The sequence below is a fragment of the Mesoplodon mirus genome (assembly GCF_964341445.2).
Source record: "Mesoplodon mirus genome assembly, chromosome: 17".
Classification (NCBI taxonomy): domain Eukaryota; kingdom Metazoa; phylum Chordata; class Mammalia; order Artiodactyla; family Ziphiidae; genus Mesoplodon; species Mesoplodon mirus.
In genome coordinates, this window is record NC_138993.1 from 21,593,188 (window position 1) to 21,737,366 (window position 144,179).

General features: G+C 41.9%; 2 protein-coding genes across 3 annotated transcripts; one reads left to right on the top strand and one right to left on the bottom strand.

Moving 5' to 3' along the window:
* Positions 1-862: 862 nt before the first annotated feature.
* Positions 863-33,903, bottom strand: GPALPP1 (GPALPP motifs containing 1). Of its 2 annotated transcripts, none has more exons than XM_082602223.1 (9): positions 33,715-33,903; positions 26,173-26,305; positions 24,892-24,993; positions 22,219-22,324; positions 14,841-14,975; positions 14,239-14,403; positions 11,234-11,332; positions 5,725-5,943; positions 863-877 (listed from the first exon to the last, which is right to left on the bottom strand). In XM_082602223.1, exons 1-8 carry the CDS (start codon positions 33,800-33,802, stop codon positions 5,725-5,727), a joined length of 1,047 nt encoding a protein of 348 aa, XP_082458349.1. In that variant the 5' UTR covers positions 33,803-33,903; the 3' UTR covers positions 863-877. The 2 variants fall into 2 exon arrangements, with proteins under 2 accessions (XP_082458349.1, XP_082458348.1); XM_082602222.1 differs by lacking the exon at positions 863-877 and adding an exon at positions 3,405-5,112.
* Positions 33,904-33,973: 70 nt separating this feature from the next.
* On the top strand, positions 33,974-73,604 carry NUFIP1 (nuclear FMR1 interacting protein 1). The gene is made up of 10 exons (XM_082602221.1): positions 33,974-34,435; positions 36,711-36,793; positions 37,948-38,046; positions 38,790-38,852; positions 39,501-39,577; positions 50,242-50,334; positions 54,223-54,416; positions 62,957-63,073; positions 71,725-71,957; positions 73,297-73,604. The coding sequence occupies exons 1-10, from the start codon at positions 34,024-34,026 to the stop codon at positions 73,411-73,413; spliced, it is 1,488 nt and encodes a 495-aa protein (XP_082458347.1). The 5' UTR covers positions 33,974-34,023; the 3' UTR covers positions 73,414-73,604.
* The last annotated feature ends 70,575 nt before the right edge of the window (positions 73,605-144,179 follow it).

A 144,179-nucleotide genomic window follows, 5' to 3' on the forward strand; every position in this document is an offset into this window, starting at 1 on the left:
AACCGTGTGAAGCCAACTGTGTGAACAAGACAGCATCTATAAGCCTGCACGACGAGCCCGCACAGAGGGGGATGGCGATGACTCTCACCCCCTATCTCAATGATTAACTGAGGTTACTTCCCTTTTTCCGTTTAAAAACTTTCCTGGCTGAGCAGAAGCTTCGGAGGTGGTTTCAGGGGGACACTGAGTCCACAATCTCCCCAGACTGCCAGCATTCTGATTAAGAGCAGCTTTCCTTTCTCGCGACATTTGCCTCTCTCTCGAGTATTGATTGAGCAGCGAGTAGCCAGACCTGATTTGGTAACAAGTCATTTTTCAAACTGCTAGTTTGTCATTTTTTTAGGTTTCAGCTTAAATAACATCTCTTCAGATAGATTTTCCTTATGACCTTACTCAGGTAGGATTTCCATCCTCAATTACCTGTTGGATTGTCCCATTACCCTGTTTTCTTTATAACACTAATCCCAGTTTGTGGCGTCCCCCCCCAGTTTTATGGAGAATTGACATACATCACTGTATGAGTTTACGGTGGACAGCACAATGGTTTGATTTACATATTCTTAAATGATACCACAACAGGTTGAGCTAACATCCATCTTCTCATATAGACACAATAAAAAGAAAAAAAAATTTCTCCTTGTGATGAGCATTCTTAGGATTTACTCTCTTAACTTTCCTATGTACCATACAGCAGTATTAGCTATAGTCATCATGATGTACACTTACTTGGTCTTTTTTACTGAGATCTTCTCTCCCACGTCTCACGAGGCAGGGAATCTGTGTTACTTACCTGTGAACACTCTGTAGTGACTAGCACAGAACCTCCTCTCATGGACGAGGGCTACGAATGTCTGGTTCACCACTGTGTTCTTAGCACCTAGGACACACCCGGGTATTTAACAAATGTTTACTGAACGAACAAACACATTATCTCCTCAAGAAATACTTATTATAGGGAACTGATCTGAAAACTCAAGGGCTTTCTTTCCTTGGATCCTGTATGTCCAGTTTCCTATCATTTAATGCTTAGCTTTTGTATTGCAAAGTATCTCTTTGGTCACTTCCCCAGTTAAGGAAGAGAGAAATATTCTGTAATAACCTAAATGGGAAAAGAATTTGAGAAGGAATAGATATATGTATATGTACAACTGAATCACTTTGCTGTACACCTGAAACTAACACATTGTTATTCAACTATACTCCAATATAAAATAAAAATTGAAAAAAAATAAAGGAAGAGAGAAATCCCAAGTCCTGTCTCCTTAGTAATTCAGTTTCTAACTCTGATCCTATATAATACAAAATTGGGACTTAAAAAAAAAAGAGGTTCATTTCCCCTGGAATTATAAAAGAATACATGCTTCCTGAAAGAATTCGAGAAGTAGAAAAACGGAAAAAAAAAACCAAACCCAAAACAAAAAACCGTAAAATCTCATAATCAACCAATCCAGAAAAAACCCACCAACTGTCACACAGAAATGGAATATTGGTTACAAATCCAGTGCCAGCCCCTCTTGTGCCATGGTGCTCTTAAGAGCATTTCCAATTTGTCTGTCTTGTGTTTCTAAATAGTTTATATTTGTCGTTATACTGGGATAATGAAAATCTTGCAAGTGAGTTGGAGTGAAAGACTTTTTTTTTTTAACCCACAACAGCCCACAATGATCTGGTTGGTTAGAATAAATCTTTACAGGATATTCTCTTTATGCACATTGCCTGCTTCAGATAAGCTAATAATATTAAAAGAAACAAAACAAAAAGACGACAACTTCTCAGATATAGATGCAACTTTATTCATACATAAAAAAAACACACCTCAGGAATTCTTCTTTTCTAAAAACAGTCTTTTAATTGTAAAGTTCAAAATGAAAAGATTGAAAGGGGCAGTGGTATAGCTTTTTAATTTTGTACATACTCTAGTCACGGTTAATATTTAAGCTGCAAAAAAATATACCTCTCCTATAATAGGAAATGCATGACCTTTTGTAACTGCAGACTAAAATCACATGATGGTGTCAAAAGCCAAAGTAAAAAAACTAACAGTCTGAAGTAGGAGACTTGGTACTGATGTTACATGGGTACTATCCTAGCTACTTCCCCCATGGTGACTCTTCCTCTTAGGTATACAACTCAACAGAGACTGTTTTTTGTGAACGATACTTGTCATTGCCATGGAAAAAGTGAAGAGAAGTGATAAGGGCTCCTGTAAATAGTCTAAAAACTATCTCCCACGACCATACATTTTTAAGTAATATATAATGTTAACATTATCCACCCTATATAAGAAACAAAAAGTTCTAAGATGTTTCAGCATCAAATAATTTATATGATAACTGTTAACCTATTCTGGAGCATGTAGGCCTCAGTACCATCTAAAGCCCAACCTTACTTCTAAAAAAAATCATTAATTCAAAGAACCATAAAATGTTCAAGTGATAAATGTCAAGTAGCTGCTACATCTGAACAAGATAAAAAACTCTTAGAAAACCGTAGCTTTGCTTTTCTTTCTCTTTTTGGCATAGGGCTTAATTTATGATATTTTTCCCAATACAAAAAAATTTATCGGATGAGACAGCCTTATTATGGGTGTAGCTACCACCTCTCACCTTTTGTCTCCCCTCCCAATTCCTCCACTTGCTAAAGCCATTTATTTACCAGTAATGTTGTTATTATTTGAAGCATCAAAATCTACCTGAGATGACAATTTAGACAGCTGAACAAAATCATATAATTTCAGGGACAATGAACTTAAATGTCACCTTCACCGAACAGTAAAGAATGTTAAAATGGCTGCTACCCTCTTTGAACTTAGTGTTGTTCTTTTTTCTTCTTCATTTTTAAGTTTCAAAAGAGGTTACAGCTCTACAAAATTTGGCTGAGAAGTACAGAAAATTAAAACGTTCTTAGCAGAAAATGTCAACAATCCCAATTTTCTGCCAAATGGAGAGGAGAATTGATTTACCAGGCCTTTTGCAGCTTTGGAAGAGGGAAGGGAAAAAAATGAAGACCACCTGTCTATCCTGTTCAGATAGCTACTTTCTTCTTTTATTGTCAATGTAGTTATATTGGGTTTGGTCTCTCCATGGGGCAAAAACCTCTGGCTTGGCCTCACATTTCGTTAAAACTGTCCTCAGGGTGGCACAAAAGAGCATTAGACCTGAGGTACCATGTAAGGTGGTCACTCATGGAAAGTATTAATATTTTCTCCCTTTTGTTAAGGTCACAGACATTCCAAGGGTGATGGAAGAAATAGTAAATACGTACTAGAGAAATATCCCTATCTACCTTCAGGTGAGGAAAGCAAGCAAAAGTCAGTATCCAAAGATGACACTTTTACATTAAAAATAGCAAAATTTCTCAAAAATATATATTAGGAATTTACATAAAGATGAGGAACTAGAAAACATTTCTTCCTTTCGTTAGGGAAAAAAATCATAACAAAATTAATGAAAGTAATAGATGCTCCTGTACAAAGTTTTGTGTTCAGAAAATATCATCCACTAAAAATGACATCTTTGGTCAAAAGGTAGCTCTGTTCAATCTGCTTAGACTAGACTTTTTCAATTTGCTTAGGAGAAAAATTCATCTTATAAATAGTAACACTCTTTGAGTAGGTTACGGTTATGGAAGATCATTGTACTTCTATGATCAGGAGAAAAATCTGTCACATAAGTTGACTGAACAGTTTACTCAATTTTCATGAAGCCTAGATGAGCTAGGACTCAGAATCTTTTTTCATTAAAACCGTGTGCTTCATCAAAACTAGAGCACAGAACTAACAGAACAATCGGGATTAATCTGTAAGAAAATATAACTTCCAGAATTTGAATTTAAGCTTTAACTATTAAGAGTTTTGTTTAACATCTTAAGGGGCAGTGCTTAAAGCATCACAAACTTACAATACTACAATACTCCATCAGTGGGTTTTTTTTTTTTTAACATCTTTATTGGAGTATAATTGCTTTACAATGTTGTGTCAGTTGCTGCTGTATAACAAAGTGAATCAGCTATACATATACATATGTTCCCATATCTCTTCCCTCTTGCGTCTCCCTCCCACCCTCCTTATCCCACCCCTCTAGGTGGTCACAAAGCACCGAGCTCATCTCCCCGTGCTATGCAGCTGCTTCCCACTAGCTACCTATTTTACATTTGGTAGTGTATAGATGTCCATGCCACTCTCTCACTTCGTCCCAGCTTACATCAGGGCGGTTTTGATTACAGTTTCCATTTCCATTTTTGTATTCAGGGATTATGAGTTTGATTTTTTTAAAAAGTAACTTATGATTGATATAAAAGATCTGTCCCCAATAAATTAGCTAAAGCATGTTAAATATAAATGAATCAAGTCAGATCATCCCAAAGCAGGTTAAAGACTTAGAAAGCTGTGGTGGAGATCACAGAGACCAGGTCTCAGACTTCACACTGGTAACGGTTAATGGTGTTCTCTTGCCCCTCAGATTGCCTTCCCTAGAAATACTTACTGAAGTTGGAAAAATCAAAATAGTTTTTCCTTAGCACATGAAATAATGCAGAGGTCCCTCTTTCTGACTTAGAAACAAACAAACCAAAAAATCCAAACCACAGATAAAAAGCCCTGATTGCCACAACAAGCAAATTGATAACAAAATGGACAAAACCTCCATACTCTCTATTGTCAAGTAAATGTTGTGTATTCACTGGCTGCAGTTTAGAGGGAAACCCAAACAATTTCAAATTCATGGATTCACTGTGAGGACCTGACACACTCACTCAGGCCAAGTTCATAATATCTGATGAGAGAGTCTGAGCTGTGGGAGAGACTCAGTGGATGGTCCTGACCAGATCTTAACTGGGCACTTGTGAAATTAGGGAGTGGCGGGGAGGGGGGGAATCCTCAAAAAAATTACTTGAAGAAAAGCCCACATTTCCTTAGAAGCCAAAGACACATAAAATTCTACTCTACATTAAGACACACTGATTTCATGTTTCCACGTGACTTTAAAGGACGCGTGGTTTGTAAGACTAAAGTAATCCTCTAATCTTAAGAAACTCAAAATATATGGAAGAAAGATGGACAGACAGAAAAAAAGAGTATTCTTCAACTCTTCTTCATTGCACAGGGAAATCCCCCTGAAGTAAGAATAAGAAAATTCAGTAAGTTGGAAAATATTTCTTACTTGAACCGTAGTTTCCCTGAAAGTCACATTTTAATATTGATGTAGGTTTCATACAATTAAAAATCACAAAGATTTTAAGAAGCAACCTTAGCTTTTCTGTAATCACCATTACTAACCCTTGTCAGTTCGGGCTATGTATGAGTGATGTAACGGTTTTGAACCTTAACCTACAGAGAACATTTCAAAAGCAATGAACATCTTTTGTGATCTTGTTTAACATAAAAAGACTGCTAGCAAAGCTCATTCTTTAATAAAGCATATTTACCCAAGCTTCAAACCATGCTTTCCTTTGCCATGCCTCACAAATGAAAAGCTTTTATTTTAGCATTTTGAATACTAATGCCCTGTTATTATGAGGACAAGACTACTTTCCCAGTATACAACATTTTTTATTCCACAAGGCTGAATTTTCAAACCTCACAGTTTACTTAGAAAATAAAGATCTGCAGCTTTATAATCTACTTTATTATAAAAGGAAATAAATTTTTACAGTTATATGTAACAGAGTATTTAGAAAAGTTCAAATTTATCAGTACGAAAATATACCTCACTGAAATATACTTACTTATAAAAACATATTGCCTTTGCCATGTGAAAACCTGGTGTTTAGTTCCCTAGATTTCTTTATCAGGGCTTTTTTCTGAGCTTCATCAAACCGATGAACTTTGAGGTCCATATCACGGTTAAATGGTATTCTTTCTTGGGGCTTATTTTTATCTTCAGCAGCCTTATTCTTTAGTTTTTTCTGATGAATGTCCATAAGAGATTCTGACCTTTTTGATTCCTGGGGAGAGCAAGACAGTAGAAAGAAAAATCTTATATAGATCATTGACAGAATATAATCATGAAACAAAAGAATGAAGTAGTAATGGTAAACGTTAAGGAGGGCTATTTACAAACCCAATAGGTTTTTCCAAATCTAAGACAGCATCTCTGAAGAAAATGTGTTATCAGAGGCAAATTCAATTAGACCAAAATGAAGGTATCTACCAACTATATGCCACACAATAAAAGAAGAGCAAGACGGAGAGTAAACTAATGTTTAAATAACCATCATGAAAATCATTGTGTGATTAGTCAACATTAGAGTCTGAACCAAGAACACAGGTGAGAAAGAAGAGCAATTACTTTCTCACTTGGGAGCCCGGTTAAAGCTTCATGGATGGACTGGTCCGTGAAACCTGAACGGGTGGAACTGAAGAGATGGGCACTGCCAGGCTGAAGCTAAAGCAAGTGCAAAGCAGAATAACCACGGCACAGAGATGACAAAATCCAAGGCCGGTGCAGGAAAAGCTGGCATAGTCTGTGTGCCAAGAGAATTTTTGTCCTTTCAGCTTTATCTCTTTCACTTTCTTTCTTTTTAGCTGGGGTAGGTGCTCACATTTTCTTTTTCTTTTCCTTTTTCTTAAATTGAACTATAGCTGATTTACAATACATTAGTTTCACATTTTCAAATATATCTAGTAGGATGAGGTCTGAGCAAAGTCAACTGGTTTCATAAATTGGAGATTCTTTACAAACCTTTTGGTATTGGTTAAACCAAAAGACAGAACAGCCCTGGATTAGAGAAGCAGGGAATGGGATGCAGGAGTAGATGCAGGTAGTACAGACCAGCAGCCAACAAACTGCGATGTATGTATCCTTGGGGGCCACACGGAGTGGATTCCACGGGGTATGAAGGCATGGAGAATTTCAACGTTACCTACCCATGATTCTCAACTTCTTAGCCTCACTTAAAGCTGACTTGCCTGGTAATGCATCTCGTGAGGATGTCTCCCCTTTCATTACAGCCCTTTCCCATTTAACAAAGGAGAGGCCTTTCAGAATCTTATTACAGAATGTTGTCTTGGACAGCAAGTCTCCAGAGCATCAAATAAAAAACCTGAAATACTGTATGAATGAAACTTCCTCTAATCAAGGAACTGTAAACCCAGGAGGCTTTGTGTCCTTTTGTGTCTCAAACATATTTCTCTTAAGAGCGTAATGTCCTTTTGGAATGGGTAGTTTGGCTCTTGTTGGAATGTTCTGAATTCAGATATACTGCAGAATGGGGCAATGAAAGAAAAGACGATTTTTGCTTAACAACCACATCTCTTCCAGGCCCTGCCTCCTGCCAGAGAATATATTTGAGAGCAAAGACATAAGGAGAGCTCAGTAAAAGCAAAATAACCGGTAAGAAACGATGAAGGTGACAGCATTTTATTTCATCAGACGACAAACTCATGGCGCCTACCCACCTACGTTACAATTCAGAAGTGTCATAGGAATGACCATAATCACATCTATTAGAACAGAGAAATGAAGTCAGACTTTCTCACAGAAAGTCAGTGTCAATCACCTGTCTGATTTGACAATGAGGTCTGACTTTATCAGTTAAGTTATGTGGTTGCTATTTCCTATAAACTGAGCTCTATCTGGATGCTGTATTAGTAAATATTTATTTGAATTAGCCCTATTTCCATGTTCTCAATCCCTCTCACTTCATAAATTGGTCATTTCATAAATCTTGGTAAAGTCTTTAGGAAACAAATTGATTTGCAAGTTAAGTGCTTTCGAATTCTTTATTTTTTTATTTTTTTTTGCGGTACGCAGGCCTCACTGCTGTGGCCTCTCCTGTTGCGGGGCACAGGCTCCGGACGCGCAGGCTCAGCGGCCATGGCTCATGGGCCCAGCCGCTCCGCGGCATGTGGGATCCTCCCGGACCGGGGCATGAACCTGCGTCCCCTGCATCGGCAGGCGGACTCTCAACCACTGCGCCACCAGGGAAGCCCCGAATTCTTTATTTTTAATGAAAACTGGAGGTGAAAAAAAATCAAATGTTGCTAAGAAAAATAACCTATCAATACACATAGCATGGAGAAACAGTTAAGAACTAAAGTTCTGCATTCGGAAAAATCTGCTTAGCAATGATGGTGCTGACATTTTCAACACTGGTGACCTTAGGCAAGTTTTTTAAGCCTCAATTTCTCAGCTGTAAGATAATAAATCATAATAGTAATAATGTCTAAATATTTGGATGAGTTAGGAGTTAAGTAATCTAATGAATGCAAAGGATTTAGTAGTGTGGCAGGGTTCATAAGAATCAGTCAAGGGACTTCCCTGGTGGCACAGTGGTTAAGAATCTGCCTGCCAATGCAGGCGACATGGGTTCGAGCCCTGGTCTGGGAAGATACCACATGCCGCGGAGCAACTAAGCACGTGAGCCACAACTATTGAGCCTGCGCTCCTGAGCCTGTGAGCCACAACCTCTGAGCCCGCGAGCCACAACTACTGAGCCCGTGCTCCGCAACAAGAGAAGCCACCGCAATGAGAAGCCTGCGTACCGCTTTGAAGAGTAGCCCTCGCTCACTGCTACTAGAGAAAGCCTGCGCGCAGCAACAAAGACCCAACGCGGGCTGCCCTGGTAGCGCAGTGGTTGAGAGTCAGCCTGCCGATGCAGGGGACACGGGTTCGTGCCCCGGTCCGGGAAGATCCCACATGCCTCGGAGCGGCTGGGCCCGTGAGCCATGGCCGCTGAGCCTGCACATCCGGAGCCTGTGCTCCGCAACGGGAGAGGCCACAACAGTGAGAGGCCCGTGTACCGCTTAAAAAACAAACAAACAAACAAACAAAAAAACAAAAAAACGCCCTGTTCAGAGGAGCTGGAGAGTCAGGGCACTATAGCCCTTCCTCACTCTCTTTACCCTGTCCCTCAGTATCCAGTAGGGTGGCAATGCTGCCAGCTTGTGCCCTTTGGAGAAAAGATGGAAAAAGGTCCTCAGCTGAGAAGTTATTAAATGTCTAGCCATTCTGAATGCAAAAAAAAAAAGACCAATGTGAAAAAAAATCAAAGTTGAGAGAGAGCTGACAGTTGAGAGATCATTAATAATAATTTTTTGTTAATAGATCATTATAAGGTTTAAGTAAGTAACTAGAAATCACCCCAAAAGCCAATTCATGTAGAGATCAATTTGCTAAATGACTGGTTTGCTGATTTATCAAATTTAATCATTTAACAAAAATGTGTAGGTTTTATATTAATTTACAAAAAGCCAGGGCAATTTATTTTGAATGGGCTAGTTTTTCAGCAGTTTTTGAAAATTCATGCTAAGATTCTAGTTGTTTGGTTTTTATTTTGCCTTCATGGTAATATTTTAAAGAGTGTTCAATTTATCAATACTAAGAGTTATAAGGTGGTTTAGTCTTAAGGCTATATTAATATTTTGAAAACTATATCTCATAAGTAACCAACATTTTGGCATAAGATTAGAATGCTCATTTTTTGGATGTGTTTTAAAATAAATTGCAGACACTGTTACATGTATCCCTAGTATTTCAGCATGATTTCACTAACTAGAGTTCAATATTTGTTTGCAATTTTTTCTTTTAAAGTAAATTTACATACAATGAAATGCACAAATCTTAATACTACATTCACTGAGTTTTACAATTCAAACTCCTAGCAATTTCTGGAACATATTTCCATCACCTCAGAAAGCTCTGTATGCCCCTTCCTAGTCCATCTCCACAATCCCCCTCCAACAACAACTATTCTGATTTTTTTCCCACCATAGACTCATTTTGCTTATTGTAGAGCTTCATATGAATGGAATCATACAGTAGTACTTGGGTAGGAAGTCTTGCGTAAGACTCCCTTCGCTCAGCATAATGACTTTGAGATTAATCCACGTTGTTGCATTTATTTGTAATTTGTTCCTTTTTATTGCCGAGTAGTATTTTATCATGAACACAGTTTGGCTTTTTCTTTCTCTCACTGATGGACAGCTAGGTTGCTTGAAGAATTTAGCTGTTATGAATAAAGCTTCTATGAACATTCCTGTATAAGTCTTTTTGAAGCTATTATGAGTGAATCAGGCTCGAGTCTGCGAAAACATGTTTTCATCTGTCTTACATAAACACCCAGGGGTGGAGTTGCAGGGTCATAGGTTAGGTGTTCGTTTAGTTTTATAAGAAATGCCTGTTTGGAAAAAGGCACAGCTTGTTAATTTTCAGCTATTCTTCCTTTCTAACATAACTCATTACAGCTATAAATTTTGCCTCTAAGTACCACTTTATGTTACATCTCACACATTTTGATATGTTGTACTGAATATTTTTTTATCATTCAGGTTTAGGTATTTTCTAACTTCCATTATCATGTCTTCTTTGATGTAAAGTTTAAATTTTGAATTTTCTAATTTCCAGTTGTGTAGGGCTTTTAAGATAATATAAAGTTTAACTTAAATTCTTTGTGGTGCCTGAATGATGGCGATTCTTTCAATTTTGTTGAGACTTGACTTTGAGCTGGTCAGTTTTCAAAGATGTTCCATTTGGGTTGGGTTTCTGGTCAGATTCCAACTATGTTCCAGGTATGCTTCACTGCTTGTGGTACTGGTCTATATATGCCCAATAAATCATGCTAACTATATTTTTAATGCTTATGGAAATTTTCATGAACTAATATGCTAGGAACAGAAGGTAATTTTCCTGAATACCTTTCAGGGACCAAAGGGTTCAATGGTTTACATTTATTCTTTGAGCTGGAACACTAGTGGGTTTTTTTTTTTGTTTTTTTTTGTTTTTGTTTTTGTTTTATGAGTAAGAGACTATTACAAAATAATAATATGCCCAATGAATACTGACTGTTTAGTTTATAAATTTAGATTGAACCATATTTTAGATTTTTATATTTATATAGATTTATATTTTTCTCCCATATTTAAATCATTACATCAAACATTCCAAATCAGCTTACAATTTAAAATGTATGAATTGGGCTCTCTAGGAGTTAGTAGGGCTCTTACTTTATAATGATGTGCTATCCATCTCTAGGAATTGAATTTCTGATATATGACTTAAGTAAAAAGTGAACTGAAAATGTTATGAGATGCATTAAAAAAGCCTACACTAAAGGACTACACACACACACATACATATACACATACACACAAGAGTATTTTTCAGAACAGAAGTATAGAAAAAGACTGAGATGAAAAGGAAGACTAAGAAAGAGAAACAAGAAAAAGAGAAAAAATGAGAAGAGCATTAAAAGATGGGAAAAAATGAAAGGCCATATATTTTATCCCCTGACTTACATTGTATGCGGATACCTGCTCGACCAATCTCTTTTCCGTTCCTGTCAATATATGTTCTTCATCCTTCTTATTGAATGACTTTCTTGCTTCTGGTGTCTCCTGAGGAACGAACACAGAAAACACATTACTAAACCATATAATTGAGAAAATAAAAAAGAAATACTATTATTTTAACTCAGATTGAGTAATAGGAGACTAAACGAAGCCAGGCCCGTTGAATCTCTTCCCACTAGAAATGTTAATATACTTGATAAGGGATCTGTTAGTGTCCTACTCTAACATTTGCCTGAAAACAAGAAAAAAACCCCAAAAACCTCTAACCAATCAACTAACTGGATTTTATCAAACTCAGAGATGAGAATGACAAACAATAATGAAGTGTAGAAGAGAAAATATGGCTTAAAAAGAAATCTTATATTATCTGTTTTCAAAGCTAGGAAAAGCACTCTTGAGGGAAAAAAATAAAAAGAAATAAATGGGGTACAGAAAAAATAAAAATAAAACTATCTTTATTCACACAGGACATGACTGGAAATGTAGAAAATGCCAAAGAATCTATTAAAAAACTCTTGGCATTAGTAAGCATAAGTGTAGCAAAGCTGCAGGATGCTAGGTCAACATACAAAATATACCAGCAATGGACAATTGGAATTTGAAATTTAAAAAGAAATACCATTTACCATAGCGTGCACACACACACACACACACACATGAAATACTTAGGTAAATTTCCAATAAATTTTAGTTAGGAAAAAAAAAGTATTCTGGAGAATATAGTCACAACCAGGAAAGAAGAAGGTCCATATAAAATCAACTGAAAACCACTTTCCTCAAAGCATGTTTTTATACTGTTGCTGTTTGCTTAAGAAAGCCAAGGAGGTCCCCACACCATTTTTACCTTAATGATGGACTAAAACAACATTGTACTTAATAAATAAAGTATGTTAAAAAACATAGGAGTAGCTCATTTCTTATTTTTCCATAAAAATTTCCCCAGATTCTTTTACTTGTAAAAATTAAGAGAAAAAATGATGTTCTGATAAGATGGAGGTGAAAACCTGACCAGTTAAGTTAGTAAATCTAGTCAAGACTGGGAAATGAGAACATAACAGATCTCATTCAATTAATTTATGCATAACACTGCCATTTCTTTCTAAAAAGCAATCTTACTTCATTTGGGCATGTTGGTTAAGTGAATGTGCGAACATTAGTGGTATGAGAGATGAATGCTGGGGAATCAAATATAAAAAAGTAAGATGAAGTGGTGGAGAAAATCTACAAAAAGGTAATTTGGAGAGAGATAAAAAAGGAAACTTGACTAAGATCTGTTACAAAAATCAAAAATTAGTCACAACTTTTATATAGGACAGCTCTGTGACACTACATAACTTGTACCACAAATATAAGTCTGTGGTATTATATGCTGTAATACAGTGTCACATAAAATTTAAGGGGTATTAGTCATCCCTTTGGGAGTCTGTTGTAAACACAGAACAAAACACTTTCAGCCCTGAAAAGAATGACCAGATCTAAAGAACTCAGTCATAGGGCCTAAAATCACCTGAGTTCAAATTATACTGGCTAGTTTCTGTTTGTTCCATTTTTCTGTGGTATTTTTCTTTGAGGAAGACTCCCTGCATATCTGGCTGTAGGCTAGACATCTACTCACATACAATGAGGAACACAAGGACTGGAAAAAGCACAAATAAAAACTCCATGTAAGCAAGGGGATTAAATGTCTTTTTGGAGGCAATCTTAAAGGCTAAATTATAAAAAACGTCAGTATGTTATTTTTATAGAAGACCAGTTAAGAAAGAGCAGACAGGCATTCCAACACTAGTCATTCGCGGTGTGTGGCTCGCTTCTATACCATATCTTCTGTTGTCTCTTCTGCCCTCAGGTGTGTTGGTTCACCTTACCTTTCTGCTACAACTCTCAGATTTCCTTGAATCCTCCAGGCAAAGGAGAACTTATGATTTTGCCACATATTCTGCTAAAATGTGGAGATTGCCACGTATCATCCACATTTTAAGAATGACACTATTTCACAACCAATTCTCCAATAAAATGAAAGCGCCATAAGGAGCTTTTCCTATTACCTGTGACCAAACAGAATATCTGGCAGAGGAGATATTCAATTTACAGTTATAGAATGAAGATGGAAATCCTCATAATTCTAGGTATTGATGAACAAGATAAACAGAGTTAGGGGCGTGAATTTAAGTCAGAACTGATAAAGCTATAATCATAAGGTGCCACTTAGTCAAGCATTTAAGATTGGAATGGGACATCTAAAGGAAACTGAAACTTTGGGATGGAGTGAATTTAAGGAGTTAGTGCTGAGGACACTGGTTGGACCCCTAACTTACAATGGAATATTTCATAATAAATGGAGAGATCCAAGAAAAGAAAATCTAACAATAATATTTTATGCATACTTTTGTGGGTATTTTTAAAATAAATTATTCAGTGTATTAATGAAAGGGCTTTTTGCCTATCCTGACAGTAATTATGAAGTTTAGTGCACTTGAGCTACTGTTATTTTGAGAGATGGTCCTTATGTATCACTTAACTTGCTAGGTTAATCTGTGCCTTGGCTTGTTCAAGACATTTTAAAAGAAATTTTCATGGAGATAGTATGATGTATAAAGACCAGGGGATTTGGAGTCAGAAAGGTCTAGAAGGGAATTACTGTTCATGACTTACCAGCTTTTAATTCCAGAAAAGGTGACCTCATAGAGGATAGTGTCTCCCTTCATAAAATGAGGTCAGTAAACCTATGTCTCCAGGTTCTCTTGAGATTTAGATGAGACAATTTATTGGGAAATAGTAAGTAAGTACACAGGAAGCAACTGGCGTCACTTTCTTTTAACTTTCCTTCAGGGGAAATCTTTTCCCTTTGGAATCATAATTTAAAAAACAGTACTCTTAAATAATTCTGCCTCCTATTTTTTCAAAATAGAGTCAACATGGACAAAAATAAAGGAACAAACAAACCCTCTTACCTTGGCTTTCCTTTCCCTGTCAGCTGGCATATCTGTCCAGACTGATCGATCTCCAGATTTGTCATCAGCTCTTCTCTTGAAAGCTCTGGGCCCAAGACCAAAGTCTTTCAGCTCTGGAGGAAGCTCAGTCATCCAAGACTCTCTTGTAATTTGTTTAGATGAATCCTTTAAGAGAAATAAAAAGTAAAAAAAAAAAAAAAAAAAATTTGCCTTGGAAAATGTGTATATGTGTGTGTGTGTGCACATGTATGTGTGTAGAATACTGTATAAGTGACTATGCTTCTCAACTGAGGCTTGAAAGTTATTTAACAGACTTTAAGAGAAAGGATTTAATAGACTTTTTTTGGTCATATATGTTATGAATACTTTTATCTAATTTACTGTTCCTTTGACTTAATGTTATCTGTTGCCATACAGAAATTTTTAAGTGGGCAAAATTTCTACTCTTTTCCTTTTGTAGCTTCTGAATTACCTAGAGCCTAAATTTTTATAGACTTACATATGTACATATACATCTTTTTAATGTCTGTTTTTAAAATTGAGATTTTTAATATATTTGGTCAATTTCTCAGAGAAAAGTGTACTATGTATTTAAAACTTACATCGTCTCCTTTAGTCAGTTTTTCTTTCATTCTCTGGGCCCTTTTTTCAAAGTCTGTCGTTACACTAGAGTTAACTGGTCCTTTGGCAGGCATCGGCCCAATAATGTCCTCCTCTTCACTGCTACCTGTTTCCTTCTGAAAATAAGAAAATGATCCTAAATTACTTAAAATTTAACTGTGACTGATAACCTAGAAACAGAACAAAAAGCAAACACTGTGTTGCTGGCTAATCACTGAGCACCTTTCCTGTGCCTTCCTCAAGTGCACCATATAAAAATGACAAATCTAGGGGCTGTGGACTGTCCCACCTCTTCCCTGTGTCCACAGCAGAGCTCATTAACTCATCTCAGTCCTCTTCCTGATGGACATAGATGTGCCCTCACAATTTCTCTGTAATATTCCAGAGAATTATTAATGATTCATCAGAGATGACACAAGTTGAAACCATTTTCTTTCCTGATACAGAAAGAGCTCTTTGGAATTAGAGGCACACAAATAAGACATCCTTGGAAGCTGTATCAGCCTTCATGATTTAGTACAGTCCACTGAAACAGAAATGCTGTGCAAAGCCTTACAAAATACTGGCCCGAATGAGTTAATTTGGTTCCCAAAGTATTTCTCTCATTATCCCAAAGACACAATAGTATTGCAATAATTGAATTCAAGTAGTTCTTAGTAAATCATTTTTTTAAGTTAATTTTTTTAAAGAACAGTGATTTTAATTTTTTTTTTTTTTTTGGCTGCATTGGGTCTTCAATGCTGTGTGTGGGCTTTCTCTAGTTGTAGCTAGTGGGGGCTACTCCTCATTGCGGTGCGTGGGCTTCTCATTGAGGTGGCTTCTCCTGTTGCGGAGCACGGGCTCTAGGCATGCGGGCTTCAGTAGTTGCAGCACATGGGCTCAGTAGTTGTGGTGTACACGGGTTCTAGAATGCAGGCACAGTAGTTGTGGCATATGGGCTCAGTTGCTCTGTGGCATGTGGGATCGTCCTGGACCAGGGCTTGAACCCATGTCCCCTGCATTGGCAGGCGGATTCTTAACCACTGAGCAACCAGGGAAGTCCCATTAGTAAATCATTTTATTCAAGGGTTTTCATGTAAGACTGAGTTAGATGCTATATGCACTTGGGTTTAAAACAGTCCTTGTCAGACACAAAAGACCCCAAAGAGCGAAAGCAGTCTTGAGGGAAAAAAACGGAGCTGGAGGAATCAGACTCCCTGACTTCAGACTATACTACAAAGCTACAGTAATCAAGACAATATGGTACTGGCACAAAAACAGAAATATAGATCAATGGAACAGGAGAGAAAGCCCAGAGATAAACCCACGCACCTATGGTCAACTAATCTATGACAAAGGAGGCAAGGATATACAATGGAGAAAAGACAGTCTCTTCAAAAAGTGGTGCTGGGAAAACTGGACAGCTACATGTAAAATAATGAAATTAGAACACTCTCTAACACCATACACAAAAATAAACTCAAAATGGGTTAGAGACCTCAATGTAAGACTGGACACTATAAAACTCACAGAGGAAAACATAGGAAGAACACTCTTTGACATAAATCACAGCAAGATCTTTTTTGAGCCACCTCCTAAAGTCATGGAAATAAAAACAAAAATAAACAAATGGGACCTAATGAAACTTCAAAGCTTTTGCACAGCAAAGGAAACCAGAAACAAGACGAAAAGACAACCCTCAGAATGGGGGAAAACATTTGCAAACAAATCAACAGACAAAGGTTTAATCTCCAATATATATAAACAGCTCGTGCAGCTCATATTAAAAAAACAAACAACCCAATCCAAAAATGGGGAGAAGACCTAAATAGAAGAAGACCTAAATAGCCCCTTCTTTCTCCAAAGAAGACATACAGATGGCCAAGAAGCACATGAAAAGCTGCTGAGCATTACTAATTATTAGAGAAATGCAAATCAAAACTACAATGAGGTTATCACCTCATACCAGTTAGAATGGGCACCATTAGAAAATCTAAAAACAACAAATGCTGGAGAGGGTGTGGAGGAAAGGGAACCCTCTTGCACTGTTGGTGGGAATGTAAATGGATACAGCCACTATGGAGAACAGTATGGAGGTTCCTTAAAAAACTAAAAATAGAATTACCATATGACCCAGCAATCCCACTACCGGGTATATACCCAGAGACAACCATAATTCAAAAAGACACATGCACCCCAATGTTCATTGCAGCACTATTTACAATAGCCAGGTCATGGAAGCAACCTAAATGCCCATCGACAGACGAATGGATAAAGAAGATGTGGTACATATATACAGTGGAATATTACTCAGCCATAAAAAGGAAAGAAATTGGGTCATTTGTAGAGACATGGATGGATCTAAAGACTGTCATACAGAGTGAAGTCAGTCAGAAAAAGAAAAACAAATATTGTATATTGATGCATATATGTGGAACCTAGAAAAATGGTACAGATGAACTGGTTTGCAGGGCAGAAATAGAGACACAGATGCAGAGAACAAACGTATGGACACCAAGGGGGGAAAGTGGCACGGGGGGTGGTGGCAGTGGGATGAACTGGGAGATTGGGATTGACATAGATACACTAATATGTATTAACTAGATAACTAATAAGAACCTGCTGTATAAAAAAATAAATAAAACAGTCCTTGTCTTCAACGAGGAGAGAAAGATAAACAAGATGAACAACAATAAGATGTTTGTCCTCCAGCTGTGACAGGAAGCTTCTTCCTCTTATTTTTTCAAACTACCAGGATTAGGCAAGTTAATCTGTGTTCTTTACATTTTCCCTGCTAAACACTTAATGGTTAACTTTCTGTGGTTTCTTCTCTGAACCCTTATAACAATTGTTCTTAGTACAAATAACTAGATAATCACATACTGTCTTGTGGCTTATTCTAAGTCACACACACACACACATACACACTCTCTCTCTCAATAACTATAGACCTTGCTTCATTTAAAGACTGGGAAATGGCATTATTATTCCTGTTTTCTTTTTGAGGAAACCTACTTTGAAAGGTTAAACAACTTGTCTGAGGTTATAAAACTAGTATCTAAGACTCCAATACTCTAAGATCAGGGCCAGTATTTTTTCTACTTATACTACAGCAGCCCCTCTATTATTTTCTTTATTTCAACTGCTAATGATCTAACTTTAAATGTTTATAGCTTATCTCTACAACAGTGAGCTCTTTGATAGCAAAGGGATTATCTTAAACATATTTGTAGCCCCCTACAAATATAATACGTAGTGACATAAACTGAGCAGATATAGAAGACATGATAAACTTTTAATACTGTAAGAGACATGATATCAATATAGTGTTGAAGTTTAGGATGATGGGATAAGCTAATGATAGTTACACTCCCATCCAACAAGAGATGGCTTTATAAAGGTAGATGCCTGAAATTTTTAGAAATAAAAATCACTTAGGATATTGGGAGGCAGAAATTAAATGCGTGGATGGAGGAACAAACAAAATCAGGCCCAATACACTAAAATAAAACGAGAATCCAGAATCACAAACCTAACTCCAATCTAGGTATTAAATCATTTTGGTGTCCTGGATGAGTTATTTAAATTTTAAAAAGGTGAGTTATAATATTTTATCCAGAAATATAATAGAAATTACGTACCCTACTGGTTTATAGTTTGGACTGCAGAATTAGACCTAGTTTCAAGGCCTCAATTTGCCACTGTATCAGCCCTGTGACCTCAAGTGTAGTATTATTATTATTATTTTTAACATCTTTATTGGAGCATAATTGCTTTACAATGGTGTGTTAGTTTCTGCTTTATAACAAAGTGAATCAGCTATACATATACATATGTTCCCGTATCTCCTCCTTCTTGCCTCTCCCTCCCACCCTCCCTATCCCACCCCTCTAGGTGGTCACAAAGCACCGAGCTGATCTCCCTGTGCTATGCGGCTGCTTCCCACCATGTTTTACAGTTGGTAGTGTATATGTGTCCATGCCACTCTCTCACTTCGTCCCAGCTTACCCTTCCCCGTCCCCGTATCCTCAAGTCCATTCTCTACGTCTGCATCTTTATTCCTGTCCTGCCCCTAGGTTCTTCAGAACCTTTTTTTTTAAAAAGATTCCATATATATGTGTTAGCATATGGTATTTGTTTTCCTCTTTCTGACTTACTTCACTCTGTATGACAGACTCTAGGTCCATCCACCTCACTACAAATAACTCAATTTCGTTTCTTTTTATGGCTGAGTAATATTCCATTGTATATATGCACCACATCTTCTTTGGCCATTCATCTGTCGATGGACACGTAGGTAGCTTCCATGTCCTGGCTATTGTAAATAGAGCTGCAATGAACATTGTGGTACATGACTCTTTCTGAATTATGGTTTTCTCAGGGTATATGCCCAGTAGTGGGATTGCTGGGTCGTATGGTAGTTCTATTTGTAGTTTTTTAAGGAACCTCCATACTGTTCTCCATAGTGGCTGTATCAATTTACATTCCCACCAGCAGTGCACGAAGGTTCCCTTTTCTCCACACCCTCTCCAGCATTTATTGTTTGTAGATTTTTTGATGATGGCCATTCTGACTGTTGTGAGGTAATACCTCATTGCAGTTTTGATTTGCATTTCTCAAATGATTAGTGATGTTAAACATTCTTTCATGTGTTTGTTGGCAGTCTCTATATCTTCTTTGGAGAAATGTCTATTTAGGTCTTCTGCTCATTTTTGGATTGGGTTGTTTGTTTTTTTGATACTGAGCTGCATGCATGAGCTGCTTGTAAATTTTGGAGATTAATCCTTTGTCAGTTGCTTCATTTGCAAATATTTTCTCCCATTCTGAGGGCTGTCTTTTTTTCTTGTTTATGGTTTCCTTTGCTGTGCAAAAGCTTTGAAGTTTCATTAGGTCCCATTTGTTTATTTTTGTCTTCATTTCCATTTCTCTAGGAGGTGGGTCAAAAAGGATCTTGCTGTGATTTATATCATAGAGCGTTCTGCCTATGTTTTCCTCTAAGAGTTTTATAGTGTCTGGCCTTACATTTAGGTCTTTAACCCATTTTGAGTTTGTTTTTGTGTATGGTGTTAGGGAGTGTTCTAATTTCATTCTTTTACATGTAGCTGTCCTGTTTTCCCAACAGCATTTATTGAAGAGGGTGTCTTTTCTCCACTGTATATCCTTGCCTCCTTTATCAGAAATAAGGTGACCATATGTGTGTGGGTTTATCTCTGGGCTTTCTCTCCTGTTCCATTGATCTATATTTCTGTTTTTGTGCCAGTACCATACTGTCTTGATTACTGTAGCTTTGCAGTATAGTCTGAAGTCTGGGCGCCTGATTCCTCCAGCTCTGTTTTTCTTTCTCAAGATTGTCAAGCATATTATTTAATCTTTCTAGGCCTTGGTTTGTCTTTCAGATAGGGATTGTAACAGCTCCAACCAATAACTACTCTATTGCTAAGAGAACCCTGTGTTTTGTTCATTTTCTTTGGAACCACGTACTTCTCAGGAAACTGGGACCTCCTCTAATTCCTGGGTAAAAATGCTGATAATTCTAAGCCAATCACTTTGGTCTCATTCCTCTTGGCCAACTGACTGGCTTGAGCATGGCATATGATTCAGTTTTGGCCAAAGAAATGTGAGGAGAGGTCTACAGGAAACCTGGAAAGGTTTTCCTCTCTCTAAAAAGGGGGCACAGGATAGGGACCCTGTGTCTGGACACTGCCATCTGCATGTTAATCTCAGCACTTGGTCAGCCTAAGAGGAATTAACATACTGTAAATGATAGAGAAGACAAAAAACTGGGCCCTGGATGATCTCATTAGTCTGTTGAATTTACCAACCCTGGAATGACCCTTCCTCTAGACCTCTTCTTAGGTATGAAACACATTTTTCTTATTTGGGGAATACAGATTACAGACCACCCAGGAAATTAAATAAACAACCAATTTGTTAACTAACAAGGTTAAGACTACATTTCATTGTGAGTTGGATTTTTTTGTTATTAGCAGCTAAAAGCGCTCTAGCTGGTGGTAAGCAAGCCAACATAAGTAACTAGGGGAAAACCATTTTGGAAAGACTTGGATAGCAAGTATCAAGGCTCAGGAGTAGGAGCCTGTCTGGCATATTTAAGGAGCAAGAAGCCCAGTGTGGTCAGATCAAAATTAGAGAGAAAATCAGGGAGCTAATGGAGGCCAGATTATAGAGGGCCCTGTAAGGACTTTGGCTGTTATGCAGACAGAGGAGGAGCAAATTGATGGTTTTGAGCATGCATGACATGATCTGACTTTGTTTTATCTGGGTCGCTCTAGCTGCTGTGTTGAGAAGAGGTAGTGGAGGAACAAAGGTTAAGGCATGAAGACCAATGAAACAGGTGAAATATGATGTTGACTGGGATCAGGGTAGCAGCAGAAGTGGCTGGATTCTGGGCGTTTTTGAAGATGGGAACAACAGAATTTGTTGTCAGACTGATTTCTCTGACTAAGGGCCTGACACACTATAGGTGTTTTATAAACATCTGCTAAAAGAATGAGTAAATGACTCTGGAGTTCATGAGCTTAACCACTGAATTATATATTTCCATTAGTAACAACCTCAGTGGAATTGCTGAATTCTCAGTGGAGATGCACAGGAGTATTTGAATTTATTAGCACCTGTTCAGTCTGCTAATCTGCAGTATGAATTAATCACTGCAGATTAGCAGACTGGACAGGTGATATAAAATCCTAAGAACTGGGTTTGAGCTTTGACTTTTGATAAGTAGAAATTGTGATTTGGAGTAAAGTTACCCAATTTCTCTGGCTTTTAGCATCTCTAAGATACAGATCATGATTATTTCATAAGGTTTTGGAGGAGCTGAAAATGCATATATGGGGAAAATGCATTGCAAATTATAAAGTATTCTGCAAATCTCAGCTATTGTTAAGGACTGGCCCTCTCTAAGAATATAGGCTTCCTCCTTGACTCCAAAATTACTTGTTCTTTCTTTTCAAAACATCATGTATCCACTAGTGCCCTTGTTATACAATGGTATGAGAGCTGGGTAGGAGAAAGTTAATTTCAATATTTTATAATAATTATTTCACTATTAAAAATTTTCTTAGCTTGTTCTCTTCTGGATCAAATCACAGTGATTCTTTAAACTTTTCATCATGTTCTAGTTTCTAGTACTTTAAAGCTTCCCTTCAAGGATGAGAAGCATGAATAGGCAACACCCTGTCACATGTAATTTGCCTTGTTATTTTTCTAACAGAATCTCAGGTCTATGACAGCTTTTGATTTCATCTACCTAGCTACAATCCTAAATTAGTTTGAACATGATTGAGTCAAACGATTGTAGTTATTCCTATGTAAAGTCCTGAGTTTCTTACATCTTATTCTTTAATAGAAAAAGTTCCAAACCTCAGAGTTGAAATATGATGAAACTTGTCTTGGATCGTCTCTGCCTTTGTCACTTTTCTGTGCAGATTTAAGAAAACCAGGTGGTAATGCAGGACCTATCATAGGCCTGAAAAATAAAATGTACCTTTATCATTCTCCCTGACTTTAAAAAGTCAGCTTTCAGAATAAAAGCTCACACAAATAATAAAAAGCCAGATAATAACAAATGTTGAAAATGAGAATCTTATTCAACATATTATTTTTACTCTATAACCTAGTATTGTTTCACTGAGTATCATAAAAATAAAAATCTAAATTTTGTATTTTAACTTTCTTTTTGTTAGTCAACGATTAGATGCTAAACCAGTAATTCTCAATCTTTGTGGCAATGGTGTATACCATTGTTCTTCCTAAAAGAAGTATGTTAAATAAAAATAATAACTTATGGACTAAAGCCTTGGCTTTAGTGCCTTGGCCTTGGCTTTCAGTTTTGATATTCACCGTCCACTGAAAAATACCTTAGTGGCATTATATTTATAGTCAGAACTACTTAAGTATAAATTGGGTTCTAAGGACATACGTAGCAAATGCATACAACAGATGTTAGTAATTTATGGTTATGTGTGCCAAGGCAGTATAAAAACCTAAACACCGTCCTAACGAACAATCCAATAATGATGTGGAAGCGTATAAGAAGGAAAATAGTTCATTTAAGACCTGTATAGAAAGGAAAAGGGAGTACGCTAACCACATTTCAACCAGTGTACTTTTCTGTTTCCTTCAAAAAACCCTGGTTGGTATAAGTCACTCCGTTTTCTATCTGAGCAAAATAACACCCAAAGACAACATGAACTAGTCGGTGGCAGAGCTGGAGTGTGAACCCTGGTCTGTCTGATGCCAAAGTTCATTTTCTTTCTAGCTGCCTTACTGCCACATTCTGAGGGAACAGACATCCGTTCAAAGAGAAAACTGCCTAAATCCTAGGCCTTAAAAAGAGAAAGTCCTATTTTATGTATGGAAAAAACAAAAGAAGAACGATACTTTCTACTCTCTTTCATACTGTTAAGTTTCTCCATTCTTTGTTTTTTTCCAGAGATGTCCCTGTGCAAGTGTTACCAACCAAGATGGCACTGATGCCCTAAGCTGAATTTTCCAGATCGCACTATGTTCAATTAGAGTCTTACAGACAGGTTTCCCGGTAGGACAAAAATAGTACTAGAGTCACAAGGTCTGGGGTCTGATCCTGGCCATTGAATTACCTCTTGCCTTGGTTCATAAAACTGCTATGAACCAAAACAATTTTGCAAATGAAACATGCGAAAGGGTGGCAGTGTTAGAAAGATCAAATTCGTTATCATTTATAAAGTATAAAGTGCTGTATGGGTTTTTTTCTGAGTACAGTTTTTAGCAGATCTACAAATGCAATTACAGCTCAATTCTCTGGCCTCAGGGGATTTGTGAGTATAAAACCACTAACACATAAAATCTTAAAATACAGTAAAGGAACATAACCATGGCACATGCTGTGGACGTGTATGAGGTTTTGCCTCCAATATATGCTTCCACCTGTTTATTTCAAACATATATTTTACTATTGTCAAAATAGAAAGAAATCGCTATGTATCTAATAATCTACTTTCTTGAAAGGAATGTTATAGCCCAGCAGTCAGCAAATTTCCCATAAAAACCCAGACAGGAAATTTTAGGCTCTGAGGGCCACATTTGGTCTCTGTTGCATATTCGTCTTTGTATTTTAATGACCCCCTAAAGCCCATTCTTAGCTCGGGGCCATACAAACACAGGCAGTGGATTGTCTATTCCTCTTATTTCTTCTTTCTTTTCTTCAATAAGCATCCCTTTACTTGCTGACGCCATTACAGAAACTGATTACATTCGCAACAAAAAGTGTTTTTTGAGTTGAAATCAGAGGCAGTTACTCCCCAAAAGTTATATGAAAATGAGAAGCTGACAAGTGTGATTATAACCTCTGAATATATAATGTACAACAGCCTTTTCTACTTGTTCTTGCATACTGGGATACAGTGTTATGAATTATAAACAATATGGTGTGCAATTTCATATTCAGCAGTTAAATATTTTATAATTCCGAGAAGACAGGAATCAGTATTTACTATATGTTTATTCTGTGCCAGGCACTATATAAGAATCACACATGTATATATATGCATATAAATATGAAATCTCAATCACCAGGACAATTCTGTAAGTTATGTGTTGCTATCTTATTCCACAGATGACAAATTTGAGGTTTGGTGAAGTTAACTGTGTAACTTGGTACATAGTGATTTGTCTATTCCTTCAATAAATAATTAAGAAGACGTCTGAATTAGAAGTCAAATACCGGGATTCCAGCCCCAGGTGTACCACTGACTATGTGTGCAACCTTACTTGTTTAAAAAAAAATGGGGAAGAAGGGTCATGTTTCACCCAGCCTGCCACAGAACACTCTTGTCAGTATCAAGTAAGAGATGTGGAAGTTTTTTATGAATTATAAAAGTGTCATAAACGTGTAAATAATTATTTTCCTTATATGAATTTTAAAATTAGTTATTTTTACTTCCAATTTATTTCAAATGTTATATAAACACGTAAGTTAAAAAACAATTTCAGACAACTCTTTAATGAATTAACGGACACTAGAAAAGACTGGCCGGAAGTAGTACACATTACCACCTTGGAGGAGAATCATCCTGCTTTTTAAATCCAGGAGGAAGGGCTGGTCCAAAAAACCCTTCATCATCATCATCATCGTCATCCTGATTTCTCCTCTGTTTTCTGAAAACACAGTAGTGTAATTTTATGCATGTATGTCAAAATTTTCTTCATAGAGAAATTTCCTTTTTTTTTTTTTTTTTTTTGTTTGCGGTACGCGGGCCTCTCACCGTTGGGGCCTCTCCTGTTGCGGAGCACAGGCTCCGGACGCGCAGGCTCAGCGGCCATGGCTCACGGGCCCAGCCGCTCCACGGCATGTGGGATCTTCCCAGACCGGGGCACGAACCCATGTCCCCTGCATCGGCAGGCGGACTCTCAACCACTGCGCCACCAGGGAAGCCCGAAATTTCCATTTTTAAAGAACATTAACTTCAACTAGTTGTACAAACACTGAAACAATAAATTAATCTTGCCAAATAAGAAAAAAAAAATCTACCACAGATCTTATACTAATCTTTTCTTGAAATTCATTTATGGTCTAAAAATAGAGATTGGTTACTTCTTTATAGCATAAATATATCAATTTTCTATATTTTCTGTGTTGTTTAAGAGTCCATTCAATGAAGTTTCAAATGCTCTACTTGCTAGATATTTTTGAGCGAAAAGTTTATGGCACTGGTTTTTAAATTCACTTAAGTAAAGGCTTTAAGTTGCTACTTCTGTCTCCTACTCATTAAAGTGCTTTAAAAAAGACCTTGCTATCCAACAATAAACAAAGATTCGACTTCTTATTTACATCGACCTGTGGTAAGGCTAGGTCAGAGGGAATCATTCATTTACTTAAACAAAAAGCACATACTGCATACATAATTTTTTTTAAAGCATATTCTTTTTTTTGGTTGTGTGGCTTGTGGGATCTTAGTTGCCCAACCAGGGATCGAACCTGTGCCCCCTGCATTGGAAGCACGGAGTCCTAAGTACTGGACCACCAGGGAGTTCCCTGCATACATAATTTTAAAAAAGAAGATGTATGGTTTATTTAGAATATTTAATCACTTCAATAATACCTTAAAGAAAAATCCTTTATATAAGACTTTTATTGAAATTCTAGATATCTCCAGAGCTATATACTACTAAAATAAATTTCCTTCTGAAAGGTATAGTTCATGAGGAAATGCCATATGAAGTAATTTCTTCCTGTGCTGTATAAATGCAGGTTGATATCCCCTTACTAGCTCTCTGTTAGCCAACGTACACCAGATTTGAAGCTTGGTTTACCATTTAATGTAATAAGTGACTCACCTTGCAGTTGGACCAGTGTCATCTTCTTCAGATTCTTGATTTCCTTCTTCAGACAAAGAACTACTGTCCTCGTCGCTGTCTGATGACTCTGAACTACTGCTTTTATAATTAGGGGGCAGAGCTGGTCCTGCAACTAAAGAAGATGTCTTGTGTATGTCATAAGTAGCCACAACTGTTTCAATGAACTCCCTAGCTGACATTTCACACTTTCTTTTCTGAAATTCTCAGCACTGGCTGGCTATCATTTATTATGGACTTTAATCTCATTTGCTCCTGTTGTGTACAGTGGGCTTGTCTTTCCAACTCCAGGAAAGCAGAAATCATGTCTTACAGTGTTACCTATGAGATTCACAAAAGCTTTAATAGCCAAACTTATAAATACAGCAATAGCACATGATTTCCCTGACATCTTGCAATTTTTGCATTGGTTGCAATTTTGGTTGGTGCAACTGCCAAAATGGTTTCATGATTTTGTTTTTTCCTTACGGACAGTGTATGGTAGACAATATTTATATCACGGAGCTAACCAAATAACAAATTTGCCATTCCACAGTCTAACATGGTAAAAATCAAAATTATCCATTCTGGTTTCTGACTAAGAATCACCACTTAAAAATATCTTTATTGGTATTACCATACTTCTCAGTTAGCTTTCTGTTCGAGATGATTTTCCAAGCAGAAACAAAAGTAGAGGCACTCTAAATTCTCCTGCTTACTAGCAGAGATTCAGAGAAGAGAATGAGGTCACATTGGGATGCAGATGCCAAGGAAGAGGTAAGGGTGCTCTGTGCCCACTCACCATAGTGAACTGCTCTCACTTCATGGCTTAGCAAAATTATAAATTATTGCATGATGTCATTGTATGATGTCACACAGACACAACTGTCTACGTTGATCCTTAGCAGTGATGCTAAAACTCTACTGACATAGTTCCCAAGCCTGGGTGATTATCAGACTTGCCAAAATATTTTTAAAAAAGAGATTCCTGTGCCCTTGCCCCAGAGATTCTGACTTAGTTGGCCTGGAATAGGGCCTGGAAATATGATTTTCCAAAGAGCTTCCAGGTATGCTATTCCTGCAGTATTAATAACAACAAAAACTTAAAAGAGATTTACATGCATTCCCCTATTTAATTCTGACAACAACCTTATTAAGAAAGCAGTATTACTTCTAGCTTACAGATAGGGAAACTGAGGCAGAGAGACAGTAACTTGCCCAATTTTACACAACTAAATAGTGGAGGTAGGATATGAACCTCTTAACCGTTATATTAAACAACATTCAACAAAGTCAACATCCATCCATTCAACAAATATTTATTGAGTAAGTATTTCTAGAGAAACAACTTAAAAAAGAAACAAATAAAAAAAGGTGACTGTGAATATGTGGGACGGTAATTTTAAAGACAGAGGTCAGGGAGGGTTCCCCTGAGAAGACATTTGTAGGGAGACTTAAACGATGACAGTGGTCATGCAACAATCTGAGGGAAGAACATTCTAGATGGAGGAATCACTAGTGTGAAAGTCCTATGGAGAGAACAAGCTTGATGTGCTTGAGGGACAAAAAGGCCTGTGTGGCTAGAGCAAAGTAAGCAAAGTGACAAGACAAAATCGGATGGTTCAAAGGGGCCACACTATATGCTTTGGGGCCAGACTCTAGCTGTGAGTTCCAGCTCAGCCACTTCCTAGCTGTGTGATCTGGATATTATTTAACCTTCCTGTGTTATTCTCTTAATCTGTAAAGTGAGGTTAACAGTAGTTCCAGTCTCATAGGGCTGTTGTGAAGAATACATATTATACCTGCAAAGCATATAACACTGTAGCTGGCATACAGTAGGCACTCCATAAATGTGAGCATAGGCTGTGGTAATTGAATTTGGATTTTAGTTATAACAGGCAGTCACTGAAAGGTTTTGAGTCTGGAGAGATATAATCTGAGTTAGCTTTTTTATTAAAACAAAAACAAAAACAAAAAACTCAGTTTGTGGACAATAGGGAATCAGGAGTAGGGGAGATGAGTTAGAAAGCTGATATGAGATGGTTTGATTTGCAACTGCTTTGAAGAAGCAGGATTTGCTAATGGTTTGGATGTGAGAAGTGAGAGCCAAAAAGGAACTGAGGATGTCGTAGGTTTCTGGCCTGATTAGCCAGCCAGGAGGATGGTAGTGCTATTCTCTAATATGGAGAAGACTAGGAGGGAAGCATGTTTGGGGGAAGAGCTAAGAGCTTGTTTTTCACATCTTCAGTTTAACATGCCCATTAGAAATTTCAGTGGTATGATCAGTGGTACTTGGGTATATTAATATAAAACTCAGGGGAGAAAGCAGAATCAGTGTTGGAACCACAGGTCTATTTCTGAAATTTTTTTCCTATTGCTCCTTGTTGTATTACCATAGAACAAGTGCTCAATACACAACAAGTTGACTTAAAAAATCCAAACTTTTATCTTAAAAAATTGGATGCATTTTTTCTACATTCTCCCATGTATCATTAAATAAAGGAAGGAATTATAGAAAATAAATGCTAAACTGGGGCGTCCCTGGTGGCGCAGTGGTTAAGAACCTGCCTGCCAATGCAGGGGACACGGGTTCGAGCCCTGGTCTGGGAAGATCCCACATGCCGCGGAGCAACTAAGCCCGTGCGCCACAACTACTGAACCTGCGCTCTGGAGCCCACATGCCTAGAGCCCATGCTCCTCAACAAGAGAGGCCACAGCAATGAGAGGCCTGTGCACCACAATGAAGAGCAGCCCCCGCTTGCCACACTGGAGAAAGCCCACGCCCAGTGATGAAGACCCGATGTAGACAAAAATAAATAAATTTATATATTTTTAAAAAAGCTAAACTGGTAATACGGCATGCCTAGAAAAGAACAATCAATGAGCAAAAAGAGGAAAACAATAAGAATTAAAAGATAAAATTCATATCTCCAACTGCTGTTTAAGACTGAAGAACAGTTATGTCTTCGTTTGTAAATGTTCCCCAACTGTAAGTGGAGATTATATCTGACTTCTGACCGTAATGAATAATGCCTTTACTGATTTCTGGTTTATCTTTGTATGTACTACTAATTCCTAGAGAAAGCACCTTTTAGAATATAGCAAGGGAGCATACAACCTTCCATAAATATCCCTTTCTTCAAAGTTCTAGGCGGATATAGTTTAACATGAAAGAGACTAGGGGATTACATTTCACTCTTGGCTCTTTCCATCTTCCTCTTGCTCCTAAGCATTAAAGAGAGAAGATTTTTTCCTTTTTAGCTCCTTTTTTTTTTTTTTTTTTGCTGCGTTGGGTCTTTGTTGCTGTGCACGGGCTTTTCTCTAGTTGTGGCGAGTGGGGGCTACTCCTCGTTGCAGTGGCTTCTCTTGTTGCGGAGTACGGGCTCTAGGCGCGCGGGCTTAAGTAGTTGTGGCACATGGGCTCAGTAGTTGTGGCTCACGGGCTCTAGAGAAAAGGCTCAGTCGTTGTGGCGCACGGGCTTAGTTGCTCCGCGGCACGTGGGATCTTCCCGGACCAGGGTTTGAACCTGTGTCCCCTGCACTGGCAGGCGGACCCTCAACCACTGCACCCACAGGGAAGCCCCCTAGCTTCACTTTTTTTTTATAGGTATCACTCTTCAGAACTATATAAAATGTCTCAAAAAATCGTTTTAGGCATTTGTCATGACTATTCCATCTCTTTCCTAAAGCAGTGATGCGCGTCATTAAGGTAGCTCTTCTACTGCAATGGTAATTTTACAAGTAGATTACGACTTCCATGAAAATAGAGATCATGTCATATATTTCATTATGTTTCCCTTGTAATATCTATCACACAGAATTATGCATACAAAGAGAAGTACTCAGTATAAAGCACATTAAATCTTATCATAGATCAGCAATCGATTATAATAGGAAACACTGACTCTGAACCCCAATTAAACAAAACGTTATTCCATCCAAAGCAATTCCATTCTTCTCATTAGTAGACTTAAACTATAAAAAAATTATACTGTTATATTATATTTTGAATTTCAACAATAAAGATTTGTGGAAATTTGTTTTGCTTTCTTGTTATATACATATTTTTATAATAATCTTGATTTTGCCTGTTGACTGGCAAAGTCTAAAATATTTACTATCTGGTTCAGGAAAAGCTTGCTGATCCTGTGACAGGATTAAGTCATGGAAATGTCAATAAGGAGAATCCAACTGTCTTTTTTTGTTTTTTTTTTTTTGCGGTACGCGGGCCTCTTACCGTTGTGGCCTCTCCCATTGCGGAGCACAGGCTCCAGACACGCAGGCTCAGAGGCCATGGCTCACGGGCCCAGCCGCTCCGCGGCATGTGGGATCTTCCCGGACCGGGGCACGAACCCGTGTCCCCTGCATCGGCAGGCGGACTCTCAACCACTGCGCCACCAGGGAAGCCCCGACTGTCTTTTGATGGGAGTAGGTAGTGATGTCAGTGGTGCAGTGGTTAAGAATCTGCCTGCCAATGCAGGGGACAAGGGTTCGAGCCCCGGTCCGGGAAGATCCCACATGCCGCGCAGCAACTAAGCCCTTGCACCACAACTACTGAGCCTGCGCTCTAGAGCCTGTGTGCCACAACTACTGAGCCTGTGCTCTAGAGCGCGTGTGCCGCAAATACTAAACCCGTGTGCCACAACTACTGAAACCCGTGCGCCTAGAGACCGTGATCCGCAACAAGAGAAGCCACTGCAATGAGAAGCCCACACACCGCAACGAACAGTAGCCCCCTCCGCTCAGCAACGAGGACCCAACACAGCCAAAAATAACTTAAAAAAAAAAAAAACCGTGATGGTTGGGCTGAGGCTAAAAGATGAGACTGAGTTAGCTGGGCAAAAGGAGTGTGGATTGGAGGAAGCGTGGTCCAGGCAGAGGGAAAAGCATCTGCAAAGAACTGAAAGCCTAAGGGCCTGGCACATCTAGAAATGTGTTCAGAGTGGCTGGAACCAAGAGAAGAGAGAAGGAGGGATCATCAGGGGGAAATGTGGCTGTGAGGTCAAACAAGGTCAGGACTGAAAAGGGTGCCTTGAATTTAGCAAAAAGGTGCCGAGACGATTGGTGGGTGGTCTTCGTTTATTTCCACAGTGAAATTGGTGAGAGTGGTCTCCATGGATTGGCAAGAACAGGAGCCAGAATGCAGTGGGTTAAGGAGAAAACGGGGAGGATCCAGAGTTGGTCAGAGAGAAAGAGGAGTGGCTACCGGGGGATGTGGAGTAGTCTTCATGAAGATGGGAACGATGTGAATGTTCTGGTTAAATGCTAAGGGCAAGGAGCCCCCAGGACAAGTGAGGGCAGGAGTTCCGAGTGAAAATGGAAGGATTAGCCTTGGAAGGAGGTAGTTCCCCTCTTGCATTATAATCAAAGGGAAGACGAAAGAGTTGGGCAGAGGTTTGGGAAAGTTTTTAGGTACTGTGCCAGAAAAATGAGGAAGTTCTCTTAGGATGGCATCTACTTTTTCTGTGAAGTAGATGGAGAGAGAGTGTAAAGAAGAAAGAGAAGGTTTTAAAAAGCCATGGTTGATCATGGGGGAGGAGACCTGAGTGGGGAAACGTCTGAGGATGGCTGGGCAGAACTGTGGACCCAGCCAGGGAGGAGACTATAGTGTTTAGCAGCATTAATCTGTGGAGGGGTGAGGATTCTTCTAGCAGCACTTGGAAGCCTGGGTGTGGGCTCATCAGGGGTGAACGACTGTACTGATCCAGGGCTGAGTTTTTGCTAGACGGGTTTAACAGAATACTAAATGGGATAAGGCGGCTGAAAACACTGGCAAGAGAAGGCATGAATGGACGGACCATGGAAGCTAAGCTGAGCAGGGACAGAAGTAATTAAAGGAAATTTAAGGCCAAAATGGACTGAGGCAGAGATCACATGGCTCAATGGGACTAAAAACAAAACTAAAAAATAAAAAACTTGTAATGAGAGTAACTGAAGAAGAATGCTGGATGAATAAGGGGTTCTGGCTGAGAATAAGATCTGAATTTAAATTTTCAGAGATGGGGGAATTCCCTGGCGGTCCAGTGGTTAGGACTCCATGATCTCACTGCCAAGGGCCCGGGTTCAATCCCTGGTCAGGGGACTAAGATCCTATAAGCTGCACAGTACGGCCAAAAAAAAAAAAAAAAAAAAAAAGTTTTCAGAGGTGGAATAGGATCCAGCGTGTGACTGCGAATGTGGCTGGGATGAGTGGCGTGAAGGTTGCTGCAGATGAGAATAAAGTCAGAGTCAAAAGAGCCCAGGCTCCACTCAGCTTACACAAAGCAGTGTCTGGAGTATGCAGACTGGTCTTGAGAAAACATCTGCACCCCCGTGTTTTTAACATGATCTCAGGGGACACTTCCCAGCACTCAATTTTCCAGAGTATTCAAATAAAATTAAATTGGTCCATCTCAGACCTGTGTGCTAAATAAAAAGTTTGGTTAACCCCACTTTTCTTCAACCTTAGTTGAATGGATCCTTCCTTGCTAAAATAAAAGCCTAACTTTTCAACAGCTATAGCAGAAACAAGACCTGGAAAGAAACCTCTAGGTGGAAACACGGCCTCTGGGTAGTCAAAGAATGCAAATTAGATTCAGAAATGGAAGAGTTATTCTTCCAGCTTTGCTCTTTGCCAACTTCAGTCAGTCCCAGGCTACAAATTAGTACCAACATGAAAGCAGATGGATACTCATCACGGAGGAGTCTGAGAAGAATTTATTTGGCAAATACGAGGTGCCTGCTATGTGTTAAGGCTAGAAGACTATAGTGCAATGGTGGAGACAGATATGTCAGCAAGTTATTCGAAAACAGTGTATTAAATATGTGACGTAATTAAGCAGGCAAAAAACCCGTGGGTAAAGAGGAGGGCGTGACAATGCTTGGGAGAGTTTGGAAAGCCTTCACTGAGGTGACACTGAAGTTAGGGCTTGAAGGATGAGGTGGGAGTTTGTCAGGTATGTCAAGAAGAGGAGGGCGAGGGCCAAAGGAGCCTAGATAATTGAAGAACTGCGCAGAAACTCGGATTGGTTTGAGCTCTGAGCCGTGTGTGTCAGGACAGGACGAGAGGCTAGGAAGGCAGGTCGGGGGCTAGGGCGCAGAGCATCTTCTGCAAGAGCCAAGGGCATTCATTGCACGTTAGAAGGCAAGAAGGCACAGAGGTTCGGAGTACGGGCTTCGCTCTAAGTCGGGCTCCACCACTTAACTAACTGTGTGGTATGCGCAACAGCCTGGGACTCAGTGTCCCCATTTGCAACACGAAATAATAATCTTTACCTTATACAGTGGCCAAGAGTATTAAATCACTGAATGTGCATCGATCGTTTAGCACAGCGTCCAGCCCATGGAGAACTAAATGCGAATACTTCTTGGTGATAATGATTACTAGGCCAAAGCTCGTTTCTACAGCCCCCACGGCCACGCTTGGGAAGGAAAGTTAGCTCGGGTGGGGCCGCGCCCACTCGCCACTCCTCCGCCCTCCCGGGCCTCGGGACCACTACTCCGAGAACGGGGCCGGGCCAGAGACGGGGTGGGAGGGCCTGGCGGGCAGGGGACGCCGCCGCTTACCGGGGCTGGGGTCCCGCTCCTCGTCCTCCGCTGACCCGCTGGCCTTGAAGCCGGGCGGCAGTGCCGGCCCGATAAGATCCCTCGCCATCCGCAGTGGCAGACACTGATCCCGCACACAGGTGTATCCACGCCTAGTCAAACCTCCCCGCGAGTCAGCCCGCCATACACCGAAAATGAGGGAAGCTTTTCCGGCCCCGACCAATGACGTGGCGGCCTGTGATTGGCTGACCTGTATCATTAGCGATAACGGAAGTGACGCCTAAGGCTTGCTCCACTTTCGCACGCTGGCTTCCCTACTAGGCGGATGGCATGGGTGAGCCGGCAAGTGGTTGCGTGACTCGCACGGGGTGGTTTTCAGCTCCCGAGGTGACCCCCACTTTGGAGCCTCTGAGCGACGGTGCCTCGCTGCCGGACAACTGGATGTTCTGGGCGATGCTGCCGGCGCCGCCACCAGCGCCTTCGTCGCTTCCCGCAGCAGGGTCCGAACCTTCCTCAGAGGCGCAGCCCCCCGCGGAGGCCCAGAGCCTCCCCGAGGCGCCTCCCCCCTTTGACGCCCAGATTCTTCCCGGGGCACAGCCCCCTTTCGACGCCCAGTCCCCCCTTGATTCTCAGCGTCAACTCAATGGCCAGCCTTCCTGGAATTTCCAGGCTTCAACATCATGGTACTGGACACAGCCTCCTGGTGTTTTTCCTTGGCATCGGCAGCCCCACAACACTCCGGGTAGGTTGTTACTTCTCTCTGTACCACCTCTTCCCTTTCCTTTTCCCTTCTCCCCTCTCCTTTTCCACCCTTTTTGCTCTCTCCCCTTCTGATGCTGCCTTGCACTGTTGGAGTCTGGTCATTAATGTCTCACAGTTTGTTCCACAGTTATGTTTTTCCTGCCTGTTCATTCAGTTTAACAATTATTTATTGAATTCCAACTATGAACCAGGAAGGGGAGATAAAGCAGTGAACAAAACATACAAATATCCTTATTTTGAGCTTAAATCTCCTGGTGTAGGAAGACAGACAATAAACAAAAGAAAGCAGTGTGTATTAGAAGGCAGTGAGTGCTATGGAGAGAGAGCAGAGTGACAGGCAGTGCAGTTTTAAATGTCAGTGTGAGTCGTAAGTAAGGTGACATTGGAGCAAAGACTTCAGGGAGGTGAGGGATCAGAACAGTGCATGTATCTGGGGGATAGCGATACAGGCAGAGGGACCTGCAAGTGCAAAGGCCTGGAGGCAGAAGCTATAGATCAGGATGGAACCCAGTGAGGCAAGAAAGGACTGAGCCTGGGGTGGAGTTGTAGGCAATAGAGGAAGAGGGCCTTGTAGATCGTGGGACTTCTACTGTTACGATATGTTTAGTGCAAGGGAGTGGCATGCTTTGATTTATGTTTTCAAAGGGTTAATGTGGCTACTGATTGGAAATGACGGAAAGGGAGATGAGTTAAGAAGGTATTGCGGTTAACCTGGTGAGAGATACTGGGGACTTGGACCAAGGTGGAGCTCAGGAGGTGATGAGAAGTAGTTGGATTCTAGATATATCTTGAAGGTAGGGTAGGACCAGCATAATTTTTTGAGGAATTGGATTGGGATGGGATGTAAAGAGGACACGAGAATAACTTAAAAGTTTTTTGCCAAGCAAGTGGAAGGATGTGGAGGGAGTAGATTTGGAAAGGAGACCAGGAGTTGAGTTTGGAATATGATTTGTGTCAAGTAGAGATACTGAACTGGCTGTTAGCTATTAGTTTGTACTTTCAGGGGAGGTTTGTGGCTAGAGCTGTAAATCGGGGTGTCATTGGCATAGAGATCATATTTAAAGCCATGAAATTGTTCGCTTAGAACAATTCAATTTACATTAAGTTGAATCCAAATCAGTGTTACTGTATGCCTAATGCTGGGGATATGAATGTGCCTAAGACAGTGCCAAGCGAGGTGAGATGGGTTCATAAATATAAATCACAGTGCAGTGTGACTGGTGATAGAGGCATATAAAAGGAGATTTCAGAGTATGGAGAAAGTTGGGGAAACTTTTGGAAGAAGTGTATTGGGAGATGTTTAATATTCTGGAAGAGATACTTTTTAGGTGGAAGCAAAGAGGTGTCAGTGCAAGGTGAGTTCTGAAGGTTGCAGTGTTCTGGTGTGACTGAAGCATAGTATGTGGAAGGTACAAGGAAGAGCAGGGTGAAAAAATAAAGTGGGATCTCATCGGAGGACTCTAGGAAGCTACTTGCTTCCAGGGTCTTGAGCAGGGTTGTGATGACTGGACGATTATTTTTGTGGTGTCAGTGTGCAGGGTCTGTTGGAAGAAAGGGCTTAGGAACTGGAAGCCAGTCTGGAAGGCTGTCACAGTGATCTGGGTGAAAGATCAAGGTTTCAGAGTTGGGTCATGGCAATAAGAAAGGAAAAATATTTGAGAAGAAATGTATTTCACAAGGGTCTGTTTTCCTGGTGTAAAATTGATACTGAAAGAGCTCCATTAGAGATTTTATGGTTTACATTTCTTTTTTCTTTAAAAAAAATTTTTTTTTTTTTTTTTTGGCTGCGCTGGGCCTTAGTTGCGGCACGTGGGATCTTCATTGCGGCGTGTGGGATCTTTAGTTGCAGCATGTGGGCTCTTAGTTGCGGCACGCGGGATCTAGTTCCATGACCAGGGATTGAACCCGGGCCCCCTGCATTGGGAGCACAGAGTCAACTACTAGACCACCAGGGAAGTCCCTGGTTTACATTTCTAATGTTTGAAATAACTACAAGGAATTTTACCAGGTTAGCTTGTCCATTCCTTTACTTAGACATCCAAAGCATCTATGGACATGTAATCTTACCAATATGTATTAATTTGAAAAATGTTTATTTGGTAAACTAGTCTTAATCTTTGTTAATTTGTTTGAATTACTCTTCTGCCTAGAAGTAGTTTACCACTGTTTTTACACAAGTATTTATGACATTCTGTAGCAAAATTTTAAATAATTGTATAGTTGTAAACATTTCTGGATCTCTTTTTGTTTTTCAGTTAAACATTCTTATCTTCCACAAAAACATGATGCAAAGGTCAATGACTTCAACATCTCTCCCAGGAGAAAACAGAAAAAAAGGGTATTTTTTAAGATGTTCTTGAATGTGACACTTTGGTCCCTATGTCACTTTCATATCTTGTGTTTCAATCATAACTGTCTCAGTGTTTTGCATTCATTATTGACACAGAGCCTTGCATAAAAGGATCTTTAAGGGTCTTGGCTGTAAGTAAAATCTTCAAGCAAAATCTTTTTGAGAAATAAACGGAGAAATTGTAGAAAAAGAAAACATTTAATCCATTTCAGTATAGTATCAGGAGTAAATATAATGGGGAATTATGATTACAGATAAATGTAAATGTTATTAAACTTCAATGACGTAAACAAAAGTATAATATATATGTTATACTTAATACATACTATATATTCAATTTATTTATTTTACTAGCATATTGGTAGGAGAAGGATGAAATTTAAAGTTTTTGTTTTTTTAATGAGGAACAACCCTTCGTTATGTTCAGAAACTGAGTCTTAAAATAGGCTTCTTTTATTCTGATGTAGCTTATAATCTGGTCTTTCAACTTTTAAGATGTGTAAATAATTTTATTAGTTTAGAATAAATTGAGTAAAATCTACAGCATGAGATTAGTACCCTTCATTTTTGGCATCAAAACTATGTAACTAATACTAACAAAATATTGTGAAAGTATGTTTAATTAACATAATCTCAACATTGAACAATTGGGGCCCTATATAGCCTATCATTGTAATAATCATTTTTGTTGTATGTTTAAACATAAAAATAGTAAATTGGGAATTAAAAAGAACTAATATTTACCTAAATAGTTCTTTTTTTCTCATTCTGTAGTTAAAATATACACACACACACACGCACACACTTGTTTTTCCTAAAAGAAGAAATACCGTTTTTACTCTGAATATTTATTTTTAGGTCATTTTGACATATGCTCTATTAAGTTTTAATTAGATTACCAATTTGAAATCTACTCACAATTTATTATATTAGCTTTACTCAGATTTAAAATTTTTTAACAAGCCTGGCTTTTCCTAATGTATTTGTTAAAAATAAAAACAGAATCATCCCTTCATTAGAAATGTATTCAGAAGTTTTTGCCACCTGTAAGGGTTGTGTGAAAAATCAAAATATGTACTATATTTTTACTGATGATTAGAGTTCTCACCAAAAGCCTAATGCCTCTTCATTTTTGTTTGCAGAAAAGAAAGGAACCAGTTTTTCACTATTTTTGTGATACCTGTGATCGTGGTTTTAAAAATCAAGAGAAGTATGATAAACACATGTCCGAACATATGAAGGTAGGTTTTCTTAGTTGTCCTGATATTTATTTAGCAAAATGGCTGTATTTGGTAGAAATTCTGAGCTTCCTTCCCTTAAAAGTTTATAGTTTTCATAGAAATGTTGTTTGATGACTTGCCAAATTGGGACAGTGACCCTGGGATTTGCAGTTTGAGGGTGGGAAGCCCGCTGCTTCAGGAAGTGTGAGATGGCAGTAAAAGAGAAGGGAGGTCTGGCAGCTGTTTGTATGTATGCGCCTCCTCTCCTCTGTGAGAGGCTGGGCCTCCCCTCCGGTTGCTCCGTGCGCCTTTGTGAATTCTTTCTCCTTTAAGGCTGCCCTTGACTATTTAACCACACAGTGTAATTTGCCTTGGCCCAGCACCCTCTACGGATGGTTTAGACCTTATTAAGTACTTTTAACTAGGATATTTGAGAAGTAAAAAAGTTAAAAAGTAAGTTCTTAGTTTGGAAAGGTTCTCTTTCAGTTTGTAGGCGTGCCCCTTAATTTTAGGAATTAAGAACATTTTACAACATTGCTGATGTCGTGCATTCACTCAAATGGAGAAGTAAATGATATGCATTGCTGTACTGTATACTTAGAGAGTGCAGCTCTGTTTTGGAATGATTTTTGTTTTAGGTATTCAGTGGTAACACCACATAGATGGGATACTATGTAATATGACCAGAATATGTCTGTATATATAGTAGTAAGGTAAATTTTTTATGGAAGACATTGAGTAGCCTTTCTTAAAAATTCTTACAGTGTCCTGAGGTAGATTGCTCTTTTAGTGCACATGAGAAGATTGTCCAATTCCATTGGAGAAATGTAAGTTCTTTTTTTGTTTGTTTGTTACATGCTCTTTGTATTTCATTGATTTATTATCTTCATAGCTCTCTATTTACATAGCCTACTAATGAGTAACATTCATAGAACACTGTACTTTGTAAGGCATTTTTACATCTACTATTCAATTTTATCCTCATAAGCCACTGTGTAAAGTAAATAAATCTTGGCCCTATTTAACAGATTGGTAAAATGATTTGCCCAGGGTCTCAGAACTGACCCCTGCACTTGAATTTCATGATGGCAAATTCTGTTTTACTATACCATGCTGTTTCAAATTGTTTCGTATATTCATTATTTCTCTAGCTAACTTTCTTAACTTTGGTTGGTAGGTAATTCATTTGGGTATTTAATATCAATCAAGTATTGGGTGACATTCACTTTGTAACCAAAATGATATTATGACTTTTTTTTATCAGTAGTACTAATCTAAAGATGAGAAAAATTCTTTTTCCTTTAAAGGAAAAGTCGTAATAAGGATAGATAAAACCTGCTTACTTAGTTTTAAAATTGTCTCTGCTAGTAAATTTACTTTTGGGTACACAGTCTCCATTATCCCCCATAATACTTGAGATTTAGTCAAAAGCATACAATACGCTTCTTGATATTCAGCAGACATTTTCCCCTTAGACGCATGCTCCTGGTATGAAGAAAATCAAGTTAGACACTCCAGAGGAGATTGCAAGATGGAGGGAAGAAAGAAGAAAGTGAGTAAAGAGTTAAGAACTAGTGAAACAATTTTGTTTTACTGTGGCAAGGCTGAGTACTTGAAAATAATGACCGTTCTGGCCCTGAGGAACAATTTGAAAAAGGAAATTTGCTCTTTTGTTATTTATTTATTTATTTATTTAAATTTTTGAATTTTATTTTTTTTATTTAAAAAATTTTTAATTTATTTTTTATACAGCAGGTTCTTATTAGTCCTCAATGAATTTTATTATTATTTTTTTATACAGCAGGTTCTTATTAGTTATCAATTTTATACACATCAGTGTATACATGTCAATCCCAATCACCCAATTCATCACACCCCGCCTCCCCCCGTGGCTTTCCCCCCTGGTGGCTATACGTTTGTTCTCTACATCTGTGTCTCAACTTCTGCTCAGCAAACCGGTTCATCTGTACCACTTTTCTAGGTTCCACATACATGCGTTAACATACAGTATTTGTTTTTCTCTTTCTGACTGATTTCACTCTGTATGACAGTCTCTAGATCCATCCATGTCTCAGCAAATGACCCAATTTCATTCCTTTTTATGGCTGAGTAATATTCCATTGTATATATGTACCACATCTTCTTTATCCATTCATCTGTTGATGGGCATTTAGGTTGCTTCTGTGACCTGGCTATTGTAAATGGTGCTGCAATAAACATTGGGGTGCATGTGTCTTTTTGAATTATGGTTTTCTCTGGGTATATGCCCAGTAGTGGGATTGCTGGATCATATGGTAATTCTATTTTTAGTGTTTTAAGGACCCTCCATACTGTTCTCCATAGTGGCTATATCAATTTACATCCCCACCAACAATGCAAGAGGGTTCCCTTCTCTCCACACCCTCTCCAGCATTTGTTGTTTGTGGATTTTCTGATGATGCCCATTCTAACTGGTGTGAGGTGATACCTCATTGTAGTTTTGATTTGCATTTCTCTAATAATTAGAGATGTCGAGCAACTTTTCATGTGCTTCTTGGCCATCTGTATGTCTTCTTTGGAGAAATGTCTATTTAGGTCTTCTCCCCATTTTTGGATTGGGTTGTTTTTGTTGTTTGTTTGTTTGTTTGTTTTTGCGGTACGTGGGCCTCTCACTGCTGTGGCCTCTCCTGTTGTGGAGCGCAGGCTCCGGATGCGCAGGCTCAGTGGCCGTGGCTTCACGGGCCCAGCCGCTCTGCAGCATGTGGGATCTTCCCGGACTGGGGCACGAACCCGTGTCCCCTGCATCGGCAGGTGGACCCTCAACCACTGTGCCACCAGGGAAGCCCTATATGAGGCTATTTGAATGTAGCTTTTGGTAGACCTAATAGGAACTCTTCATAAATAACTGATGTCATAATGGGAGCTTGCTCTTTGAGGGGAGCCACTACATGCCCCCTCTGTTAAATATTCAATACTGAGGCAGTGATGGGTGGGTGCTATTTAAAAAAAAATGTATAATACTTTGTTATGTTTATTGTTTTGATTACTTTAAAAAAGTTGTTGAATGATTGGAGTGTGCTAGGCAGAGGGAGTACAAGTGACAAGATACACACGTGCCTGTCCTTATCCATAAAAAGACGAGAAATGTTTTCCTGTAATTAAAGTCGAAGAAATTTGAGTCTTACCTTGTGACTTGTAGCTTTATACTTATAAGGGAAGAAAGCTTAATAGATGTCTAGCTAGAATCGACCAATGAAAAATCCCATGAGGAAGCTGTTGTCTCAGGATAGGACCAGGATACCTCATCCTGAAACAAGACCAAGTCAGAGCTATTAGGATGGTCAGCAGCGCTTTTAAGTCAATAGCTGTTTTTCTGGAACTGAAAAATGAGGAGAGCCTCAGATAGGAAGAGTTACCTTCAGAGGTCGAGAAAGATACTTAAAAACTTTTAACCAGCAGGTTAAAGTTGTACTCCGTTCAACTTAAAGTTTTCAGCTTAAAGCCCCTGTATGTGTGTATATGAAGAGCTGTGTGAAATGTTGCACTGTTATGTGAGAGAGTTAGTTACTGCCCTTTAAAGCTTGAAAGGTAATTCTGAGGAAAACCAGCATAAACATAAAGATTTAGAACCAACCGAGAACAAATAGAATTCAGTAAATGTGTATGTAACTATCCATTATTAATACTGTGTAAAGAGTTGGATGAGGGTGAAGGACAATCAGAGGAATTTAATTCTTAAGCAAGTAAACCTGGGTCCAGCCAGTCAGCAGTCAACATGGACTCGATGGATTTAATAGAATTTTAAGAGCATCCTTGGCTAACAAATGTAATAATCTAGGGTAAGAGTCTAGGCCACCAGGAGTAGGGTATACTAGAATGCCTTTTCCTCTTTATCTCCCGGCAGAATCTTATTTAGCTTGTAAGACCTGTTTTGTTTTGTTTTTGTTTTTAACATGTACTTATTTATTTATTTTGGCTGCATTGGATCTTAGTCGCGGCATGCAGACTTCTTCTTACTTGCCGCATGCATGCGGGATCTAGTTCCCCGACCAGGGATTGAACCCAGGCCCCCAGCATTGGGAATGCAGAGTCTTACCCACTGGACCACCAGGAAAGTCCCAAGACCTGTCTTAAGTGTCACCTGATTTGTCATTCTCTTCTTCTTCTTCATTTCCTCTATCTCAATGCTGCCAGAGTGCTAGTCTGTAATAAGATAAGGAACTTGTACCAGAATATAAATCTGTACCTTACTTCCTTCATTGAGAAAGTCTTGGTAAGAAGAAAATGTCATCTGAGCTAAATATATTTGGTTTAGGGACATAGCTGATGTATACCCTGACATAAGTGTGTGGATTGGCTGCCAGTCCATGGACCAACCTCCCCTAAAGCATTATTCACTACTTCCTGTGTGAATACATAGCTTATCAATACAAACACAATAGCGTTTGTTGCATTATATTATAGGTGGCCCTAGTCTTAGACATCTTTGATTCTGCTGCACTTTGCATAGTACCTGGGATTTAGTATGTGGAGAATAAATATTTGTGGACTGAGTTACTGTTAAATGGTGCAGTATGGGAAGAACCAGTCTTGGCATTGATAAGGAGCCTTAGCCAATTGCATGGTCAAACTTAGAAGTCAAGGAGTTGGGACCGTGATGTGATTTGACTTAGTGAAGAATTCGAAGAAGTTCATATAAAGCTCCTTGCCTCCTCTAGGTGGCTTCTTTACAGGTACAATTTTTTTCTTCTCATGATTCCACTTCACTCTAGTTTTTTGTTTATTGTTTGTTTTGCTTATTTGTTTTTTATCTGTTGGGTGTATCTTTTTCTTACTATTTTGCACAGAGGAATAATCAAACATGAAGAGTTAGTTCCCCTTCCTGATACTTAGTTTTTAAAGAGCTGGTGATGACAGTATTGAAGATTATATCCTGCTAGATGGATTGGAAAGTGCCTACCTGCAAAGGTTTTTCCCTGGTACTTTGCCCTGACTTTGGTCAGTTGGAAGTTGTTGCAGCTCAGTGGTGCCAGCCCCTGTTGTATATGTTTAATTCTTTTGAGGAGAATGATGATGGCTACTAGTCAGCAATGATTATAAAGCAACTGAGAAGTTAACTAAGTAAGCTGTTTAGTCTCTCAAGTTTTGAGTTCACTTAAGGCAATAGGGAAGTCCTGAAATGAGTTCCTGATTAACCAACTTTTGTTCTTTTATATCTAACGAGTGTTTAAATTAAGTCATTATATAAACTGGGAAAATTGGACCCACTATTAAATTAATGGTAGCCAGCTTCAGTGGTTCTGTTCTACTGTGTTTCTAGCTGTTTTACTCTCCCACAGTCCTCCACTCTACCCTCCTCAGCATATAAGAGGAAGGACCTCATCTAGTCTGGAGGAGTGGGGTGTTCCTTGACAAAGGGCAGTTGAGCTGAACTTAGACCTAATTAGGAAGAAATAAGGGGAGGCAGGGGCTAGTGCACAGACAGATTGGCATGAGTATAGGAACTTGAATATAGGTAAGAGATGATAGAAGCTTTTGAAAGATGGCAGTTGTGGGGACAGCGAGAACTAGGTGGATATAGAACATAAAAATGGGCACTGTTTGGTAGTTGGATAGTTGTGAGGTTGAGGAGGAAAGAGGTTTTGAGGAGATGTCCAAGTTCCTCTGTGAAAGCACCTTTGTGAAAGGTGGTGCCTGTTCCTCAGACAGGGAACCCCGGAAGAGAATCACATTTGGAGGTGTTGATTTAGGACATCGTTGAGTATGAGGAGATTCTGAGACATCTATTTGAAGATGTTGTGTAAGCATTGGGGCTCAGACCAGACTGGCTGGAGATAGATATTTTAAAATCATGAAACCATGAATGCAGAAGATATTCCCCACAGAGAGAGGGTAGAGTGGAAAGGGAAGGTAGCCTAAAAGGGAGTTAAAACCAACAAGCCTGCTGAGCAAGAGCCAGAGAAGTAGAAGAAAACTCAGAATATGACCTGTCGTAGAAGCCAGTAGAAGGGAGGATTTCAAGAAGGAAGATGTGATTATCAGTGCAGATTGCTGTGGAAAGGTGAAATAAAACAAGAACAAAAAGTGACTGATTTTGTGACTTGTAGGGCCCCCTTGACGTGGATTCCAGATGATTGCTCCTTGGCCCTTCTTCTTGGAGTTTCCTGCCATCTGTCTCCACAGCTCTCTGCAGCTCTGACAGCCTCCCCCATGATTCTTTGTTTTAAATATTTATTTATATATTTGGCTGCGTTGGGTCTTAGTTGCGGCAGTGGGATCTTTGTTGCGGCACATGGGATCTTTTGTTGTGGAGCGCAGGCTCTTTGTTGCTGCATGCGGGCTTCTCTCTAGTTGTGGTGCACGGGCTTTAGAGCGCACAGCCTCAGTAGTTGCGGCACATGGGCTCTCTAGTTGTGGCGTGTGGGCTCTAAAGTGCTCAGGTTCAGTAGTTGCGGCGTGCAGGCTTAGTTGCCCCGCGGCATGGGGGATCTTAGTTCCCCAACCAGGGATCGAACCCACATCCCCTGCATTGGAAGGCGGACTCTCAACCCCTGGACCACCAGGGAAGTCCCTCCCCCGTGATTCTTAACAAGGTGGATTGCAGTTGCCTTTACCACCCTGCCCTTAGCATATATATAGATGGTCCAACAGAATCCTTTGAGTTCCGCTGACTTTTTGAGACTCACAGCTTACAATAAAGAGTTGCATCTGGCACCTTTTTACCTTCCAATTTCCAGTGTCCTTTACCTCCATGCAGTTTCTGCCACTTACTCTCACGGCCACCCTGTGGATCTTATCTTCTGGACTTTCTGCCCCAGAAATCTTGAAGTTAGGCTTACTCCTCTTGGGTCATAACTTTCATTCCATCCAACTGTCTCACTGTCACCTGTACCTGGTCCCGGACTAGTTGAAGCCTCCCCCCTCTTACCCCCTTTACCTTCTTTTTCTCTCACCCCCCTTCTGTCTTTGCTTCTCTGCCAAGTTTAAGTCACCTCCACCACTCTCGGAAGCTCAGCTCCCTCATTCCAGTGCCCTTCGTTACACCCACCTGGCAAAATCTCAGCTCTGGCTCACTTGCTAAGTGTTGTTCAAGAAAACCACACAGTTGAAGTACACTCTGCAGAGGAACGCTCAGCAGTGCTGATCACACTTAAGGAACTGACTTTGACCAACGAGGTTAGGCTATTCTCTTTGTGTTTGTTCTTTTTTCATGCAAGATGAGATGCTAGTAGGCATGTATTTCTTAGTTACATAGGTGACTATGTAGAATAAAATTTAAAAAGAAATTTGTTAAACTGATTTTATTTTAGCCAGCTCAAATGCCCGTGAAAACAACACCTTAGAACTGACGGTCAGGGTCCTGTAATGTGGGCTTAACATATCTTTCCTGATTAATCCCACATTACTTGCTTATCGGAGTTCTTTGTCCCAGCCAGACTTGGTTTTTTTCTTTTTCATATCCCAAACAAGTTTTCTGAACTTTTAACCTCTGTTTTGATTATGCTGCTTCCAGAAAATCCTCCCTTCTCTATCCTTGAAGTTCTGCTCAATGCTTTAGTCCAGCTGAAATCCTGCCAGACTAAAATTTTGGTAGTATTTTTCCTTATCTGCCTGGAGGGGTATCTTGTCCCTCTTTGAATGTGGTATCCCCTCTGCCTCCTTAGTGTAGATGCCCCTCATTATGGTACTATTGATGAACTTTTTTGCTTATGTGTCTTTTAAAAAAAAATAAATTACAAGCTTTAGGACTGTAAGAACCATGGTTTGTGTGACTGTTTATATCCCATGGTGCCATAGGTAGAAGGGATGTTTATAAATGTTGATATATGTAAATGGGGCTTGAAAATATTTTTTCTTATGGGTGTAGTTCTATTTTGGTATATACAAGTAAGTGGTTGGAGAAATCTTGCTGAGATTCATATTTTTAATTTATGTTTTAAACTATACCTTTGTCATTGTTAAAGAAATTGGGCAATGTTGATCAGATTAATAACTGTAGTTGGAATTCAGTAATGTAACTAATGGTACTTAAACTGCTGTGGTTTTGAACAATAAATTCTCACCACATAGGACAGTTCATCACCAAGACAAACGAAATTGATCTGTATTTGAATGCATTACTTTCTACAGTAGCTTTCCCCATCTGAGCGTGAACTCTGCCACCTTGTGGTTTTGTGCAGCAAGTGCTTTAAAGGAAAAAATGCCACTGCTAGAGAAACTTAAGGAATATTAACATTTGAAGATGCAAACTAGCTTAGGTAGCACGTGTTTCTATAAAGTCCCTGGTAGAAGACTAGTTTGGTTTTGTCATGTAATTGGGAACTCTCAGCCACCTTTGAATTTATGTTGATGTACATTATAGCTTTGAATAACTTCCTGACAAGAGTTTAGCTTGAAATTAGAGGTAAACATTCAGTATTTGAAAAGGCAAAGATTGTTTTATATATGGCCAAGGTTACTGAAAAGAGGTAGGAGTAGACTCTTGCCTTTAAGACCCTCACTCTAATGGGAGACGTGGGAAGAATATCCATAGGTGGCCGTGAGAGCACAGGCAACTGAAGCATTAATTTTTGCTGTGTGGGGATAAGTGTCTGGTCAAGGGATAGCTGGCGTCTTTGGAAGGCAGGGCAATCAGTTCGTTTTGCAAGACTTCTTGTGAGAGGGGTCGTGCCACCCCTTCCCTCCCCCCAATTTATTTGAAGGTGAAGTTTATTCTTTTTTAATGCATAGTTCTGACAAACATCCATAGTTGTGTTTAATTAAAAACTTTAAGGCTTTCCACTAATAACCTGCAAAAAAAGAAATCCTAGCCAAAAAAAAAACCCGTAGTGATTCTTTCTTAATTCTTGTCGGGTACAAATGCTGTATGATTTGGCATTAGGAAAAATGAGTGGTAGAGGTTCATTACCCAAACCTCTATTTTAGAGACGTTGAAACATACTTCACGGCAGATTTGGAGTCCACTAGGTGGAGTAGTTGTGTTATTTATTTTAATACTGCAGTTACTGTGGCTCTGAGGAAACGCTTTACAGCTGTGTCCCCAGTTCTTTCAGAATTCCAGCAGAGGGGCTGTGCTCCTAAAGAATGCTACATCTTTTTGAAGTTTGGAGAGACTTTGAAGTAAAAATGCAGTAGTGTTGAAGTAGCCGTGATTCAGGGAGAATAAAGAGGGATTGTGTTTTTCTACAGAAGAGGCTTAAGGGAAAAGCCAAGGAGTGGGTGGTGATTTGAGGATAAGGAAAGAGAAAGGTAACCAGAGTGAGATGTGCTAAGATAATGGTTGGTTCCATGTTGCTAATTTATTGACTCTGGGGCTTAAGGATCGTCACTGGAGGCTTAAGGCTTAGGCAAGGGGAAGACAAAGCGGGGGTAAGAAATGAAAGAGGGGGAAGAGAGCGAGGTAAAAAGCATACGGTTTCAGGGCCAATTCCTTTGGGGGTGTTGGGAAAAGATGGAAGTCGGGAGAAAAGTGATTTTAGCAGATAAAAATAGAGAAAATACCACTTGTCACAGTCTTTATAACATCCATTCTCTACCAGGAGATACTGGACTAAATTTTATTGGTATGTAATTGTGCAATGTAAGACAATTTGTGATTTTTTTCAACAGTTTTCTCTGGATTTTTGTACTTAGAAACCTGAACTGTGTCCTTTATCAAAGATCCAGACTTTTCCTTATTCTTGTATCTCACTAGTATGTTGCTGGAAGGGGCTTCTGATTATTGTTGTATGTATAACTAGGTCTTGTGTTTCTGGTTTCCCATTTGGGGGGATAATTTGCTCTCTGATACCCTTGTTTTCCCTAGCTTTTAGTTTCTAGGTTCTATGTAAATAAGAATGGTATAATGTTTGCAAGAAAATTTTATTAACTTAAGCACTGAAAAATAGAATCTTATAACTTTGGAAGGGATATAGAGATCCTCTACCTTTAGGAAAGAGCTGTTTTAAAAGACTTCCACCAAAGGAGTTTCCACAACATTCTTGATGTCTCATTTAAGGAATTCTTTATTATATCTCACCGAAAATCCACTTGCTGTAACAAACTGTTTATATTCCTTATCATTGAGAAGCATTTACATAGCTCCTTGCTTATACATGAAACACTGTAGGACTAAGTCTCTTTGTTTAGCATATGGCCCAACATGTTAAGGGTTGCTCTGTAACACTCAGAAGAAAAACGTTAAAGAAACACATTTTGTGTTTCTTTAACATTTTTAAGAATAAGTAAGAATAAGTGAATTTCAGAGGTGTGAAGAGCGTTGATTAGCTGTGAGTTACATGTCTAGACACTGTGGTGCCTGTGAAAGTCATCACCTTTTCCTCATCATTTCTGCTTCTGTGTAGTTTGTCTTCAGGTTGAGAACAGCTGGCTGCCATCTTCTCTGTAAGATCATTTTTTGTCACTTCTCTTCTTCTTTTAAAGGCTGCAAATAGTTCCAGTTCCTTTCATCTTTCTTCAGAGGTTTTATTTTTTCATCCTGTTAATCATCTTTGAGTCTCTTGAATCCCCTCCAAGTTTTATTTTTCCTTAACATTCCTTTTCAGTTTAGAAGTACAAAGCTGGATGCAGTGCCCTGAGAGTTTCTGATCACCTTTGAGTGTCATGAGAAGATGATTTCACACTTGTACCTGTGCCAGAATCCATTTCATATCACCTTAGATTATGTTTGCTTTCCAAAACTGTACTCATGTGGTGCTGACTGCCTGTCAGATTTTTATCTCCTGTGACCTTGATCTTTTCCTCTTATGTTTATTTATAACTTGTACATTAATCATCTTTTATTTGTGGAGTTTATTTTTCTTGGCTGGATAGATTGCTTTGCACTGTCCTCACTGAAATTCATTGCCTTTCTTTTTCTGATTACTTCACCACTTACTCAATGTCATTTCTATTCTTATCTTCCAGTGTGCCCAGCCCATGGGCTTCCATTGCCTGTGCTATCCCAGTCAGTGATGCAGATGTTAAAAAAAGAAGGGTAGAGACAGTGTCCTCGAAATGATGGCAGAACATGATGTGTTGATGTTTCTCAAAATTTACTCTAATGAGCAGCCAGGCTGAGTGGTAGAGGGCTGTCTGTGTTCCCCTCCTTTCATGCTTTTTATGCTCCTAGGATCTGTTCCTCTCACCACCAAAGTTTGGTGCCTCTATCACCACACAACTGTGCTAAGGAACAAAGAAAGCTTTGTCAGAGCAATTCATCTTGCACGCTGCTGTCAGATTTAATTTTTTTCACTGCCTTGTTCATATCTTTCCCTGTTCATAACTTTCAGTGGCTCCCCAACACCACTGAATTAAAAATAGCTTTCTCGTCTGGCATTCGAGGCACATTTTGGCCCCAGCTTCCCTTTCTGGTCTGATTGCCTGTGACTATTTGTTTAAGAATGAACCACTTGCCATTCTCTCACACTTTCTGAGGCCTTGGTTTGTCTGCATTGTTTGCTTAGAACACTCTGACCAAAAAAAAAAAAAAAAAAAAAGGTCCCTGGCAGTCCAGTGGTTAAGACTCTGTGCTTCCACTGCATAGGGCATGGGTTCGATCCCTGGTTGATCCCACAGGCCATGTGGCATGGCCAAAAAAAAAAAAAAAAAAAGCACATGCTGACACTTTTCCATCAGATTTTTGTCTGTTAACACCATTTAAGACCAGTGTCTTTCATGTTCTTTTCTTTGTGGATTTCTCCATCTAGATATGATCTTTCCTTCCCACCCTCCCTTATACTCCTGAGGGTACTTATTATATTTTGTCTTTTGTTATAACTAGTCTTTAGAAATAACCATGCTTTTCTTAACCTTCCTGGTAGACTGTAGCTTTTTTTTTAACAACTGTCTCTTCCTCATCTTGGTAACTTTGGATATACCTCCTAGTATGTATTTGCATAAGTAGATGCATAAGAAAATACATTTTTGCTTATAGTATTTATGGGTATGTGCCAAATAAATGAACTATATATCAGTTTCAGCATATTATATGATATATTTGATTTAAATTCTGTTGTAAGCTCCTTACTTGGTAACAGACTGGTAGTAGAGTTTGGACTGGCAGCTGGTATACACTTTGAGTAGCATTGTTATAGTCTACTTTTTCACCCTTAAAAAAAATCTAGAAGGAATTAAAAGTTTATATCAATTTACTGCTTTAGTCATTAAACAAAAGTTGTTAAATGCAGCAATTGCTTGATTGCATAATTAAAATTTACTCTAAAAGCCCTTTTATAATGGACTTTTATTGTTTTCTAGAAATTACCCAACTCTGGCTAATATCGAAAGGAAGAAAAAGTTAAAAATTGAAAAGGAAGAGAGGGGAGCAGTGTTGACAACGACACAGTATGGGTAAGTTCCTTAAAATTGCTTGCACCCTCAATGCTTATTTTAAATGCATGTATGTACTTATAAATAGTAAAAAAGAGCATACACCCAAATCCTAAAACCTCTATACTTTCAATTCTGAAATCTTTGCTTTTGTAACTTTTTTACTTAAAAATTTTAACATTATATTTTAAAATAAGTAGTACCCTACATTTATGTGGTTTTCAAAACGATTTACAGTAACAAGTCTCTTCTCTCTTTGTATCCTAGCTAAACAGATCTCCTTCCCAGAGGCAACCCATTTTATCTTTCTAAAGATATTTCATCTTTATATAGCACATAGATAATAGTCTTTTTTTCCTTTTTTGATACTATTATACATCTTGCTTTTTTTAGCCAAATAATATACCTGGAGATTGTCCTATATTGACATATAAACAAGACTCCTCATTCTCTGAGGGTGTGTAAGAAGCATAAGAATATCCCATAGGGTCTTTTTTTTTTTTTTTTTTTTAAAACAATTCTCTATTGACAGACATTTAAGTTTTCACCAATCTTTTACTAATAAAAAGTTGCCATTATTGCCCTGTACATACATTTTACACATGTGCAGATATTTCTGAGCATGGATTCCTAGAAGTGGTTTTGCTGAGTCAAAAGACATGTGTATTTATAATATTGATGGGTAACTGCTAAATACCTATCACAGAAGCTATTGTAGTTTACTCTCCCACCAGCAGTATATGAGACATCCCATTTTCCCCAATGCCTCACATTCATAGAAGTTTTTCCATTTTGTTTTGTATTGAAGTGTACAACTGGATGAATTTATATACGTTCACATACCTACATACCCATGTAACTTCCACACATTAATAATACATAGAACATCTTTACCTCACAAAGGTTTCTCTCTTAGGCCCTCCTTAGTTCCATGCCTCCCCACAAAGGTAACCTCTTTTCTGATTTCTATCATCATAAATTTATTTTACCTGTTCTTAGAACCTTGTATAAATGGAATCATATAGTGTGTCTTCTTTAGTGTATAGTTTCTGTGGCGCAAAATTATCTTGTGAGATTCATCCGTATTGTTGTGTATAGCTGTAAATCCATTCTTATTGCTATATAGAATTTAATTGTGAGAATATACATTCATTCTACTATTGGGCATTTGGATTGTTTCCAATTTGGGCTATTATGAATAAAGCTGCTATGAACATTCTTTTAAGTGTCTTTTGTGGACATAAGTACTTGTTTCTTGTTTACATTGGCCATATACACACACACACTAGGTCATACTAGATATTTAGTTATAATAGATATAGTCAAACAGTTTTCCAAAACACTTGTACTAATTTATACTCCTACTGACTCTGTATCTAATTGCTGTGTGTCCTGGTCAATGCATAGTATTGTTACACCTTTTCCTCATGTTATACCATTTCCCTCATGACTAATGATGTTGGACATCTTTTTATATGCTTATCCGTCATGTCGATATTCTCTTGTGAAGTGCCAGTTCAAGTCTTTGATCATTTTTTTTTGGCGTTTTTTAAAATTTATGTGTAACATAGACAAAATTATTTAAGTTAATAAATTTTTAAGGAATTTCACGTGTTCTGATTGTTTCTACTGCCAATCACCTTAGTTCCTCCAAACTCATAATCTTCAAGATAAAATAGCCCTTTCAAAAAGAAGTTATGTTAGCCCACAATTCTTTTAGTTGGGCTTCTTTGATCTCCAGGGGAATATGGACACACTTCAAAATTCCACACGTGTAATCTTTGGGATCCAATTTCCTCAAGCGATTTACTTTAGGACCATGTTTAGGGTCAGGAGATGGACCTGCTTGGTTCTGAATTTGACATCCTCTAAAAATGTGTTAGGTTCAAATCATATTCACTCCTAAGCCATCACACCCTAGAACAGTACAGATCATTGGGATATGTCAATACCTTTTTAAAATCCAAACACTGTGTTCAAGATAAAAGCTTAAAAAAAGAAGCCATCTTTGTTTCATGTCAACATTAAAATTACAGTACTAAATCAATACAGCTGATAATTTAAAAGCTTAAGATATGAGGGAAATTATCAGCTCTGTAGTCCTGGAAGCAATCTTTATGTTTATGAAGACACCCCCATCACTTGATTCTCTTTTAGGTATCATGTTCCTTCTTACCTGTATCAAAACTCATACTGAACAATGAGTTCTGGGTTGCAAAAGAGGATTTATTTTTGCCCCTGTCTAGAAGTCTTTGTCCAGAAATTAGACAAACACAAGTGCTATTGACCACTTTTTAACTGGGTTGCTTTTCTTGATTAGTAGGGGTTATTTACTTAGATACAAATCCTTTTTTGCGTAGAGTATAGGTAGTGCAGATATATATAGTCTTGCAATTTGTGGCTTGCCTTTTTACCCTTAATAGGTGTCTTTTTTTTTTTTTTCTCCATATGATAGTCTTAACTGCTCAGATATCTGGGGTCAGCTGGGGGTTATCTGGTGATCTTGACAAGGCTTAGTCACAGCTGGGGTTTGTTAGCTGATGGTTGGGGTGCCTATATAGTTACTCTTCGTGGTACTCCTCATTCTTTAGCGTAGATCCATCTTTCCATCTGATACCATTTTCCTTTTGCCTGAAAGACTTCCTATAACATTTCTTGTAGTGAGGGTCTGCTGGAGATGACTTCTTTCAGCTTTGTGTGTCTGAAAAGATCTTTATTTTACCTTCCTATTGGAAAGATATTTTTGCTAGATACGTAATTCTAGGTTAACAGTTTTCTAAAAATTTTATAGTATTTTAAAGATGTTGCCCCATTGTTTTCTTTTTTTTTTTTTTTTTGCGGCACGCGGGCCTCTCACCGCTGTGGCCTCTCCCATTGCGGAGCACAGGCTCCGGACACGCAGGCTCAGCGGCCATGGCTCACGGGCCCAGCCGCTCCGCGGCATGTGGGACCTTCCCAGACCAGGGCACGAACCCGTGTCTCCTGCATCGGCAGGCAGACTCCCAACCACTGCGCCACCAGGGAAGCCCCCCATTGTTTTCTTATTTGCATTGTTTCCAAGAGAAATCTGCTGTCATCATTTTGTTCCTCTATATAAAATACCTTTTATCTCTGACTGCTTTTAAGATTTTCTCTTTCTCACTAGCTGTGAGCAATTTGATTATTATGTGCCTTGGTATTATTTTCTTACTTTGTTTTATTGTCCATTGAGAGTATATGTAATGAACCTTTTTTATTAAATGGTCTTTGTTCTCCTATGCATAGTTTACGTAAGTATGTGCTCACATAAGTATTTGTTTTCCTCCTAAGAGAAGTAATTGCTGTGGTTTGAGAGGGCACTTGATTTGGGCTAGCTGTGAAGTTGTGCTTGGTCTGTGATCTTTAAGTTTATCCTCCTGTAATGTGAAGAGAGTAATACCTCTCTAATCTATTTCAAGGAGTTACCATGAAGTTTAGACAAAAACCATGAAGTTTAAACAGGAAACAAGGTAGCATATTTGTAAAAGCATCAGAAACTTTAAGGCTACTTACAATTAAGTAGATAAGAGTTAATGCACTTTGTAAAGTCTAAGGAAAGGAACATTTTATCTTAATGTATAATAGGAATGAAAGAATGCTGCCAATTAAATTCACTTACTGTAGATTGTACAACATAGCCCAGTTTCAGAGGGATTACATTATGGGAGGAAATGTGCAATTTGGAATTGATAAAATATGGTATATTGTGGTATGTTATCCTTTTAAAGTTCTACTTTGGAAGCCATTGAATTTATTTTATTCTGGTCTCTTTAATGTACTAGGTGACAGGTGATTGACAGCTAAATTTCTTTTGCATTCAGTAATCTTTTTCAAATTTTTCTTGAAAGGTCAGTGGCTTTTATATTAAGAATTGCATTTTTCTTACTCCAGCAAGATGAAGGGGATGGCCAGACATTCACAGACGGCAAAAATCAGAAGTCCTGGCAAACGTCACAAATGGAAAAATGGTCATGCTGGACAGAGAGCAGCCATTGGGTCAGGCAATCCCTTGTGTGATTCAAAGCCTGAAAGTACACCAGAGGCAAATTCAGACCCTCTGGGTGTTTTGGTAAACACTGATTCCGGTAAGCTAAATAAGAAAACACCGTGTTTTTAAGAGTATAGCCAGTGATGCAGAAATTGATTCTTCACATCCTTGTTTGGGGAGAGTTTAATGGCAAAAAATGTAAAAAGGGAAAATGATGCTTTTGTTCTTAATAGGAGTGTTTTGTCAAAAACCTTGTTTAAAGAAACTTTTTCTGAATCTTGGGAATGAATGCATGAGGCAGGCAGAATGTGGGAGAAAGATTATATTTATTGGATAATTTCCTTAGTATCATATAATCTTGGAAATTTTCTTAAGATGATTTTGAATGTATAGATGTTGTGGATTCAGATTTGCACCATTATGTGAATTTTCCCACCTAGAAAGCAGGAATTCCAATGGAAGCCAGTATTTATGCTGCTCAGCATGAACACGGTCTCTTTGGGTAAATAATGTTAATTCCATATATTTAAATAATACTGTTCTTCCTCAGAGCATAGAATATATTTATGTGTGTTTATTGTTTTTTCTTAAATTTCTTCTAGAATGTAGGAGATAAGTTTACTCTTGCTTATAAGTTGAGAAATTAAAGGACCAAAATGTTGCTGTCACAGAAGGACACCGCTAAGGCTTCATTTCTCTTCTGAAAAATAAAAACGTCTATGTAAATATTTTACCACCTTTCCTTCTAATAACGATGTGAGGCTTTATCCAGTTGCTAGTGATTCTTTTGCAAAGGGGTGTTACTGATGTTACATTGCAGGTTTGCTAGCAGGCTCTGCTCAGCTTGGGGGAAAGCGGCTTCTACGACAATCACAGATTATGTTATAAATTTATTTATTTTGGGCTGTGTTGAGTCTTTGTTGCTGCGCGCAGGCTTTTTCTAGTTGCAGCGAGCGGGAGCTACTCTTCATTGCGGTGTGCGGGCTTCTCATTACGGTGGCTTCTCTTTGTTGCAGAGCACGGGCTCTAGGCGCGCGGGCTTCAGTAGTCGTGGCTTGTGGGCTCTAGAGCGCAGGCTCAGTAGTTGTGGCACACGGGCTTAGTTGCTCCGCGGCATGTGGAATCTTCCCAGACCAGGGGTCAAACCCATGTCCCCTGCACTGGCAGGCGATTCTTAACCACTCTGCCACCAGGGAAGTCCCGTGGCAGATTACTGAATTTATGGATGGGAAGAAACGGGGGTATAACTACTTCATTGACTAAATCAGGATGGAAAAAGATCTTGGCATAAGGGAATGTTGGGCTAAGAGTGACAAGATAAAATTTAGTAGGAATAATAATAATAAATTATTTTAACACCACCTAACACTTACTGAGTAAGGTATTGGGTTGGCCAAAAAGTTCGTTTGGGTTTTTCCGTAACATCTTAAGAAAAACCCAAACGAACTTTTTGGCCAACCCAATACTTCTGTGCTCTAAATGCTTTGTATATATTAGCTCTTTTCCTCCTGACAACGTTTTACGTATGTACAGATGCTACTTCCATTTTCGAACCAAGGAACTTAGAGTGAGTAATTTACCTTAGTCATGCTGCTAATTAATGGCAGAGCCAGAATTAGAATTTAGGTGTCTAACTCCTAGTATACTATACTACCTCTACACGTGGAGTCTGAATTTGGCCAAAAAAATATTGTAGGAGTCTAGGATAGTTGAGATGTGGGAGAGAGTTTTAAAAAGGCATCTTATGCTTGCTGCTAGCAAGGCAAAGACAGAAGACATTTTGGGCCAGGGCTGAATTTACTCTTGGGCACTGATTTTTTTTCCTTCAAAAAATGTTGGAGAGAGCCCACATACTTCTTCAAACTTACAGTTTGTGACCTTGATGATGAAATACAATCTGTACCTAAATATAAACTTCCATGTCATTAAAATACTTGAAACACAAATGTGAAGACTACTGTTATAAACAGTGTTACTAATTTGAAAATTACATAATTCTTCCCTTTATGCAATTTTCTAAATGAACATTTGAAGGATTCTGTAGCACTGAATACTCTGTTTTTGCATTGTTAGCTTTGGTTGGGTAATTCTGTTTTCTCATTTTTAAAGAAGTGTTTCAGTGTATCAATCTGGTGAAACACTAACAAAAAGATGAGTATATCTTGCTTCTATTTGTATCTAGATCTTCAAGAGACACCTTAGACCTGAGAAACAATAGTTAAATGCCTTTCATCCTCATGGTAGAAAGCATTCAGTCAGATCTACGAGCAGTTGAATGAGAGATAGCAAGTAATTTTGTTTTGGCTTAATGTTGAAACGCTTACCTATTCCGAAGGTCAGAGATGAAAATGTAAGTCTTGAATAATAATAAAAAATCCTAAAAGTAAGCTGTAAATTTATAATATTGTTCTTTGAGGAAATCAAAATGCCAACAATCAAATTATGGTAGCTTAATTTTGTAGGAAAGATTCCATTTAAATTTATGTTATTCTTTCCCTGGGATTTCTTCTGGACTTTCACATTTTCCAAATCAATGTTTCAGAGTGTTGGTTTTTCAGCTTTCCACTCCAGGTATAGCTACAGAAAACCGCATGTACCATTTTTTCACATGCCCTAGATATTCTCAGATTCTCAGCTTTCCAATTTATCAGTTTTACCTTGTTTGGAGGCAGCTTCCTTCACATGGGCCAGAGCCAATCAACCTTCATTAAGATCTAGTTGTGCTTGTTATTCAAGTTGTCGGTGGCAGGGCAGCATTATGACAGTGTGGCCCTATTCATGCTCAAATGTCGCACTTGACACTTTTCAGCACTAAGGTCACTTTAAAAATGAAGATCCCAGTTTCTTTTATTTTTTGCCTTTTTTGGGCTTAGAACCTTATCTGGACAGCAGCATTCACATTTAGACAAGATAGTAGTTGTTGAGAATCTCTATAAACCTCATGTCACGTTTAGAAAATCACTGCCTGAGCCCACCTTTTTTTGATGGTAGTTGGTAGTATGTGAACCCTTATTAATCGTGTAGATGCTTTATTTATTTATTTTTAAAGATGGAGAACTTCTAAATTAAATTAAATTAATTTATTTATTTATTTTTGGCTGCACTGGGTCCCCGCTGCTGCGCGTGGGCTTTCTCTGGTTGTGGTGAGCAGAGGCTACTCTTCGTTGCGGTGTGCACGCTTCTCATTGCGGTGGCTTCTCTTGTTGCGGAGCACAGGCTCCAGGCGCACGGGCTCAGTAGTTATGGCTCGCAGGCTCTAGAGCACAGGCTCAGTAGTTGTGGCACACGGGCCCAGCTGCTCCACAGCATGTGGGATCCTCCCAGACCAGGGCTTGAACCCATGTCCCTTGCATTGGCAGGTGGACTCTTAACCACTGCGCCACCAGGGAAGTCCCTGTGCAGATGCTTTCAATTGGGAATGGACATTGTTTCAAAAGGAAAGCCCGTCATTTGGAGTCTCAGCTTGTGAGTGTTGAGTGTGGCCTGTTGTCACTGGATTTCCTTGGCGGTGCTCAGCTCTTGTTTAAATACAGCATGTTCTGTGGCTTTCCTGGCCCGTGGTTTTAACAAGTATTGTCTGGGCTAGAAGGAAAGCAGCTGGTCAGTAATGTGTCCTTGAGCATCACTGACTAAAGTGCCTCAGTGTTCACAAAACAAAGGATCCAGTTTGTTAGTCATTCATCATAACAAATATAGCTCTTGTCATAGAACACTGGGACATCAGTCTAACTATGCATCGAGGTAAGCTAGATGGCTTCTGTTGTTAAAAAGGTAGACGTTCAAGTAAGAAAGTAAGCTGGCCTCGCACATCAGAAATCATGAATGCCCATTGTTAAATACCTGGTTTTGAGGTTTGGAAACTATAAACCAAAGTTCCCATTTTTTTAGAGTGATTTTTTCAAGATATAGCTTTTTCTTTGTGAGAATTTATAAATCTTCTTGGGGTTACAGCATATAATTGTGCTTTGTTCCATAAAGGCAATAGGGGAAAAGAGGTATTCATTTGTATGAACTCCTAGCTCTTACCCTTGGGAAGGCAGTTAAGTGTAGTGAGCTTTGTGACACTCCTCATAATGAGTACACCAGCCACTCACGTTGTGGTTTTAATGTATGTCTAAAATTCTTTGCTTCAAGAGGTGGAGCTTAATTTCCCTCCCCTTGAATGTGGGCTGGACTTAGTGACTTGTTTCTAGGAATAGAATAATGAAAGAGCAGAATAGTAACATTATGGTGGAGACTACCAAGGGATCATGGTTAATATCACCGGTAATAGGTTGAGATGTACCCCCCTGATATATGATGAGAAGGTCACTACCTCAAATCCACAGCCTCAGTCTAATCATTAGAAAACATCAGACAGACCCAGCTGAGGGGTGGATATTCTATAATAACTGACCGTAGTCTTTAAAACAGTCAAGTTCATGAAAGGCAAGGAAATACTGAGAAATTGTCACAGGTTTGGAGAAGGCACAGATCAAGGAGTCATGGTGATTGAATGTGATGTGATATGGTGGATTGAATCCTAGAAGAGAAAAAGGACATTAGTGGAAAAACTGGTGAAATTACGTTACAGTCTGTAGTTTAGGTAGTAGTACTATTCCAATGTTAATTTGTTAGCTATGGTAAATGTACTGTGGTTTGTAAGATGTTAATATTAGGGGAAGCTAGGTGAAGGGTATATGGAAATTCTTGGTACTATCTTTGCAACACTTGTGAATCTAAAATTGTTTCAAAATATAAAGTTTAGAAAAAAAGGGAGGCAGGAAAGGGATGATATGTAGGCCAGTTAAAGCTGTGTGGTCCACTTCTTGAATTGAATTGTGAGGAAACACTTTCCTCCAGGTTTTATTTTCCTATGTTTTCTTCTTCTATTCATTTCTGATTACAAAAATAATGCAGAAAATGTGAGGAAAAAACTGAAAAGCAAAATAAAAAACAACCTACTTACAGACAGCCACTGCTCACGTTTTGTTTTATATCCTTCAATATTTTTCTTATACACATGTATGTGATTTTTTAAGGAAAATGGAATCATTTTATTGAAAAGAAAAAAGAATAAGCTCTGAATCCAGACAAAATCAGGTTTCTTTTGTGGCACCACCTCGGCATAGCTCTATCATTCTGTACCAGTTAGCCTTTTTGAACTTGTCCTTAACTCATTCATGCAAGAGTTTGTTCTTCATATATTTCTTGAGCACTTATGTACTGTTCTAGGCTCTGAGGATACAGTACTGAACAAAGCCAAACCCCTTCTCTCCTGTACCTTATGTTCTGCTTGGGGCAGCTTCAGTAAATAGGGGTTGATATCCTTCGTAACGATGAGTAAAGCTAAGGAAAAGGATAGAGAATGGCAGCTGGAGAAAGGGGTGTGCTGTTTTATATAATCAGCAACGGCATCTGTATGATAAGGCGACATTAAGAAATCTAAGTAAAATTAGGGACTGAGACCTGAGGGGAGAGTTTTCCAAGCAGAGAAAGCAACAAGTGCGAACACCCCGTGGTGAGAGCGTGCTTTGTGTATTCAGGGAACAGCAAGGTTGGAGTGGAGTAAGCCAGGAAGAAAGTGGTGAAGGATCAGATCAAGTAGGGTCTTGTAGGCAGCAAAGGACTTGAGACTTTACTCCGAGGTTGAGCAGAGAGGTGATGTGATGTGTTAAGGTGGAGAATGGACTGCAGAGGTGGGCGGGTCATATCAGGGTGTCCTTTCAGGAGGCTGCTAGAACTGACCAGGTAGGAAATGTTGACTGGGACTGGGGTTATAGAAGTGAAGTGATGAGGAGGAGTATGATTCTGGATATATTTTCAAAATAGAGCTGACTGTACTTGTTGCTAGATTGGATATGGTATGTGAAAAAGAGAAGAGTCAAGGGTGATTGCTAGGTTTTGGCGTAACCATGTAGAAGAGCTGGCGTTTATTGAGATGGAGACTACTGGCAGGCATGTTTGGAGGAGAAATCAAGTGCTTGTTTTTGGACATGTTAACCTTTGAGATGCCTGTTTGATACCCAAGTAGAGATGTTGAATAGCAGTTAGGTTATTCTGGAGTTTAGGGGATAATTGAAGGCTGGAGGTATATATTTGTGATTTACCAGCACCTAGATAGTACTTTGAGATAAAATGAGATCATAAGAGGAGGAGGAGGAGGAGGCATAAAGAGAAAAGGTTGCTGAGGATTGGACCCAGGGACATTCAAGAATTTTGAAGTTGGCCAATGAAGAGAATTTAGTAGGGAGACTGGGAAAGGAGAACCAAGTGAAAGGTTTCTGGAAGCCAAGTGAAGGAAATGTTTTTAAAAGTAAAACATGACTACAGTTGGCCCTTGAACAGTTTGGGAGGTTAGGGGCACCAGCCCTCCACGTGGTCGAAAATTCAAGTGTAACCTGTAGTCTGCCTTCCATGTAATGCAGTTCTTCTGTATCCACAGTTCCGAATCCATGGATTCAACCAACTGCAGATCAGTTTCAATAGTATTTACTATCGAAAGATATCTGTGCATAAGTGGACCCATGAACTTCAAGCCCGTGTTGTTCAAGGGTCAGTTGGACTGTCAGATGTTGTCACTAAGTTAAATAAGATGAGCACCAACAAGTATTCCTCTTTGGCAACACAGAGGAATCCAGTGAACTTGGAAGAAAAAGGTTCACTGGTGTGGTGGGCCTGAAAGACAGATTGGAGTAGATTCTGGAGCCTGTCAGATAGCTGTAGGAAATTTCAGGCCTGGGTATTCCCTGGTGAATTATATAAATAGTTATTTGGGGTTTTGCTGTGAAAGGGAACAGAGAAATGGGCTATAGCTGGAAGACATTTATTAACATTCTTGACCAGAGAGACATGTTGGTAAGATGACTTAATTTTAAGAAGAGGACTTTATATATCTGTAGGAGATATTCTAGCCCACTAGTTAAGAATTGGGATTTGGAATCAGATAGCCAGAATTTAAACTTGACCCATGTGTTCTATAGATTTGTTACCTGAAGGATCATCCAGTTCAGATTCTCTGAATTTTGGTTTCCTCACCTGTAATTAATAGTGAAGGCGGGGCTTCCCTGGTGGCGCACTGGTTAAGAATCTGCCTGCCAAGGCAGGGGACACGGGTTCGAGCCCTGGTCCGGGAAGATCCCACATGCCGCGGAGCAACTAAGCCCGTGTGCCACAACTACTGAGCCTACGCTCTGGAGCCTGTGAGCCACAACTACTGAAGCCCACGCTCCGAGAGCCCGTGCTCTGCAACAAGAGAAGCCACCGTGATGAGAAGCCCACCCACTGCAACAAAGAGTAGCCCCAGCTCGCCACAACTAAAGAAAGCCCATGCACAGCAACAAAAACCCAATGCAACCAAAAAAAAAAAAAAATAGTGAAGGTGATACTTCATAAGGATTAAATGAGCTCATGCTTTTAAAGAGCATTGTATAGTCAACTGTATTGTACTTTTTCGTGCCTCTCTTTGGGTCTTAAAAGGACATACTACAGTTTGGTACATCAGCATTCAAACAATGAGATGACCAGTGTCTATACTAATATTGTTGCAGATTCTGTTTTATCCACTAGTAACTTATTTATATATATAACTGCATATTTTCCTTGCCCTTTATTAATTCAGGAGAAAAGGTAATAAGTTAGCTAAAAATTGACAAGGAGCAGTTTTTGGAGGGTCTGCTGCTGGGCAGTGTGGGTTGGTGGAGGAGAGAGGATTTAACTTCATCCACCAGAAGGTGGTAATTCCATACTCACAAAGAAGTTTCCTCCTGTTTCCTCCTGGCATGTTTTGGTTTCCCTTGGACTGACTTAGTAAACGTTAAGTACTATCTTGAAACATTTCATATTGGTTGTGGGTTGAGTTGGTTCATTACACAGACAGGTTACTTACTGTCTTCATTCTTCAGTCAGGCGTTACTGACTTGTTTAGAATAGATGTAATACATTTTGAGAGCTGCCAAAAATAAACATAATAGGTGGTGTCCGGGGGCTATAGCTAGGCTTGCTGGGTCTGATCAAACACTTTACCTTTGGCAGGCTCTTAGTACTTGGTAAATTCTCATAGTTGGTTTGTTTACTTAAGTTCTTAGAAGTTCTAAATAATAAAAATTTGGGGCAGGTTCAGTTCAGCGTAACTCTTTGTGCCTTTAGCTATAGAATGGTTGAAACGTTATATGTGCCCTCTAACCCAGTCTTAAAAACAACAAAAAGAGTGGATATTTTATTTATTCTAAATCTAATTTTCAGAGTCTGTGATCCTAATCCAGTGAAGCCAAATAAATTTATGGCCTTCCTGCTACCTTAATAAAATTAATTAATAGCCTAAATAAAATAAAATAATAACAAAGACTGTCTAGTTAATTTAGAGAAGGCCCAAGTTCCATAACCTGTGAAGCATGGTAAGAAGTCGTGAGTCGTGTATAGCTTCCATTTGCCCCTCTGTTTTCTCTTTGGAGCATATAGCTTATCTGACCATAAAAATTTAAACCAAGGGGAAATTTTTTGAGTCTCCTGGATTTCATTTTTGAGAAGATTGAGGAAATGATCAGAAATTACTTTCTTTTCACTAACACATGAGGGAGTGGGGGGCTGTCAGCTTTCTTTTTTATGGTTGTAGATATTTTTGGTATACAGTTTTACTCTTCGGTCTTTCTATTCCAGAGTCTGATAAAGAGGAGAAACCACAAAGTGCTGTCATACCTAAGGAAGTGACACCAGCCCTGTGCTCCCTAATGAGCAGCTATGGCAGCCTCTCGGGGTCCGAGAGTGAGCCAGAAGGTAAGTCACGGCCTCAGTTGTTACAGTTAGGTTTGTTTCGTTGCTTTTTGCCTTTGATGTACACTGTGCATCAGTAGCATCCTTTCATGTGTATGTATCTGAGGACACGTTGTGTCATGCACATTCTTTGATCCTCCAGTTCCTTCTTCATTTGATTCAGAAGTTAACATGGGATGAAATGAAGTGGGAGAAATGGGGAAATGTATTGCTCCTCTAGGAGAAAAGGGCAAACAATAATGAAAGAATAGGAAGGGGAAGAGATAATATCCACTAGTGAAATTAAAGAAAATTCTAAAAGATATAGTGAAGAAGGTTAATTACTTCTCTCTACTCTCAAGAACCCTTGTCTTAACATGTTTTGCACCTTTAGTAGGTGGAGCGAGGTCCTTTGTGACAAAGAGGATAATAACATTCCTTACATGTATATGGAGCATTGCTCTTTATAGAGCTCATTTACCTAAATTATCTAGGTACAGTAACCCTATACTTGCGTTGCATTCGCCTGTGTATGTACTTTAAAGGTTGAGAGACACGGAGTCCTTTATATAGTCTTTCTGAGAAGTTAACGTTGTTCAGGATACGTGTGTTAACCTTTAAAGATGATAATAAACCAGCTCAATCACTAGCGTCTCTTTTAGGGCCACTTAAAAGAGCTGCAAGTAGGCTTGGCAGTATGGCAGTTCTTAACCCAAGGTTCATATCAGTAATCCAGCATTTGTTTAGTGAATAAGCATGTGTCCTATTGTGCCTGTGTACCTGACTCTGCATGGTCATTTTATCTAGGCTTCACCAGCCAACCATGAGAGAATTCATGAGTGTGTGTCTCAGATATGTAATCACAGTAGGGGCTGTACTCAAGAATAGAGGGTCTTAAAAGTGAATATGTAGGATGAAGGGAAGGTTTGAATGTAATTGGATGAAATTGGCAGGACTTTTAATGTTGGCTAGGTTAGAGAAAATCAATGTTTGTGTAGTTGAGATGTTGAAGGAAGGGTTGGGCTTTAATACGAAAGTTAAGGTTTAGATCTATCTATAACAGGAATTTTTTTTCCTTTTTTCCTTTTACTATGGTAACTGGCTAAAAGCTAGTTGAATTTTGAAATATAAACTACTTTGGCTTTATCAGAGTATTCCTTAGCAGGTGGTTGCCTCTTCTTATTTTTTTTTTAATCTTAAGAAAAACAGTATTTATTTCTTTACTCTTGTTTCCATTATACTGATATGAAGATGAAGTTATTCTTTAAACACGTATTACATTTCCTGCTTATCATTTGTATTTATGACAGGTGATAGCAAAGAGAGCTATTACCAGATTACTGAATCCCATAAAAACAAGCTGTACTAATGCTTTCTTCTCTCATTCCTAAGATAAAACATTTTATACTCATGTCTTCATTTTGAGGCTGCCACTATTTTTTAAATTAGAAGGAAGAAAGGAAACTGAAAGGGATCTTTGAGGTTTCAACCCTCCATTTTATAGACCCTTAAGCTTCAAGAGGGTAGGTTTGCAAAGCTAGTATATGGCAAAGCTGATGTAAAGCTTAGGTTTAGGGACTTAAATGTCTAAAGAAGCCAACTATATTGCCTTCCATTACAGTCTTTCTTTGCGTGGCATTTGCTTTCTTCCTGCACAGTAATGCATAGCTTTTCTCTTCTAGTACATAACAGAAGATGTTGTCTGTTAAAAGATATATTTGATTTTGTATGAATTCATTTTGACTAATTGTCTGAAATGTCCTGCCTTAAGGAAAAAGTCCTTGCTTCACATTCCTAAGCCTTAAGAATTATTTTATGTAATTTGAATTCAGCTTTATTAAGCCATCCAGGTCACTAGCAAATTTCTAGCTTTCAGTGTTAATTCTGGGCTATAGGATAGGATAGGATATTGACACAGAGGGACTTCAGGATAAATAAACCAAGGAAATAAAGTGAGCCTTCTCTGAACCATGAAGTAGCGCCTAGAAGGCTGCTTATTTAAGTGGGTTCTAAATGGAGAGAAGCAGTCTGATTCTTTCTCACAGATTTTAATGACCGTATTTTCATGTTTAAGACCTGTCTTAACTTAGGAATTAACATAGAAGTGTGTAGAGGATCTTAAACATGAATAGTGCTTTTCCAGAATGAATTTTAAACAAGGAAAGAGTCCTTCCAGAAAGACTGAGCAAAAGAAGAGGCTATATACTTGGTTCTGGGGCTGTCAGAATCATTAAGATATAGATAGGAAAGAAAATTTCAGTGAGCAGTATTTCCAGACGTTTTATCTATCCTGGGTCTTGCATGTTAGTTTTTTGTTTTTGTTTGCGCCATGTGAGAAAGAAGTTAAGCACAGTTTTGCAACTCGCCAAAATTGTTTTGTTTCTTCAAACATGTTTGACTATGATTGAGGGACCTCCATACTTACTGAAAATTGATTCAAAAGGCCACAAACAAAAAAGAGTGATTTAGGTTTGAAAAAACTCAGTGGCTATGTTTTAAATCTATTTGGATTGATAAATATTACATTAAAATATGATACTAAGCCGGAAAATGTTGTGAACCTCAGAAACATATAAAGTGGTCCCAGTTCCTCATTCCTTAGCAGGGAATTGACAATATAGGCTCTGAGTCATTTGACAGTTTTATTCCTGGATTGGGAGAGCAATACTTGAAGGGAAAGGGAATAATAGAAAATAGTGCCCTAGTTTTTCTTTTTTGCCTTTAATTATTATTCCCATAGTTTTGAACTCTGCAAACCACTTGTGAATTCTTAGCTCCATTGTTTTATGGTTATATTTCTCTTCTTTTCCTCTTTTCCCCATTAGTTTGAAGGCGCATTAAAATCACTATCAGGGCAAATTCTTATATAGTGCTTACTCTGTTTCGGGCACTGTTTAATGTGCTTTACTCATTTAATTATTGCAGTAACCTCATGAAGTAGGTGCCATTACTTATGAGGAAATTTAGGCAGAGATAAGTAGCTGCTCCAAGGTCACACAGCTAGGAAGTCTTGGATCTAGAACTTGAACCTAACAGTTTGTAACAGAGTCTGTGCTTCTAATGCTTACCCTGTACTTCCTTTCAAATGTAATTTCCACATTCAGTCCTATGTAATGCTTGAATGTTGAGAGTTTTGAGGCATATGATTAGCCTGTTAACACTCTTGTCCAGGCAATTGAACTCAGTTCCCGACTTCTAGAATAGAACTCTTTATATCACATCAGCCTATAATTCATGGTAATCAAAAATATAGAAAAACCATTTGGGGCTGAGAGGAGAGAATTCCTATCTTAATACTTGTGAATTTTCAACTGATTATATGGTTGTTGTTTTTTTTCCTCAATATGGTGAAATACACTGGTTGATTTTCAAATGTCAAACCAACCCTGTATTCCTGGGATAAAGTCTACTCGGTCTTGGTGTATTACCTGTTTAATACATTACTGGATTTGATTTGCCAATATTTTATTAAGGATTTTTGCATCCGTGTTCTTGAGGAATATTAGTCTGTGTTTTTCTTCTCTTATAGGCTTTGTCTGGATGTGGGATGAGTTGGGATCTGTTTCCTCCTCCTCTTTTAAGGGTTTGTGTAGAATTGCTGCAATTTTTTCTTGTTTGTAGGATTCAGTAGTGAAGCCATCTGTACCTGGCATTTTCTCTGGGGGAAGATTCTAAATTAATCAAATTTCCTTAATAGGTATGGCACTATTCAGATTTTCCACTTTTTCCTTGAGCCAATTTTGGTAATTTGTATTTTTCAAAAGAATTTGTTTCAGTTTGACCAATTGTCAAATTTATTGACATAAAGTTGTTTGTGATATTTTCTTGTGACATATGTAGGATTTATAGTGATGTTCCTTCTTTGATTCCTTGTACTATTAATTGGGGTTTTTCCCCCCTTTTTTCTTGATCAGATCATCTTGCTAGGTGTTTATTAATTTTATAAATCTTTTCAAGGAACTGCCTTCTGGCTTTGTTGATTTTTTCCTGTTGTCTATTTCTAACTGATTTTCACACTTTTGCTCTTTCTTTCCTCCTCACTTTCTACCTCATTACAGTAGAAACTTAGATAAGTGATTTTAGATTTTTTCATTTCTAATGTAAGCATTCAGAGCTATACATTTGCCTCCATGCATTGCTTTAGCTGCATCCCGCAAATTTGACACATTTTGTTTTTATTTATTTCAAAATATTTTTAAATTTCTCTTGTGATATATCCTTTAACTCTGGTTATTTAGAAGTCTGTTCAGCTCCAGTTTTTGGAGGGTTTTTAAAGATAGTTTTCTGTTATTGATTTTATTTACTTCTTTTATGGTCAGAGAACATATTCTGTATGCTTTCAGGTTTTCAATTTATTGAGATTCGTTTTATACCCCAACACAAGGTGAATGTTTATGTGAACTTGACAAGAATGTGTGTTGGGTCGAGTGTTGTCAGTTTGAATTGGTTGTTAATGGTACTCAGGTCTTTCATATCCCTGCTCATCTTCTGTCTCATTGTTCTTCAGTTACTGAGAGAAGAGTATTCAAGTCTCCAACCTTAATAATGGATTTGTCTATTTCTCCTTTCAGTTCTGTGAGCTTTTGCTGCATGTATACTGAAACTCTGTTTTTAGGTGTTACTGTTTTGTCTTCTTGACAAATTGACTTCTTTATCATTATGAACTGTCTCTCTTTATCACTGTCGATAGTCCCTGTGCTGAGGTCTCCTTTGTCTGATATTGATATAGCCATTCCAAATTTATGATTGCTGTATACACAGTATCTTCTTCTATCCTTTTACTTTCAACCTTTAACTTTATATATGCAGTCCTTACTTTGCATTGTTCCTGAGTTTAAATTGCGCAAAGCAAGGACTGCCTGCAGTTTAAGATTGGTTTCTTGTAGACATTATGTAGTTGGTCTTGTTGTTGTTTACCAGTCTGACCAGCTAACCTTTTTTTTTTTTAACATCTTTATTGGAGTATAATTGCTTTACAATGTTGTGTTAGTTTCTGCTGTATAACAAAGTGAATCAGCTATACGTATACATATATCCCCATATTCCCCTCCGTCTTGCATCTCCCTCCCACCCTCCCTATCCCACCCCTCTAGGTGGTCACAAAGCACCGAGCTGATCTCCCTGTGCTATGCGGCTGCTTCCCACTAGCTATCTGTTTTACATTTGGTAGTGTATATATGTCAGTGCCACTCTCACTTCGTCCCAGCTTACCATTCCCCTTCCCCATGTCCTCAAGTCCATTCTCTACGTCTGTGTCTTTACTCCTGTCCTTCCCCTAGGTTCTTCAGAACCATTTTTTTTTTTAGATTCCATATATATGTGTTAGCATACGGTATTTATTTTTCTCTTTCTGACTTACTTCACTCTGTATGACAGACTCTAGGTCCATCCACCTCACTACAAATAACTCAGTTTCATTTCTTTTTATGGCTGAGCAATATTCCACTGTATATATGTGCCACATCTTCTTTATCCATTCATCTGCTGATGGACACTTAGGTTGCTTCCATGTCCTGGCTATTGTAAATAGAGCTGCAATGAACACTGTGGTACATGACTCTTTTTCATTTATAGTTTTCTCAGGGTATATGCCCAGTAGTGGGATTGCTGGGTTGTATACCACCTAACCTTTTAAGTGGGGTATTTAAACAAATAATTATAATCAATGTTGTAATATTCGATATTTGTTTCTATTTGTCTCATCTGTTTTTGGTTCTATCTGTTTCTTAGGTATATCTCTTTGTTTTATTTTTTAGGAGTTGGTCTACAGTTTATAGGATACAACTTTAACTTATCACAATACACTTTCAAACGATACTATAGCCCTGCATATATAGAGTCATACCTCAGAGATATTGTGGGTTCTGTTCCAGACCACTGCAATAAAGCAAGTCATACAGATTGTTTGGTTCCCTGTGCATATCAAAGTTATGTTTACACCATACTGTAGACTGTTAAGTGTGCAGTAGCATTATGTCTTTAAAAAAAACAGTGTACTTACCTTAATTGAAAAATACCTTATTGCTGAAAAATGCTAACCATCATCTGAGCCTTCAGTGAGTCATAATCTTTTTGTTGGGGGAGGGTCTTGCCTTGAGGTTGGTGGCTGCTGACTGCTCAGGATGGTGGGTGCTGAAGGCTGGGGTGGCCGTGGCAGTTTCTTAAAATAAGACACCAGTGATGTTTGTTGTATCAGTTGACTCTTCCTTTTATGAACAGTGTCTCTTGTATCATGCAGCGCTCTTTGATAGCATCTTATTCACAGTAGAACTTCTTTCAGAATTGAAGTCAGTCCTTAGAAAACCTGCTGTTGCTTTATCAACTAAGTTTATGTAATATTCTAAATCTTTTGTTGTCATTCAACAGTCTTCACCAGGGGTAGATTTCATCTCGAGAAGTCACTTTCTTTGGTCATCTCTAAGAAGCAGCCCCTCACCTGTGAAAGTTCTATCATGAGATTATAGCAATTCAGTCACACATCAGGCTTTATTTTTAATTCTGACCCTTTTGCTATTTCTACCACATCTGCAGTTACTTCCTCCACTGAAGTCTTAAACCCCTCAAAGTCATCCATGAGGGTTGTAGTCAACTTCTTCCAAATTCCTGTTAATGTTGCTATTTTGACCTCTTCCCATGAATCATGAATGTTCTTACTGACATCTACAATGGTAAATCCTTTCTAGAAGGTTTTCAATTGACTTTGCCCAGAGCCATAGGAGGAATCACTAATCTATGGCAGCTATAGTCTTTCAAAATGTACTTCTTAAATAATAAGACTTGAAAGTCAAAATTACTCCTTGTCCATGGGCTGCAGAATGGATGTTGTGTTAGCAGGCATGAAAACAATATGAATCTCCTGGTGCGTCTCCATCAGAGCTCCTAGGTGACCAGGAGTGAGCAGTCATATTTTGAAAGGAATCTTTTTCTGAGCAGTAGGTCTCATCAAGAGGCTTGATATATTCAGTAAACCATGTCATAAACATGTGCTGTGTCATCCAGGCTTCGTTGTTGCATTTATAGAGCACAGGCAGAGTAGATTTAGCATACTTCTTAAGGACCCTAGGATATTCAGAATGGTAAAGGAGCATTGGCTTCAACTTTAAGTCACCAGCTGCATTAGCCCCTTACAAGAGAGTCAGCTTGTCCTTTGAAGCTTTAAAGGCAAGCATTGTCTTCTCCTCTCTAGCTATGAAAATTATAGATGGCATCTTCTTCCAATACAAGGCTGTTTCGTCTACATAGAAACTCTGTTGTTTAGTGTAGTCGCCTTTGTTAATTGTCTTAGCTAGGTCTTCTGGATAACTTGCTGCAGCTTTACGTCAGCACTTGCTGCTTCACCTCGCACTTTTATGTCATGATGACGGCTTCTTTTAAACCTCTGTTAGTTTCTGACTTTTCTTCTGCAGCTTTCCCACTTCTCTCAGCCTTCAAAGAATTGAAGAGAGTTAGGGCCTTGCTCTGGATTATAGGCTTTTGCCTTAAGGGAATGTTGTGGCTGGTTTGATCTTCTGTCCAGACCACTGCAGCTTTCTGCATATCAGCAATAAGGCTGTTTCCCTTCCTTATCATTTGTGTGTTCACTGGAGTAACACTTAATTTCCTTCAAAAACTTTTCCTTTGCTTTCACAACTTGGCTAACTGGTACAAGAGGCCTAGCTTCTGGCCTGTCTCAGCTTTTGACTTAAAGTGAAAAACATGAGACACTTCCTTTCACTTGAACACTCAGAGGCCATTGTAGCACGGTTATTAACTGGCATAATTTCAGTATTGTGTCTCAGGGAATAGGGAGGCCTGCGGAGAAGGAGAGAGATGAGAGAATGGCAGGTAGGTGAAGCAGTCAGAACATCCATATTTATGAATTAAGTTTATTGTCTTATATGGGCATGGTTTGTGGTGACCCAAAACAATTACAATAGTAACATCAAAGATCACTGATTACAGATGACTATAACAAATTTAATAACAGTGAAAGTTTGAAATATTGAATCACCAAAATGTGACACAGAGACATGAAGTTTGAAATATTGAATCACCAAAATGTGACAGACAGACATGAAGTGAGCAAATGATGTTGAAAAAATGGTGCTGATAGACTTGCTCAATGTTGCCACAAACCTTCAATTTGTACAGAATGCTCTATCTGTGAAGAACATTAAATCGAAGCACAGTAAAATGAAGTATTCCTGTAATTTAAGAATTTTACAGCAATATACTTAGATTTTCCTCTTCCCTTCCTTTGTGCTATTGTTATCTTAGATTTTAATTCTATAGATGTTATAAACCCCACATACATTGTTATTATTATTTTTGCTTTAAATAGTCAATTATCTTTAAATTTTTTTTCAAATGAGAAAAAAGGTCTTTTGTATTTATCCACATATTGACTTTCTGGCACTCTTCATTCCTTTGTGTAGATCCAAGTTTCCATCTGGTATTATTTCTTTCATAGGGATCATTTTCTGTAGTTCTTTGTGGTAATCTCAATTATTGGCAGTCATAGCTCACAATTTGAAAAATTTTGTATAATACATTGTACATGCTCAGTTTTAACTAATAAGTAGCCAGTATTATGGCTGGGGAAGGGGAATGTTATGGGGTTTTTTTGTTATCTTTGGAAGTTTTCCCTGTTTTTTAATTTGTTTTTTATTTTTGTGTTTATTTTTCATCACATTTAGAAGCTCCCATCAAGACTGAAGCAGACATTCTGGCAGAAGACCAGGTTCTTCATAGCAGTACTCCTAAGAAACCAAGTCAAGATGTTAAAGCAACTGTTAGAAATTTCTGTGAAGCCAAGTATGAGAGCCAAAAGAAAAGTTTTAAAAACACAAATCCTAAGAGGAAAAAAAATTATCGTAATCATCAAACATTATTTGAACCAAGAGCACACCATCCATATCTCCTGGAAATGGTAAGTGATTTTTCTTTATGTTCTGATCTTTGTGTTCTTCTCTTGTCTTGAAGATAGAGCTCCTGGGCTTGTGTGTGTGTATTTTAAGGTTACCAGAGACATATGCTCCTTGAAGAGTTATCTATGTATCTTAATTCTGAAGCTGCATTTGAAATATAGCTGATATTTGGTAAATGTAGAATGATTACAATTTTCAAAACTGCTTAAAATAAAGGAATCTAGGTTTAAGTGGTTGGTAAAGAAATATGTATTGAAGTGTACTGACCTTTTTAAAGTTTTCCTGTTGAAAGCACAGCTAAATACAGTGCAGGCTGAAGGGAGAGAAAGGGTTTTATGTTTATTCTGTGCATTATTGGCTTTATTCTCAGCATGATGTGCTCAAAAATTTATGATCTTTCTTCAAATTGTAAAGAAGCAATGCCTCTTTTGATTCTAAGTGATGGGCATGAAGCTGTTCAAAGATCCAAGACTTTCATATCTAAGAGTGATAGAAATACTCTGAAATTTTCAGTGGAATTGTAAAACTATCTGTTGGCATTCTGTGCAAAGTCTGATTTTGCCTGGTCAGTTATATGCTTCTGCTGTAGCTGAAGTTGTTCTGTGACTACACTCTATGACATGTTGTAATACATGTAGACACAGTTGCTTCTTAATAAAATTGATCTGAAATGTACTCTGTTTTGTAAATTTTGGTGCTATATAAAGTAAATTGCATTTTTAATTGTTTACCTTATAAGTGGTATATTAAATCATCTTTCTACTGAAAGGTCCTGTGTGGGTGTTTCTGAACTACATTAATGACATCAGAAGTAAAATGAGTAGTTACATTAAATCTTTTTGGCGAATCACATATAATTCCTTGGTTATGTATTCTAGATACCAGGGATTTTCAGCTTTCTTTCAATTACAGTAAACACAAAAATGGGAAGTTCTGAAAGACCAGCAGAGTTAGGATTTTTTACTGCTAGTTTCATTATTACTATATTTACCATATCTCCTTACCACTTTCTATACTGTTTATAGATTTGGGTTTGGGAGGATCCTGTTTGACATGATTTTTAGATTTAAAGAATTGTAGACTTTTAAACCTCTTTTTCCTGTCCTTTGCTGGATAGTCCTAGAGAGGACCTCAAATGTGAACATTTGTGCTTAAAGCTAGATAGTTTTGGTTAAAAGGAAATATTCTTGCATTGTGTTTTTAGTAAAATAGTTAGTAAATATAATACACATCTTTATTGTTCTGTGTTCTTTATATAGAGAAGGCACACATGCTATTTTAGATGGTGTTTCTTGGATATATTTTATTTACCAGCTAATCTTTTTATTTATCATTTTTTAGCTTTTAGCTCCAGACATCCGACATGAAAGAAACGTGATTTTGCAGTGCGTTCGGTACATCATCAAAAAAGACTTTTTTGGACTTAATACTACTTCTGCAAAAACTAAAGATGAATAGGTGTCTGGTGTTTTAGCATACATATCTGAAGCTGTAAAATAGTAACATCTTCAAGTTTGTGGAGGGAAACCTTTTCTTTTTTTTAAACTGGATTAGTAATTAAATTGTAAGCCTCATGGGCTATTATGTAGGATTTTCAAGTCTTTCCTTTGACTCTATACAAATAAATACATAACTGATTTTTAAGACTGTGTCTGTATTGTTGGGATCATACATAATATTTGCTGGCAGAATTCTACTTTTTATTTGTGTTTATTGCTGTCATGTAAGGAAGTCTGCCCTTGGGCCAGTTAAGAATTGAAGGTACTGGTTTAGTGGTAAAGAAAAAAATTAAAAAATTTTTTAATTCAGCTGAGCAGAGCTATAGGTTGGGGAGAGAAATACAGTCATTTTGTTTTTAATACGGGAGAGGAAGAGTCATTCTTTAACTTCAGCAAAGGGGGATATTTTAAAAATAAACCAGAGCACATTAATACAATGAGACGGTCTTGAAATTTTAATTTTCACTGTTTATTTCAAAGGACATGTTGAAATTCACCTATTGGCATTTAAGTAGCTCAAATATTGATCATTTGAAACATTACAGATATGCCCTCTGTGTGTGTTTCAATTCAGTTGAAGTGCTTCTTTTTGGTATGGTTCAGAATTGGACCTTTTAAAAAATTTTTCCTTTGAAAAAGTATGTAAAGTATAGTACTTGATGAGGTTCAGTTAGTTTCTTGTAGCATAAACAGTCGTTTGTGAAATCATGGTACCTGAGCTTTAAATAATTAAAATTTGTCCTATAAAGATAGTAATTGAACCTTCTAAAAATGTTTTAAATAAATAGCTGCTAAGATCTTTTTATCTCCTATAATACCAGAGGTTCTGGTCTTATGTTCTAGTCATTTGTGCTAGCTAGTGCTAGAGCTCTACCCTTTTGACGTACAGCCAAAGGAACTGGATTTTTATAAATTAGTCTCTTGTTGTAGCTGGAAAATTAATTTTATCTGACATTGTTATTATTGAAATCCATGAATCTTGCCTTCAAGAAATAAGGCAAGGGCTTCCCTGGTGGCGCAGTGGTTGAGAGTCCGCCTGCCGATGCAGGGGACACGGGTTCGTGCCCCCGTCCGGGAAAATCCCACATGCCGCGGAGCGGCTGGGCCCGTGAGCCATGGCTGCTGAGCCTGCGCGTCCGGAGCTTGTGCTCCACAATGGGAGAGGCCACAACAGTGAGAGGCCCGCGTACCGCAAAAAAAAAAAAAAAAAAAAGAAATAAGGCAAGAAAGTTGGTAGCAGGTCTCTGCCCTCTTGTTCCTCTACATACGTAAGATGCCATCCCAAATCCTGGAACACCAGGCACGAAACACCGTGACATCACAGACCTGAGATTAAGATTCATACTGAAGTCAGTGTTTCCCAACCTGGTAACCACCATACAGACCTTTTTATTTTGCTTTACTCTATTCCTCCAGTGAGCCCCATATTTTGGAAAATTATCTGTCCAGTTCATTAATTAATTCAGTTCGTATACTACTTTAATGGATTAAAGATAGAAAAATGAATAAAGCCTTGCATTATTCAAAGATGTGACTCTTAACCCAATTCATGTCATCAGGATGGATGAAGTAACCAATGTTACAAACTGACTTAATACTCAGATTTTGACTGGTCTGCAGTTTTATCACAGGTTAGCATGCAAATTCCATAGGCTTTTAAATATATAAAGGAATTCACAGACTCCTAGGCTACTTTCAGAGAACCACTCTATCTCCAGGGGTGTTGACAATCACTGCTTTCAGGTATATTGTGCAATGTTTTATTTTCAATCTTTCTTGTTTTCTAGTAAATGTACTTAAAACTGAAAATGCTCCTCTGAGTACTGCGTTGGCTGTGTCTGACAGTCTTAAGCTGTGGTGACTGTTGTTTATTTCTAGTGGGTAATTTCAGATTCAGTTGCCTTTATATTTAAACCAGGAATTACTTAATGTGTTTAAAATTACCAAGCAGATAAGAGTGTAACCTGTATGGTTTCTACTTTATGGAATGCATAGTCAATATCTGTAAATATTCTATGAGTTATGGGGGGGAGGGGTGACTTGCCTGTTCTTTTTTGGATTTAACTTGTTAATTGTCAGACCTTCTGCATTCTTATTGTCCATTTAATGAATTGATTTCTGAGATGTGAAAGCATTATGTGACTGTTGGTGAGCTGTGCCTTTTATAACTGAGATGTTCTCTTTTGTCCTTAATACTTTCTGCATTGGCTCCTATTTTCCCCAATTAATGTAGTCAAAACAGCTTTGGGGAAGTTCAATCTAAGAGTCTCTGGGAAGTTTAATCCATTCATGTTAATTGAAATTGTTGAAATGTTTGGACTATTCCTACCATCGTATTTTGTATTTTCTGAATATCGTGCTTGTTTTTATTTTACCATTTTATTGGCTTGATTGATTGTCGTTTTTTTTCTCCTTGTTTTTCCTCTTAGTGCTTTGGAAATAATTCAACCTATTGTTGTTCCTTTAAGGGTTACCTTTTTTTCTCTATATTTACAGTTAATCAGTAGCCATATTTTCCACCCATCTCCCAGTTAAGTCAGTTACCTTAGCATTCTGTCACTTCCCCACCTGGGCCTCTTCTCCTGGTGTAATCATGTGAGATTTGTTTTAGATTAATCTCTATTATCTTGGTCTGTGTGTGTGTTTGTGTCTTGATATTATGCATCATTATTTAGACAGCTATAAGTTTCACTGTTTCCTTCTCACTACTTTTTCTTTCATTCCAGGGTTAGTTTTTTGGTTTACTGCAGCATATCATCAAGTAATTAAATGTTGAATCCTCATTTCAATTTAAAAAAAAGTTTAGGGTGTTAGTTTCAAAATCATTTCCCTTCAGAATTTTGAAGGTATAACATGATTGCTAGCATCCAGTATTGCTTCTTAAAAGTCAGACACCAATCTGATTCTCTCTCTTTATTTATTGGTAAAAACTTACCTTTCCCCCTCATGAAAAACTTTCAGGGTTTTCTTTTTATGCTTGGAGTCCTAAAATTTCACCAGTAATGCATCCAGGTATGTGGGATATAATATATGTCATTCATGCTGCTTACCTAATGGTCCTTTCACTCTGAAGAATTGTACCATTCTTAGACTAAGGGCAATTTCTAAAATGATTTATTTTCTTTCCATTTTGTCTTTTTTTTTCCTAGACTTCTTATCAAGTGAATATGGGACCTCCTGACTTGATCCTCTCACTGGATTTATATAATTTGTCTTGGTCTTTTTGCTCTATTCTGAAAGATTTCTTCAAATGTTATCCTCCAGATCACTAATTCCTTCTTCAAGCATGTCCATTACATCATTTAGCTTTTCTGTTTAGTTTTTAAGTTTAGTAATTTGTTTTTAAATAGTCAAGATTGCTTTCGTGTTCTAATTGCTTTTTTCAAAGGTGTAGTACCCTTAAATTTCTAAAGATATCAGTTAGAATTTTCATGTTATTTTCTATTCCTTGAATTATTTGTTTTCCCCATTGATTGTCAGTTGTTCTGTTTGTTCAATTTACTAATTACCTTTATCACTATTTGTTGTCCTTAAAGGATCACCCTTACATATGAAAGAGATTCATTTGATTATGGCCCAGACTCTCTGTAAAGCCAGATGTTAACTTGTACATTATTGATAAGCTGCAAGTGATCTTTATTTGGTGGACTGACATGCTGTTTTTCTCTAGTAGAAAGGATGTTACAGTTGTTTAGCCTTGTAGGACATTAACCACTTTAGCGTCTAACTTTGTGACCTTATTCCCACATTCTTTTCTGGTATCCTCTTTTGTCACCCTTCAGGGTCCTTTGGTAATAAGTTAAACAAACCTTTGTTTTGACCTGTGCTTTACTGTGCTATGTTTCCAACTTTTTGAAAATTATTCTTTGACAAGTACATGGGAATTTACCAGTGTATTACAAACCTTTTTACTAGTTTTGCTGATACATGAAATGTGCCAGTATGTAAGACTTAAAGACTTCAAAGTTTAAAAAAAAAAGTAAACATTTCGTCCTAGTTCAGTTGGGGCTTACCGTTCAGGTGCGTGAGGAGGATGTGAGACTGTAAGAAGGACTGGGTGGTGTGCAGGCTTCTGTCTCCATACCCCTCATGGCACTGGTTGGGGAGGTACGCGTGCCTTTCCTTGGAACCCTCCTACCCCTAGAGGCGGTCCTCTCACTGCGGTAGTTGAGTGGTCCCCAGTGTTGGGCCTTTCAAATATAACATAGGTTATACTTAGATGACCTTTTTGAGGGACAAGAACATCCAACAAACAGCAGATACAGTAATTTTGTTAGGTGAGAGAATGGCTTTCTTCCCCCTGACGTTAGTGAAGCTAAGCCTTTTTTTTTTTTTTTCTGGTCATTGTATTCTGTGAATTACCTGTTCTAGTACTTTATTTTCCTGTTGGTTGCTTGTTCATTTTCTTTTTGATTTGTACAGACACTTTGTTATGGATCTCAATCTTTTGTTAATATTTCAGTCTCTTGCCAGTATTTTAATTTGGGGAAGTTTGATCTATTGCTTTTTCTTTGATGGCTTTGGGGCTTTGTGTCATACAAAAATATATTTTTTCTTGTAATATATGTTTGTGATATTATATTTTGGTCTTTATTTTGTGTGTAGTATGAGATAGGAATTTGTTACTTTCAAAAAAATTCCCTATTCTGTAGAACTACAGAGGAGGAACTTAAGACTTTTTTTTTTGCTCTCATCCCTTTATTACAGTTAAAATGGTTTACCTTCTTGATACTGCCTTCTACGTTTTGTGCTCTACAGAAGGGTTTCTGTTTTTCTTTTCTTTGAAGATGATACTGTATAATAGGAAACAATCTATTATTATTAATTTTACAGTTAGAGATTTCTTTTTAATATCTTCAAAGGCAGAGTTATTTAATCAAGGCTTCCTTCCTTCCTATGCTCTTTTCTTCATTTTCTTAAAACTACTGAAATTTCTTCCTTTTTTTTTTTTTTTTGGCTGCATGGCATGTGGGATCTTAGTTCCCTGACCAGAGATCAAACCCACGCCCCCTGCAGTGGAAGTGCAGAGTCTTAACCACTGGACTGCCAGGGAAGTCCCACTTCTTTGTTTTATTGGAATGGTAGCAGCAGCCAGTTCACAAATTCTAGTTTTACACAATCAAAGATTGCTGACCCTAACCACTAAACTATCTGAAGATAACCAGTACTTGGGGCCTTTTTTTATGTTACAGTAACCACTCATTTTTTTGTCCCTTCTCATGGGACTGTGACCTTCTTATATCTTGAGGGAAGTAAGTCATATATCATTGTTTTGCTTGAGAGTTTCTGAGACATATAAAATTACCTAAGTACACCAGTCAATATTATTTGCAGATGAACTGCATAAATCCCAGGATATGGAAGAATTTTAAGATTCTTGAAAATTCTGTTGCTTGAAAATTAATCTAGGATGACATTTATGGTTTCAGCTCTGGAAATATTTTCTGGTTTTTGTTTTTAGACATAATATTGTCTCAATTCTTTCCATATTTATTTTTGTGTTTATTTAAAACAGTGCCAAATCACTGTGATAGAAATCTATTTCCTTGCAGAAGCAGGAAAAAAAAAAAGAGCTCTGAATTAGATGCATATTTGTGTTACAAGGCTGGGCACTTTTCTTTGGAATATTTTGGAAGCTGGGGACATATTCAAGAACAGGTTTTTTGGCCACAACTAAAATAACAAGGTTTGAATTTGGTAAGCACTTACTAGATCTCATATGGTTTTTGGTGGATATGATATATGAGACTGCAACAAGGAGACATTCATCAAAATAAGAAATCTCTGAAAGGTACTGTTTTAAAATCAAAGAGCTGAGAAGATAGACGATTATCAGTCAAATTATGTACTGAGGGACTTCCCTGGTGGCGCAGTGGTTAAGAATCCGCCTGCCAGTGGAGGGGACACGGGTTCGAGCCCTGGTCTGGGAAGATCCCACATGCTGCGGAGCAGCTAAGCCCGTGCGCCACAACTACTGAGCCTGCGCTCAAGAGCCTGCGAGCCACAACTACTGAGCCCACGGCTGCAACTACTGAAGCCCGCGCGCCTAGAGCCCGTGCTCCTCAACAAGAGAAGCCACCGCAATGAGAAGCCCCCGCTCGCCGCAACTAGAGAAAGCCTGCACGCAGCAACGAAGACCCAGAGCAGCCAAAAATAAATAAATTTATTTAAAAAATACTATGTACTGAGTCTGGCTTGTAGAGCTTGTGGGGCTTATTGTCTTTAATTACCTAGCAAGGAAAAATGGCTTTTGAAAATTAATTGCTGACCGTGTCAGATACTGTATTCCTTTGATGTAGACCAGTGGCTCCCACACCAGGCTGATCATCGGAATACAGGTTCCCGCCCTGAGATTCTGATTTTTGTAGATACGGGGGTATAGCCCAGGAATGTTTCAACAAGTTCCTCAGGTGATTAGTGTGGTCTGACAGGTTGGGAAACCTCTGATGTAGACCATTGTGTGTGCATTGGAAGCCCCTGCAGGATGTCTTGCTCGTTCAAGTACAGATTGCTGGCTCTACCTCCCGTTTCTGACTCATGGGTCTGGTGGGTCCTGAGGATTTGCAAGTCCGTTAAGTTCCCAGGAGCTGCTGCTATTGCCGCTACCGGCCCAGGAACCACACTTGGAGGACTACTGACATAGACAGTCCCCAAGGCTCCCCAGTCCCCGACTCGTCAAGCTCGACAAGGAAACAACAAACTGTATTCTATGGCAAGGTTCTCAGTTTCTGTGGCTCAAGCTTTGCATTTCTTTTTCATGTTCTACTTGGTCATTTTTACCCTTTGCGGTGAGCATGAACTGATGAGCCTCTGACCCTAAGGAGAGTTTTGAGTGGGAAGATGATGTTTGCTGGCTAGGGTGGCTTGGTAGTGGAATGGAAATAGCCCAGGCATTGTGTAAAGCTGGGCTGAAGTCCCCATTCTTTGACCCTGGTTTTATTGTGACCTTGGGCAGGTCACCTGAGATCTCTCTGCTCTCCAGCCATAGAGCTCCAGCCATACTTCCTCCTGCCAGGAGGCCTTTACTCCTCTCCCTGCGTGGAGAGCTCTTCCCTCTCTTCTAACATCGTGTTACTACTCGCTTCAGCTTGGATCTCTGCTCAGTCCTCACTTCCTCAGGAAAGCCTTCCCTGGTCTCCCCAAGTAGGTGAGGTCCTCCTTTCTTACACACTCACACCGTGTACCTGCCTTCCTCAGCATTGCCAAAGTTGCAGTTTTATATTTATTTGCGTGATCATTTGATTTGTCTCTCTTCACTAGACTGTAAGCTCTGGGACTTAAACTATAAAAAAAAAATGATCAGTTTGTGTTTCCTATTGTGTTTCAGCTGCAAATACTGTGCCTGGCACATAGGAGTTGAATGAATGGCAATGAATGGGGTCACGTTATACAGAAAGGCAAAGGCAGGGTAGGCATTCCAAAACTGGCTGCTTTCCTGCCTGTGGATTTCTAGAAGACACCCTGTTATTCTTATAATAAATTCTTTATTTTGCACAAACGTACTCAGTTTGAGTTATTTGCCAGAGCCCCGACAGTACGACTACTATTTATTGATTGCTTCCTATATAAGTCAGGCATCAGCTACGATCTCACATTTGACATTGATCTAGGAGGTCAAGAATCTTAGTCTACTAATACCTAGGGCATTACTTTCTCCTAAGACTCTAAGAACCAATGTGTACTGTAAAGATATTTGTAGATAGAAGATAGATTTCCTTAGCACTATATTAAGGAAAAACAGCAGAAAGCAATTTTATGCTCAAACTAGATCTCTAAGGTGGTCTTTGAGGTTGAGGATGGGTGGTACCGAGGGAGAGTAAGGTAATTTCCAGCTACAGTAGTCCCCTCTTTTCCACTGTTTCACCTTCTGGGGTTTCAGTTAACTGTGGTCAACCACAGTCCAAAAATACGAAGTGAAAAGTTCCAGAGATAAATACTTCATAAATTTTAAATTGTGCACTGCTCTGAGTAGCGCGAAGAAATCCCATGCTGTCTCACTTTGTCCTGCCCAGGACAAGAATCTCACCTCATCACAAGAAGAAGGGTAAGTACAGTACAATAAGATACTTTGAGAGAAAGACCAAATTCACACAAGTTTTATTACAGTGTATTGTTATAATTGTTGTATTTTATTATTCGTTATTGTTGTTAATCCTCCTACTGTGCCTAATTTATAAATTAAACTATCATAGGTATGCATGTATAGGAAAAAACATAGTATCTACGGGGTTTTGTATTATCCATGGTTTCAGGTGTCCACTGGGGATCTTGGACCACATCCCCCGTGGATAAGTGGGGACTACTTTACTTGCGAATGTGACTGTCCTCTCTATATAGTTAAATCTCATAATGGGTAACATCCAGACAGTGCATTCACTTTACAGGGACAGGATGGTTTAGTTACTCGCCAGAACAAGACCAACAATATCTATATATCCAACTTACTTCTATGTCAATGAGAAAAGGGATCAATATCCTGTAATTTAGAGAAATCTAGATTCAGAGAGACATAATGGCACTCAATAAGAAAGGGGGACCCTGGCCCAGAGACTCAACTATTCTAGGTCCTGTAGATAGATCTCTGGTGTGGAAACATAAGCAATTCAATTATCCAACTAACTGTCCTTGCTCTATGTTTACATACAAGCTTCAGATAAATGTTGGGAGACAGTTCTCCTAGGGTGTCTTGTGTTTCCTTTTTTCTGGACTGTCTTTTCAAGAATCTTTCTGGCAGCCTTGAAAATAGATGTTGTCTGTCTAGAGCAAAGGGCCGACATGCTCACTGCACATTATAAAAGATTCATTTGCTGACATAGCCAATTCTGAATCTTTCAAACTGAGGACCAGTCCCTGCCCTTGGAGCATGAATTAATAGAGATAAATAAAGACCTCTTGGAAAATAGCAACCAGCACCTGTGTTCTTTTTTTTTCTTTTTTTGTAAATTTATTTATTTTTGGCTGCGTTGGGTCTTCGTTGCTGCGCGCGGGCTTTCTCTAGCTGCGGCGAGCAGGGGCTACTCTTCGTTACGGTGCGCGGGCTTCTCATTGTGGTGGCCTCTCTTGTTGCGGAGCGTGGGATCTAGGCACATGGGCTTCACTAGTTGTGGTTCGTTGGCTCAGTGGTTGTGGCTCACGGACTTAGTTGCTCCCTGGCATGTAGGATCTTCCCAGGCCAGGGCTTGAACCTGTGTTCCCTGCATTGGTAGGCGGATTCTTAACCACTGAGCCACCTTCCCAGGCTAGGGCTTGAACTCATGTTCCCTGCATTGGCAGGTGGATTCTTAACCACTGAGCCACCAGGGAAATCCAGCACCTGTGCTCTTAAAGAAGTGTTGATATGAAATCAAGCTGAATGTGTTCCTTTATTGGACTTGTATCAGTCAGAGTCCAATCAGGAGACAGAAACCACAGCAGGTGTTTTAATAGGGAACTTAATATAAAGGATTATTTATATTAGGGAAGAAAAACAGGTATTAGGGAAGAAAAAAGGCAAAGACGGGACACAGGTGTCACAGAGGTAAGAATTATAGGGAATAGTGATCACTCCGAGGCTTGGGATAACAAGTAAGCTGGGATTTTCTGAAACTTAGAACCTTGGAGCAGGGTCCTGACTCAGACCTCTGGGCTGGAGGATATCCTACTTTGTTGGTCCTGGTTCCTCAAAAGCTTAAAGGGGAGACTGTGGAGCTGGCACTCACACCTCTGGTGAGGGGATGCTGGTGTCTATGCTAGTCTCTGAGCAGGGAGTGGAGGTGCTGCTCATGCTGGTTCTGGAAGTGTTGGAAGGAACTGCTGCTAGGATGAGTTATGGTGTGGTCATGGTCAGGCTCGGGAACTGGAGGCAAACAGCTTCATGGTCTCCCTCGAGTGCCCCCTATTGACAGGGAGCCAGCTGGTGAAGGGAGCACGGCTACAGGGTGATGGCCCAGCATCATAGAGCACAGGAGAGAAATAACCAGCACAGGATTTTTTTTTTTTTTTTTTTTTTTTTTTGCGGTGTGCGGGCCTCTCACTGCTGTGGCCCCTCCCGTTGCGGAGCACAGGCTCCAGACGCGCAGGCTCAGCGGCCATGGCTCACGGGCCCAGATGCTCTGCAGCATGTGGGATCTTCCTGGACCGGGGCACGAACCCGCGTCCCCTGCATCGGCAGGCGGACTCCCAACCACTGCACCACCAGGGAAGCCCCAGCACAGGATTTTTAAAAGCCTGTTTGACTAGAGGTTAGTAGGCAGGAGGAGGAAATTCGTTTCCTGGGGGCAACTGGGCAATTGCCCGAGGAGTCTCCAGCATTATCTTGAACTTAATATCTTTCTTTAGGTCAGGGAAGGGAGTAGCCAAGGACAGCTGACTTGGAAATCCTGTATTATTACTTGGTAGCATGGGCAATTACCTGACCTATTTTGCGGGCTACATTAGGTGGAGGCAGGAAGAAGCATATTCATATGATCCAGGGAGACAGGCTCATTGGCAACTTTATTAGATTACATATGAGTTTATGGGCTTGTCATAGAGCTTGTGCAAATTCCCATGTCTGACCCACACCCTGATAATGACTGATATCTTTTAAGAGATAGAACACCACAGAGGTTTGATTATATCTCATCCATAACTTGTGGTCCACATGACTTCATTTTATATGAGCTGATTTATAAAATGGGAAGCGGGACTTCCCTGGTAGCCCAGTGGGTAAGACTCCGCACTCTCAGTGCAGGGGGCCCAGGTTCGATCTCTGATCGGGGAACTAGATCCCACAAGCATGCCGCAACTAAGAGTCTGCATGCCACAACTAAAGATCCCATGGGCCACAACTAAGACCAGGTGCAACCTAAATAAATAAATAAATATTTAAAAAAAAAACCTGTGAAGTATGATGCAAATGAGAAGCACTATTTATTATTTGTATCCTTTCTGGTCCTTAATTGAGTTCCGGGGAAGTGATGGGTTCCTGTATCCAAGGGAGGATGTCAGAGAAGATAAAGAGAACAGGGAGCAAAGGCTCAGAACTTACAAAATTAACAGAGTAGTTTTATACTTTTAAGATTTGGTGTTTACAAATAATGGCTCTCCTGACTGTTCTTTTAGAAGCCAGAATTTGGACCCAGGTACATTGGACAAGTATCTCAATAGAGAGCACTAGTTCATGAATTGTGGTTGTTTTAAAATAGCACTGACTGACTTTGACCATGTAAGTATTTTTTTTTTTTTTTTTTTTTTTTTTTTTTGTGGTACGCGGGCCTCTCACTGTTGTGGACTCCCCCGTTGCAGAGCACAGGCTCCGGACGCACAGGCTCAGCAGCCATGGCTCACGGGCCCAGCCGCTCCGAGGTATGTGGGATCTTCCCAGACCGGGGCACGAACCCGTGTCTCCTGCATCGGCAGGCGGACTCTCAACCACTGCGCCACCAGGGAAGCCCCATGTAAGTATTTGAAAGTTTTATGATAGACTTTTTTCCAGAATCCATTTATTTATTTATTTATTTATTTTACATCTTTATTGGAGTATAATTGCTTTACAATGGTGTGTTAGTTTCTGCTTTATAACAAAGTGAATCAGCTATACGTATACATATATCCCCATATCCCCTCCCTCTTGCGTCTCCCTCCCTCCCACTCTCCCTATCCCACCCCTCTAGGTGGACACAAAGCACCGATCTGATCTCCCTGTGCTATGCGGCTGCTTCCCACTAGCTAGCTATTTTGCATTTGGTAGTGTATATGTGTCCATGTCACTCTCTCACTTCATTCCAGCTTACCCTTCCCCCTCCCCATGTCCTCAAGTCCATTCCCTTCGTCTGTGTCTTTATTCCTGTCCTGCCACTAGGTTCATCAGAACCAGTTTTTTTTTTTAGATTCCATATATATGTGTTAGCATAAGGTATTTGTTTTTCTCTGACTTACTTCACTCTGCATAAAGAATCCATTTATTTTAATTGAATGAAATTTATTAATAGTCTGGTACCAGGAATTGGACAAAACGTCACCCCATACCAGGCTTTCATGGTGGATAACTGTAAGTTCTAGGTGTTGCAGGATTGATCTGGATCTAGGTAAACAGCACTATTGTATGAGACGCTGTTACATCAGCTTTTTTTTGTTTGTTTTACATCAGCTTTTATTATACTTAACCAGTGTATTTTGTTTGGATTGTGAATGTGGAAGGCCTATTTCATTCTAATTATTGCATGTGACTTTTAGTTTAATAGTTATCATAAGTGAGAAGTTAATCAGTATCTGGGTAAATATGTACATGTAATAACTTTACTACTCAAACAGTGGGGAAACTTTTTTTTCCAAAAACAGAGGATGCACATGTTTCTGAAATGCCTTTACTATGTTTCTAAATTTAAAAAGAAGGAGGGCCTGGGAGAGAAAGACACCACCTGGGGTTAAGCAGGTTACCTGAAACTCTTCTGACCAGTTGACTGGAATTGCTCTCTGCTTTCCTAAAGCATAGCTTGGGTCACCAAGCATCAGAACCATTTACTAAGCACCTCTCTGCTGTGGCACTATTCTGGGCCCTGGACGGTCTTGGGAGACGAACAAGGTCACTGCAAATTATGTTAATACCATACAATAAGTATGCGTGCCTGTCAATAAATAAATGACATGTGAACACTGCAGAGAGAGAAGGGGACCTGGTGCATTCTGGGGAGGCCCTTCCTCAGAGACTGCCCTGAGGGTGACGGCAAAGTGGTTTGGAGTGCAAAGGAGAGCCTTGATCAAACAGGCAAGGTAGGAGTGAAGTTTTAGAAAGGACGAAGGGAAGAGCCCCTGTTGCTGGGCCACGTGTGGGGAGCCCAGTCCGGCAAGAGGAAGGAAGGAGTGAGGAGAAGCTGGACTATGTGCCTCGGCCTGAAGAGGAGCTTCACAGCTATGGGACACGGCTAACCCTCTTGGGAATGAGAGACTGAGTGTGCAAATGGACGGTGGCCAGGCCACAGATAAACACAGAACTCTGACCCGCAGCCTGAAGCAGCCTGCCTGGGAAACCCACCTGTGGTCTACACTTAAACTACCCAGGAAGCCAGCCAGGCTTGTAGGGAGTCAGTCTGCTATCTCTAGTAACAACCCAGGAGGCTAAATAGCTTCTGAAGCAATCAGCCCAAGTGACCAGGACTTGATTAATAACTGACAGCTGCCCTATTTTGTCTCCATGTCCAACAAAGAACCAATCAGAGAAAGCCAAATATTCACCCCCTCCACAATCACATAGGATCCTCTGCCTCTAGTCAGCCTGCCTCCAGCTTCCCCGGGCCAACAGCTTCAATCAGGGCAGACCTCCTGCAGCTGTCCGGTCCCTATGAAACTTTCCCACTTCCCTGCCTGCCTTTGAGTCTCCGCCCAAGTGCTCGTGACAGTGGCTGACTTCTTTGCTATAGCAAGCTCTGAACAAAGAGCTTTTGTTTTTCTCATTTGCTTGGTCTTCACTTATTCCACAGGAGAATTGCTGCTGCTGGTTCTGATTTGTCTGCTGTATAGCTTCCCCCTTGCATTTCTGTTTCTACTTTAACGAGCACTGTTTGGCCTTTGCTCAGAAGTTTGCCCAGAGAAATATCAGAAAAAGATAGATTCACAGCAATGCCGATGGGTATCTGCTTTTTGAGGGTCACTGGGAAATGGTGTTGAGTGTTTCCTTTTAGGTAGAGTGGAAAGAACAGGGACTTCCGTGGAACAGGCAGTGGATGGGAGAGAGTGCTGTCCTGATGTAGTCTGAATAGCTTTTTAATTTTAAGGGGACATTGCTAAGGGGATATTCAGCTCTTCTTGGATCTGTCATTAGTAGTTGACTTACCCTGTACTCAGGAAGTATTACAGCCTAGTCCTCTTTATAAAAGTTTTATTATCTTGAGAATGGCTCAGGAAGAAAGATATTATTATTGTTCAACAGTATCTAATTGTTGGGAACTGTCTATCAGCTGCTTGGAAGTTAATGTTCTACTGAATGCCCCCTCCAAAATTCACGTTTTCTTAAAGGTTTGGGACAATACTTAGTTCAGCTGCTTTCTAATTTGCTGAGTCTTGGCCATTACATCTAATGGGAAATCATAATATACTGACTGTAAGATAAATTCCCCAGTTTGTTTTTGATTTTTTTTTTTTTTTTTACAACTCTAACATGTGCATTGCTAAAAGCTATGGTCCCAGCCTTCAGATGTTTGAGTCAAAGCTGCCTCTCTTCTTGGCAACAGTAAGTTAACTGGCAACACAGGTTCTGTGAACAGTGAGTGGTAAGTATTACTCCGAGGCTGGTGAGAAATCTTTTGGCCTTCCTTACGCCCTATCATCACAGAAGTATTTTATATGCCGTGGTTGTGGAGCCAGCTATGATTACGGCCTGGACAAATGAAGTGGGAAATTAAGATTCGATGTGGAATCCTGATCTGCAACATCCAAGTTCCCCGGGTTGCATGCGAAGGCTTCTCTGTTGCCCCAGCCTAACTCTTCAGCATTACCTTCCTCTAGGAACCCCCATTCCAGGCACGCTGGTCTGTGCAGTACCCCTACCCCATGTCTTGTATGTACCTGCTTCAGGAGCTTTGCTCCTGTTACCTCACAACTGGGCTCTCCCCACCACCTACACTTACCAAAGTTTCCTCCTCACTTTTTTTTTTTTTTTTTTTTTGCGGTACGCGGGCTTCTCACTGTTGTGGCCTCTCCCGTTGCGGAGCACAGGCTCCGGACGTGCAGGCTCAGAGGCCATGGCTCATGGGCCCAGCCGCTCTGCGGCATGTGGGATCTTCCCGGACCGGGGCACGAACCCATGTCCCCTCCATCGGCAGGCAGACTCTCAACCACTGCGCCACCAGGGAAGCCCCTCCCCCTCCTCATTTTTAAAAGCCCAGCTCACACCCTACCTCCTCCTGACATTTCTGTGACTGCCCTTATCAGAAGTGATCTTTTTCCTCTTCATTCTTATAGTGGTTGTTGTCCATATCCCTCAGAGTGCCCTTCTATGCAGTCCTCTGTCTTCATTCGTTCATTTGGCCAACAGATATTTACTGAATGCCCACACTAAATTCCAAGTTTTGTTAAAGGCAGGGGAGACAGCCGTGACCAAAACAGCAGAAATGTTTTCTGGTAGGAAAGACAGATAACGAGCAAGGCAAATACGTAAAGTACATAGTAGATCAAGTGTCACTAAGTGCTGAGGAGAAAACGTAAATCCGGAAAAGGCAGGTTACTGAAATTTCAGCTGGGTGGACAGGGAAGGTCCTGTTGAGATGATAATTTCTAAAGGACCTGAAGGAGGTGAGGGAGCAAGCCATGAACGTGTTCCCTCCATCTGGAAAGCTCTTTCCTCCCCACTCAGTGCAGAGGCCCTGAGCTGGGAGCATATCTAGAGGATTTGAAGAATGACAGGAGAGTAGTGTGGCTGGAGCCCAGTGCACGGGGTAGGGGTACAATTAGTGGGATGGGGTAGGGCCTTGTAGATCATCGTTGGGACTTGTGCTTCTATTCTGTGTGAGATGGGAGGTGTTCAGGGTTTTGAAGAGTTAAGGGACGTGATCTGATTTGTTTTTAAAGAATCTCTAGCTGTAGAGTTGAGAACAAGCTCTGTGTGATGGGAGAGATTGTCATCCAGGTGAGAGATGATAGTGACCAGGGCCAGATCAAGTTCTTTATGTAGTTTCATGACAGAGCCAGTTGGGTTTCCTGAGGGATTGGGTGTAGAATGAGAGAGAAAATGGAATCAACGGTGATTCCAGGATTTTTGGTGGGAGAAACCGGAGGTTGTTTCGGCCATTAATGGAAATGGAAAGACTGCAGAAGTTGCTGGTTTGGGGGAATGGAAGTGGTGGACTCTCTGGGGCTCAGTTTTAAACATGTTAAGTTTGAGGTGCTCAGTAGTCATCCATGTGCAGATGTCAAGTAGGCGGTGGCTTCAGAAGGGCAGAATGTCTTAAGCCTCATGAATCTTCGTGCCTTGTTTGTTGATTCCGTGATCCAGTTAATCAACAGTGAACAGTAATTCTGAATAGAGGTTAGGGGGAGAAGTTATGAGATTTCTAACCCTAGACTGTGAGAGAGGGAAAACATTACTTTGGGATAACAGTGAAGAAAGCGGTATTTCTGAAAATGACTAGATGATGAGGAAGAAGGGACCAGGGGTGCATCTCTGTCAGCATCTATGAAGTCTTAAATCACGAAATGTTTATTTTCATTGGTTTAGGAAGAGCCCAAAACATCTTCACTCTCTGCTGAATGTTCCATCTGGCCTCAGAATGCATGTTGTCATTGTTGCTAATGGCATTATCTATTATTATTATTATTATTATTATCAGTGACAGTGCCCTATTTTATGCAATATGTATAATAGTAAAGGCAGTTTGATATTAAGAGTTCAGATTCTGGGACAAAATGCCTGCATTTGAATCCTGCTTCTACTATTTATATGTTGTAAGACTTTTAACAGGTTACTAAACCTTCCTGTGTTTCAGTTTTCTAATCAGTAAAATGGTAATAATATTAGTACCTATCTCATTGGGTCATTGTGAGAATTGTTAATATATTAAAGTGTTTAGAATTGTATGGCACCTAAGTGATTCCTATATGCGATATTATTTTTTTATACCAAGCACTGTCTTATATACTGGGTGCCATGATGAGCACTGAACTTGACATAATCCCTGGCAATGATGAAAATTGAGACAGATTATCTCCCAGGTATAGAAGAAAATGAGTTTCGAAAGCTCACTCAACTCAGAACTGCTGGTAGGAAATCCAGAAATGAATCACAAATAGTTTTAACCTTCCATACAAGGTCCAACTTGATTTGCACCTAGCACTTAAGTGGCAAAGCAAGCTAACTGAAAGTCTCAGAGGGCCATAATTTCAATATTTGGGCAACTGCCATGTGGAACAGGAAACTACGACGCTGGGCAAGTTTTCTAGGTGCCAGGCCATGGGGTACCTGGCCTTGCACAACCCCAGAGTGTGGTCCTCCAGAAAAATAAGGAAAGCTCATCTCTGCCCCAGGGCTGAGCAGACAGATAGGGGTGAGTATGATTACAGTCTGACAAAGTTCTCCCTGTCTTGTGCCATCAGAGCAGATGAAGGGACGGTGTGGGGAGAAAGCAGTGTGTATGTGACGGGGGGAGGACACTGGGAGACAGTGATGTGGTTCCATGTTCTATGTTGTAGTTGCTCAGAGACTGACATTATGGCCCACTGAGACTCTTAGTCAGTTGCTTTGACACTTAGGTGCTGGCTGGAAACCAAGACTATTCCCCTGGGATTGACTGATTGATTGATTACTAAATGAATGAATGAATCAAGTAAGCAACCACTTAAACATTTACTGAGTGTGGCTCACGTGTCAGGAAAGATACCATGCTGTGAAGATATTTTCACCTGGCTGAGGAAGAGTCTCTTCTTGCCAAGAACTGTGCCAGAAGCTGGGGAGACAACAGAACGAGACCCAGACTGTGCCATCAGGAGCTTACCATCAACCATGGAGAGGGAAGCAGGGAAATTCATCCAGCCTGATGACTGATGGGATGGGCCCACAGAACAAGCACCTAACCCAGTTTCGGGAGTTCAAGGGTACTTGTCCTGAGTCATGGGACGAGAAGGCGATGCTAGATTCGGGATAGAGGTGAAGGACAGAGTTATATAACCTAAAAAAGCCCCGAGGAAGCTCTGTTATCCCAGTGGCCTCCTGAGCTCAGATCCAATTTTAGAAATTGAACCTAGTGTTAGGCCATGAAGATTAACTCACCCCAACTGGTCAGCAGGGGCAGATGCTGTTACCCAAAAGAGCTTTGAGGTTAACTTTATGCTGTAGGCTGGGTCTGTGTTGGCCAGAGCTCTCCTTGGGAGAGTGGAATTTAATTGGCACTTATTTTCGATGCCCTTATAAAGGGTGACTCCTGGGCCCACTGAAATGGAAACCATTCGTGCTCCTAAATGACTGACAAGCAGGAGACCTGAATTGCACCCACCGCTTTGGCTAATGTAGATGCCCGGCAAGTAAAATGTATTTGGGGCTTTTATCCAGGATCAAATGTATCAAATGGTGGATGAAATGGGAGAGCTGCCCAGTGAGAGTCAGCCTTAGATGCATGGGAACAGGAATAGCGGTTCCTTGTGTCAACAAGGAGGCTTTGTGTGTGTGTGTGTGTGTGTGTGTGTGTGTGTGTGTGTGTGTAACTAAAGAAATGCAGCTCACTTACTGGTCTGGCTAAACCTCAAAAACTTGTGTTTTTTCCCTCCTCCCAGGAACATTTTGTTCATGCTGCTGGTTAAAAAGGGGGCAGCTTTCACACAGAAGTACAGCAGGAAGTATTTAAGTTAGATAAAAGGAAGGACTACTTGGCAGAATGAGTGAGTGCAGGACTGGGTTCCCAGGGGGATTATGGAATCTGATTTTTATTCATGGACTTTCCTATTAAATAACTTAAATAATAAGGGTGGCAAGGCATAAGCCTACCTCACCATTTTTTAAAGGCCTGTGCTTTGGGACTCAGAGGAAATGAACCCATAGGGCTTTATGGGGCTGAGCTGGCCTTGGAGTTGGGGTCAGATGTGGGAAGAAGAGTGGGGAGGGTACAGAGAGAGGTGGAACAAAGGGATCAGGGCAGGAAGGCATGAGGGGCAAATGGGATAGAGACAGTAGAGTGACTGGAATGCAGTCTCTGAAGAGGGGGGCACGGGAGGGTAATAGTAACAGGTTATGTGAGGGCTGGGGTATGGAAAGCTGGGAGGGCTTGGCCAGGGAATTTAGCTTTTACTTAACAGGCAGTTAGGAGCCTTTTTTTTTTTTTTCAGGTTCTTGAGCAGGAAAGGGAAATGATGGAAATTTTGCTTCAGGGATCATGGTCTTTCAGAGGCTGAAGGGAACTTAAGAGTCGTGTAGTTCAGTGTCTCTCAGACTCTAGTGGCATCAGAATCATTTGGTGGTGGTGCGTGTGCTTGTTAAAATTCAGACCCTGCTCCTAGAAGTTCTCATTCAGAAGCTCCAGGTGGGGCTGGGAATCTGCAGTTAAACAAAGGCACTGGTGATCTTGGTGTCTCTGGTGTAAGACCGACACTGGGAGGTCACTGCTGGCCTCCTGGGAGACGCTGTCCAAGGGGTCCAAGCAGGGAGGCCTCGGGGGGAACCCACAGAGAGCCACGGAGGAAACGAGTCAGCCCTAAAACACGTTCAGGCCCAGAAAGCAGGATGCTGACTTTTTTTGTTATTTTTTTGGCTGCTTTGGGTCTTCGTTGCTGCACGCGGGTTTTCTCTAGTGGCGGCGAGCGGGGACTACTCTTCGTTGTGGTGCACGGGCTTCTCATTGCAGTGGCTTCCCTTGTTGTGGAGCACGGGCTCTCGGAGCACGGGGTCTAGGCGCGGAGGCTTCAATAGTTGCATCACGCAGGCTCAGTAGTCGCGGCACACCGGCCTAGAGCACACAGGATTCGGTAGTTGTGGCGCGTGGGCTCCGTAGTTCACGTGTGTGGGCTCTAGAGTGCGCGGGCTTCAGTAGTTGTGGCGCATGGGCTTATTTGCTCCGCGGCATGTGGGATCTTCCCGGACCAGGGCTCGAACCTGTGTCCCCTGCATTGGCAGGTGGATTCTCAACCACTGCGCCGCCACCAGGGAAGCCCCAGGAAGCTGGCTTTGCACAGTACCGATCCAGTAGCAAGTTTTGGTCCCCCTTTCCCTTGCCTTCCCTGCGCTCCAATCTTGGAGGGCCTTGGAGCCTGATAGGGAGGAAGGCCAAAGAAAGAAGTGAGAAGTGGGTCACACCCTCTTTCCTGGACAGCAGACCCTGGCCCCGGGTCTACTGGTAAATACTGAACCAGCACACCGCTATTCTTTAAGCAGCACACCAGCTCTCTAAGGTAAAAAGTCCTGCCTTGGAGTATCTGCCTATTTCCGTGGTGTAAGTACTGTCTAGCACAGCCATCTCAGGCTACCCATGTGATGCCACGGAATGCAGGGTTAGAAAGAGAAGCTAAAATTCGATCTGGTGAGCTGCTAGGAGCCTGACCCAGCTCCCCACCGTTCCTAGCCTGAAGTCATGCCCAAGATGGGTGGTGGGGGAGAACTATCTATCCAGAATGAAGATTGAGTTGCTGAACGGTATATTGTCCTGGACTGTGCTTTGTTATTTAAAGTGACCATAGAGCTCTCTGTTACCGCTCAAGTTCTCATCCAGTGACAGGGGAAAAATGGAATCAATTTCAGTTCGGGGATAGTAAGAGACCAAAGGAAAGCTGCATTCTGGTTATATCCTAAGGATGGTGCCTGTCCAATGTATGGGTTACATGCGGGAACTTTTATCTTTAAAACTGGGAAGGTACTCTTAAAAGAGAATTATCACGTGGACATACAAAACTGAAAGGTATACGTGAAATCTCCGCCCTCAGATTGAGAAGCACAGATGTAGCATAGCCTGTAGCTGATGAGGTTTGTTTTGGAGAGTTTTCTTTACTGTTCCAAAACAGATGCCCCCCGAAGGAAGGCAGCAGCTGCCTCACTGACTGAAAAACAAACAAGTGAAACTGTTCGAGGATGCAAAGATCGTACAGGAAGGACCCCCCCCCTCCCCAAAGACGCGCATAAGACATACCTAACAGGTATACTATGAAGATTAACTGCGCAAACATACTGGAACGTGTCTAACACACACAGCAGGTTTTCAGTCGGTGGGTTGTGGTTTTCCTTCAGGGACATCATGACGTTCCCATGGTGTTGGATTATGTCGACTCCCTCTACGGGAGCTTCATCCGTGTTCATATGTAAGAACCGTTTCTTTCCACTCTTGCTGATGAATGTCACAATGGAAGCCTTAGAGAGCCTCGGTTAGGGGAAGAGCGGGAACCTTCTAAGACCTTTTGGCCGGTGGGGAGAGAGGAGGGAGTAAACGAGAACCAGAACCAGCTTTTAAGCGGGCTCCCACGTGCTCGGCGCTCGCGAAAACAACTTCTGTGTAGTTTAAGCCGCCACGAGGCCCCCGGGACCGCAGCTCTCCCACCCCGGCTGCCCGAATAACTGGCTCTTTGTGCTTCCTCATCCACGGGGCCGATTTTAAGGCAGAAACTGTGCCCGGAGAGATGCTGCTTCCAGCCGAGACCGGGCTGGGAAACCGCGGGGACCTTCCCTCAATCACGCCTGCTGGCAATGAGGGACTTTCTCCGGTTTTTAAAAGTACGTTCACAGACCACCATCGCCTATTTTCAGTGACACGAACCCTGCCTTTTACCGTTCAGTCAACAGAACCTGGAGTGTTCCAGGCTTCCAGGCAGCCCTGCCTCCTGTTTCTTGACAGGAAAGGGAAAGTTTCTGGGGACGGGGCCTGCGTACGGCCCCGCACAGTGCGGAGGGGAGAGGGACACACCCCGGGCGCTGGGGACACCCGGGCTTGGCGGCCCAGGGGACGCGGCCCGTGCGTTTCCTCCGGCGTGCGGGTCTGCCCGGCTGCACCGAGGCGGGTCTGCTGCACTGCGAGCGGCTGCCCCGAGGCTGGTCAGTGGCCACCAGGGACCCGGCGCCCAGCCCACTCCGGCCTCTGTGGAGGCGCTTTTACGTCCTTCCAAAGGAGTGTCAGTCCTTTGGTGGTCTGCCCATTTCTTGTGAGAAATTATGAATAATGACTCATCAATCTAGAATCTACACCGGTGTATACGTGGTGTCTAAAAATCAGGAGACTGGATGAGGTCATAAAAGACGTGAACGTGGAAGAAAAAGAGATTCCAGCGCCCTCCTCAAAGCGCGGAAGAATAGAGGGCGGGCCGGAAGGCATCTCCGCATGCGCAGAAGCAAGTCTGACAAAGGTTGACGGAAGAGGCGGGGTGGGAGGAAGCTGAGGCTGAAGACATAATTTGTCTAGATTCGCATTGACTCTCGTCGTTTCCCACATGGTCTAGCGGTTAGGATTCCTGGTTTTCACCCAGGCGGCCCGGGTTCGACTCCCGGTGTGGGAACTTCAGACCTTTTAGGACAAAAGAAGAGCAATTCAAAACCCCCTTAACCAGCGGAGTGAGGGGACTAGCTTAGTGTTTTTAGAAAACGCTGTAACCCCATTTCAGAGCAGCCAGGAGAGATTGAAGCTGGAGGGAATCAGGGTCTACCCTGCAGCGGTCGTCGGTACACAGCCCACCCAAACCCGGTCCGCTGGCAGAAGCAGGAGGAAACGAAGTAACTCGGAACAGTGCCAAGTTAGCTTTTGAAATAAGTCTTTAAATCCGAGGAGCAGGGAGCCAGCCGGTCCCGTGCTAACATATATGTTTCAGCTGGTTTTTCTGCGTAATTTCTCCTTGTACTGTGAATATGGAACTAATGACCAAAAAGTGCTCTTCTGTGAAAGAAAAAGAAAAGCCATATTGTAGGACATGATAGGGCTTTTAAGTTGCCTAAAGCCATTCCTTTGAGAAGGATAGCAAGATTTCCAGAAAAGACATACTCTTAAGGGCAGAGTAGTTCAGGGTACAATCGATTGTGTTTGTGACTCAAAGAGCTCACTAAACCAGTTATTGCGGGGGGAAGGGGGGGCGGTGAGGGAGGAAAAAAGAAAATTAGGTTATTACAAATATTGAGGAGTGAGGCAATGGCAAAGACAGCACTTTCTTCTCATGCCCTAACATATTTATTTGACACATTCTGTTGAAAAAACTTCAAGTATTCATGATAGGCTCAATAAGCGCTCTAGAGTTAGAAATCTTAGTACTGATGTGTGACGAGACAGTTTCCAACTGTTACCCAAATAAGTGCATCCTCTGCTGTAATCGTTTATCTTGCTTACCTCTCCAACCATTTGCCATTAGGAAAAGTCTCCGGGCATTTAGAAGCCACACTTCTTTCCCACTGGTGTTGAACTCTTTGAAGCTTCCCCAATTTGTTCCTAGACTGCCTTTAACCCTGAGAAACGGCTGTGAAAAAGACTTGGCATCCACATGACTTCGTTTGAAATTTGCTCTCTTTTTAAAGTCCTTTGGGATTTTAAGGGACACAAAATTGCCATCCTTCATGAGAAAAATACTAGGCTAAATATATGCTTATTCAAAATTCCTAAATAAAGAGCTTGGAGGAGAAATTGATCATCAGCAGGTGATCTGCATTTATTGAATCGAGTAGGACAGAGTTGATAGGAAAATAAAAAACATAATAATAAGAAGTAATGTTTATTGAGCATGTACTATGAACCAGGGTAAATGTTTTACACGCCTTTTTCAATTTAATCCTTATTTTGTTATCAGATATTATTGTTATGTCTGTATCAGCCAGGGGCCCAGTAGAAAACTGATGACATTCTTAACAGAGTTTAATAAAGGGATTATTTAGAGTTTATTTAGGGTCTAGGAAAACAACAAGGAACAATGCAGTCCTCAGGGCTCCTGGGCCTAAAATGAGTAAGGGGGGGAAGGTGGCTGATGGAGAGGGCTGCCACTGAGGGGCTGTGGTTTTTGTTTTTGTTTGTCTTAAAACTTGCTTTCATATGGCAGGTGAGTTCCATTCACATGAAGGTTGTTAAATCTACTCATCCTATGAATCGTTCATTTCCATAAAATAGACTTGTGGCCTCACGGATTTGACAAAAGCTTCCTTTGGATGCATATGATAATTAAGAGATGCAGAGCATAGTAGATACTTCTATAGACATGTACTTAACTAAATGAAAAGAGCTTAAGTTTGTGGGGAGATGGTTGCTTGAGCTATATTTGGCATTTTACAACCTTGTATTTTTGCAGAACATTTTGCAGTAATTTTCATTAATCATCTTCCTAATCAGTCTTTAGATTCACAGACTATTTGAGCTGCAAATGCCCTCTGCAGTCATTTAATGGAGCTCCTCATTTTACCCATGAAACATTGGGTCCGGGATTTTATGCCTCTGATTCCCTAGGGCTGGATTTTAGATTGTGTTCTAGATTGTTAGACTGTGTTTTAGATTGTCCCCCAAATTGAGTCTTTCATGGTGTCCTGGCTGAAACCACTCCCTCCTGCACCACTGGGTGCTGAGAAGATGAATTTTAAAAATTCTGTCATATCTTGATTTCGGTCAGTGTTCACAGTCATAACAATTTTCCTGTTTGAAGTTTTGAGTTAAAAAAAATTTTTTTTTTCCCATACAGACATTTCTAGAAAGTGATAATCTTTATTTGGGATATTTGAACTAGTCATAGGTTCTCAGTATGCTTTTATTTTTATATATGGTCATAAACTTCGGGGGAGTCTGCATAGATACTGCTTTATGCCCACCCACATGGGTATATAGAGTCACATAGATTTGTATGTATGCTCCCTGAGAGATACATGTTGCATGCAAAAAACTTCCTAAATAATTGCAACATTAACACTTCGTATTAATACAGGAAAGGGAAGGCAAATATGAATTTTTTAACTTACCCACGTTGTAGAGCTGAACAACTTGGAAAAACACTTAATACTTGGAAAATCACTGGAACAAATAATCAAAAAATCAATCTGCAAACACGGAGAAGACCACAGCGTACTGGGTAATCATCCCACATAGCTTTGTGAAAAACAAAGCTGATCAGATGAATCTAATTTCCTTTTGTCACAGAGTGACAGGCATGGTGGATGGGGGAGCAGTCAAGATAATCTATCCTGACTTAAGAAACCTTGGGGTTTTGTACTTTGTTGGGGACTCATGAAGAAAATGTAGGTAAGACTATTGCTGTCTGGCAGGGATGCATTCAAACCGAAGTTTGGGGCTCAGCTTTATGCAGATAGGCAGCTTACCCTCATTCTACGCAGCAATGACCTTGTCCTCCTCCTTAAGTCTCTTCTGCCTGGATTCCTTTTTTTAAAAAAGTGTTATTCAGAATCTCTGTGCAAATTACATCATCTCTCTGTTCCTCAGTTTCCTAGACTGTAAAATAGGGGTAATAATTGGACCTACTTTATAAGGTTGTGAAGATTAGATAAGATAATGCATATAAAGTGCTTGGCCCAGTTTGGGGCCAATGACAATTTGTTGCCATCACCACCATTATCATCACTGTCATCATGATCATGTCTAGTTCCTCTTTCTCTACTTCTAATCACAGTGTTAAATCTGATCATTCCTACCTCTTCAGTGATGCCGAGGTCCGTTCTTATCTATTTCCCCTGCCACTGTGCTGGGCAGATCATCTGTTCCCTGGACTATTGCAGTAGTTACCAAACTGGTTTCTCTGACCCCCATCTCACCCATCTTTTCTATCTCACATCCTGCTGCCCGTCACAGCGTGGAGCTGAGCGTGCCTCTCCCCTGCACCTTCAGAGCTTTGGCCTGCCATGTGCTCCCAACTTACGTTTACAACCTGATTCTAACGCTTCCCTCTGTGCACCCCAGGTTTCAGTTAATTTCTCACTTTGCCCTGTATCTGGCCTTTGCTCAATTTTTCCTCTACTGAAATGCTCCTGTGTCCTTTCTCTAAATATCTGCATCTTATCCATCCTTTAAGGCTTAATTCAAATGTCCTGTCCTTCACGGAGCATCCCTTACCTCTCCTGCTGGGAGACTCCTGATGGGAATACCTTCTGATTCCCTTTAGCATCTTGTATACCTCTCTTCTGATACTAATTCCTCTCTTACTTCAGGTCTTAACTTAGACGTCATTTCCTCCAGAAGTCTCTCCTGCTTCTCTGACAGTGGGGGAGATGCTTTGGTCTGCGTGTTTCTCTCTCACTGCATTTCCCACACTTGCGATGGCTCCCCGCTAGAGCGCATGCTCCAAGACCAGTGCCCTGCATGCAGTAAATACTTAATAAACCTGTGCTGAGGGGATGTGTGAGCCGGACAAGGACTGTATTGTCTCAAGGAACATCTTAGGTTCCAAGTTACAGAAAGCCACTGGAACTAGTTCAGGCCTGAGGGAGAATGATTGGCTTATATAACCAAACTGTGGAAAGTGGAGTGACGTGGTTGGCCTCAGGGACAACCAGAACCAGTGTCCGTCTCTCTGTCTCTCTGGGTGTCAGATTTATTCTCACCTATTATGGACCAGCTCTTTCCACGTGGCAGGGATCTGAGCACCACCAGCTCCATACTTATTTCTCACAGCTCCTCCAACTAAGAGGGAAGGTCTTTCTTTTCTTAGTTTTTGTTGGAAAGTGCTGGGGAGGAATGTGGCCTTACCTGGGCCCTGTACCCTCTTGATGGTCAATGCATGTGGGGTATTGTGATTGGCAGCCCTCATTATAACTGCATGGTGGGGAGGAAGGAGGATTAAAATTAAGCCAGAGAAATTAAATAGTGGTAATGGTTGCATAACTTTGTGAGTATACGAAAACCCCCGAATGTAAAAGCCTGGATTTTATGGTATATGAATTATATCTCAATTTAAAAAAAGAAGAAAAAAATTAAGCCAGAGGTAAAATCTTGCTGGCAAAATAAGCATTTTTATATTCCTTTTATTTGAGCTACTCATTCAGCAAACATTTATAGGCACCGATGATGGGCCAGCACCCATCTAGATTTACATTTCAGTTGGGGAATCTTCCACACACACAAAAACACATGAATAAGGTAAGAAGTCTGGATTTCATTCTAAATGTTACGGGAAAGCTCTGGAGGTTTAAGCATAGAGAGGGTTCCACCGCCAGGATGAGACTCTCTGGATTCGAGGGGATTTGAGTATCTTCTGGCCAGTTTCTCTGTTTGTGGTCAGCACCAACCACACTTTTATGGGAAGATGAGAACATTTAACAGGTCTTTGAAATGGCTTCCATAACCTCATTTTCAGAATTTGGCAATTTTGTTATAAAAACGTTTCCTTGTGGACTAACCTAGATCACATTACACTTTGTTTTCAGCCTATTTGCCTGGAGTTAGCCAAACTGCAAAGTTTGGAGGCACAGCCCTCAAGACTGCCCTCACTTTGGACACCGTTCTCAAGTTTGGGACATTGCCAAAACCATCCCCAGGTTTGATGATGTGCTGGAAGGACCCACAGAACTCAGTGAAAGCTGTAGCGCTCACAGTTACGGTTTATTACGGGGAAAGGATACGGGCTGAAATTAGCCAAAGGGAGAGACACACTGGGCAGAGCCTGGGACACCTTTCTGTCATCTTCTCCTCTCTCCCCATGGAGTCAGGATGCATTATCCCACCCCCATCCTGTACTGATGTGTGACAATAGGCATGGAGTATTGCCAACTAGGGACGCTCGCCTGAGTGTTTATTGGGGCTTCATTATGTAGGCATGATTGATTGCTTGATCACCCACGTGGCTGAGCTCATCCTCTAGGCTGCCTGATAACATGTGACCCAAAGCTCCCATCCTAAGTCACATAGTTGGTCTTTCTGGATACCCTAAAGCTATCCAGTAGGGCCAGACCCCACCCTAAACAAAGACACTCCTTTCGGGTAGGAGTGTCTTTGATAGATTACTTCCCAGAAGCCAAGGGCAAAGGCCAGACCTCTCTTTGGGCAAGGCCAAATTCTTTACTATGAACTATTTTTTTTTCCAGTTTTCTTCTCAATGGAAATGAAGGAGACAGGATTGGTCATGGCCACAAACTGACAAAACATAGGCAAGTGTTCAGGGCCGCAGCTTATGATGGCTCTGACTTCTCTCCCACCTTTTTTCCAGACTTCCTAAGGGGAAGTTTAAAAAAAGAGGGGTGAGGAGGGGCTATGGGGATTAGCAGTTTTCTCTGAGGCCTACATATTTTTGGCTGGCCGTCCCATGGCATGCCCTCATCTTAAAATGGAAACAGTGGACCCTAGAGGAGTGCTTGATGCTAGGGATCTCTGTCTCATCAGAACCACAGTGAGTCTGAGGCGTGTCACCTGCATTAGGATTGCCACGGGGAGCTCAAAAGCAAAATTGCCGAATTGTGTGCAGAAAATGGAGGCCTGTCAGGATTTTGTCTGGATCTTGCAGCGTCTGACAGTGGACCTGGGGAGCTCACCTTGTTATTTTCAGGGAACCTCATGCCCCACCCTCAGTGAGTTTTAGCTCTGTTGATCCAACACCTGAAGCAGTCCGATTGCATTGCCTTTGACCCTGACTCACTTGTGTATAAACCTAGCAAATCTATTTGCCAAAGGCAGAGAACCCCATCATCTATTTCTTTCTTTCTTTTTTTAAAAATGAATTTATTTAATTTATATTTTTTTGGCTGCGTTGGGTCTTCGTTGCTGTGTGCAGGCTTTCTCTAGTTGAGACGAGCGGGGGCTACTCTTCGTTGCAGTGCACGGGCTTCTCCTTGCAGTGGCTTCTCTTGTTGAGGAGCATGGGCTCTAGGCACATGGGCTTCAATAGTTGTGGCATGCGAGCCCCAGGGTACAGGCTCAGGCTCAGTAGTTGTGGCGCACAGGCTTAGTTGCTCCACCCCGTGTTCCCTGCATTGGCAGGCAGATTCTTAACCACTGCGCCACCAGGGAAGCCCCCCATCATCTACTTCTTGCCTCTGGGTACCTCTGTTGAGTGCTGTTTTCCATTCTAAGCTCTAATACAGGAGATTGGGGAGGGAGGGGGAGGGTACAGAGAAAGGCAGGACATTTTGTAAGCATCAAATATGCTCATTGAGTCTGCAGTGGGAGCAGCGAACCTGCCAGTTATCAGAAGCTGGAGTAATTTTCCATAACCTGTGCTCATTAATGTCCTGATTGGGGTTAATGGATTCAAGGGAGGCAGAGGGAGTGCTGCACTAAGGGAAGTAAAGGAGGAATAATCAGAATTTGGCAACAGCTCAGCGGTGGGGTGTGAAGGGAAGGGATGATTTGTTGACAACCCCAAGATGATAAGCTTCCCCAGAGAGACAGAGAAGTGGGGCAGAGAGAATGAGATTTGTCTCCTCTGACAACTCTGAGGCACTGCTGGGACATCTAAATGGAGCAAATGAAGAGCGCAGGCAATCCAGGCTGGAATACCTGTGAAAGCACACGTCTCTGGGGCAATTGTCATTTTCAGGCAAATAAGACGGTTTTCTAACTGAACGGTGCCTGGCTGTTGCAATCAGTGGTGTGGCCGAGAGAGTGTGTGCTTGGGAAGATGTGAGAGATTCTGTCACGTATGGAGCCTGTAGTGACAGACACACGCTTTTGTATATAAACCTCTAGCCCTGCAGTGACACATCTCAAGAGCACCAAATGTGCACTGCGCAGCTCCGAGGGCCTCCAGTTCCATTGCAGTCATCATAGATTTTGATAATTTTCTGACAGATGGCAGAAAATTATCTGCCATCTTGTAAAGGGTCTTGAGAAAGGCGTGACTTTTTCCAATTTGAGCAAAGATACTATATAAGCTTTCAGGGGCTCTGGGGTGCTTGTTAGTCTTTTTTTAAATTATTATTAATAAATCTTGGTTAATAAAGCCTGCAAAATTTCTAGTCCCTTCTGATCTTGTTACATTATGTGAAGAATCAGTCGAAGACCCTGAGCTACTAATTATTTTATTTTATAAATTGGGCACTTTAATGTTGGCACATTGTTTCTTGCATATATATATATATATATTTGTTTGTTTGTTTGTTTGTTTGTTTGCGGTACGCGGGCCTCTCACTGCTGTGGCCTCTCCTGCTGCGGAGCACAGGTTCCGGACGCGCAGGCTCAGCGGCCATGGCTCACGGGCCCAGCCGCTCCGCGGCATGTGGGATCCTCCCGGACCGGGGCACGAATTCGCGTCCCCTGCATCGGCAGGCGGACTCTCAACCACTGCGCCACCAGGGAAGCCCCTTGCATATGTTTTGTGTGTGATTGTGGGACACACTGGAAAGCTGGGTTGGTACGAGTTTCACGGAAAACTGTTTAGCATGGAATACACATCAAGAACCGTAAGCATGTTTCTTCCGTTTATCTAGTTATTATACTTTCAGAAATCTACATCAAGGGAAGAATCAGAGAAGAGCAAAGATACAGATTGATGAACAAGGATGCTTTCTTCCTTACAGCATCATCTATCATTAAAAAATACTTGAAATGATAAAAAGGTCCTGTAATAGGAGAATGAATGAACAAATGGTACATCCATATGGCGGAATATTGTAGAGCAGATTATTTACAGCCAAGATTATCTAATGACACAGAAAAAAGCAGAATCCCAAACTCTATGTATAGTTTGAGTCCAACTTTGTATAGAAGACAATACACACATACCTAAAAACAGGAAGGAAATATACCAAAAAGTTAACAGTGGCTATTTCTGGGTGGTACATTTAATCTTTTTCCTTGTACTTATTTCAAGTTTCCAAATTATTTTTGACATGAGTATAGTCAGGAACTTCCCCCCTACCCCCCGCAAGTAAATTCATATAGCTTGGGAGTTTGGGGTGAGTGCTATGAGATGCCCTATAGTGTACTCTCAGCTACCCCCAGCACAAGGGCATTTCAGAGCCATCCAACCTTTTGCGAGCCTTTTGAGGGTCGTGCTCTCACCCTTTAGACATGGGTTCTGGGCTGACTCCTGCAGTGGGCAGGGTTGACACTGAAGGGACAAGGCTCCAGGCCCACTAAACTCCCATTCATGCCCTCATCCAGGGTGATGTGGCTGGTCCATCTTCTCATCGGAAAACAAAACCTGGATGCCCTGGGTCTTGCACAGGAAATGCCATTTTAGCCATAAGTGACATTCTTTTAGTGAACCAAGACTGTCTGTGAACCGTTCACTGAAAGCTCTTCTCTAGCATTTAAAGACTTTTTAAGTGCACAACCTAGGTCCCGTTAGTCTTCTCCATCTGGTAACTTCCCTCTTGTCAGAGCGCTTCCTTTCCTTATTGCTGTTTTGCAAATGAAAATCAGAGTGGCTTAAAAAAATTTTTTTTTTAGTTGGAGTTTTGATCTATCTGCTGGGTGTGGAAATCCCTGAGAGATTTCTCACAATGAGATTCTATATCAAGAATCACAATAATTTGAATTCTTATTTGAGGGTTAGCAGAAACAACAGGTACTTTAACAAGCCGGGAAGAGACCAGTGTCAGATATGACAAATAAAATAGTAAAAAGAGAAAATAGAATTCACTTCTATTAGGCTCAGCATAGTAAAAGCATAGTAACTTAGATATTTAGAGAGAGATCTCTATCTTTTAAACATGATCTTCTGAGGACGTGGTATAAATATACATAGACATATGTATGTAGAAAGTCATTCTGCTTCCAAGAAAGTTAGGACCACCCCAACCCCGCAAGACTTCATAAATCTCCAGTCTCCAATGACTTTTTTAAAATAAATTTATTTTATTTATTTTTATTTTTGGCTGTGTTGGGTTTTCGTTGCTGCGCGCGGGCTTTCTCCAGTTGCGGCGAGCGGAGGCTACTCTTCGTTGCGGTGCACAGACTTCTCATTGTGGTGGCTTCTCTTGTTGCGGAGCACGGGCTCTAGGTGCGTGGGCTTCAGTAGTTGTGGGATCTTCCCGGACAAGGGCTTGAACCTGTGTCCCCTGCATTGGCAGGCAGATTCTTAACCACTGCACCACCAGGGAAGCCCTCCAATGACTCTTGTCCTCAGGTTGAGGACCCCAAAGGGCAGAGACCTGGAGGAAGGAGGACATAGTGAGTGTGACTACAGCTCTCGGATAAAGGACCATTAACATTTAAATGTTTTGCAGCTTTTTGTGAGTGTACAATTATTTCAAAATAGAAAGTTAAAAGAAATTCAGTGAGAACGAGAAACATTAGGAGCCTAAGCACTGTAGCTTCATTATAATAACTTTTGCCACCATCCCTAGGAACACGACGTAAAGGTGAAGTTAGATGCTGGTGAGTGGAGGGTAACTGGCTTGGGAGTAGTGGGTACAGGGGATACAGAGAGACTAGAAGAGACAGTCTAGGGTTCCCCTGTTCCACCACCGCTACTGGACGGAGGAAGCAGCAGTTGTATTCCTGTGAATATTTTGGGAGGGGGTGTGATGGGGGAGAGAGGCGAGGCTAAAGTTGCTTGTGCGGGGGTTTTTTGTTTTGCTTTGTTTTGGTTGGGTTGTTTAATTTTAGATGACTAGGTGTAGATATGCGCCCCTGTCATTGCTGTTGAATTCCAGTGTAGACACCCAAGGTCCTGTCCTTTCCTTCACCACCAACTGCTTGCTTGGTCCGCCCAGGGCTGAGTTAGGTCAAACAAGTTCAACAATTTGTGGAGGTGTTCTGAGGGATGAAGTGTGCAGCCAACATAAGATTCTTTTTTAAGGTGGTATCATGGATCCATTCTCCAACTTCTGCTTAGGCCACAAGCCACTGGTGAATAAAATGATCTCAGTGACCAGATGCAGTGCACATGGGGCAATATTCCTTTACTGGTTCTGTTTGCCCTGGACGTTGAAGCTAGAGCCAACCTTTTCTGGCGAGATTCCCAACTGGCCTCCCCAATTTTTTTGCCCCAAAGTTTAAAAAGCCAGCAGGTCTGGTCAAAGAACCTTGGCTGCTTCCATGAGCCTTTTCGAGCACAAAAACTGATTCCATGCAGTTAGCGGTTGCCCAGGGCACAGCCCTGAATGGAGCCCTTCCCAAACCCTTCCCACTTCGCCGCATAGCCCGAGTTCATGCTCCCTTTCTGGCAAGGACACTGTGCACAATTCCCTGTATATAGAGAGCTGGCTCCATTTCCTAGCAATTCTATGAGGTTCTCTCTCCTTTGATGGTAAAAATGGAGCAGTCTAAACATCTCCAAAGTACTGGGATCTAAAACAAAGAGCACCGGGGGCACTGGTGACAAGAAACAGAGTCCCCCTTTTCAGCACAGAGCTTTTAGAATTTAGAATAAATCTGGCACGGAAGGTTTGGTCACAGTGCTTCCTTCAATTTGGGGCCTGCGAGGACACAAATATTTCGAATTTCTTGTCAAAACTTGGCTGACAGCGTAAGCTTTCTTTATTTTGTTATCTGTAATCATATGTAAACAGCTACTAGTTTTATAGAGGAATAAAGCTGGGGTGAATCAAACAGCCCTGGGGCGAAGCTTCAACTTGACATAGACTTGGAATCGATTTTACTGCCAACGTGTGACATGGGCGGGGGGGTGGAATTCTGTATTTTCTTCAAATCCCAGTTCTTCATCTAAAAACCAATAGCAAATGCAATGCCTATGTGATAAGGTCAATGAAAGAATGACCAAATAAACTAACATAAAGGTGTTCAATAAGCACTACAAAATCCTTCCCCTACCCTCTCTCATCCTCCTGCTCTCCATCCCCTTTTCTTGTCTCTAGAGCTGTGACTTTCAAACTGTTTTAACATCTGGAACTTTTAAAACATTCAAATAAACATGTATGTAGAAGTCAGGCATAGAAAACAGATAAACCCCCCAGGCTGCTACGAAGGAAGCGCCGGGTTCCTCCTGTCTTTCTCTCCTCGGAAGAAGTTTTCTGCCGTTTAAGCGCGTGGGGATGGCCTTTCTCCTTTACTGGGAGACCCTGGGGGGGAGCACAGGACCAGGATTGGATCGCTGGGCCCTGCGATGCTTCTCCCCTTCCACTGCCCCTCCCCCCCCCCCAGATCCGGGCACCTGAAATCTTCCCAGGGAGGGCTCCGGTGTGATTGGGGTTGAAATTAATGCATTTGGGGCTGGAGTTCTTTTCCTTTTGGTGGTTTCTCTGATGAACTCACTTTCTGGAAGGAAGGCATGGCTAGCTGCCTGAGGGTTCTTAGCAAGCCAGAGACTTGATTGATTCAGCCACGGGATGAGAGCTGTGTGAGCTCCTGTTTGGTGTCCGTGTGTCAGCAAGCAGGGGAGGTGCTCGGTGTGCACAATCCTTTACTTGGCTTTGTGTGTCTCCCAGACGCGTATCGGCGCCTGGGAAAGACCGACGGAGTTAACCCTGCAGGTGCAAGAAGCGGGGTGAAAGGGTAAAGCACAGAACACTTGGCTGTGACCTGGGAATCCGGGCTCCAGTAGGGCCTGCTAATGCTGGTTGTGCCTCTGCCTCCGGAGGTGAGGTGGCCTCGGCGTGAGGCTGGCCTTAGAGGGCCTGCAGCTAGGCAGGTCCCCGACCCCGCAAGGGCCGTGAAGTTCCAGCCGGTGCGGCTGCACCCCGCCCCACGTGACTTGCCCTGGCCCCGCCTGCTTCTCCTGTCGGCTCACGATTTCCTTTCCTGCAGGACCGTTCCGGGCCTTGAGAGAAGTGGCACATTCCTCCCTTCTAGGGAGGAGGAACACCCAAGGGCTGCGAAAAGGGCTTCTCTCCCTTTCTGTGGCTCTGATTATAGATTGCTGAGTCTGAAGGGGGAGGACAGCCTGGAGTCCTGCCCTGAGCCGGGAGTCGGAATGTACAGTAGTGCTTTCAAGATCTGAGTCATCAGTAAACAGAGCTATTATGCGCTGGGTCTGATGTGTTCTCCCTTCTGCTGGGCGGCCTGTGGTTGCCATGGATATGGCTTTGTCTTTGGAGGCCTATAGCCAAGGAGGATTTAAGTAAATCCTCATGGGTCAATATTTCCATAAAACCAAAAAAAAAAAAAAAAAAAAAAAAGGCGTGAGGGGGAAGAAAAAAGGAAAACTTTCTTAAACGACTCTAAGATACCCTTAAACAGTTCTGAAATCATCACCAAATCAACAATAATACCCTCAGGCTTGCCAGAACCCATGGGGGCACACATTTTTTAAAAAAGTACTCGGAATTACAAAGATGAAGTTCATTTAATGGCTCTGATCGCAGCATGTGAAAATGATGGTATTTCCCAGCTGAGTGTTTTGAACAATATAAAGTTACTTTTTTGCTAGTGCTTATGTTTCAGAATGCCTCTTGATTTGCTGTTTCTAAGATGTGTCATATTCCAGCATATAAACGAACCTGTGTTTGAAGCAAAGAGTAGTTATTTCCATCTGACATGGGAGATTTGGTGACATTTGGTGATGACTATGGAAGATGGGTAGATTGAATTAAGAGGCTTTAAAAAAAAAAAAAAAGAAAGAAAGAAAGAAGAAAGTCTGAGTCCTGCACAGTATCCAAAGAGCTCTGGCGTCTTGGTTTGAAAACACATGCACACTCCTGGGATTCCTCCTAAGTCACTCGGAAGAAAGCTACTGTTACCTGGTAAAGCAGAGGTCCGGGAGCTGGGGAGTAGCCACAGCCCCGCCATGCTTTGGTTCTTTGCTCCAAGAGTCTCATCCTTTTTAATGGGCTGCCCTTTGCGTGTGTTTCTTTGTGTTTCCAGAAACCACACTGCCTCAGTCAGGGAAGCAAGCTGTGGACTTTGGGCTGAGGACCCCGGCCAAGGTGCCCACAGCTGGGAAAGGGCTGCTGCCATAGCAGCGTCCTTGCTGGCACCACCCGGTGGCTCGTCCCCTCAAGGCAACGACCCAGGGGCTTGTCATCCCTCCTACCTGCTTCCCTGTTTATTGTCATTGGCAGCAAGACACTTCCAATAAAGAAGCTGCATCTGAACTGCAATTACCCAGCTTCCTTTTCCACTGAAGTGGGGCAAAAAGTGATGTTAATTTCCTTTCTGTGGGCTTGAGTTTTCACGTGTTTGTACTTAGACACTGGATCAATCCACAGTCTCCTTGCTTGCCTGCCTCAGGAGTTCTCCCCAATCCTCACCTGTGATGTCACCTGGCAACCACTGGGACTTCCTGAATGGAAGATTAGGACCCTCTTGTTCTGACTCCAATTGCCTGGATGCAAAGTCCTTGGTGATGGTTAGGAACAGAGAGGACAGTGACGCTGCTGGCGGGTTGCCACCAGGGTCAGTGGTGGCTTGTCTGGACGAGGAAGGGAAGCTCGTGCCTGAGCTGCCTCTGGCGGGTCCTGGGAGGAACGACATGCTTCCAGGCCAGCTTGCCCCCATCCTGCCAAGAACCGCCTGGGAGGCTGGGGTGGTGACCAGCGAACAGAGACCCAGCTCTTCAGTTTGATGAGGCCAGTTGTGGGGTGAGTCTGGGAGCCCTAAGAAAACTCTGGGTTATGAGGAGGAGTCTCTAGATAAATAGCTGCTAAGTTCTCTGAACCACCATATTAGACCCTCAAGGGAATTTTGACCCCTATGCTTCCATACAGTTCCTCCAGGGCCACCACCAAATGGGAGAGATTTCATGGAAAAGCTGAGGCTACACTTGACATCAGGCTGAGAACGATCATTTTGATCTGGACTAAACGTTTTCTGATTTTCCAAATTGGTAAACGAAATAGAGTGATGTCTGAGATTTGGATTTGAGGGTGACTCTGAAAGGACCCAGGGAGGTTATGAAGCTTTAAATGACACCAGTTCCAAAATATCACGAGGAAAAAAAGGAAAAGGCAGCCAAAAGAACCAACATGGTGGTGAGGGAAGGCTGTTAGAGCTTTCATTTGAAATGAACACAAACAAAAGATGAAAGGAGGGGCATGTAATGAAGGGTGTCACAAAAGAATAGCAGGAATCTGTATATTAGTGTCAGGAAAGCTGAAGTCCAGAATATGCTAAGACTTGTGAAATAGCAGCTGACATGAGAATAATGCTCCATAGTGTGCAAAGCATTTTCATGTAAATGATCACATGGATCCTCACAATAATCCTTGGGGGCGGGGTGGGTAGGAGTTATTATCCTCAGAGTGTGTGGGGACTTCTCAGAGGCAAAGCTGGGATTTGAGCCCAGATCATTTGAGGCCAAATGCTGCGTCTTTCCACTATCCCACATCACTTTCTGTTACCCTGTTCAAAAGTATATATAGAGGAAGATGGGGTAGTGAACCTCAGGCAGGTGATAGAAAGCAAAACCAGCTGGTCCTATACTTTCCTCAGTGCATCACAAAGCAAAACAGTCTTCAAAGGCTAGAAAAAATTTCTCAAGATGGATGAGACCCTCAAGGAGAGTTGAGTTCTCCAAGCCTTAGGCCTAGACATTGTAGATGGCTGTGTCCAAAGGGACCTGAATTTCCCCTGCATGGCACTTACTCCAGAAATTACTTGCTCAGTATCTGTGTTCCCCACTAGACTTAGGTTCTTAAAGGCAGGGACCATGGTCATCTTGTCTATCATGGTATGGCCACTGACTGCCCAGACAATGAAAGTGTGACCGTAGACCTGTGAGCAGTCATTTCTGGGAAATTATGGGAGGTATGCTACAGAGAGAGGCAGAAGTCATCATGGTTTACAAAAATGAGAAAGGTAGGTTCTAGAGTCTACTTACCAATTAGCTGACATTAGTCTTGAGGTATTTATATTCATTTCAAAGATAAAACTGAGGCCCAAAGGCATAAAGCAAGTCACGTGAACCTATCTCATTCATCCCAGAGACCTGATCAGAACCTTTGTTTTGGGTCACTCAAGGCTGAGGTGGGGCTATCCGGTCCATGGTGTGTCATAAATGCAGAAAAACAGGATTTCAAGGCAAGAATCTTCTTTTTTTAGGCTTTAGATCTTACTTTCATGGTGGGTTGTTCCATTAAGTATTTAGTCTTAGAAGAGGAAGTTTTACTTTCTGCTTGTGTTGGAAGGTACATATTTTGGAGAAGTTGGAAGCAGATACATTTAACACCAAGCTTTAGCAAAGCTTTCAATTGTCAGTCCCCTCCTCATCAGCATAGTTACCACACATCCAAGTGTAAACACAGGCAGAGTCCTCTCTAAAGGACATTGAGATAGTGAGGGACTGGGTACAATTGAAATAGATTTTCAGAGATTTCTTCAGCTCCTCTCTCCATGGGAAGGACATTGATTAAGGGTGGGTCTCCCATTTCCCCTTTTCCTGACCTCCAGGTCCACTTTCCAACTCCACGTGTGGACTTTGAGAGCTGGAAGGACCCTGAACTAACCCCATGTCATGCTCTCCTCCTCACTCATGTCACTGTAGCCAAGAAGGGTCTTCTGTCTGCCCCTCAACAAACTTGGCATGTTCCCACCCCCAGGCATTGGCATCTGCTGTTCCCTCTTCCAGAATTCCTCCCCACATCATTATCCCCACGACTGGCTTGGTGTCATTCAAGCCTCAGCTCAATCAGTCTCCTCTGGGAGAGGCCTGCCTGACCCACTTCCCACTGTATTTTCTTTTTTTTTTTTTTTGCAGTGCATGGGCCTCTCACTGTTGTGGCCTCTCCCGTTGCGGAGCACAGGCTCTGGACGCGCAGGCTCAGCGTCCACGGCTCACGGGCCCAGCTGCTCTGCGGCATGCGGGATCTTCCCGGACCGGGGCACGAACCCGTGTCCCCTGCATCGGCAGGCGGATTCCCAACCACTGCGCCACCAGGGAAGCCCCCATTAATAGCACTTTCATCACAATATGAACCTACTTTTCCTTCTCCTTGTCCTAGCTCCCCTTTTCCTCTCTCTCCTTCTTGGTTCCTCCTGTTTTCCATCCTCATCTGTCTCCCCTACTAAAATGGGAGCTCTCTGATGGATCCTCAGTGTCTAGGATGGCAGCTGAGCAGGTGCTCCACACACGTATGTTGCGTGAACAAATTGATTCACTTACCTTCTTTCTTGGCTGCTTCCGTTGAGAACACTTTAGGACACTAGGATCATCTATTTTCAACAACTGGTGAAAGGGGGAAGGTCAGTGGAGACCACTGGAAAGCACTTTGATATTGGCAAAGAGTATTCATGTTTCAGGGCTCTCTGATAACCTGAAAGCAATCCACAGTGGCAGGCTTAGATCACAAGTTCTGGAGGCATCCTTAAGTCGAAGGAACTGTGCTCTGTCTTTGTGCAGTAAATGAAACCTCCGGGAAAGCTGAGAAAAAGGAATGGGGTGAGTTCCCTCTGGGAATGTAAAAAGCACTGCTGACTGGCGATAAGCCTGCTCAGGGTCTCTCAAAATATCCTTTATTTAGATTGTGTTGCACCACCTGATTGGTGCCCGTGGGCGACATCAAGGTTGGAACGAGCTAAGACAAGGCCAAGGATAGGCAGTAGTGAGGAGGTTGAGTGGCAGAGGAGGCAGAGAAAAACATGTCCCAGGAGGTACTGGCTCAAATCTAGCATTTCTGCAGATTTTATTGAATGACGTGGGCGCACCTCCTCTTTATCTCGGTTTGGCAAAATGGGGATGGTATTGCTGACTTTCTTAGTGGGGAAGGTAGGAAAGGTTGAGGCTATCAGGTCATCTTTTGGAGCAAGACCCCAAATAACAGTCAATTAAACAAGATAGAAAGTGTTCTCTCTCATGGAAACTTCTGAGCCTAAGCATGAATGGCCGGCGCGGCAGTGATGGAGTCATTGACCCAATTGCCTTCCATTTTCTTGTTCTGCCATCTTTGGAATACTGCCCTCATCTGCATGGAGGACACTACCTAATCCATATTTAAGCCAGAAAAGAGAAAGAAGGGGAAGGCACTCACCTTTCAAGCTCACACATACCTTCCATTCACATCCCATTGGCCAGGGCTTTGTCTCATGGCTAAACCTCAGTGCAAAGGAGTCTGGGACATGTGGGCTTTAACCAGGGTGGCAACATCCCAACTAACATTCTACAAACATGAGGAAGAGCGGTATCAGGAGATAGTTAGCCTCTCTGCCATAGGTGACTGGAGGAAATGTGGCAAAATGCCTTGTAAGTACAATGTTTGTTCTCCTTTGCAACTGCCCCAGGGGAGGAGAATCAAATGGGGATTGAGAGGTTCTCTGCCAGGTCTTTGCAGAGCAAGGAACCGCTTGGATTTTGATAAACAAATCAATGGAAATTTATTCCTAGAAAGAGTATGAAGCCCAGTGATAATAAGCAAGGCATGTTAGTGCCATAGAACAGAACTGGAGCAATTTTGAAATCTTCATGAGAATGTAGTGGCTATCAGGTAATTTGCCTAATCAGAGTACTGCTTCCTGCATCCTCCATCAGCCATTTAGAATTAACTATAAAGCAGGTCCACTGTGGAGTCTACATCTAGAACTACTGGGATGTAAGCTCTATAAGTATTAAATTTGTGGCAGGCGCTTATTCATCCAGTGCACAATTACTAGAAACTTCCCCAAAGCGTCATGCTGTACTATGGGGGTGGGGCAACTCTGCTCTTGAGAATGAGAGAGATCCTCAAGAGTTCAATAACAAAACACCGGCCCATGAGTTCATCCATTAAGTCAACAAATATTTACTGAACATGTATTATGAGTCAGACTTATTGTGAAAGGGCTGGGACATATTGCTGAAAAGCTAGTCAAGGTTCCTGCCCTCAAAGTCCACATCCTAGTGTGAAAAAAAAAAAAAAAAGACAGGAAAGAAGTAAGCAAGCCTGTGAATAGACAGGATACTATGTAGTGATAAATATCATGAAGGAACCAGAGTGATGACAGAGAAATTGGGCAGTGAATAGGAAGCTCAGCGAGGGCCATTCTGAGGTGACGACATTTAAGCTAAAACCTAAAGAATAAGAAGCCAGTCGTACAAGCAGCCAGGTGAAGAGAGGGGAAGAAGAGCTTGGGGTATGAGTGGGCCAGCAAGGAGACCAGTGTGGCTGGAGTGTACTGAGTGAGGGGAGAGGGACGAAAGATGAGACGGAAAGGAGAGGGCTGGCCCCAGAGAGTTTCTGGAAAGCGGGGATCATGAGCTGGTCCTTGAATGACAGATGAGGTTTGAGTCTGAGCGAGGGGGAAACATTTTCAAAATAGGGTGAGCTATGAAGGGCTTGAACAGTGTAAGTGCAGGCTCAAGGTAGTAGATAAGAAGGCTTCATATTGGGAGTAGTGAGAGAAGGCTGGAAAGGGAACCTGGGGTAAGTTCTAGAAGGTCTTCAAGGTCAAGGAGGTTGAATTCTCAAACATAATGTTCAGCCATTTGAGCAGGAACAAAACATGATCAAAATAAGGTTTTGGAAAGGTTTTCCTGGTGCTACACCAAGGCTTCTCAATCTTGGTACTATTGATGTTTGGGGCTGGATCGTACTTTGTGGTGAAGGGCCTTCCTGGGCATTGCAGGATGTTTAGCAGCATCCCTGGTCTCTAGAGGCCAGTAGAACCCCTCCAGGCATGACAAACAAAAAATGTCTCCAGATATAACCAAATGTCCCCTGGGGGGCAAAATTGCTCCTGGTTGAGAACCAATGCTTTAAAAAAAATTGGTTTAGGTTATTTTTAGGTTTTTTTTTAATCAGATTTTTGGACTTGAAGTATCTTGGTTATTGACTTTGCTTCTTTCACTGTAATTGTGTGGACATAGGAACTGGAAATTTAAGTAGTAGGAAGGCCACCTTAGTTCTAGTTCCTGAATTCTATTTGAAAATTTAAGAAAAGCTCACACGATGTTTATACAAATAAGTTTTAATTCACTCTAAAATGAGGCTTTGAAAGCCCTAAGGGGTGTTTCTTCCACACCTCACATTGATATTTTTGCTGTCCTTACAACATTACTTCTCTTTTCCGATAAGGAGGCACCCTAAAGCAGCCCCTGAATTTGGGATGTGAGAGAGGCAAGGCACAGAGGAAAAGGCCCTTTTCCAAAGAGGAGATGTGTATATTCAGCTGAAAAATAAACATTAAGGAGGATTGTTGTGAAATTTGTTTTTCTTGAGGCCCCTAAGTTTAAATTAGCTTTGTGAGAACTCTTTGGGATTAAAAGACGCCCCCAATTAAAATACTATATTCTTCCATTGCTTCCCTTCTCCCCTAGATGATATTTGAAAGATATGCAAGAGAATATGAAGAAATCCAGAAATGTTTTTAAAAATATATCTTCCTATGTCTTTAAAATAATGTCCTGGGTTGAATAGCATCCTCCCCAGATTCATGTCCACTTGGAACCTCAGATTTGGAAATAGTCTTCGCAGGTGCGATTAGTTCAGATGAGAGCGTACTGGATTAAAGTGGATCCTAACCCCAGTGAACGGTGTCCTTTTTATAAAAAATTAAGTAGTTTATTTCTGGCTGTGTTGGGTCCTCGTTGCTGCGCGCGGGCTTTCTTTTAGTTGCAGTGGGCGAGGGCTGCTCTTCGTTGCGGTGCGCGGGTTTCTCATTGTGGCGGCTTCTCTTGTTGCAGAGCACGGGCTCTAGGTGTGTGGGCTTCAGTAGTTGTGGCGCATGGACTCAGTAGTTGTGTCTCGTGGGCTCCAGAGCGCAGGCTCAGTAGTTGTGGCGCACGGGCTTAGTTGCTCCGCGGCATGTGGGATCTTTCCAGACCAGGGCTTAAATCCGTGTCCCCTGCATTGGCAGGCAGATTCTTAACCACTGTGCCACCAGGGAAGCCCCTGAACGGTGTCCTTAAAGGAGAGGAGAGAACACAGAGACACACTGAGAAGAAGGCCACGTGGAGACGGAGGCAGAGGTTGGAGTGATGCATCTACAAGACAACACGAAGGATGGCTGGTGTCGCCAGAAGCTATGCCGAGGCAGGGAAGTATCCTCCCCAAAAGTTTTGGAGAGAGTATGTTGATTTTGGACTTCTAGCCTCCAGAACTGTGAGAAAATAAATTTCTGTTGCTTTAAATTATCCAGTTTGTGGCACTTTGTAGTCATTGCAGCCCTAGGAAACGAATTCAAGTGGTAGTTTTTTTATTGCTTTTAGTTTTTTAGTAACACTGGAGCTTGCTAGTTCCTGCCTGGAACTCCTTGTTCTTCAAAACTGGCATCAATTTGCAGCAAAAAGTTGGTCTCTGCCCCGTGCTTTGCCACCACCAGAGTGGCTTCAAACATGACCACTTAAACTTTAGTTCCCACTGCACCCAAAAAACACCGCCAAGAATTCTTTTTTTTTTTTTGCGGTACGCGGGCCTCTCACTGTCGTGGCCTCTCCCGTTGCGGAGCATGGGCTCCGGACGCGCAGGCTCAGCGGCCATGGCTCACGGGCCCAGCCGCTCCGCGGCACGTGGGATCTTCCCGGACCGGGGCACGAACCCGTGTCCCCCGCATCGGCAGGCGGACTCTCAACCACTGCGCCACCAGGGAAGCCCCAGCCAAGAATTCTGTGCCCCAAACAGTTTTCCTACTGGAAGCCCACACGTGGAAGCGATGCTTCCTTCGGACCGAATTCCAAGACTAGAGGGCTGGGCGGCGCTCTGCAGCAGTGGGTAATGGCTCCCAGTCTCCTAAATAAAGGTTAGCGACCTCACGAGAGATGTCACAACCTAAATTAAAAGGGAAAGGGGGAGGCTTCTGGTCAGATCCCAGAGGAAAACAGGGGGAGGTGAGTCAATGGATGATGGGTGTGGGAATAGGAGGGAGGACAAAAGAGTGAGGGATGAGGGAGCAGCGGGGGGCGGGGAGAGAAAGAGAAGCAGGACAGCTGAGTCCTTTCAGAGCACAGGGAAATGCTCTTAATTTACCATAGGCCAAAACAGAAAAGGAAGATTACACAACATCATTAATGACAGCGTTTCTGTCACTCACCCTGATGGTAGTAATTACGTCTATTATGCAGATTTGGTGGTTAAGATGCCATCCTGCCAGACTACTCTTTTTTATTTATTTATTTATTTTTTTTTGCGGTACGCGGACCTCTCACTGTTGTGGCCTCTCCCGTTGCGGAGCACAGGCTCCGGACGCGCAGGCCCAGCGGCCATGGCTCACGGGCCCAGCCGCTCCACGGCATGTGGGATCTTCCCGGACCACGACACGAACCCGTGTCCCCTGCATCGGCAGGTGGACTCTCAACCACTGCGCCACCAGGGGACCCCCAGCCTACTCCTGAGGGGATTAATGCGGGAGGTTCAGCATCATCAAAGAGAGACCATGAGGTCTGGAAGCTCTCATTTGTAATCTGACAAATACACAAAGTTTCTTATAAAATCATCTCCTCAGATTAACTAAAACAGGTAGCCATTTTCTCTTCCTCTAAGCCATGTCCTTACTATGTCCTCTGTTTATTTTTCTGCTGTTAGAGGAGGCTAGACGTTTGCTGGGCTTGTTTTTAGCAAAAAAAAAAAAAAAAAAAAAAAAAGAAAAAAGGTTTGCACGCACATTTTTAGAGAACAAGTGACTGTATTGCTTGTCTAGAGAACAACTCAGAAATTCATCTAAATTTTAGGTGAGGGATGGGGAGTGGTGGTGTGGAGGTGTTGTGTAAATGATTCCCAGGGCAGCCAGGGAGCAAACATTGCCTGCTGTTGGCACTGGAAACTTTCACTTTATTCAAAAACATTTATTTAACACCTACTGTGTGTCAAGCACTGGTATAGGGGCTTTGGATATAGAAATGATTTTTTTAAAGGGGGTCTACTCTTTACTTGAAAGACTGCTGAGTAAATAATTCATTCATTCATTCATTCATTCATTCATCAAACAGTTACTGAGTGTCATCCATGTGCTAGATACTGTTCTAGGGTAAACCGAGCTGATGAAGGTCCTGCCTTCTCTGGGTGAGACAGCTGAGGCACATTTCCAGTGGATGGAGGAGGCATGCATTCAGCCTGGAGTTGCCGAGGAAGCTTACTCAGCACAACTATCTGTAAAAGCTTGTATGGTGCCGAGGAGGACTGCTGATTGTTCTTTTATTATTTTTTAAAATTTTATTTTTATTTATTTTGGCTGCACCAGGTCTTAGTTGTGGCATAAGGGATCTTTAGTTGTGGCAAGCAGACTCTTAGTTGAAGCATGCACATGGGATCTAGTTCCCTAACCAGGGATCGAACCCAGTCCCCCCGTGTTGGGAGCTCGGCGTCTTACCCACTGAGAAGTCCTGTGACTGTTCTTTTAATTGTGACTTTAAAGTTATGTGAAGTTTATGTGTGGTGATCATCACCACTGCACTTTCTATTAATTAATTAATTTATTTTTGCTGTGTTGCGTCTTCGTTTCTGTGCGAGGGCTTTCTCTAGTTGTGGCAAGCAGGGGCCACTCTTCATCGCGGTGCGCGGGCCTCTCACTATTGCGGCCTCTCTTGTTGCGGAGCACAGGCTCCAGACGCGCAGGCTCAGTAGTTGTGGCTCACGGGCCCAGTTGCTCCGCGGCATGTGGGATCCTCCCAGGCCAGGGCTCGAACCCGTGTCTCCTGCATTAGCAAGCAGATTCTCAACCACTGCGCCACCAGGGAAGACCACCATTGCACTTTCTAATAACTCAAAAGTGACCTGGCCCAGGAAACCCAGCCTCTCAACAAAGGACATTTTAAAATGGTGTTTTCTGCTCAGTCTACGCATTTCTGCTCTGCATACTCATCCACCCTCCAAGTGTCAGCTCCTTCCTGCTCTCTGATGACCCCAAATGCATGACCCCTGAGCTCCAAGTCTTCTGTCTACCTCTGGCTGGATGTGTCCACTTCCCATCCTCAGTGACCGGGGTCTCCCAGACACCTTGCCCAGCCTGGAGCCCAAGGACAAACTCCTCCTCCCTCCCCTTATGCTAAATCCTTCTCTGAGCTGTGTCATCGTCTCCACTGCTGTCCACAGGGCCAGGGCAGAAGGCTGTCCTTACCTATTTGGCCTCTGTATCTGCCCAGGACTTGAGGGGCCAGGGGAGGCCCTGGGTGTTTCCCCAGCATCCTCTGGGTCGTCCCCCCACCAGTAGTACACCTGGTACCTGGCACATGGCACCTAGCGTGGGCAGAGAGAGAAAGGGGCTCCTTTCCCTGGCCACTCCCTGGAGGTTTTCTTCTCAAGCTCTCAGACCACCTTTACTACGAAGCTCGGGTGGGTTCCCCCAGCTCAGTGGGTTTCTAATTCTTCAGCTGTGGGGATCCACTGGGGACTCCCTCTGAGGACTCAACAGAAAATAGTTTGCCGGCAGCTGAGCTCAGCAGCTGAGTTCAGGATGGGAGAGCGGCGGGGGAAGGGAGGAAGGGGGCGTCCACTGTACAAACTCCCTCCTGGCCTCAAAGGTCTCTGGCTCCTGGCAGGGGTTCAGGCTACTCTGTCATCTCTGCAGGGTCCCCCTTCCTGCTCTGGGGCTCCCCTTTTTGACCACAGTGCCACTGTTTTCTGGGCAGCCAGCAGCCTGGGAGACGGAAGGCTGGAGGCTTGGCCCGAGCACGCTCTGGTGGTGTGAGAGGCAGCGTGCTTGCCCTGCTTCTCCTGCCAAGTGAATCGTGTTCACCTAAAACTCGGAGGTGGCGCCTTCTGTGCCGTGGCTACACCCAGAACCAGGCTGGAGGGCTTCTGAGCTGGGCGCTCTGTTTATACCCATCTTCCGCTGGACCTCACTCAGGGCCCCGCCTCCTGTCTCACCATCACCCTGCAACGCAGACATCTGAGGGCCATCACTAATTCACTAGGTGTCCTCCTGCAGCCTGGGCATGCATTTTTAATGACCTTTTCTCTCGAGACTCAGGTGACACAGGCCTGCTGCCTTCTCTGTCCCCACGGAACACAGCTGAAGTCAGCTGTGAGCTGTTATTCCACACGGTGGGACTCTCTCCGGCCTATTCTAAATATTTTACACTTTTTAAATGGCCGTGGAATTAATTTTAGATTTAGTGCCTTTATCAAATTGCTAGAAGAGTCCTTGTAGATGAATAAACCTAGGTACCCAATTTGAGATTCAGAGACACTGAATCAGTTTCCCAAGGTCACACAGCAAGTTTGTAGCAGGGTCAAAAGGAAAACCCAGGTCTTCTGAGTCTCAAACACAGGCCCTTTCATCATACTGTGAGGTCTTTAAAATGATAAACTTAAATTCAGGCAGAATTAAGTCATGAAACCAATCTCTAAAATGACCAAATATTCAAGAGAATAGTTAAGTACAGTCATTCACCTAAGGGTGAGCAATAGTTGATGTTATTCAGTTCCTTTGTTCCGTTAGATCTGTAGAGATGAAGCGATTAAACTCTCAAAGTGGAAACCCAGAGCGCAGGAAGAAGAATGAGACACAATATAAAATAGTATCTCAAAGAAAAGAGAAACTGGAATAGAAATGGTAAGTCACCGGAGCTTGGCTGCAGAAAGCCATCAGGAGTGTGAAACAGAGCAAGACCCTGTGGTCCTTGTCCCCCACGTCCTCAGCCTGCCTTTTGTCTGAGAAAAAGTTTAGCCAAAGAATAAGTTTAATCAGAGAAGTGAGGAAGCACAGAAACAAAGGAAAACAGTCAAACGAGACCAAAATAATACTAGTTTAGTCATGAAGCAAAGTCAAGGACCTTTATTCCTCCTCGAGGGCTATAGATAATATTCTGAGCCCTATCCTGGGAGCTGTTGTAGATACTGAAAGCCCAGGTGGAAGAAGTTAACTACATGATGACCAGACTGTAGCCATGACATAAGCTGCCACAATTCTGAAAACTGGCCTCAAGGAAATGGGAACAAACCTGCCCTGGAACTGAAGACTAACTGTACTTAAAACAATCAAGATGATGCTGGTCAGACCACCGCATGACCAATATCAAGGTGACTGTCAGAGCTGACTGGGCTGTTTCTGCATGGACCCCCCTACTTCCATCTATAAAAGCTCTTGCCCCCTGATTGTCAGCTGGGGGGAGTCGGCCTTTGGACAGGCATCCGCTCCGCCCCCCATCCCCCCGTTTGTCAGCATCCAAAATAAAACAAACTTTCCTTACCAACCTTGCCTCTTTATTGGCTTTTGAGTGGAGAGCAACCGGACCCCGCTTCCGGTAACAAGTGGACATGCAGGGAGGCCGCAAAGCGTATTAGAAGAGGTGGGGACTCTGGACTCTGCCAGACAGTTTTGCATCCCAGCTTTAGCGCTCACTAAGTGCGATTTGGGGGCAGCTAATTTCTCAGAGCTTCACTTTCCTCCTCTGTGATGTGAAGCTAACATCTGTATTGGAATGTTGATGTGGTGATAAAGTGAGAAAATATATACACATAAGCACCCAGTGGTGCCTTGTATGCAGTAGATGCTCAGTAAGGGGTAAGATTTATGACGACATGAAACTTGAATTAGAGGGGAGACCCTGGCCCCTCTGAGGCCAGCTCTGAGCAAAGTTTTGAAAGAGGACTGGAAAATCCCTGTCTCTGTCACCCAGTGTCCAGTAACCCAATTCTCCTGCCCAGAATTCCAACCGGGCAGGCCCCAGGGCTTCAGAGGGACTCAGCTGGACCAGGTGACTTGGGTTTGTCCTTCCTGGTGAGTGTTGAAAACCCTTCTTTTCTGTCCTCATGCCTTCTAACATGGTGGTTTTTAACTGGGAGCTGATTTTGCCTCTCAGGAAACATTTGGCAATGTCTGGAGACATTTTTAATTTCACAGCTGGGGGTGGGTTGGGGATAGGATCTAGTGGGTAGAGACCAGGGATGCTGCTAAACATCCCACAATGCCCAGAACAGACCTCTCACAGCAAAGAATTATCCAGTCCCAGGTCAATAGTGAGGAAGTTGAGAAGCCCTGTTCTACTACATCAAACTGTGTCTTAATTTTTTTAGATGAATGTTCAGGTCTGTATTGTGGATGCAACGCCAAGCTTCACAGAAGATGGGAGACAAACAATATTGTAACAAATTCAGTAAAGACTTTAAAAAAGGGCCCACATCGGGGCTTCCGTGGTGGCGCAGTGGTTGAAAGTCCGCCTGCCGATGCAGGGGACACGGGTTCGTGCCCCGGTCCGGGAGGATCCCATGTGCCGTGGAGCGGCTAGGCCTGTGAGCCATGGCCGCTGAGCCTGTGTGTCCAGAGCCTGTGCTCCGCACCGGGAGAGGCCACAACAGTGAGAAGCCCACGTACCGTAAAAAAAAAAAAAAAAATAGTCCACATCAAAAAAAATCTTAAAAAAAAAAGAAGATGGGAGACAGGGCTCTGAGTTCTTTACTTAGTCTGTATCATATGATGACTTTTTTAAAACCTCTGTTGCAACTGATGGGGGCCTAGGCTAGGCTGCTGATTTCACCCTTCAATAGACATCTCTTGTTTCCTTTCCACCGCCCTCTGGTAGGAAGTAGCATCCTGATTTTCCTTGAGAAACTCGCTATCCTGCACTCACTGTCTTTGTGGTTTGGGTGGAGCTGACGGGGAATGTGACTGCTGTACTGCTTGTCCTCCGAGGTTGGTTCAGCAATGGACACAGGCCAGTTAGAGGCAGGGGAGACAAAATTCCAGGACTTCTGTGAACTTTGGGGAAAGAGACTTTTTTTTCTGGGTGCCCTGAGAGCAGAGGATACAAGCCTCAAGATGCAGAAAGGCATCTTTCTACCAGGATCACATATGAGAAGAAGTACTCAGTGAAGTACTCACCAAGAAACTCAAGAGATGTGAGACATTCTTGTTATCATCAAATGTGAGAATAAAGTGGACGGTCTATTTTGCGCCTTTGAAAACAAATTTGCCAGAAACACTGACATGGAAACAGAATCTTTCCTCTCCTTCTACTGCTTATTCCTCAACTAGAGTTATAATCCTTTGTGACGCCACAATTAGTCACCACTGGAGAGAATTATAATGTTGCAAGTAGAAGACTAGGATTTCACGGGAGATGTAAATGGGAGCAAGTGACCATTTTAAAGTTTTATTTTTTGGTTTTTTTTTTGCATTTGTTAATGATATTTCCCCTTGATCTGGTCAGTTAGCTGTCCTAGGCATATTTTTCTTTGCATTCCTAGCTCCTGACCCAGTGTCTGACACCAGTTGTTGTTTAAGAGGTCTTTGGTGTGAATTATTTTATCTGAGCCCTAGATGGCCATCAGGTGCCAGGGCAAGTGTGATGGTATGGCATGTGGGAAAGTAGATGACAAATACCAGAGGCAGCCCTTGGAGTGGGCACAAAAGGCAGAGCAGAGATGGAGTTTGAGCTGATTTTGAAGGGAAGAGCTTGTTTGTGGGGCTAGCAGCTTGTCCCAGTGTCTCAGTGAAATGGCTTTTCTGCCGCCCCCATCTCCTGGTGAAGCTCCCTGTCCTTGGCCACATGCTGGACAGAAGCATCCTTCTTTCAGAGCCCTCCGGGGGAAAGTGGAATTTAATGGCAGGTCTTTGAAATGTTTGAGATGGGGAAAAGAGCATTTCAGGGCTCTGAGCTGTTTTTAATCATGCACGAGGTAGGGTCTTGACTATGCCTTTGATGGAAGCCATTGCTTTTTTAGGGAGATCCACCTGACTGGGCTGTTAAATTGAGAAGCCAGAGCAGTTGGCTGTTGCTGCTCTGTATAACAATATATAAAGGCAGTCTTTGTGGTGGGCAGAGGTGTATCTCTGCAGCCCATGTTTCCTCTGGGACCCACCTGTGGACCCACCCTGTGCTGGTGCTGCGTGTGTTAGGTCTGGCTCAGTTGCCTGCAGGACACAAGGAGCTAAGACCCCAAGACCACAGGAAGGGCATGCTGGCATCACCTTGGCTTTATGCTGGAGAAGGGGCCATAACAAAGAGTTGGACTGGGTTTGGCAAACATGCACTAGTTCTCCGAATCTAGAATAATCTAGACTTTAAAACATATTAAAATGGAAAATACAGCTGTTGACCTATGTAGTTGTCATGGGAGGGGGGGTATTCCTTTGAGATAATTCATCCAGATATGCCTTATGATTTGTGCAACTTTCTCTAGGTATATTGTATATCAACAAAAAATTTATAAAATTAGGAAAAGAGCTGTCCATTCCTTTGGTAATTTTTGCTAATTTAGGGAGATAGAGACACACCCTTCGTTTCAACCACTGCATGAGTATTACTTAGACTGATATAGCCTTAGCGTGGAGTGGAGGTGTCCACTGAAGTGAGTGGGCTTTCCCGCTGTCATCACCTGGGAAGAGGTAGTTTGGGGTCCGGAAATAGGAAATTTACTAGGCAGGCCTTCTGTGGGGTGGAAGAAACTCACCCCCTTTTCTAGACCTTATGGTACTGGGCGCTGAGACATTTTGGTAATCCAGGTTGGTGGCTTTTAGCTAGACAGGAAAGAATCTTGTGGAGGAATGCTTTTCAACCCTTAAAAAATGTATGCCCTATTTGATAAACATAAAAATGTCATTGAAGTGAGAGAAGCTGTTTGAAGGATACCCAGAGACAGGAAGATTGAGGTGTGTCTGGCAGTTGAGCATAGGGTGGCTTCAGTTGCAGTGCAGCTTGGTGCAGACTCCTGGAGTAATCTAGAAAGGACATGTTGGTGTGTTCTCCCATTCACACTGTCAGTCTCCTTGTATGGTAATCATCTGCTTTTTGTTAGTCTCCTTTTCCAGATGGCAAGCTTCTGGAGGTCAGGCATCAAGTCTACAGCTTTTAGCACATCACTTGGGCTTGATAAGTGCTCAGTAGTATCTGTTGAACAATTGCTTGAACCTCTGTGCTCACCTGTCCTGTGATGTGTTTCCCTGTCTAAGCAGTTTTCCTCTAGAGACTCACCTTTTTATCCCCAAGGCCAGTGCAGGGCCTGGCACAAATTTGGGGCTCCATAGATATTTGGGGGACTAATAAAGTGCTGAAGTCTGATTAGCAATAGACCTGCAAGAAGAGTCTCAAGCAAAGTGAAGTGGGAGCATTTAGTGTAGAGTACATCTGCTTATGGAAACTTAAGCACACAGGACCTTTTTCATAAGCCTAAGTAGTCATTCACAAGCATCCTCCTCAAGGCTGAAACACTGAGTCTGAAAGAGAAGGATTAGTGGGGAAAGAATAATAAATTCTTTTAGGATGAATTCATTTCTCTTCTGCCAGAACTGACTCACTTTTGGGGGGCTAGGGAGAACTTGTGCCCGGGAGTGAAGATGGAATGGGATGCTAATTTTACTACTTGATTTTATTAGTCTTTTAGGCCATTTTTCTGTTGCCAAGTTTTCTCTTTGCTCCCAAGGGTGTTAAAATAGCAGCAGTTGTTGATATATGTAAGGCTTTAGGACTCTTTCAGAATGTCATACTATCCTAATTTCCCCCAGAGAAACATGATATTCCTGGAGGCGTGCAGAGTTTGGTGACCTTGTAACCACAGTAGCTTCTATTTATGCAGAATTTATCGTGTGCCAGGAACCAGCTAAACATGACATTGAATTGCTCTCATTTGATATCTCAATTTCCCCTTTGACAGGTGGAGAAACTGAGGCTGGGGGAGTTTAGGAATCTTGCAGAAGGTCCTAAAGCCAGTAGGTGGCAGACCTGGGACTTGAACATAGATTGCAAACTTGTAAGGCTTCCTTGTTGATTGCCTCCCCGGGAAGAGAGGGGGCTGTGATTTTGCTGAGTTCCCAAACGGGGGAGGATGTGGATTATGAATCAGAGCATAGAATGTTTTTAGAAGATCCTGGCGGCCATTCACTTCCCTCACTTGGTATGTGCTTGCTGTCACTTCCGTGTCTTTAGGACAGTCCGGCCCTTTGACATTGCACTGGCAGCCACTGAGACACAGCGCTCTAGAGGTCCCAATGTGGAGTTGCAGACAGTTGCTACAATCTCGTCCTTCTAACTCTTCCCATGGCTGGAGTTCAGATCCTTTTGGCCTTTCCTGTCTCACCAGTCACCTCTCACCTCCCCACGCAGGGCACCCCTGCTGATGCTTCCATGAGAACTGCCTGGTGCCCACACACGTGCAAGCTGGAAGCGTGGGAGAGTCAGTGCCCTTTGCGGCTCACCTTCAACCAGTGGGAGGCAAGAGCTGATAAATAAACTCTCCCCCCTCCCCACGCTAACATGGGTGGACTTTAGATGCTGTTTGCATGATTTCTCTTTGAGGACAGGGACCAACTCTATAGCTTTTTGCATCATACCTGGGGTTTAATGAGTATTAAAGAAATATATTTGAATGAATGCCACGTATATAGACATCTTGCACTTGGTGACTGGTCGGCAACTCAGTGACTGGAATCCTTAAATTGACCCTCCCCTCTTCTCCGTCGATCTTGCTTCCTATAATCCTTAGAAGATTATATTCCCTAACAAAGTTTTGAAGCATCTGAGCCCACTGCCTCAGACTCTACTTTCTGGGGAATCCTAGCTGAGACAGGTGGCGAGGTCTGAATAATCTCATATTCATTCAGAGTCTTTTGAGACAGCCAGCACACCTGGTGTGCACATGTGCTTTGTGGTTTCAACTTAAGGACAAGACACACGGAGATGGAGTGAAAAGCGGTGGGTCTGTGACCTGAGGCTGGGTGGTAAGTTGTAGAGCGTTACCTACGTCTTACTTCAAATAGCTTTCCATTTCCTCTTCCCCACATCAAACTCACCTGTAAGTGGCCTCCCCACATGACTAAGAAGTATAGGAGTACCAAAGTTTAGCCCTGCCCACTTGACCTCTTCTTAGGGAGCTTTGTGCCACTTTAGGGAAGAAAGGTATGTGACATTTGTCTTCATGCCTATCTGATTGAAACCTGACTCCCGGTCCCCGGGTGAACCAGGAGCAGCTTCCCTCTGCACTGGGAGCACAGACACACGACATACAAGTAAGACATGAGAAAGCTGCAGTGGTGTCTGCAGTCCTCCTGAGACTCAGTGGAAAGAAAGATGAGAACTTCCAGCCAAAGAGCAGATTTAGGGTCACAGTTTCCTACCACCCAAGGCCAAGCAGGTGGTCATCGGGCTGCAGAGAAGGGGTCTGATGTTATCCTAGCAGCCAGTGGGTTCCAGGAACACTGGGTCCTTGGCCATCCAGCCAGGGGAGGAATGGTATTTTTCCAGCAGTGTGTGTCCTGTTGCTGCTGGCTGCCCCAGAGAGACTGCCGGGAGACCCTCTCTGAAAATGGGGCCATTTGAGGGTAACCCTGATTCTTATGGAGAGGAGAGAAACTCAGTACCAGTAACACCGAAATCAGTACAGCTAAAAGCCATTCACACGCTTACACACATAGCAAGTGTGAAAGACATGGAAGTGAATGTAACTGGTGTGAGCTGCTGCACAAGCCTGGGGCACAGGGTCAAAGACCCCAGGGCCTTATTTATTTGTTTGTTCGTTTTTAATGGTTTATAACATGTTTTATGTGTACAATGTTATATTTCAACTTCTGCATACACTAGAGCATGCTCATCATCAGAAGTTTAGTTTCCATCTGTCATCATACAGTTGACCCCCTTTACCAATTCCCCCCCGCACTCCCCTTCCTCTGTTTGTTTTTGTTTGGTATGATTTGGACATTTATTTTGTTTTTTTGCTTGTTTGTTTTGTTTTCAATTCCACATATGAGTGAAATCATACAGTATTTGTTTTTCTCTGTCTGACTTATTTCTCTCAGTGTAATACTCTCAAGGTCCATCATGTTGCTGCAAATGGCAAAATTTAATTTTTTTAGGGCTGGGTAGTATTCCAGTTTGAGGTAGTTTATTTTTGTGTCTGGTGTGAGATAGTGGTCTAGTTTCATTCTTTTGCATGTGGCTGTACAGTTTTCTCAACACCATTTATTTATTTATTTATTTATTTCTGCGGTACGTGGGCCTCTCACTGTTGTGGCCTCTCCCGCTGTGGAGCACAGGCTCCAGACGCGCAGGCTCAGCGGCCATGGCTCACGGGCCCAGCCGCTCCATGGCATGTGGGATCCTCCCGGACCGGGGCACGAACCCGTGTCCCCTGCATCGGCAGGCGGACTCTCAACCACTGCGCCACCAGGGAAGCCCTCAACACCATTTATTGAAGAGACTATCCTTTCTCCATTATATTTTCTTTGCTCCTTTGTCATAAATCAGTTATCCATGTATGTGTGGGTTTATTTTTGGGCTCTCAATTCTGTTACATTGATTGTGTGTCTGTTTTTCTGACAATGCCATGCTGTTTTGATTACTCTAGCTTTGTAATATAATTTGGATCAGGGAATGTGATACCTCCAGCTTTGTTCTTTTTCCCCAGGGTTGTTGAGGCTATTTGGGGCCTTTGGTGGTTCCATATATATTTTAGGATTTTGTTGTTGTTGTTCTATTTCTGTGAAAAATATCATTGGTATTTTGATAGGGATTGTATTAAATCTGTAGATAGCTTTAGGTAATATGGACATTTTAACAACGTTAATTCTTCCAATACATGAGCACAGAATATCTTTTCATTTCTTTGTGTCTTCAATTTATTTCAACAATGTTTTATAGCTTTCAGTGTATAGCTCTTTCACCTCCTTGGTTAAATTTATTCCTAGGTATTTTATTCTTTGTGTTGCATTTGAAAATGGGATTATTTTCTTAATTTCTTTCTCTGCTAGTTCATTGTTAGTATACAGAAGTGCAACAGACTTTTGTATATTGATTTTGTACCCTGCAAACTACTATATTTGTTTACTATTTCTAATAGTTTTTTTGGTGAAGTCTTTAGGGTTTTCTACATATAAAATCATGTCATCAGCAAATAGTGACAGTTTGACTTCTTCCTTTCCAATTTGGTGCCTTATTTATTTTTCTTGCCTCATTGCTCTGGCCAGGACTTCCCAGGTTCTTATTAAAAAAGGCCAGAGGGATCCAGTCCTGCTTCTGCAGGCTGAACAAGCAGGAAGCAAGCCTGATCAGACCACTCCCACAGTTGCTCATTGCTGCCACACAGTGTCACTGTTGGAGGCAGTTCTTGCATAGTTTCACCCTCTGCTCAGATGGTCCCCCAGCTGGTCCTGACCCAGGCTTCAGTGGTTACTTGAAAGATGACAGTCCCACTCCTTGTACAGAACTGTGCTCAGCCAAGGTGTGCCACAGGGGCTGTCTACCTTCTTCAGTGCTCACCCGTGGTCCCCAAGCAAGGTGGCTGTGCCGGAGTGGCTAGGTCCTGGGGGGTTTAGCTCCAGAGTCCTGTGATGCCAACACCAGCCTGACTGCCCCTTTTCCACCCTTAGGCTGAGTGAGCCTACATCCTTTCCAAGGCTTCCTTGGCTTTCCTGCTGAGTGCCACCTTGAAGCATGCTGCCACACTTGCCATTTTGCATGCTGTTTTGAAACATGAATTTTGGCCTGTTGTGTCCTTAGAGAACTGCCGGGTCTACCCTCTGATATTTGTTGTTCAGAGCCCTGTGTCTGACTGGCCACAGATGGTTCCACTGTCCCCTTCCCTGTGGGCAGCAGATGCTTTCTGGCTCTATATTATTTATGTGTAACTAAGAAGACACCCCAGATATGATTCTCGGGGGGGGGAATGATGATTCCCCTTAAGGTGACTCAGAGCTCTCCCCAGGGATGGGATGGCTGCCATAATTTATAAATATCCCTCTCAGCAAGTACCTATGTAACCTCTGCCTCAAAAAGTACCATGTTGCATTAAAAAGAACCATATTCAGCAGAAAAGTAGACAGAACACTTCTACAGAAATGACTTAAGTTGGAAAACAAAGTCCCTGTTTCTTATCACTTGTATCAAACATTTAAAACCATTGTGACAAAGGTCATTGAAGTGTCTGTTCACAACAATTCTCTGGTGCTTGTGTTTGCAAAGGGCCCTTTGCTAGCCTACTTATAAGGAGCGAGGTCACGGTCCTGCGATTCTTGAAAATATGCAGAGGAGAAGGAACTGCTCTTTCCACGCAGCAGGGAAAGTCTCAGGTCTCATTTCTTCTTCTCCAGTTTATCTTACTGAGCTTTTCTACCTTGAAACCTTTTTTTCCTTAGCACTTAGCAGTGTGACAGGGTGAGTTTAGTTTGCGTTGGCAACATTCTCGTGGACTGAGGCTTTTTAGCAGTTATTTTTAAGACTGTGCTCAAGACCAACAAAACTGAAGATATCTGAGGATGCCAGTTCTGGTCTTCATTAGAGAGTCTAGAGATTCCTGGCTAGCACATATTTATTCTTGAGGCCACAACTATCCAGCTGGAACTGGAGAGGATCTCTCTTGTCTTATTTTCAAGGCTGGATGTAATGAGACTTTGTACTGAGCCCCCAGGAGAAAGGGCATTGACCCTTCTCAAAGCTCCCTCTGCTCCTCTGTGTCCAAGAGATCCCCCTAAGGAAGTGGGAGAAAAGCCAGGGTCAGTCTTGACTTGATTATGTGTTATATGGATATTTCAAGGCTGGCTTCTCGAGCAAAATACCTCCACCCAGCTGGGCTCCACATGTAGAAAAGAAGGACCCTTTTATAAAATACCCAGTACAAGATGTTGACCTCTTGGAATCCTTTGGCCAGACTATTTCAAAGAGTGGGTCTTGTCAAAGGTCATCTAAAAATAGAAAAAGGTAAATAGAAGTTAATCAAAAAGGGCTGAAAGGACATCCTCTAGCCAACTCCAGGTGATAGACAAGGCCAGGATTGTGGGAGGTGAAATGTCCCGCCTACACCTCTGACTCACCCCACCCTGAGAGGCAACTGTTCATTTGAATCCTGAATCTGGGGGTTGGGGGTACCTTACACTCACCCACTCTGCTCAAGCTCTGACATTTTGAGCACCAGCCCAGGCTCTTGTCAGCTGTTCCCGCCTAACCATGAACCACACACCATTGGTTTTGGGGATTTTCGCTGAAGTCAAGTTGCCCATAGGCTACCCTTCAACACTTATTCCTGTGGCTGTTTTGCCAGCCCTCCTCCAGCGCCCAGTCAGCTTCAGAAGCAGGCATCTGGCTATGAGTTACAGGGTGCTTTGCAAATTACTTTAAATTCAATGCAACAATCGTTTGTCAAACACCTATTATGTGTCAGAGACTAGAGTCTAAAAATATAGATATTCTGTAGACTGCGAAGCCTCAGAGTCCTGTTGGAAACAAACAAAACAAAACAAACCACAGCAACAAAAGCCACAGTCCAGCCAATAAAAATGTAATTTCAAGCAAATATGTGTATGTGATTCGTGAACATCCCTAGGTAGGATTCTGGCCCTTATCTTTTTTTTTTTTTTTTTTGCGGTACGCGGGCCTCTCACTGTTGTGGCCTCTCCCATTGCGGAGCACAAGCTCCAGACGCGCAGGCTCAGCGGCCATGGCTCACAGGCCTAGCCGCTCCGCGGCATGTGGGATCCTCCCGGACCGGGGCACGAACCCGTGTCCCCTGCATCAACAGGCGGACTCTCAACCACTGCGCCACCAGGGAAGCCCTGGCCCTTATCTTAAAACACCTGTGTTCTCTCTTCTCCACTTTCTTCCTACCCCACTGGTGTCGCATGCCTCTCCCAAACTCCCTGAAAACCTTTTCCCCTGACCCGCCTTCAGGCTGCTCTGCTCAACCCTGTTCCTGCTCTCAGCTCTTCGTCACAAAAACCCAAAGGGCCAGCTGAGCAGAGGCAAAGCATGAGCATGAGGACCCAGAGCTCTCTTTAGCGGAGATGGGACAGGCTTGAGCACAAGCTTGTGGGTCCTGCCCCACAAAAATGAAAGCCACCTAGCTCTTGTCTTAAAGAAGATCACTGTAACTGGGGACATTAGCACCAAAACAAGCAATTCCGTTCGAGAAGTGAGTTGCTTTGGGATCCTGGAGAGATGGAAGATGACCGAGGGAGGACAGCTCTAGCTAAGGCTTAAAGGAGGAAACTCTGCGAATTTGGGGCAAGTTGCTTAATTTCTCTATGCCTCAGTTTCCTCCTCGGCAACCTGGGGGATAACACATGAGACGGCTGCTGTAAGGCTTACGTGAAGTGAAGCCTTGGCTAGGGTTTGCTGCAGCGTGCAGCAGTGCCCGATAAACATCTAATTAGTACACCGATATGTTGGATAAGCACATTCCTGGGGTGTCATCACAAAGCAGCTTTGTTTTCTCTCCCACTGCCCGGGGCATCTGGATGAAAAGTCTCAAGACTTTTCTGGTCACTCTGAGGAAATGCAAAGCTGTAGAGTCATTTCACACGCAGACATCAGAATGTGCACGCTCAGATATCGGCTAACATTTTAACCTTCCATCTCTGTGCAGAGGGGCGGGCGGGGCAGGGCTGAGGTCAGCTTTCTCTCTCTTTCAAGCTCACCTCCTTCCATACTCACCAGGTTGTTCCTGACCTCGCTGGGACTGGGGTGCAGGAAGGGGGCAGGGGGACAGCGCCGACGTGTCTGGCACCCAGTGCCGGGAACTGGCTCTGGGCTGGCAGCAGCCTAGAGCTGACTTGTTGTCCCCCGGTGCCCCCTCCCCACATCCACTCATCACGAGGGACTTTTGCCTGCAGTGGCCTCCACTGGGGCAGAAGCAGCTCTGGTCTGTTCTTCCCGGGCCCTCGGATTCCAGCGGTCCACCGCTGGCAGCTCCAACCCGCCCACAGCTGCTTCTTGCCCAACCCAGAGCCGGTCGCTGGGAAGCTTTCAGGCGCCTTTGCTGCAACGAAGTCTGGGAGGGCAGACCTTTCCCAGTGCGGGCACCTCGCCCCGGCTGTCGGCCCCTCTCCAGCTTCCTGCACCCTGGAGAGACGGTGTGTGGCCACCTGACGCTCGCTCGTGGGGAGTCAGACAGCAGCCTACTCCACTCCTGGCCTCAGACTGTAAGGGGTTCGCATCCTTCTCCGAGTGGGCTTCTGAAAGCTCTGCCCTCTTGAACCGAGGCAAAGGTGGACCCGACCTGCGCTCATCCTCCAGGGAGGGTGGGACTCGCCAACAAGCGGATTCTTCCGTGCCCTTTTCACAAGTCCTCTCTTCCCACAGCGCTCTCCTGCCCTCCTTATTTGTGTGTGTGTGTGTGTGTGTGTGTGTGGTGTGTGTTGAGGAGTCTGGGTCTCCTGGCCGTTCTCTGCCACTCACCCTTGCCAAGGGCTCCAGAATGATCCGCCTCACAACTCAGTCTGGTGCGTTTATCTGTTTTCTCCGTATTTCAGCTGAGGCTTTGGTGGTAACTTCCTCCGCAGCGGTTAGTGACCATGAGGATCACGGGGGTGGGGAGTTAGGAGTGGGCAGTGTGCCGGATGGTGGCACGTGTTGGGAAGGATGGAGATGAGATGGCAAAGGTGGGCAGGGGCTGCTTGGTTTGGATGGCTTATGACTGTGACTCCGCTCTGCTCAGGTCCTGCATTGGGTGCAGGAAAAAGGGCTCAGAAGGCGAGGCCCCCGTCTCCTTCTGAGAATAACAAACCCGTGTTTACTGCTACACAATACAAAGCGTCCTTGATATGCATCTTTTCTTTTGAAACTCACAACAGCTCAGTGAGATCCTCGTATATTCTTTCTATTTTCACAGATAGGACACACATGCAGGCAGCTAAGTGCCCAAGGTCACACACCAGGAGGTTAACAGATTCAAGCTTAGTGATTGGCCTTCTGTTGTGCTTTTTTCATTACACCACAACACCTGGAGTCAGGGAAGGAGTGGAGGGAGGGGGCATCGTTCTGAAAGCGGGTGCTGGGCACGTAGGCACCTGTGCCCTGCCCGGCCGGCTGTGCTCACAGCTGCAGTGGGCTTTCTGTCCTCCACACCCACCTGCCAGACAGAACTGGCCGACCTGGGCAAACACGGGCTATGACTTCACTCTCCCTGCTTCACACTTGACACCTGAAAGATCCAGCTAGTCCTGGCCAGGCTCTCGGCCTCTCCACCCTGTTGTGAGATCTCCTGGGTCACCCAGACCCTGGTTAAGAACCTCTTCATCCGCCAAAGGGTCCTGGATGAGCGCCCTCTATCTTCCAAAGAGAGAAGAGCAGGCTCTCAGCAAAGTGGTGACCCACTCTATCTAAGACCCTCCGGGTCCCCCAGCAACAGCAGCTGCGCTGACCCTTTGGCTACCAGTGTCCCTGGAAGTTCACCCAAGAATGATCATCCCCTTTCATCTCTTCTGCACAGTTTTGTTTTAATTCATTAGACCAGCCGTCCCCAACCTTTTTGGCAGCAGGGACTGGTATCGTGGAAGACAATTTTTCCACGGACGGGGGTGGGAGGGGCAGGATGGTTCAGGCGATAATGTGAGCGATGGGGAGCCATGCGGAGCGGCCGATGAAGCTTCGCTTGCCTGCCCGCCGCTCACCTCCTGCTGTGCGGCCCGGTACGGTCCGCGGCCCTGGGGTTGGGGAACCCCTGCACTAGACGATAGGATCATATGCCAAAGGAATGGGTGATAGAGGGAATTTCGACGGTTCTCTCTAGGAGGCTTATATGACATTTAAAAAATTTTATTTATTTATTTATTTATTTTGGCTGCACCGGGTCTTAGTTGCATCATGCGGGATCCTCGTCGCAGCATGCGGACTTCCCTTAGTTGCAGCATGTGAACCCTTAGTTGCGGTGTGCATGCGGGATCTACTTCCCTGACCAGGGATCAAACCTGGGTCCCCGGCACTGGCCCCACTGGACAACCAGGGAAGTCCTGACATTTTGTTTTAATTAATTTTTGAAAATTAATTAATTTATTTGGTTGTGCCAGGTCATAGTTGCGGCTCACTGGCTCCTTAGTTGCAGCTCCAGGGCTCCTTGGTTGTGATATGCAAACTCTTAGTTGCGGCAAGCATGTCGGATCTAGTTCCCTGACCAGGGATCAAACCTAGGCCCCCTGCATTGGGAGCACAGAGCCTTATCCACTGTGCCACCAGGGAAGTTCCCGTTTTAATTAATTTTTATTTTTAGGATAATAAAGGCAATATATATTGATTGTAGAAAAATGGGAAAATATAAAAAAGTAGATGAAAACAAAAGATGACTCATGAGCCTTGCACACTAAGATTTTTGTATATATTCTCCTGACATCATACTCAGAAATATAAAGCCTATCTACAGACAGGCATGTCACAAGATTAGAATGGTATAGTATAGACTGTATTATAAGCTGTTTTTTTTCACTTACCAGTATGTCATGGGCTTATCCCCGCAGCATTACGCTCAGTGAACTTTTAAACAATCCTGTGTAACAGATTCCACATTGCACTAGAAAGACACCAGATGAACCAAAATAGTGAGGGGATAAATCGTGAGTATCCTCTGGGGGCCTCCCCTTGGAGAGACACAAGTCATATCTTAGCAACCCAGCCTGAAGAAGCTGACCCCACAAAGCTGTTAAGGCTTAGAAATCTTTCTTTTCTTCCTTAAAAATAAAATTGAACTGAGTGTTCCCAAGTTCTCCCACACTCAATGGCTTGGGTTGTGCGACCCACCACGAATGGGTCCTCCAAAGGAAGCCTGTGGTACATCCTTACATTCTTTCCCTTCCGTGTGCAAGTTCAAGACTCCTCCTTTATTGTGTCTTTTCAGTAGAGACCATAGGCCCAAGCTCCATCCCAGATCTCCCATAATTAAAACACGCACAACATTGTTGAAAGCCCTTTTACATAAGAAGATCACTTGGCCCATTGAATGATGGGACTTTGAATGGACTTTTAATAATAGATGAAACCGTGTTACCTCACAATGTCTCAAAGGAAAGCTCTCTTGCTTTTAAATTCAAGTACATAGTACATTCAGCCAAATGAATTCAGAAACTTAATGATTTGGCAATGGGTTGTGTTGGGCGGGTTTTAGACAATTTCTAAGCGTCAGCAAGAGGCCTAATAGTTTCCAACCCTCTCTCAGGAACTGTTCTCACAGCTGTAACTAAAAGTGCCCCCTGCTTCACCGGCCCCGTGTCTGTGGCCTATTGTGAGAACCACATGATGGGCCACTCAGAAAAGTTTCTCTTTTCAATTCAGGACTTTGCTAGAAACTGCTTTAACCACTTTTCAGACTGGGCTCTAGCTTAATCCTCCTTTTCCTACCTCCTCGGTTCACTCATATTTCTATATGAGGAAAATCGGAGTACTCTTTAGCAATAGTTTCAGCTGTTGCTTCCATAGCCTGTAAATCTGGTTACCCTGGGGGCGTGGCACCCAATGAAGTAGTGGGTTTGGGGGTTTCAGCTGGAGTGTGGATAGTCATTCGAACAACAAGACAGTTGGTCAGTTTTGGTTGTTCAAATATATCAACAGTTTTGATTTTGTCCCCAGGGAATGAGGAGAGGAGAGAGTGTGGAACGGAGAATCTTCAAATTAATTTAGTATATCAAGAATTATGGGGACTTCTCTGGCGGCCCCGTGGTTAAGACTCCACGCTTCCACTGCAGGGGGCACGGGTTCGATCCCTGGTGGGGCAACTAAGATCCCCCATGCTTCACGGTGCGGCAAAAAAAATAAAGAAGAAAAAAGAACCCACAAAAACCCAAAAAAACCTTGCCTGGAGACTTAAGTCATTAGGGTTTCTTCAGAAAATTACAGAGCAGCTTCCTCTGCCTCTGATGGTTTAGGCCTGAGGCTGTCTGTCACCAGCCCTGAGGGGGAGGGGGCATGAGGAGAATGGCCCTGAGCCTTCTGTCGAGGGTGTCGGGGTACAGATGAGGCAGAGGGGGGCTGAAGGCACAGGAGGTCAGCTGGACTCCTTTCTTTCGTTGCTTCAGGATGAATCTGGGGGCTGGGATGGAAGAAGCCATTAGAAATACCAGAGAGTTAGGGAGCCTAAGGGTTCAGGGACGTAATGAAGCAGAGGCTGAGGCCTCTAGGAGAGGCCCAGCTGAGCATCTTGACCAGAGCATGGGTGTGGAGCTGGTGGGGACAGCACTCTTGGCCACTGGCACCTCAACAGGGTAGGCTGGATCCAGATCTTCCCTGGTGTCTTGAATAGAGGATTTGGAAATTGTGTTGGGCAGAATTATGGCCTCCCAAAGATTTCCACGTCTTTATCTCTGGAACCTGTGAATTTATTACATTACACGGCAAAGGAGAATTAAGCCCCCGCCTGCCGGAGCTTCCCTGGTGGCACAGTGGTTGAGAATCTGCCTGCTAATGCAGGGGACACGGGTTCGAGCCCTGGTCTGGGAGGAGCCCACATGCTGCGGAGCAACTAGGCCCGTGAGCCACAACTACTGAGCCTGCGCATCTGGAGCCTGTGCTCCGCAACAAGAGAGGCCGCGATAGTGAGAGGCCCGCGCACTGCGATGAAGAGTGGCCCCCGCTTGCCACAACTAAAGAAAGCCCTCGCACAGAAACGAAGACCCAACACAGCAAAAATAAATAAATAAATTAATAAACTCCTACCCCCAACATCTTCTTAAAAAAAAAAAAAGAATCCGCCTGCCAATGCAGGGGACATGGGTTCGAGCCCTGGTCCGGGAAGATCCCACATGCCATGGAGCAACTAAGCCCGTGAGCCACAACTACTGAGCCCACATGCTGCAACTACTGAAGCCTGCACACCTAGAGCCTGTGCTCCGCAATAAGAGAAGCCACCACAGTGAGAAGCCCACGCACCACAAGGAAGAGTAGCCCCCGCTCGCCACAACTAGAGAAAGCCCGCGCTCAGCAACAAAGAGCCAACGCAGCCAAAAATAAATAAAAATAAAAATAAATAAATTTATTTTAAAAAAAAGAAGGAAAGATATACCTGCACTCAATTGACAGTGTGGTCCTAACGCATCTGGTGGTTAAATTAGTTGGTTTTAACACTAAAAGGAATTTTGAAACGTTAAATCCAAAGAGATGTTTTTATGTATGATACACATGTACTTGTATGCATGAGCATAAGATAATATGAGAAATGATACTTATGTAGTCACAGCATCCTCAATTCATCTAAGTGAGGAAGAAATGCCTGTTGACTAAAGGGCAAGCCCCTGTGTTAACATGCTAAGAATAAAATATATGCTTATTCTACTGTATAGCACAGGAAACTATATTTAATATCCTGTGATAAACCATAATGGGAAAGAAGATGAAAAAGAATGTATATATATGTATACTGAATCACTTTGCCGTACAATAGAAATTAACACGACACTGTAAATCAACTATACTTCAGTAAAATAAACTTAAAAAATATACACGCTCAAATAGTTAATAACCTTATGGGGAGAAGAGATCACTTAGTTGTTTACTCTTTCTTCATTTATCCATAAAGTACTTCTGCAGAGCCTAGTCTGTGTCAGGGTCAATGCTAGGTACTGGGGTTGGAGCAGAGAGGGAGAAAGACGCAGTTTTGCTCCCTGGGGTTTTGTGATCCAGCTGAGGTTACACACAGAGGAAATCTTCCCGAAGACAAATGGGATGGATGCCTCTGGTGAGGCCCACCGGTCCATGGCGAGGCCCACCGGTCCATGGCCACTGAACACATGTGGCCACTGAAAAATGGAAATGTACGACCGAGGAGCTGAAAATCCAATGTTATTTCCTTTTTTCTTTTAATAAATTTATTTATTTATTTTTGGCTGCATTGGGTCTTTGTGGCTGCGCGTAGGCTTTCTCTAGTTGCGGTGAGCGGTAGCTTCTCTTCGTTGCGGAAGAGGGTCCCTAGGCAAGTAGGGTCCCTAGGCACGCGGGCTTTAGTAGCTGTGGCCCGCGGGCTCTAGAGCTCAGGCTCAGTAGTTGTGGCGCTCTGGCTTAGTTGCTCCGCGGCATGTGGGATCATCCTGGACCAGGGCTCGAACCTGTGTCCCCTGCATTGGCAGGAGGATTCTTAACCACTGTGCCACCAGGGAAGTCCCATGTTGTTTCCTTTTAATTAATTTAAATTTAATTTAAAAAAACCAATACTGGGTTCAGTCCTGGCAGAATTTTTAGTATGTTTGGAACAACTTGGGTGCATGAATCTACTTTTCCAGTTTTAAACTTTATGAGATCTAAATACAGATCAAGGTTTCCTATGAAAATTTAGGATCCTAAGTGAGAAGTGCTGTATGTACAAAATTCACCCTGGGTTTAGAAGACTTGGTACCAAAAAAAAAAAACCAAAAACAAACAAACCACGAAAGGGAATGAATGTAAAATAACTCATTGATTTTTTTTAATGTTTGTAACATGTTAAAAGTAATAATATTTTGATTATATTGGGTTAAATAAGTTAAATTATTAAACTGATTTTTCTTTTTTTTTCTTTTTTAATATGACTGTGTGACTTGCATTTGCTTCTTTCGGACAGCGCTGGTCTGTGGGATTTTGAAGGAGAGAGAAAACTTATCATGAAAGAGGTTGGTTTTTGACATTAATTTTACAGAACAGGTGGGATGGGTCAGGCAGAGAGGGTAGAGGGCATTCCTGGGAGAGAAGAGACTGGACATCAATACGACGTGGGATTATGCCTGGGATGCCAGGTGTGTGGGAGAGCCCTGGGCATTGTGTTTAGGGAGTAGCAGCAGGAAAAGCTAGTTGGGATGATGGAAGCCATGATGTGGGAGCCTTGACCAGCCAGGCTGAGCTTTTTATGCTTAATCCAATTGGCCAAGGGAGAGCTGGGAGGCTTTGGAGCAGGGGCAGGATGGTAAAAGCAGCTTTAATGGTGTTTATCTGGCTGCACTGTGTAAACTGGGATGAAAAGAAGAGAACCAGAAACAGGGAGACATGTTTTGAAGATCCCAGCAGTAATTCTGGAAGTACCCTGTGGGGTAGAAGAATTGCTTCCTTTCAGCCAAGAATCCAAAACCAAACAAACAAAGAAACAAATAAGTCAACGATAAAAACTTCACATGGTTCTTCTACAAATAAGTGTATACCTTCTTCACACTCCATTTCCTACAAATTACCCTTTTGTGAGTGAATTTCTTCCCCTTTAAGTTTAAAAAAATTGAAAAAAAACCCTTCTATGTAGCTACAACATAATTTGGGCATTGTCCTGGAGTCTGGGACAATCACTGTGGAAGGAGACCTGTCATTTTGCTTATCACGGGGCAACCACAAACCTCCAAGGAGGGTGAATCTCTTGGAGTCAAGATTTGCAGGAAATAAAGATTTTAAGAAATGGATACTAATGACTAGAGATGATTTATAACGTTCAAGATTCACAGAATTGTAGAACAGAGAGGCTTCTAAGTATGATCCAGTTCCACATTTCACTTCATTGATGAATAGAACAAAGCCACACAGCCAGCGAGCAGCAGAACAGTGGTTAGAATCTGAGTTTCCAGATTTGTACACCTCCCGCCATGCCACGTGGAATACTGTCCATTAGGAACATCAAACACATAATGAGTCAAGAAAGGTAAGGTTAAAGGATGAAGAAATGTGAAAGGTAATAGTCAGGTCTATCTATATATAGAGTGGTTATATAAGCACACACAGACCTATGAATAAAATGTGCAGGGCCTCTGTTCTCCCCGCTGCAGCCCTCTTGAGTGTCACTGGTTGATCCCGGGACAGCTGCCCACTGTGAGGACACATGGGAGGAACACTTAATCCCCACTAAGGAGGGACTGCAGGGTAGAGGACGAGTCCTATCACCTCCCCTTGAAGATTTTCAGTGTCACAGCCTCCTCCTTTACATGCTTGCAAGGAAGAAAGCAGAACTGGAGGACTCAAGAGGGAGAGAGATGCTGAGAAAAAGTAGGATTGGGAGGGTGTTGAAAGGTCAAGCTGAGGGTTTGGCGCAGATGTCAATGTTTAGAACACTGTGCAGGCTCTTTAAATAGAGCCCTCACAGGTGAATGCAGTGACAGAGAAAAGCCGCCCTGTGCTCCAGGGAACTAAGTAAATAAGCACAGACGTCAAATGTCCAGAGCTGGGTGGGGCTGGGCTGAACCAAGAGCTCAGGAGAAAGTACAGGAACGTCTTGGTTTTTTATTGCCAAGTCCTGTTCCATTAGATGGCACCTGTGGAGTTGCTCACATTTCAGGAAATATTTTCTGCATAGAGACCTTTCAGAGGAAAATATGAAAATCCAACCTCAGCTCTGAACCAGTCCAACACCTGAACCATGATTAGAGCTTATGAATAATGTAGGCTTTCTTAAGGGATCCTAATGACATTCAGTGAATTGGCTTATGAGCATGTGTTTTATACCTTTCCCTTCAAAATGGAAACTCAAGGATTATGATTAAATAGTTGAAGTACTGATCGTATAAAAACCAACCCATGACCCCCAGTAAAAAGCCACAGAAACTGGCATGCTCCCCCACCTTGCTGTATTCTTCTTTCCACGCATAGCACAAGCGTACATAAAGCAAGAGCACAAACACAAGCAAAGGCCGTGTTTGGATTTTGATTAGACGTTAAACCTCAGACGATCATTAAACTTCTTGAACTCTGTGGCTTCAATCCAGGTGGGAAAGCAGGTCAAGCAAGTAAAGCTGAGGGTAGAGTATGCAATCTTTTGTTCTCAGCAGGCTTTGAAGATTGTTTCAGGGTTAATGTTTGACTTTGGGACTTAACTATTTTATGTCTTGGTTTCCTCACAAACAAAACATACATCTTGCAGTGAAAGAAGATCACACTTTCCCATGAATGTGAATGGTATAAACTCATTCCTTTGGAGGGTAAAGCAAAATGGTGAAGAGTTCAGGCTCTAGAGCAGTGTGGTCCAATAGAGGTATAATGTGAGGCCCAAGTGTGGGTACATGGAGTGTTAACTTTTCTAGGAGCCACATTAACCAGAAGTAAAAACAAATAGGTGAAAACCATTTTGACAACATTTAATTTTATTCAATGTATCCAAAATATTATTTCAATATTTTAAAAATTATTGGGCTTCCCTGGTGGCACAGTGGTTGAGAGTCCGCCTGCCGATGCAGGGGACACGGGTTCGTGCCCCGGTCCGGGAAGATCCCACATGCTGCGGAGCGGCTGGGCCCGTGAGCCATGGCTGCTAAGCCTGCACGTCCGGAGCCTGTGCCCCGCAATGGGAGAGGCCACAACAGTGAGAGGCCCGCGTACCGCAAAAAAAAAAAAAAAAAAAAAAAAATTATTAATGAGACATTTTATGTTATTTTCTTCCTACTAAGTCATTAAAATATAGGTGTATTTTACACTAACTGCATATCTCAATTTAAGCAAGCCACATTTAAAATACTCAATACCTATATGTGGCAGGAGGCTCCCCCACTGGGCAGGACAGCTCTAAAGTCAAATTATATTGACTTTGCAGCCTCCTGATCTTGAGCAAGTTACTTAAGCGTCATGTCCCTCAGTATCTACATCTGTAAAACGGGAATGATAATAGGATCCACGTTACTGGGTTTGTCTTGAAGATGATGTATGTAAATATACTTAAAGCCCTCAGTGCAATGACTGGTATATATTTAATCAATCAGCGTAAACTATCAGTATTAGTTTTGGTAAAAGTACCCAGGGTGAACTTGTTTTTCTCCACAATACGGTAATTCCAAACCAAATGAAATTGAGTTGAATTTACAGCTTAGATTTTGGGGGGTTGGGGGGGAAAGGCAATTATTTAAGCAGCCCAAATCAGGAAAACATACTTGAAATACTTCATTTTTTGATTACATTGAACCAGTAATTTTTAAAATATAAAATGGCCTTTCCCCTATGCCCATGACAAGGGAAAGCAATAATAGTTTTAACTAGTTACCTGTCAATTGTTACCTTACCTTATCAGAAAGATTTAAGGCAGCTGAATAGTATGTTTACATTGTTCGTAAAAGTGCATGCATTTAGATTTTGAGGGGCAGAATTTAGATTTTGGAGCTTTTAAGATAATAAAACATTCAGTGTTAAACTGGAGCTCCTTGCCTTGTTTTCTAATGCAGTTTTGCCTTTGGGTGACAGCCACGTCTGGGGACTTCTGCACTGTCCTCAATCTCAGGGTTTTGTTTTGGTGCCCCAGATGTACACCAAAGGTGTACAGCATTTGCTTTGCGGACACAGGGCTCAACTTGTTCTATGAATTTTTTCTTAGTCTCTTCTTTAGCACCTGTGAATGAGCATAAAAGAGGTGAAAGATTTGATGGGGCCAAGTTATCAGGGCTTATCCACACAGGGCCAAGACCAAGAAGTATTAATGCCACTTGCTGCACGGTATTAAGAAGACCCACAGGAAGTCAGGAAACTGGCATTTCCCTCCCCCACCCCCTTAGTCTTATTGATGGCACCAAACATCTCCATGACGTTTTTTGTTGTTTTTTTTTGTGGTACGCGGGCCTCTCACTGCCGCGGCCCCTCCCGTCGCGGTGCCCAGGCTCCGGACGCGCAGGACCAGCGGCCACTGCTCACAGGCCCAGCCGCTCTGCGGCATGTGGGATCTTCCCGGACCGGGGCACGAACCCGTGTCCCCTGCATCGGTAGGTGGACCCTCAACCACTGTGCCACCAGGGAAGCCCAACCAGGGCCAGTTTTGAGGTACCAACACAAAGTCACTGCAGAGCTGGGAAGAGATATGCCTGTTTGGCCCTTTCCAGCTTTGCTACCTGCTCTGGCGACGCTGAGTGAGGTTGAACCAGTGTTCCGGCTCTTGCTTTATCTGCCCATAGATTCTAAACGTCTTTCCAATCATTGATCACACTTGTAAAAACGTGCTCAATGCTTGTTCCCACTGGATCGTTACTCTCTGGGGGCTAGAAATTGTGTTCTCTTGGTCCCCACTGTTCCCAGGGCTTATTCTCATCCATCTGCTGCTTTCTATAAAATTGCAAAGTGGATGAGATGTTATTCCTGAAGACCTCCTGCTAGGTGATGTTGGGCCCAGGTACCAGAATTTCCCCTGCATCATGGGTTCATCTTATCATCCTGCATGGATTTCTCATGTGTGTGCTCTGAACTCTCACTCTGACAAAGATCTCTGTTGTGGTAACTACTATAAAGATTTGTTGCTATTTTTAATAAAGCATATCAATTGCATACCTGAATCAATCATGGAGATTGAGAAACACAAATTCTTGTTTTCCTCACCATTGTTGGGACTGTACAGAGTTTGACTTCCTCTTATGGTCACCAGCTAGAGAGCATTTCCTTCTAAAAGGAGGGAGGTTTACCTAAAACTAAATGAGTTTTAAAATTCTTTATCCTATAACTTGTCTAAATTGTAAAATAAATCACTCAGGAGATTTGGTGAATTTTTTGGCCCTGAGAGCTTCTGGATTCGACTGTCCTGGAACACTGTGTCCTCTAACTGTTAAGCCATGTTCATTTGTTTCTGGCTCCGACATGTCGGAGGACTTTGTGGTCCTGTTTTCCAGACCTGAATTTAATTGGAGAGTTAATTATTTGAGCAAGAACATGTAAGCCAAGTTGAATTTGGGGGTGAAGCCTGCGATCTCTGTTCCGCTTCAGCAGACAAGAAAGTCTTTGTGATGCTCTGTTGAGGATATTTTTACAGAAGCAGATGCTCCATATAGCAGAGGGAAGAAGCTGAGCAGAGGAGACTGTAACCAGATCGTGTGAAGCCGAGGACAGAAGCTCCTTTATCTCTTTGCGATCACTTAGCCTAGGAAGACCCGAGGCCTGAGCTGTGAGGTCTGAGCTGCTGTTCTAGCGGGCATTTGAGCTAAACAGGAAGGAATGAGGGTTCATCAGCTCAGCCTCAGCCTTCGGTGATGATTTCTGATGCGCGTGTGCTTCTCGGATGGAATTCATAAGCACCTTGAATAATTTATCCTTCTTCTCATTCCAGAAATTCTTTAGTTAGGTATTTTCAAAAGTTTTTTTCTTTTAAAGTCATGTGACCCAGGCTACTAGCCGGCCTTCACTAGTGCACGGTTTCCA

Excerpts from the sequence above, each read along its gene's own strand:
- GPALPP1 (XM_082602223.1), bottom strand. The coding sequence starts at position 33,802 with ATGGCGAGGGATCTTATCGGGCCGGCACTGCCGCCCGGCTTCAAGGCC. Across the intron at positions 26,306-33,714 it reads GGAGCGGGACCCCAGCCCCG|TTGCAGGACCAGCTCTGCCC; the intron begins GTAAGCGGCGGC and ends CATCTTCTTTAG. Across the intron at positions 24,994-26,172 it reads GACACTGGTCCAACTGCAAG|AAAACAGAGGAGAAATCAGG; the intron begins GTGAGTCACTTA and ends CTGTGTTTTCAG.
- NUFIP1 (XM_082602221.1), top strand. The coding sequence starts at position 34,024 with ATGGGTGAGCCGGCAAGTGGTTGCGTGACTCGCACGGGGTGGTTTTCA. Across the intron at positions 34,436-36,710 it reads GCAGCCCCACAACACTCCGG|TTAAACATTCTTATCTTCCA; the intron begins GTAGGTTGTTAC and ends TTTGTTTTTCAG. Across the intron at positions 54,417-62,956 it reads TTTGGTAAACACTGATTCCG|AGTCTGATAAAGAGGAGAAA; the intron begins GTAAGCTAAATA and ends TTTCTATTCCAG.